We start from the raw sequence: 144,179 nt of genomic DNA, 5'->3' as shown, positions 1-144,179 counted from the left end.
AAGGGTTAGGGTGTTATTTTTATTTGGGGAGGGATTATAGTTCCTCACATAGCTCAAATGTAGCAACATCTCCTGTGATGAAATTTCTTGTTTTACACACAAGTGAAATGAGAGGCATAGAGTGAAATTAGATTATAAATATGACAGAAAAATTTAGATCTGTCAATCCACATGTGAATCTCAGAGCTTTCTGTTTTCAGGCAGTTACCTTCTTGTACTTCTTTTTTGTTTGTTTTTTAAAGACCTCTTTGGCCTGACCATTTGCTTTTACTGCTCAGCAGAGGCTGCCTGCAGCTCTCAGGCTGTTTTGACAGTAGAGATAATGATGCTGTCCAAATGCATAACAAAAAGAAAGAATTTTGAAGGTTTTCTATAAAGCAGCTCTTTCCTTCAATATTTTTCCTTTCCCCCTTGCTAAGTAAAGATACCTTGAGTCTGCACTCCATTGTGAAATTTACTGTATTCCAAACCTAGATCCATTGTATCTCCTTCCAAGCTGGGTTTTATTCTTTCCTACCAAAAGGATATCTGTGATTTGGCAGCGTGGCACACGTTATATTTAAAGAAAAAAAATCCAGTGGGTAAATTAGGGGTGACTTGATGTATTTTTAGCCTTGTCCCTGCCACAGCATGGCTGGAATTTGGTGATGTGGATGGGAAGCATGTGGGAACCCATGGGCACTCACATGTTGCACAGCGCGTGCACGAGCACGTGTGTATGCCCGACCCACCAACACAATACGTAAAAGTCACGTTTCAACTTTGTTAAAGCACTCATTTCCAAGGCACTGATGTCCAAAGTATTGGTAGGAGAGTGAAGATGAGAGGGGAAAAAAAATCTCTTTAAACAGCTTGTGAAATGTAATGTTTGAAATGGTTCTTTGAGAACGTGCAGATTATGGCTTGTGTAGTGACTCTTCCCAGCTCTCTGGGAAATGAGCTGTTGACATTCTTTTGGGTCATCATCCGAGATAGGAGGGCAACCACAAGGATTTAGCAGATAAATTCATCCAAAAAGACCTTTATCCATTTCATTGCAACTTGGAAACGTTCATGTCGCATAGCAGCATTAATGTAGCCCTTTTAGCCCTTCAAAGTGAGCCTTATGTTTAAAAAAAAATTTAAAAATGACCAGAGTAATAACTTCTATAGGTCTTCTAAGAGGTAATTCGTTATTTACATAATTCTGGAGCATAAACCCATCTTTCCTTCAAGAGGCTCTGAAATAGAATTGAGGCTGTTATACAGAGTCTCTTTTGAATTCTAATCAACTGGATCTGTCTCAAATTCATTTCTAGTTTATTGTAAACAGTGGAATATAAATTAATTTCTTCTTATCTTGTCTTTTGAAGAAAACTAGGAGCATGTTTAAAAGGTTTTTATTTTTGAATGCAGCTCAGACTTTATTTTATTTGGTAATTTTGGGGGCTTTGGGGGTTTTTTAACTTTATAAACCAGGTGTCGGGCAGGATGGGCTTTGACAGCCAGATGACAATTACGCATTAGCATAGGTGATTATGAAATAAATAGGAAAAAAAATTACTTTTTTTTTTTACTTGAACTCAAATGATACTATATAGGCTGAATGTGAGGCAAGGTTCCCACAATGCACTGTGAAAACCTAGGCTAACAACCACCCCGCTGCGTTGAAAACCCCAAAAAAAGACAAAAGCACAATGAAATAGAAAGCTTACCACCGGTAGCTTTCAAAACGACAAACTAGGCAAACTATACATCTCCACCACTCCAATTTTGTCAGAATGCTAATGAGCTTGCTCTGATCTTTACTCGGCTTCCCGTGTTTTCTACATCTTCAAGGACCACATGGCGCTAGCAAAATAAAGACAACTAAATGAGAATTTCGAATGCTTTTTGTGTTGGGACCTGGTGCCTTTCAGTTGACGCACTCGTTGAATATTCTCAACTTAAAAGCGTACAACAGGGGGCTGGGTATGAACTTTTTAGCAGGGGGAAATTTGTACAAAAGTAAATGAGTGTGATGAGGAAAATATGAGAAAAATTTCTGATTAATTTCCGCTCTATAATATCAATGACACCTTCAGCCCCTCTCATACTCCTCTAACAAGAGATGCTGATAAAAGATGAATGATTCTGTGTTGTTCACAGTGAATGTTTAGTGGTTTTTTAATAGCAGCATTCTACATAAAAGACACCAGGAAGTACTCCGCATTAGCAGTTGAGATCACTAGTTAATAGGATGATGTCTTTTAGCTTTTGTCACAAGATTATTAGAAAGGATGGGTTTCTGTTCTCATCCCGACATACTTTAGAGTGCTTGTTGAGCACAAGTGCTAAAATATAGGTTTCTTGGTATTGTTTCACATGCAAAGTAAAAGCCCATTAAATGCACCACCTTTTACTTTTTTTTTTTACCAGGTGATTTTTGTCATTGATCTCTTATTTGCCCCCTTTAGCTGTATTAATCACTTGGAGTGGTCTGCTTCTCAATGGGGGCTTGATGATGTATATGTGTATAGATTAACTATCAAAAAATAAATCCCTTATATGCTCTGCCCCTTCACAACCCTGATTATTGAGCTGTATTTACCAGCCTGTATTATTCCATCTTGAATGCTCCTTACTGGAGTCACCCAGTCTGCAAGAGAAATCCACGCTAGAGCTAGGAGGAGGCATCCTATTCCCTAAGCCAAATTTCATCTTTCAAAAACAATTGAATTCACAATTCTCTTTGGGATTCCCAAAAGCAGATGCAGATTTGTATTCACCAGTGTCAGGGCTTGGGGAGGAAAATGATGAATGTTCAGTTTTGCCTAAGAGATGAATTTAAAAATTGGTTTTGTTACCTCTTCAAGCTTGCAAGCAGACAGTATGAAAAATATCTGTGCATGTACATAAGGAGGAAAATTAAAAATCATGGTCTTTTAATATATTTCATATCTTGCCTAAATGAGGAAGAACAAATCAGTAACACCGTAAATTTTTTAGCAGTGTTTTGGCCTTGCTTTCCTGCACTACTGTTGTGCTTGGGTCAGCATGATTAATCTCAGGTGAGCCGAGAACTTGCCAAAACCAGAGACAGTAATGAGTTGACCAAATGTGTTGTGAAAGACAGAGGTACCCATCCCAAAGCAGAGCAAGGATAGTGTCACAACAGCCTTCCTGGCAAGATAGAAAATGTAAAAGTGTCACTGAAAGCAACATTTTTATTGCTTAACTTTTTGCATTTAGCATAAGAAGTGAGTGAAAGCATTTGAAGGAAATTCTAGGTACGTGAATGCTGCATATGTGATACTGGTCTGGGTCCCTGCTGGTGCTGGTTTGTGAACCTTCTCTACTGGAAGTACCTAACAACTAGGAGGCTGGAAGGATATTACTGATAGCAGTTTGTGTTGGGTGGAAGGAAACGTTTTTGACACAAGCAAAAGATTTTTACTCTAATGTGATAACAGTTCACAAAACTATGCCTTGGTAGTTACTGCTTGTTTTGAAAGCAAAGGGATATTCTAAAGCATTTGTTGCAATGTGTCTCTCTCCATTGTGTAGAAACGTGAACTTGCTGCCAGGGTTGTGGTAATGGGAGCTTTGACAGCTACCAAAACCCCGGGTGAAAGAAGTGCAATGACACCATGATCGAGGTCTTGTTCACAATATGGTAACTGTGCCTCTCTGTTGCATCCAAGTGTGACTTGGGTGACCTGGTGCCTGCAGAGCTCTGTGGAGATGCCTGCAAAGACACACAGTGCAAAGTCATTGATGAGAGTTTGTTAATGCAAATAAACTGGCACACCAGTGAGCTGATTTTCTCTCAGGATTCTTCAGGGCCCAGATCACAACACATACACAAATTTCTGCCCAAGTATGCCATTTATAGTAGCCAGAATTATGCATTTTATGAGTGATTGAGAACATCTTGAGGTTTATCAGCCTCTCTCCAGTTTCCCTTCTGTCATGTTGCTTCCACAATCTCTTATTGGCAAACTCATTCCAAAATCCATCGGTCTCTTTCCATTAACATTTCCTGCAAAACAGCCTTGCCTTTGGTAAAGGAAGACCGTCTGGCCATACTTTTCCAATCACCCACTGTTTCTACAGCTGAGAAGCTTCCACAAAACAAACCTCAGAGTTTATCTCTAATTTGCCCCATCTCTTCAGTCTTAGGTCTGTGCATTGGTAGGCAAAAGTTCACAGGAGGTGGCCTTTCCAAGACCAAACGTGGGCAGCGTGCGTGTTCAGCCTTCCCAGGCCAAATTCATCAAGTCCTTAGAGCGGCTCAGCAGCAGCAGTGACCATACTTTTTTTTTTCTCCAAATAACACAGAATCCCATTGGCTGGAGGGACTGAGTGATAAGTCAACCTCCTCTCCATGCACTTCCCTGGCTTTTGTAGCCTCATCATTGCCTTCAAAGAACCTGTCAACAGGTTGAAGCCAGCTTGAAGAAGAGAGTCCAAGTAGAGCACTGCCCGCATAGCAGGAGACTACTCTGGGAGAGCCCTAGGCACTATGAATAGGCTTGCAAGCCTTCCAAAAGTCTTACAAGACCCAGCAGACACTTGCTTCTTTTAACTGATTTCCATCTTTCTTTGTGGTGTTGCAGTATAAATGCTCTTTCATGTGGTAGGCATAGTGTTTGGCTTTGTGCCTGGAGTTAGCTTTCTCTACAATCAGTGTCTGCTGCAAAGCGAAGGCGAGGAGAAAGGCCCCTTGGTCACCCCGAGGCTCCTGCAGTGCCACTGCAGTCTGCAGAGACCAGTGTTGTTTTTTCTTGGGTTTCTCCCATTTACCACCAAAAACACCTTTTCTGTCAAAACTGGAAGCTGTGGGGCCTAGGGACACTTCAGCCTAGCTGAGCTCACCCAGTTAGCCCTGGGAAGGTTTGGATCCCAGAAGTACAAACCTGCCAACTCCCAGTAAGAGTACACATTTTCATTAACACAGATACAAGGTCACTTTGGTTGCCAACATCATCTTACTTCAGGCAGTTGCTTGGGTTAAATTGCACCCTGTCCATCCAAGTAACTTTATAATGTCCACTACCCTTTTCCAGCTCCAGGAGAATATGTTCTGAAGAAAGTAAGGCAACATTTAGTAAAAATGAAATAATATGCTACTTAGTAGACCACACTCCAATGACCTTAGGTAAATGGCCTTTCACTTCAGTATCTTACCCAGCTATCACTTGCCACATAAACAGGTAGTAAACTGTTCTAAGGAGTAGTTACGAGCTGTACAGAAGTTACTATCTCTCATGACAAAACCTCCAACTCTACTTGTAAATCTGCATGTGAAATTATTCACCTGCCATACCATCATCCCTCTCTTGCTGGATTTCCAAGCATAATCTACCTTTTTTATAAGTTTCAAAAGTTTGAATGTATCAGTTCATAGTGCATGTTTTCCTGTGCTGAAATTTCTTATGAAATTGTGCTTTGTGAGAAAATTTGGGTGCCTAGAGTACCAGAGGGTGATAAAGAACAACTGTTGGTTTTACTCAGTGCTAGGATTCCCTACAGGCACTTGTCCTTAAGGCAGCACTTTCTTACAGGAATCCAGGTGTTTCAGTGCAATCTCACCTCTTGTTGCCTGAATTTTGGGGTACAGAGTTTCTTGGTCTGGATAGATGGTCCCATACTGAAAATATATTCATAATCTTTATCCAGTCCAGGCTTTCTGTTCTGGTTGGTTTTCTGTATTTTCTACTGGCCTCTGTGTTGACTCGTCATGTAGAGAAAATCAGTGGTCTTGCAGGTTTTATCTTCCACAATTTGTCTTTTTGTGGAAGTTTCAGTCCTGTGGTAATTTTAGGCTGCTGATTGTAGGCCACAAATGTTTGTCTTCCTGTGAGTCAGTGCCACTGCAGGTAAATAAATCCCTGCACGTGCCGCGATGTGGTCAGAACCCCAACCTTCTGTTTACAGGGCTCTCAAAATTTTAAATAGCCTCTCTGATTTTTTTATGTTTCAGAAACCAAAGAAGTTATAAGTCTCCTGCTTGATATTGAACTAATTTGATGTGTGCTTGTGATAAAGGCATTTCCTTGGTGGCAGCTCCATTTCATTAGGGTTACAGTATTTTGGGGGCTGAAATAGTCAGACAATGCCCTGCAATGTTGCTCTGCCTGGCAGATTCTTGGCAGTTGATTCCTACCTTTATGAGACTCCATTGTGTGGACATCAATGTCTCCTTCTCAGCTGCTCTCAGACAGCAAGTTACTGGCCATGAATTTGCCTTTCTAATGTTCTTAGGCATTTTCCCATCCAGCTCAGACTCAAAAACTTGTGCTAGACTTTCATCTGCTAGCTACCACTTCTGAAGTGTCATCTAAACAGCAGTTCCACCTGCTTATCTGCTGCTGGCTCTTCTTGTTCATTTTCAGGGTTTTTTAATAGCTGAGGAGATTCTTCTGCTCTGAAAGGAGGAAATATTCTGGGAGATAGCCAGGCATGGTAATCTCAAATGGGAGGCCTAAAGCTCAAGGTGGAGCAGCCCATCCACTCATGCTGTGGGGTGTCTGTTGCAGGTTCTGTTTTTACACTTGGAAAAAATATTTTATCCAAAATTCTGTGGTTTTCCACCAAAGGTAGCCCTCTGAAAGCAAAGGAGGGTGATTTTTCAAAAAAATGTGTCTCTTTTGGGATGCAGAGTTTCACTCAGTGAAAAATTGTTGGCCACTCGTCATTTAAAAATTCTCACTGTAGCTTTCAGTTGTGTCAGAGGCATTTTGCAGTAGGTCTCATGTAACTCTCCTTTACAAAAAATATCTGTTGTAGGTATAGGCTTTTCTGCTTAAGTGTTTGTTGAATTCGGTAACTCACATTAAAAACAAGAGCTCATCTGTGCATAAGCTGTTCACAGTGAGCAAGATGAGAAGACTGTTAAAATCAGTGGGAAGTCTGCTGCTTGCTTGGAAGCGTTTGAGACCTTCCACCAGCCTTTGTTAGCAGTGTGAGGTTGGTGAGCAAAAACACCCGGCGCTGTTTCTCGTCCCTTCCTGTGTTCCCTTTCAGTAAAACTGTAATGGCCACAGCAGATCAGCCCCACAGTCTGGTCCAGAACACTCCACTCTAGAGGGACAGGTGTGGGTAGAACCTCAGGCAGGGGCAAGAATCTCTGCAGGGGCCTGTCAGAGGCTAACCTGGCCCCAGGGAACATTTAATTTAACCTCTAAAAATTAAAGGTTAGCATGTGTCCTAAAGCAGGAGGATCCAGTTCCTACCTCCCATGGTTTTTTGTTTGTTTATTTGAATATTTATTGCTACAGCTTTGCCTTTCCATATTCAACATCCAGCCTGGTTTTAATTCTTGCTGAGCTCTTAGTTTCAACATTGCCTCGTGGCGACGAGTTCTACCGGTAAATGATGAGGCTTTGAGGAAAGATCATTCTTTTTATCGGTTTTAAACACACCACCTTCAATTTCAGTGAATTTCCCCAGGTTCATATGAGACAAGATGAGACACATCCTAGAACTATTCTTTCTTTGCCATTCATGTTCTCCTTCAGGTAAACAAGCCAATCTGTCCACTTGCTCCTAATACAGAAACTTGTAAAAACTCGTCCCTATGATTGGGCAAATGTAACTTTTTTTTTTTTAAGCAGACAAATAAAGACAGTGGGGTATGTTTTCAAAAGACCTTCCTGTTAAATTTGTGGAATTCACTGGCATTTGAACAGCTCTCAGTAGTCACCAGGCTTCTGTCAACTACAAAATAGCCCAGAAAGAGGAGCAGAGCAAAGTCGGCCAGTTTTTGTTGTTATTTGCCCCGCTCCAGTTCCCATGCACTGGCATTCTCCTGCTGGCCTCTTCACCCAAGTGTGTTGAGTGAAGAAAGCTTCTTCTATTCTATTTTAAAACTGTGTGTAAACATCAGCAAATGGATGAAGAATGGACTCTGTCTTAAGTAGGTTGTTTTTCATGTAGTTCTGTTGAGGTAAATGGGGAGACATGGGAAGGGTTCTGTGTTTAACCATGACACCATGGCACACACACTACACACAGTGCAAATAAAATTTAAAAACAATTACTGCTTAAGACAGCATACAGAGTGATTTCTGTAAACCTGTTATTTCTTGCCAGACTGAATGGGCTGGTTTGGGATGCTGATGTAAACCCTTTATTATTTATCCTCTACAGGTTGTAATTCATTTTTGCACAACAGCTAAATACATTTACATTTAAGGATTTTTTAAAAAAATATTATTCTATTCTCTTACCTTGACAGATTTATGATGGTATAAAGTGTAGAGGAGTTACTGTATTCATACATTTATACTGTAAACTAATCTTGTCCCTGCATGTTGTTGCTTTTTCTTCCTTTTAAGTGGTATTCTCAGTGTTTTGTAGCACTTTCTTCTCTGTTTTCTTTGCAATATACAAGTTTACTATGTTAATCCATATTGGGTTTATCTAATGCCTAGCTGCCCTAATGGCTTAAAAATAATGGGTGTAATGGTACCTAGATACACTGGTAGCTGGCTGAGTTTGAAAGTACTTTCAGCAGGAAAAGAAAAAAGAATTGTTCTTTCAAATTGATTCAGAGAAGACATTTGTCAAGATGCTTCTTATTTAAATAATTTAAGATATCATTAGCTTACAGTGTAAACAAAAATCCATTTGTAAATCCAGAAGAATATGATGGAGGATGTGTTTGTAAAAGACTGCCAGGAAGCTGTACAACATTAAAATAAGCTAGTTGCTTATATTGTTCTCAGAAAATGGTAGTGTTTGTTACTGTGCTTCTTGAGTATTGTAGAAGAAAATTGACTCAAGTTTATTTCATATAACTATCAGAAATATGTGTGATGAGCCACAGGAGAAGGGAAAGGGATTTGGGGTTGCGGTTTGTTTAGATTTTTTTTTTCTTGGCTATCATTAAAATTCTCACCCTCAGTACTTTGGCTATCACTAAAATTTGTTCCAGTAAGGGACAAAATTACCAAACTTTATGCTGCAGCCTCTATTGAATCCTGAGCAGGAGCTATTACAGCTTGGAATCACAACTCAGAAGCCAGTAGGAGCTTCTCATATCAGAGGGCAGAATTTAATGTCTTGTGCTATTTGAGGCTTGGTGTTGGGCTCATTCCTAATCATTGAGGAGGGTTCTGGTAGATGTCAAGTGAAGAGAAGAGTAGAGCACGCATCCTTCACCACTCAAGCCAGACAATGAAATTAGAAAATGGCACTGGGAGTTGATGTGAGAGAATTCCCTTGGATTCCTAGAGGAAGAATAAAACAAGAATGAATTAATTAAAAAAAAAAAAAAGAAAGGAAAAAAAAGAAAAGTGGGGGGGGGGGGGGGGGGGGGTAGGAGGCAGAAAGGAAGAGGAGAAAAAGGAAATAAATGAGAGAAACCCTGCCAGAAGCCTCCTCAGGTTAAAGTCAGACATTAAAAACTGTATTGACTTTTCACATAAAGGCGTGTGTACTCACTGTTTCATCTGAGTTTCTGGTGCTGCATTTTTCAAATCTCTTACCGAGCAGTTTGCATGCATATGATGTTTGCAGCACTACCCGCTCTTATTTGAAGACTGTTTTCAGAAGTCATTATTGAACTATAGGATAAAAAGGTATAAGCATAATTACGTGTTAAAGAGAATAAATATGTTCTGCTAGATAGTTAACCAGATGAGGTTAAACAAGATAAGATGAATTCTGGTCTTTTTAGAAAACTGGCAGTCTTCATTTTAAGCTACAATGTAAAGTGCTTTATCCTGAGATTAGGTATTGTGGTAGAAGCTAAAACTGCCTTTTTCCCCTAACCGTGCCAGAATACAACCTCCTTTTCTTTCTGCGCTAACAAGACTGCTTTACCACCACAGCCCACTCTAAGTAATTAAATCAATCCTTTGTACTTACCGTATTCTCCTCTAGTGACGGTACTAGATCTGATTATATGCTTCATGCATATTCAAAGTACAGCACTGACAGCTCTTTAATGAGCTCTTACTTAATCAGTACGAACAATGTTCATCTTGTTCTTTTTTTCCTCATACATTAGAGCTAGGAACAGTTGGGGAAAAAATGAAACATCCAGCATTCATTTGAAAAATATATTGTACTTTGAAAAGTGTCTAAGCTGGAGAAGTTGCATTCTGCCCTTTAAAAGTCTGATGGACAAATTGGATTACTAGTATTGGATTAAATAACAAATGGTTAGAGGAGAAATGAGAAAAGCTCGCTGTGATCACAGGCTTTAATATTTTTTGTTACTTATAAAGCTGAAGGGGTCTTTAACCAGTTATTAAAGTCAGGATTAATTTGTAATGGTCCAACTTACTAGCTTTAAAAGGGTTTTGTTGTTGTTGTTTATAAAAAACAATAGTGTAATGCATGTATTATGGAAAAAATTTAAGTTTAAGATCTGTGGGCTATTTATAGATTTTCAGCATCTTGTACTGGCTTAGATAAGGGGTTTGCATGTGTGGGATCGATTTGTTCTCCAGCGTGGGTTTTTTTGCTTCATTTAAATAATCTGTACAGTTTGTTGGGGTTTTTTTCCCCACGAACAACACAGATACTTTTCCCAATTTAAATTTTCAAGCATTTGTAGCAAGTCAATTAAATGCTTGTTTTACACTTAGAAAGTGGAAACAACAACCACCCCAGCAGCAGCTTGAGTTTTACAGCGTGAAACCGTGTTGAAGAAAGGCTTTTTCTAAATTTTTTATTTAGAAATTGTAAATGTGAGTTTAGCTTGCAGTATTGCTGCAGTAGGAACACTCAGTTTTTCTTTGTTGAAAGTGTTTCATGTGCATCCTTTCACCAAGTAAAAAAAATGAAGTAATGCTCTAATGCTAGTGTATTTGCCGAAGTTATTTAAATTTCTTATATATGGGAGTTCATCTTTATTTTGCTTGCCTGGGAAGAATTTGTTTCAGCTCTGTGCACAAGAATTTAAAAGCCGACAGTCAACAAATAAAATATCAGCATCGACTACTATTAATATTGCACACATGTGTCATTTCACTGATCAAAAAGGCCTTCGCTGGGGTAAAATTGGCCTTTTTCCAAATTGCAAGCTTTTTCTCAGCTTTTTCTTTTTTGCTCTTTCTTCTTTTGTTGCTGCCCGGGGATTTGTGCCTATCGCAGCCGATATCACATGACCGGTGTCAGGGCATCACATGGGTCCAAAGCGAATACAAAAACAGATTTAAAATTCTGTAAAAACAATCAAGACTTTGTTAATTCACTTCTAAACCAGCCCATTCGATGGATATTGCATGTGCTTTGGTGTCAGCACAGATATATTAAAACAGGCACCTGTGCAGATATGGCACGACAGCTCCAAGCTTTACCCAGATCTTTTCTCATTATATGTTGCAACTAACGGTGTTTAGGAGGAATGCATTGATAGAAAGAAGATTATATCTGAAGTCTGTGTTCTTAACCTGAAAGTGCATGGTACGAAAGTCAACTAAGATCCACCATTGAGCCAAACACTTCGGAGACATTTGTCTCTCCCATTTCTTTTTCGAGCCTTGCAAAATTAAATACAGCTAGGGCTTGTATTTATTTCTAATCATTCAGCCAGACATCCCAGTCCACCCAAAAACTAACAAATTGATTGAAATGTTACTGTAGCCATGGATGTCTGGTTGTGAGAACTTTGCCACATGGCTAGTAAAAAAATCTCATGCGTTACAGAATAGACTGGTCATTTTGCAAGAGGAAAAAAAAAAGCTAAAAAATCCCCTTATTCTTGACCTCACCCCTGAATAAGTTTCAATTACTTGGTGCATTTCAACAAAAGACTGGTAATACTGATTATTGTCTACTTCCAAAAGCAGACCCTGTTAGATGGAGCAGTACAGCAGCAAGGCCTTTGATCTGTAACTTAGCAGCAAAGTGTGCTGAACTGCTGAATATTATTGTAAATGCCGTGGTGTGATATTTTATGCACAAAACCACCCGAAGTGGAGATATTGAGGGAGAGCGTTTCTACATGTCAGATTTCTTCTTTCATTCCTCCATTGCCCCAGGAGCTGGGCCCTGCTGCTTTTGCTTGGAAAAGCACTGTGTGTTCATCCATGCTTTGGGATGCTTCACCCTTCCTGTCTCACTGCTAGCAAATTGTGGCCCTAAATGCACCATTCCAGGAAATTTCATTGACCAGGCACTTCCCAGGAAGATAAGTGGATATGGTTGGATGTCTCCTATCGGAAAGCAGAGTATGCCAAGTGTAACCTTTTCTTACTGTGGGGGTTCCACCCCAAGCTGACCCACTTCCCTGTTCATCCTCTTTTCCTGCCCTTGTGTGGATGCCTCATGGCCATGGCAGAGGGAATCAAAGAGTTTGGAGAAGGCTGGAAAACTTCCCTTGCAGGCAGGAGGCTCACAGCCTGGTGAGGGTGAGATTCTCCATGTAGGTGTGGGCTTGCACACTGTTGTGGCATTGGGGTGTGAACATGCACGTGGCAAGCATCTGGAACACTCCCATCCAGAAACTGAATGCTTTGGTTTCGGGCAAACCAATGGTTTTCTGGTGTCTTTCCAGCTCCAGGTGCTAGAAAAGGCTTCTCTAGGGATTCTGAGGTTTAAGGCCATTAGGGATCCTATGGTATAAGTTAATAAGGTAGCATCCCCAAGTGTGCAGCACTTTGCATGAGAGATTTCAAACCCCTTTACAAACACCAAAGAATTAACTTGTAGCACCCTGACAGGATCTGTACAGGTGGTTATTCACATACTGTGCACGAGGTGCTTAAACTCAGACATCTACCCACACTCTCCCAATGAAGCACTATCAAAGCTGGGAAACAAACTCACATGACCAAGCTCATGCTCCTTTGTCTTTATTCAAAGTTTATTCCTAGATTCATTTTAGCCCTATGAAATGTGTAAGATTCATAATTCAATGAGGACGAAATAACCTTTGCTCTTCACCTCAGCATGAGGAATGAGAATGGCAGGTTTCCACTCAGAGGAAGCCTCCACAAAGGACTTCCTCTGAGTCCCTGAGCTCAGAGAAGGTGGAATTTGGCTGAGCAGCCCTGCTACATGGAAAGCACAGCCAGGAGCCTTCTGGACACTCATCTGCCTTTTGCTCATGGTGCAGGGGTGCTGACACAGTTTTAGAGAATCTGGTAGAGCTTAGCACTGCCTGCAGGTAGGCTATGAAGAGTCCTGATCCTGATCCTGATCCTGATCCTGATCCTGATCCTGCCTGAGATGGATGGGGGCTAGGGAAAGGCGTGCTAGTCCATGCTTACACAGGGGACCCTTGGGTGCCTGGATCCCAGGATGATATGTATTTGTGAAGATGCTCCCTTTGGTTGCAGGTTGAGGAGAGGAGCAGCTCTTTCCAGCTCATCTGGAAGAGTGGCCATGAGCACAGAAGCTGAGCAGGTGCCCACACCTTAGCCAAGAGTTCAGGATTAGCATCTCCTCTGCAGCTACTTTGATCCCTGCCACATCATCCTGGCTGTGCTGAGTTTGCATGGGTGGAGTGATCTTGCCTCCGAGGATTGTTTTTGTGTTTGGTGATGACCAGACATCTTTTAGCAGTAAGGGTTGTTCGCTGGAATCATTGCAATTGTATTGTTCATTTGGGAGAATTTTAAATACACAGTCCTTTTAAAAGGTATTTATTTAGGGTCAGCATGATAAAGAACACTACAATGTATCCTGGAGGATGGTTGCTTTCAAAGATTTATTTATAAACCAGGCAGGACTTAGCAGTCATATATTTTTGCCATTTGAGAATATGCATTGTCATGCTCAGTGATACTGGCAACTGATACTCCAAAACCTGAAGTGAAAATATGTACATCAATTTGTGAAATGCCACAGAAGTAATGAAGTTTTCTTGATTGCAGGAAGAAACACAGAAGAAGAAGAAGCTATGATGCAGGAGTGGTTCATGCTGGTTAATAAGAAGAATGCTTTAATAAGACGAATGAACCAGCTTTCTCTTCTGTAAGTACAGATGAACATATGTATTTACAAAAACATGATTTACTCTTCAGATAAAAGCAAAACTTTTTTTACTCTCTTCCCATTAGGCTTCAAAAAAAACCCCTCAAAAGTGAGTAGTGTGGATGTGTTACACATCAAGTAACTTGTTTTTCTCATATATCAGACCTGAAAATGAGAAGCACGCAGTGACACAAGATTAGCCAGAGCTGTGAAAAAAATATTAAAGAAATATTAAGCACTGTTACATTTTCAAAAGCCCAACAGTAGAATAAAACTGCATTTTAGAAATGCACAGATAGATTTGGATTGTGCCTCAGATGAGACAGGTGAAGTGTACAGAGAGAAGAGCCAAATTTGAGTCACTACCTGCTTTGTAGAAAGTCCTCAGTCCCATCTCTGCTGGAGGGGTGTCAGTAAATCAGTCACAGTGCAGTGATACCACTGACACTGCAAAGTAAGGACAAGTGAACCTTTTCTCACTGGCAGTGTTGAGGAAGGGAGAAGGTGCTGCTCGTTTGTAGAGACATTCTGCCCCGAGTGCTTCTCTTCCAGCTTCTTTCACTTTGATATGTCTTTCCGTAATGCCACCTAGTGTAGATGCCTGAATACTTCCCTGGGAAGAGCCTCTGCTCACCTATCTCCTGCTGGGTCTGAACTTGACAAAGGATTTTACCTGCAAAATACTAAGCTTTCTAATCCCTTGTCTAATTTTTATTGTTGATTAGGACAGAACGTATGCAGAGTAATACTTCCAGTGTCACATTATCTTGGTGAATAGGTTGATGCTGAAATTTGCTCATTAGATCTAGGGGAATATTTTATACTTTGGACATTCCATAACAGCTGTTCCAGAGATGAATATGAAATAATTGCATCCTGTAGCGCAGTGGAGTTAAACTGACAGAATTAAAGCCAACCTTACGTGAAATGAAAAGGCCCTGTTACTGAATAGGCCACCTGAACCAGATTTTAAGTTTGTGTATCATTTGTTTGGAGTAGCTTAAAGTTAAAGAGAAAAGTCAGTTGTGAGTCCTAAAATCAATGTAAGTTAAAGGTGCTTTTAAGTGTTTAATGATTTAGTAATTAACATATTGATGAACATTTGCAACTTGCCTAGGGAAAAAGAACATGACCTAGAAAGGCGCTACGAGCTGCTGAACCGGGAGCTAAGAGCAATGCTGGCTATTGAAGGTAAGAGCAGTGCTGGGGGCTGAGGGGGGAAAGCTCTCACTGCCACACAGGTTTGGCACCTGGGAGTGCCAAACGTGGAGGCTTCTCTGGAGCCCACTGGTAATGCTGAGATTTACATCACTTCACGTGATAGCACACGGCAAGTGTGCTGAGGCTGCAATCCCAGTATTAAATTCTCTTCAGAATTAAAAAAAAAAAAAATTAAAAAATAACCGAGATACGGACAAAGAAGTATGGTCTTGTTGCAATAAACTTTGAGAACAAAATGTCGAGGAGGTAGAGCATGTGTCTGGGGTTTACAGGTTTTTGTTCCAGTAGTGCTTTCTTGGTTTTCCTGTGGCATCGTGCTGCTTTTGGTGCCACAGAAGAAGGAAGGGGTGACCCACAGAAGAGGGCCTCTTCCTTTTAATGTTTCAGACCTGTTCTACAACAGTAACTCACTCAGGGGAAAAAAGTCTCGTTGGTTTTGGTGGTAAAACACTAAGTTTGTCAAGCAAATATTTCATCACGAGCACCAGCAGGATTAGTGCGATCCTTTGCGCAGAGTTTCTCCCTTCCCTGTGACTCTCCCCAGTTTAGTCACCTCACCTGAATGGAGGTAACACTCAGGGGAAGATTGACACGGGATAAATGAAACAATTGCACCCTTTCCATAGGGCTTTCCAGTGAATGGTACAATAATCCTTGGGATGATTCATAATAAAAAATAAATATCCAGATAGCTTAAACCATTGCTTGCATTATTTTCTTATTTAAATATCTTAAGTGTTTTCTAATGCTGCACCACTTATACCTCTCAGTCACAACTGCTGCCTTACAGTTCAAAGATGTTTGCTTTAAAGTTAATCCTTTGGGCTCTGTAAAATGGACCTTTTGTCTAATCAATGCAAATTGATTTTGCTATTCTGTATTGACCTCTCACCCCTTTGACTGTCCATGGTAATTTCTTTCTTCACCTGATAAGGTACCTGATCCATAATAAATCAATTCTAATTAGTTTGGAGACTTCACTGGGAGCATAAGTTTGTTGGAAAAAAGCAGCAGGTTTCAGGTAGCTTCTTCCTATCTCTCCATCTGTAGTTATATTTTTTGCATAAGACTGTCTTCACTATATTCTTGGATAATCCTGGGTCATAAATATATACATTGCTTTCTGCAGAGACAGGCCAGATTAATTTGGAATTGTACTGATGAGATATTTAAAAAGTAAAATAATCTAAAACTAGAGAGGAGCTAAGAGATCCTGGATTTAAACCTAAACTTTCAGTGTTTAATTGCCTCATATATGTATACTGCCTTTGAATGTCTAGCAGCTTCTGCCATTTACGCATTGTCTGGAACAAAAATAGTTTTATAGTTTCTTTTTGTAAATTCAGACAGGTATGCCCAAACTCCAGAAAATATCTTTTTTTCCTCTCTCTCTTGTGGGTTTTTTTTTTTTTGGTTTTTTTTGGAGGGTTTTTTTTGGTTTTTTGTTTGTTTGTTTTTTTGTTGTTGTTGTTGTTGTTTTAATTAATATGCTACTGATGACATGGCAAACGGAGGTTTAGGAAGCAGACTTAAGTGCTGGAGAATTTTGGTTATTTTGGGGATTTTTTATTTATGCAACGAAGTCCTCATTTAGCATTTTTAGCTCTCAATAAGATTATTGGTCTTCTAGAACTTTTAACAGTTACCTGCTTTTACCCAAAAACCATATTAAAGGAGAAACTCTTCCCGGAAAACACCTGTGAAAACTCAAAATACACATTCGTGACATCTCGCCTCTCAATGGGTGCATCGGTGTTTTCTGTATTCAGAAGATGCAAAGATGCAGATTTTGGGAAGCCCTGCTAAAACCTCACCATTTCCAGTGTGATTTCTCTGGAGAAGCCGGGGCTGCCCGGACAGCCCAGCACTGTCGGCTCCGAGGCCATTTAGCCGATTGCTAATGAGTGCGTGGGCTCCCTGAAAGAGTTGAAAAGACAGATCTCACTTCTACCGGCACCACTTCCAAAACCGAACTATATGGGCAGGAAAAAAAATACATATATGTATATACACACACATATGTATATGTAACAGGATGGGAGCGGTTTGTTTGTCCAAAAGAAAGACAGAACGCACCAACCCAAACTGGAACTTAAAAAAGAAAAAGTCTTTGAAAGGTGGTAATTACTGTTTTGGTAAATTGCTCTAACTCTTCCACGCGTGACTATGCTGTTTAAAAATCTGTCAACCAATTTACTTAGCCGGTTGATGACAGGGAAAAAAAGGAGAGACCGGGGCTTTTCGGAAGGTGGGAGCCTGCTGATGGCAGATAAAGGCGGTTCTGCCGTGCCGGCGGGGGCAGCGTGCGGGCAGCGCTGCGGCCGGGGGTGCTGCCCGTTAGCATGTTCAGTGATGTGGAGACAGCCGCTCCTTCCCGGCCGCTCGTCTGCAGCCACCGGGAGCTGAATGGCCTCTTGGAGGGTTTCGGCACTTCACGAGGAGCACATGAATGACCCAGGGTGGTAAAAAAAAAGGCATACTCCCCCCCTCCCCCACGGAGCCGTAGAGATAAGAAAGGGAGAGTTAAGGCGCTGCCTGCTTCCAGCTAGAAAGTGTTCCTCTTGGACTGTTCCGACCGAGAAAGGCCGGAAACCCCTCACTAAGAGGCCAAAGAAAGCGCAGGTAAACGGGGTCCGTTTTCACCTCTGCACCTCCCCGCGCGTCCTGCCGGCTCTTTGGAGCCAGCTGCTCCCGTGCCCGAGGTGCTGCGTTTCAGAGCCTGGTTTCGCTGCAGCTGCAGCCGAGTACCGGGATGCCTCACTTCCAGCTACCTTGCCTCTCACTCCTTTCTTTTATTTTTTTTTTCAGTCGAGTTTTAATGCCTCCTTAGAAAAGATAAGTTCATTTTTGCACACCTTGGGGTGGTGTGTTCATTTTCTGCCCAAGAAATGGATCTTCATTCGGATTTTGTACATCTTGATTTATTCTTGGCTTATAGTTTGAAGTGGGTGCTCTTCTAAAAGGATTTATGCATAGGTTCACTATTTTTGTAGTTATGGTTTATATGATAAGCTTTTTATATTTAAAATCAATATGTAATCCTGTGGAGGAGCTTATCCTCTAAAACCCCATTTGTAAATCTATTTTAGCTTTGTTACACCGCGCAGCCACAGTATTCCATAGATTGATTAGGTTCAGCAGCAGAATCCTATCAAATGGCCTGCTCTGATGATGATGCAAACTCTTTCAGGATTGCTAGTTGACTGGAACTAAAGATAAGACCTGACTGCAATCCCCCAATGTGCTCTTTACAAAACTAGTGTTAATTTTCATCAAAGTGCCAGGCTTATTTATAATAGTGGCAAGGTTGAAGGTTTTACTACAAGAACTTTCGACCATTTCTATTAAAGCATTTCTATGGGAACTGGACGTCTGTTTGCCCAAAGTAATTATCAGTTTAAGCAGTGGGGGGAAAAAAAAGACAATATGAAGTCAATGAAGATGAATAATTAAACATTTCTACTTCAATGTGAATTTAGCAAACTCTGTCATTTTAAACTGCCTGTCGCGAGTGGTGGCACGGGGGTTTTAGCTTTCAACACTTTTAGCTCATATACAGCCTCAGAGCTTAATCCTATTTTTGTCCAGACTGTAGCTTTTATAACAGTATTATTCTGAAATCTTCAAATTAATCACAGCCCATATTGTAGCTTCCCAGAGCTGCAGTCAGCCCGGGTAACTATATGTGACAGGTGTTATAGGTAATCCTGGCTTAAAAGGCACAACAGGTAGGAATCAAACTTGAACACAGTTGCTTTTTTAAACATAGGGATGCTTCCCAAAACTGCTGCCCAGCAGTATTTTGTTGGATAAAACAAAATTGCAAGGTAGTCACCTATAAAATGTTATTTAAATACTTAGAGTCAGTTACCCTTTTAACCAATTGCTGCTTGACTCTTTATTTATTTTGGAGGGAGGAAAGGCAGACTCCTTTCCTAGAAATGGAAGTAAAATTGCAAGGGAATAGCTCTGCCAGGAGTTTTTCCCAAGGCGTATTTCAAACATTTATAATAAGCAAATGCAGAAAAAAAAAATGAAAAAAAACCCAAACAAATACACAGTTCTGCTCCATAAAATCCTAATAGGACATTATTTACTTCACAGGGCTATAAGATGAAGCAACATAACCTGTAGCACTTAGGAAGGGACTTAACAGGGAAAAATAGTGAGGGACTGAGCAAAACATTTACTGAAATATTCTGCCTCGTTTGGTCTTTCAAAAGCTAAAGTTGCTGCTACAACTGGAGAACAAGGGATGAACAAACAAACAAACAAAAAGCTTTAAAAATAAGAAGTGAAAACCATCAAAATTGAAAAATAAAAATAAAGTCCAGGTAGAGACGATGGATTTCAAATCCCTTTTCATCCAGAGCTTCATGTGCCCAGATGTGCTGGGGGAGCCCGAGTCCCAGCACAATTCCCAGCTGAAGCCAGGGAAAAGTTAACCTGAAAGTTGGGAACCATGTCTGGGGAGAAGCAAGCACCCCTGAAACCCTCTGCCACGTCTCTTTCTTTCCTTTTCTGTCTGGCTTGCTGCCGCGGCCCTTTTCAGGGCCTTTTCAGTGTTGTCATGCTGAGATCTCATTGCGTGTGAGGGGCTTTATTTGTGGGGCAAACGCTGCGGTTTGGGGAAGTTCTGACTCGCAGAGTGGCAGAGCAGTGTTTTAAATGGGCTCGAGTGAAGGAGCTTTGCCCAAAAGGAGCAGAAGCAGCGGTGCAAATCTGAGGCTGCTCCAAGAAGTAGCACCTAAAAGGCTGCTACCCAAATTAAAGCAGCTTTGTGGCCGGAAAAAATGGCTTGGATTACCAGTAATTTTAGCTGCTAACTCCACTTCTAATCTGTGTACACCTGAAAAAATTATTCCCTTAGCAACGGTGGAGGGGAAAGGGCACATTAAAAAAAAAAAAAAAAGAAAAGAAAATGAGAAAGGAAGAGAACAAGAAAAAGGAGAAAAATGAGAAAAATGAAAACTCGCAGGAAGTTTGGGCAGTGCCCTGCCAGGCCGGTGCTGCGGGAAGGGCTCCGGTGCCACCGCGCCGGCCCCGCCGCTGCCTGCGGGACGCGGCCGTGGCGCTGGCTGCCGGCGGTGCCTGCCCACGCGTGTGCCGTGGGTTCCCCCGCGTGCTGCTTCTCCCGGGGCTCGCTCGTGGGCCCGTGTGCCCGGGCAGTCGGCGAGGAGGGCGCGATAAAAGCGGTTACACATTCCTGCCTTTCTGCCTCTCTTCCAACCTTCATTGCATGATGATGCATCTAATTTTTAATTTGTAAATACAAGGCTGAATTCCCTCTAGCACCACTTGCTTTCATAAAGCTTCTGAGCAGTTTGCTGTCTTGAATAAATTTGGCTTTGGAGGGGGGTCAGGGGGATTTGAACCACCGCATTCTTGCGGGGTTTGTGAAGATTCACATGGTAACCGGTGGGGAGCATTGTTCGGCTTATCTGAATAAGCACCAGCCATGTGAGTTTTAACATGATCGCCCAGGGCAATGGAGAGCACGGGTGGGTGGGGGAGAAAGCCAAAAGGACTGCACCCTCTCTCCCTTCGCCTTCGGGAAGCGCGGCCGGGGAGGAGGAGGACACCGCCGGGCCGGTGGCGATGGCTTCTCCCGGTGGTTGGGTTTTTTTTTTTTGGAGCTGGTGTCCTCTTTCCCTCCCGCTCCTCAATTGTCCTGCTATCTCCCTCATAATCTACTGCTCCTGCTTTTCATTGTTTACCTTCTTAATGAGGGAGGCGGGGAAGGCTGGGGCTTGACTGACAGCGACAAGCCCTCACGGTCTGGCTGGAGCGCCCGAGGCTGCGGGCGGCCCCGGGGGGCTGCGCCGGGCCGGGCCGGGCCGGGCCGCGGCCAGAGGAATCCCTTTGGGAATATCGCTGCTGCCCACCCGCCGCTGGCTGCAGCACCGCGGCTGGAGGGGCCCCGCCGTATTCTGTAGCAAGTGTATTTTTACTTCAAAGTGGGAAATGCTAATTAAGCGATACCTGCCTTTAAAGTTACTGAGGAGCATATGGTGCGCAGTGTGAGATTCCTCCAGTCGCTGAGAGCGGGCGAGGAGTGCGCAGAGAGGAGCGGGGCTGCGGGAAGCGGGCATTCCTCCGGGAGGCAAACCCGGCAGTGGCCATGCCCGCCGCGGACACAGGCGTGGGGAAAAACAAAACAAAACAAATTTGACACTAAAAATTAAAAAAGAAAATAAAAAAGGAAAGGAAAGGAAATAAACCCCCACCCAAACGACCCCAAAATCACTGCTCAGATCCCCCAAGCCAGGGAGGGCGAAACGCCGCCGGGCTGCGCTTGTCCCCGCGGTAGCCGCTGGGGAGAGAGGCCCGGGCCGGGCTGTGCCAGGCTGCGTTGGGCTCCACCGGGCTGGGGCAGGCTGCATTGAACTGTACTGAGCCGGGCCGGGCCGAGCTGTGCCAGGCTGCGTTGGGCTGTACTGAGCCGGGCCGGGCCGGGCCGAGCTGTGCCAGGCTGCGTTGGGCCGTACCGGGCCGCAGCGGGCGCGGGTTCCGGCCGGGTGCGCCGTGCCGGGCGCTGGCCGCCGCCGCTCTCACCGCTGCTCTTGTTGTGCTTCTCCCGCAGACTGGCAGAAGACCGAGGCGCAGAAGAGGCGAGAGCAGCTCTTGCTGGACGAACTCGTTATTCTCGTTAACAAACGGGACGCGCTGGTCAGGGACCTGGACGCCCAGGAGAAGCAGTGAGTCGGGCAGAGGGGAAGGGGGTCCCCGCCGAGCCGCCACGGTCCCCACGGAAAGTTTGGTCCAAGTCCGCGGGCGCCGTGGCCGTGGGGGAGCTCGGCGCGGCCGCGGAGGGGAGCGGGGCCGGCGCCCATCCCGCGCAGCCCCTCACCGCGCCTCCCGCCGTCTCTTTCCGCAGGGCCGAGGAAGAGGACGAGCATTTGGAGAGGACCCTCGAGCAAAACAAAGGCAAGATGGCCAAGAAGGAAGAGAAGTGCGTTCTCCAGTGAGCGGCCTTCCCGCGGTGGCAGCGCGGCTTTCTTAACGTTTCTTAACGTTCTTAAAATGCCGACATGAGACTGGGAAAAAAAAAAGAAAAAGATGTTTTGAAAAAAAATTAAACTTTTTTCCATTTTCTTAGGCCAGATCTAGGCTGCGCCGGGCCCCACTCCGTTGTTTTTTTGTTTTCCATTCAAGCGAACTCGCGTTGTCCCATGATTTCCTTGTGGTCTCAGCTCTCCTTCCGAAAGCGTTGGAAATGGAATCGCCGAGACCCCTGGCGTGCGGGCGATGCCGGAGATGGGCGGAAGGAGGAGAAGAAATAGTCTGGTTTCTGGAGCTGGAGGAGGGCTGAGTTTTGAAATAAAAATGTTTTTGTCGTAATAGGATTAGAGAGGGGGATATAGGAAAAAAAAATCATTGGGAATGGTTTCATCTAGTCCTGCCATATGTAATACTTAATAAGCTACCTACATTTTATAGTTAGGTCAGATCCACCCCAGTTATTATTAAAAATGTGCTGTATTTACCAGTGGTTTATTACATCAGTTTTACATTTCCCCGGGAGTAGAGCCGAGCTGCTCTGGCTTACTCGGGGGGCTTCTCCCCCAGAGCTGGCACAAAACCCTGGGAGCGGCTGCGGGCGGAGTGGGGCAGCCCGGGGCAGAGACCGGCCCGGCCCAGGACAGCGCGACACTTCCCACCCGCGTCCTCCCGCGGACCGGACCGGACCGGACCGTGCCGCCCGCTCCGCATTATTTATTGCGCCCGGCCGCGTTCCCCACCGCACCCCGCCCCGTCCGTGTGCCCCCAAGCGTGTCCCGCGCTCGCATCGTCCCTTCGTGGAGCTCGTCTCGTTTATTTATTACAACACCGAGTCATATATAAAATTTTCAATAAAACCCGAATCTTTCTTACCGTAACAGCCGCTTTCCTCTTTACCTGGGAAACTCCCTTCACCCCTCCCGCCTTCAGTCGGCCGGGGAGGGGGCTCGGGGGCGGGAAGGGACCGATCCCGGCGGGAGGGGCAGCGGGGCTCCGCGCCCCGGGACGCCCCGGCCGCCACCGCTTCGCCAACGCAACGAAACCCACCGGACGGAAAAGTTTTTCGTTTGATTTTAATAAAATGCAACTCGGGGAGGGGGAGATAAAACTTTTCCCCGCGGGGCCGATGCCGCCCGCCAGCGGCGTGGGGGATGCGCGGCCAAAGCCCGGCCGCGGGCGCGCAAGGAGCGCACCCGGGGGGAGCGGAGCGGGCGGAAGGAGCCCGAACCCTGCGGGGCCGCGGCCGCCGCTCCGCGAGGGACCGCAACAGCGCCGGCGGCTCCAGGTGCGACCGCGGCCCGCTCCGCGCCCTGCCTCCCTCGCCAAAAGGAGTCCCCCGTAGAGGAGGGAAGCGCCCGGTTTTGTGCGAGTGCGAGCGGCCGCCGGTGCCGCGGGATTTACCGGCCTGGGAAACTGGGGTCCGCCCCGGGGCCCGCAGGTGGATTTGGCCCCATGCGAAGTTTGGGAAGAAGCGCGGAACACCGCAGCGCCGGGGAGGCTGGGGCAGCGGGTTCCGCCGTGCTCTTCTGCTCTCCCGTAAAATTACAGGAGCGGGGGACGGCAGGAAACACACTCCGAGGGTTCCGCGGCTGCGGAGCGCGGCGGAGGGTCGGGAGGGGACAGGCGGCAAAGCCCGCGGCGCTGCCTGCCCGGCCGGGAGCTGCTGAGCCCCGAAGCGTGGGGCTGCCCCTGGGGCGAGGGGGGCCGCGGGCGGGCATCCTCTCCTCCTGGGGAGGCCGGTGTTTGCCTAGCTTTTAAAGAAAAAAAGTAACTCAGTCGCAAAATAAGTGTGTGTATCTCCCGTCTTTCGCCCCCAGCCCGGCAAACCGGCCGCAGGAAGCCCCCGCCCCGCAGCCGGACCGAACCCTTCGCCGGGGTCGCGCAGCCCGGCCCCCTGCCCACCCGCAGCTCCCACTCTGCCGCCGACCTTACCTGGGCGCAGCGGGGAGGGCGCCGGCTCCGTCCGGCGGAGGGGACGGGGGATCGGAGTCGCCGGGACCGTCACCTCGGGGGGGTGGCGAGCCCCGCGCCCGCCCTGCCCGCAGCCCCCGGCCGAGCCTGCGGGGAGGCGTCCGCAGTTGGGGATTGGGTAACCGCGGGAGCTGCGGGAGGCTTGGTGGGGCATGGATACCCCCTGGTGTGGGGGGGGAGGAAGGGAAGCCTCGGGGGGGGGGCTGCTGCCCGCCAGGACCGGGGCTGCCCCGGCGGGGAGAAGTGATGGGAAGGCGGCGGGGGCGGGGGGAGCGCAGCCCGAGCCAGGAACTGCCCCGTAGGACGGGGGCAAAACGGGGGAGAGGGGCTGGAAGGGGGGAGAACTGCCCCCGCAAACTCTTCCGCCTCCCTCCTCCTGCCTTGGCTTTTTTTGTGAATGGGCCGCGGCGCCTTTGTTACGGGGAAAAGTGCCCGTGTCGCTGACTTTTGCGGGAGAGCGGAGGAGCTTGCTAACCTCCTTCGCTCTACTCATCAGCTCCTTCCCGCCCGGCTTAGACGGTTCTCTCCTCGCACAGGAAAAATATTTGAAAAGAAGGGGAAAAAACTCCAACAACAACAAAATAAAATGGGGGGGGGAAAGTCTTCCCCCCAGGAGACCGCGCTCCGATCGGGGCCGGCGGGCAGCGCCTTTGAACATTAGCTCGCTTTCAGCTCCACTGCAATTAGAGGGAGTTGATTTGGGGAGACCAACAAAAGCCGCGCACCGGAGCCTCTTTAGAGGTCCGGGGCTGCTCCGCCGCCTGCGCGGCCGCCGCGCTCCGACCCCGCCGCCCTGAGCCAAGAGTGGGGCCCCGCGGATCGGCGCGGAGGGCCTGGTGTCACCTCGCCCCTGTCCTCGCCGCTCCAGGGCAGCCCCCTCCCGCTCCCCCCGCGGCGCGTAGCAGCCCCTAAATTCGGGACACGCGAGGAAAGGTGCGGTCGCTGTAGTTTTATTGCGATTTTAAAGCACAAAGTTTGCGAGAGCTTGCGGGCATCGGGATGGGGGAGCCGCGACACCGCCTCCCCTCCCCAGGAGCGCCCTCCGTGCCGGCGAAGGCGGCGGCCGAAACTTTTTCTGCGGTCTCCCCGGGCGGCAGGGACGCGGAGGCCGGCGCGGAGCGGCGTGGGGGGCATCCCGAGGGAGGGGGCAGAGCTGCGCGGGCGCGGAGCGGCCCTCCCTCTTCCGCACTTCTCCAACAATTCCCACCACCCGCCCTCTCTGCGGAGGTTGCGCGGGGCCCTGCGTGCCCGCCCCCTGCACCTCTCGCTCCGCCGGCCGGCTCTCCGCGGCGCCGGGGTCGGTGCGCGGGGGAGCGCGGAGCGGCGCGGGGCGGTGCGGAGGAGCCGTCGCCCCGCGCTGCCATTGCCCGGGCGGCTGTCAGTCAGGCGGGGAGCGGCCGGGGATTGGCGCCGGGCTGGTTACGCAGTTGCTTTGCGCGCACATACAAGGGTAGGGCCGGGGGTAGGTGATCAATCCTCATCAGGGCCGCGGCTCCATCGCCCCGACAGCGCGGGCCGCCGGCAAGGTAACGCGGGGTACCCCGACAAGCCGGGGGTGCGCGGCTCGGCTTCGGGCAGCGCCCCCCCGGCCCCCCTCCCCAGCCCGCCTCTCACCTGCCTGCCCCCCTCGCTCCCTCCCCCCGCCGCGCCCCCTCCGCGCCCCCCGCCCGCTCCGCCCCGCGCTGCCCCGCGCAGCCCCCGCCGCCGCCGTCGGGCGGGCGCTCAGTCCCTCCGCAGGTGGCCGCGCAGGTGAGGCGGGCGGGGGCGGGTGGGCACCGCGCTCACCGACGGGGCGGGCGGCGGCGGCGGCAGCGCCGGGACGGAGCGTAGCGGGCCCGCGGCGCCGTGGGCAGGGGTGGTGAGCACGGCCGGGCCGGGGCTGCCTCGGGATTTTTTTCTTCCCTCTCTTCTCTTTTTCACTTTTATTTCCCTCCTCTTCCCCGTTCTCTCCTCCCGGGACGGGCCGGCTCCGCCGCGTCCCCGACAAAGTTATGCAACGCCGGGTCCCGGCGCTGCCACCCGACCTGCGCCCGGCCCCGGCCTACGGGGGGCACCGCGAACCCCGCCCGGCACACACCGCCCCGCGGGCCCGGTGCCCCATTGCCCCGGCCGGGGGGAAGCTGTGTCAGAGAGCGGGGGCTGCCCCCGGGGCTCGACGGGGCCGCCCGGGGTCTCTCCGATCCTTCCTCCCCTCCGCGTTTGTCTGCAGCATTCTGCCCCCGAGTCCGGGCGCTGCCGGGTCTCTCGTGTCCTGTCCGCCCCGCCGGCCCTGCCGGAGCCCCCCCGGGCGGGCCCCGCCGCCGTCCCGTCCCGGCTGCCCGCGCTGCCGCCCGCTCGGCTGCCGGCGCGCTCTTTTTTTCCTTTTCCCCTTTTTAACTCTTATCCATTTCTAATTAAAACGTCCCCGTCTGCTCGCTTTTAAATTAATTATACTTCCCTCCTCTGATACCTCCTTTTGATTCCTAATCCAATTATCTTTTTAAATAATTGCTTTATCTCTCCCGATCGCCGGGCACTGTTGCCTCTCGGCACTTGCGCGCGACTCGCCTTCGTTTAAAATAAAATAATAATAAAATTAACAATCGGAAGCCGCCCGCGCGGAGCCCCCGCGCCGGGTGGGCGCAGCCCCGCAGGAGCCCCGGGCAGGACTCGGGCGGCCGAAGCCTCACCCGCTTCTCTCCGCTCTCTCCCCAGGCGCTCCGGCCTCGCCTCTGCGCGGGGAAGAAATCCTCCTGTTTCTCGATCCTCGTTGTTATTTTGATTTTTTTTTCCCTTCGTTTTTATTTTTCTCTCACTTCACCTGCTATCTCTCGAAGACCTCGTGGCGGTGACGGCAGGACTGAACGAAAAAAACTCCTTTCACGCCGACTTTGTGCTCCGTTTTTAAATTGTCGTTGGCTTTAATTTTTTTTTTTTTTTTTTTTTTTTGCCTCTTATTTGGGGATTTTTTGCGGGGGCTCTTTTTGTCAGTTTTTTTTCCTCTCATTTCCCCCTTCCCCACCCCATACATTCGATTTGATTTTGATTTTTTTTTTTTCCTGCCGGACTTTGGAGGAAAACTGCCCGGCTTCTAGCATGATGTCTTACCTCAAACAGCCCCCTTACGGCATGAATGGGCTGGGGCTGACGGGCCCCGCCATGGACCTGCTGCATCCCTCCGTGGGGTATCCGGGTGAGTGCCGCGCACCGCGGCCCCCCCAGTCCCCCCACCCTCCAGCCAGCGGAGGGGGAAAACTTCCATCCGTGCGGGTTTGGAGGAGCTGGTGGGGCCGTACGGCTTAGGGTGGGTGGTGGGCTGGTTGTTTGCCTGCACCCCTGCCTGGGGACGTTGGGGTCTAGCTGAATTTCCCCCCTGCTCCCGGGGTGTCTTCGTTTTCCCAGGGATTTTTAAGGATAAAGAAGTTTCAAATTGAACAACGACCAAAAAAAGTAATTAATTTCGACACAACGAAAACTCCCGTAGCTCCCGCTGGAGCCAGGCCTGACCCCTCCCCAGCCCTGTGCCCCTGGCCCTGCCCGCAGCGGGACGGGGTCCGGCAGCCGTGGGTGTGCGGGGACGCTGCCGCCCTTTGGGGCGCGCCTCAGGCCCCTGTCCCGGGGACACCCGGGCTCCCCCCGTGCCGGGGCGTGCGGGAGGTGCGTGGGGGCCCAGCGTGACCGGCGTGGTGGTGCTCATCCCACAGCCACCCCGCGGAAGCAGCGGCGGGAGCGCACCACCTTCACCCGCTCGCAGCTGGACGTGCTGGAGGCGCTCTTTGCCAAGACCCGCTACCCTGACATCTTCATGCGGGAGGAGGTCGCCCTGAAAATCAACCTGCCCGAATCCCGAGTCCAGGTACCGGATCTGCGTGGGGGAATCCTGCACCACTGTGGGATGGGGCATGCAGGAGCACCCCAGCTCAGCTGGCGCCGCTCAGACCGGCTGCTCCATCCACACTCATCCCTCTTTCCTTGGGACGGGGATGCGTGGGGGCTCCCAGCTGCTTGTCTGTCCCACTGTGGGGACATTCAACCAAAGAGGGAGCATTTGTCTTTATTTTTTATTCTCTTGTATTAATTTTATTTCTGTTAATGTTTTTCTGTCACCCTCCACCTGCTCCAGGATATAGCAGCCCCACCACCTGGGTGCTTCCCAGAGGTATTCCCTTTGGGCAGTGGTCAGTGGATACCCTGGAGGGTGGGATATGCAGGCAGCACCCAATACGGGATCTGTCCCCCAAATCCATATTTTGTCACCGTGCCAGGGATACGCAGGGGCTGGGACACCACAGCCTTTTACTCTGGCCATCCTTGTTTTTGGCAGGCCGTGGGGTGGCCGGTCTGCCGGGAAGGGATGGGATTATATCTGGGGGTGTGAGGGGTGCGCGGTGCTAGTGGGTACCGGGAGAACTGGGGCCAAGGCGAGGGTGGTTGGGTGCTCGCAGGCTGAAGAGCCCCTTCTGGGGCTGGCTGGGCCCCTGCGCAGCCCTCCACGCTCCTTGCTCCCCTGCACCCTTTTTGTCCCCGCAGGTCTGGTTCAAGAACCGCCGCGCCAAGTGCCGGCAGCAGCAGCAGAGCGGCGGCGGGGCCAAGAGCCGTCCGGCCAAGAAGAAATCGTCTCCCGCTCGGGAGAGCTCGGGTTCGGAGAGCAGCGGGCAGTTCACGCCGCCGGCAGCGGCCTCCAGCTCCGCCTCGTCCTCCTCCTCCAGCTCGGCCTCCTCAGCCCCGGTGGGCGCCCCGGCCTCCCTCAGCACCCCGGCGTCATCCATCTGGAGCCCGGCTTCCATCTCTCCCGGCGCGGCGCCCGCGGGGGTGACGGTGCCCGAGCCGCTGCCGCCGGCCGCCGCCTCCTGCATGCAGCGGGCCGGCCCCGCCGCCTCGGCCGCCTCCGCCTCCTACCCCGTGTCCTACAGCCAGGGCGGGGGGTACGGCCAGGGCTACCCCGCGCCGCCCTCCTCGTCCTACTTCGGGGGCGTGGATTGCAGCTCCTACCTGGCGCCCATGCACTCCCACCACCATCCCCACCAGCTCAGCCCCATGGGGCCCTCCTCGGTGCCGGGCCACCACCACCACCACCCGCTGAGCCAGAGCTCGGGCCACCACCACCATCACCACCACCACCACCACCACCAAGGTTACGGCGGCACAGGGCTGCCCTTCAACTCCTCCGACTGCCTGGACTACAAGGAGCCCGCCGCTGCCGCTGCCGCCTCCTGGAAGCTCAACTTCAACTCCCCCGACTGCCTTGACTACAAGGACCAGGCGTCCTGGCGCTTCCAGGTCTTGTGAGGGACCGGTCACCATCCCCCCAAGCTGCCACTGACCCTCACCCGGGGACTCCCCACCGCCTCCTGGGCAGGACTCTGGGCTCTTCCTCGTCCTCCTCCTCCTACTCCCTCTTCGTTAGCAGTGGCGATGTCCTGGGGAGGTCCTGCCGCCCCCATCTCTACTGACTGATATTTATTTGCTTCCTGCACCACTCCACCGGGTTTATTATAATTATTATTTTTTTAAACGCAACAGAAGAGGAGTTAAAAAAAAAAAAAAAGAAAATTAAAAAGCCGAGCGTGTCCCCTGCTGCCCCGGGCAGAGGTGCAGGCTGGCTCCTGCCCTGCCAGTGCCCCCCAGCTTTGTGCGGGGACCCTCAGCCCCTGCGGGTGTGGAAGCCCCGGCTGGCTCGCCAGTCCTGTACAGCCTCTTGCCGCGGGGAGCGGCGGGAATGATGTAAATACTCGGTCCGTTCCAGTGACCACGATTATTTTTAGTTGATGCTGTTGGGTTGGCGTTTATCTAGAGTCTAACATGGAACAGAAAGTAAAAAAAACCAAACCTTTTTTTAATTTCGGTTTTCTTCCCTGAAAAAACGAATCTTTCCCGGTCTCATGTCCTCCGTCCATCCTCGAGGGCTCCGCACAAGCTTGGCTGTGCCGTCCTGGGGCTGAGGGTGAGGGGGGCATGGAAGCAGCCATGGGAGGTGTCCAGAACGGAGGCAAAGGGGGAGGGAGGAAAGGCTGCCCAGCTGATCCGCAACCTGCAGACCAAAAAAATCCAAAACTTTTGGAAAAAAAAATAATTAAAGGAAACAAAAAAAAAGCTGCAAAGAAAAAGTTTTGGTTTATTTTTTGGGGGGAGAGTTGCAGGGATAAGCAGCTCTGGTTTTGGGCTGGGGCGGGGGGGCGCACGGCTTTTCGGAGTGTGTTTTTTGGTTTGGTTTTCGTTTTGGTTGTTTCGAGCCCCTTGTGTCGGTCGGTGCGTTGTGGCGGGTCGGGGCTGCAGCCCCGCGTTCCTGCTTCCCCCGCCTGGGCTGGCGCTTCCCGGCAGCTTTGTCCCGCAGCGGGGACAGGGACAGTGTACGTGTGACTTTTGATGCCGTAACCCCTTCAACTGTAAGGCAACCCCCCCTCCTTTCTTCCCGCCCACCCCAATAAAATCTAAACTAATAAATGTAGTGGTGTCGTGTCCTCCTTCCTCCCTCCTCCCTCCTCTTCCTCATAAAACTTCCCTGGGGGGAGTGAGGAGCAGGGAAATATTTCCTGGGGGGTCCCAGCAGGTGGGGATGTGTGTGATGAGTTTGCGAGCGCTCTGGAGGGGGGACCCACCGCCGCTTCTGCAGGTGCGGGCTGGGGACCCACTCCTACGTTAATTGAGGCTTAATTGGTTACGGATTTATTGATGCCCCGTGGTGCCGATGGGACGCGCGGGACGGGCGAGCGCTGCCCGAAACTGCGATTATTCCCCAGGGTCGGTGGCGCAGCCGCCAAACTCGGGACCCACGGGCGGGCCGGGGTGCCGGTGGCGGAGTGCGAGGGCCGCTCGGGCATCCAGCCGGACCTCTGTCCCTCTGTCCCTCTGTCCCTCAGCGCGGGTTCAGCACCTGCGCTTCCAGCCCCGACTCCCGGCCGTACCATCCTCAGCCGCTGCCGGCCGCGGTCCAGCCAAGGAAGACAGGGAGAAGAATTTTTTTCTCGTGACAATCTCCCCCTCTTTTTTCTCCCCCCAGACCTTCGCTTCAGTTGTTGGAAGCTGCCTGTTGTTGCTGGGACTGTTCCTGCTTGCACAGGACCGGGGATGCGTGGACCCGCGGGGCCACTGCGCTCCTGCCTGGGGCATTGATGCGCTGCTCATCAGCCCCAAATTCCCATCCTCCTCCCCGTGGTCCTGCAGTCGTGCTCTCTCCACCTGGAAGCTCCCGGGCTGTGCCGCGTGTCCCCACCCCTGGTGTACCCTGGCAGCCTCGGCTGAGAGGTGCCAATGCTCCCCGCGGCTGCTTTGGGGAGGGTTTCACATCCCCCCTCCCGCATCACCTGCCCCCGCCTTCCCGCTCCAGCATCCCGGTTGAGAGTGATCGGGGCTGGCACTGCGATGCTGCGGCGGGAAAACAGTGGGATCAGCCCCAGGAGCCACCCCCGCCAGCCCCGTGCAAACCTTCCAGGGTCCTGGCCGTGGCAGAACCCCGAGGCGGGGGTGGCCTCCCGCACCCATCGGTGCTACAGGGAGCTGTGGGAGGGGACGAGTGACTGAGTCAATGTCAGGGGTGTTTTCTTTAAAGTGCTTCTTTTCCTGGTTGTCTCCTTCTGTGCATGTATATGGATAAAAGATATGTAAGTATTTTTTAACAAGGTATCTATACTTCTACTATAAAATAATTGTTCCCTTCTGCAATCACCAAAGTGTGGCTGTACAGGCAGTTTGAGTGAGTGCCACGTGTGCTGGTGCATCAGTCCATGCATCCCCAAGACCTTTCTTTTAAAGGGGAAAAAGTTGTCACAGACCTCCTTTGGCTAGGGGGAAAAAAAAAATCTGTGCTGGGCACAAAATGAACCCGAGTTGCCCTCCCAGATTTAGTGAGCACTTGAGAGGTAAGATCCAGTAGGTGTACAACACACAATCCCCCAGACACACACCTTCTCTCCTCTTTAAACAAAAATGCTGCACACTTCATCATCCTTGTAAACTGTGTTCCACTATAACTCAGTAAGTGGTGCTGAGAGACACAGAGGGGAAGCCTGAATTTTGGTTTTGGTGACGTTGTCCTAAAGCTTTTCATCCAGTGCCCCAGAGTGGGGCTGGTCCAGGGCTCCACTCTGGGGGGTTGGACTCCAACGGATGCTTGTGTCCCCCCACTTTCCCCCGCTGATTTAGGCACCAGGAATACCAGGTGCCGCTGATCAGGGGTTTATCCAGCAACTTCCACACTGCAGTTCAGGCTTTTTCCTGTCCCACTCACACAGACCTGGAGCATGGTGCTGAAGCTGGCTGCTGAGCACAGGTGGTTTTGGAGCACAAGAGGAGACCTGTTCAGATCACACCAAAACATGGCTCTGCCCTCAGTGCTCAGCTCCATTTGTTTCAATTTTTTTTCCAGTCAGTGCCAGCAGGGTGGGCAAGACTTGACTTCCCAAGTGGGTGTTGGTGGGTGAGCCCGGCTGGGAAGGGTCATGCCTGGGTCTGGGGGGGTGGCCCAGCACCCTTCCTATTTTGCAAACTTCTCCCACTGTGGGCTACCTCAAGGCTGGCACAGGCACTGCCACCCCGAGCATGAGTCATGGCAGGTAAGGTGGCACGGCGCCTGGTGCCCGGCTCCAGGGGCAGGCACCAGCAAGATTGCCAAGCTTTTTAGGGCAACCCGGTTGTGAGAGAGCTGCCTACTTGGCTCGTGCCTCACCTCTCCAGCAAGAAGGCTGCTGGGTGCACGGCTACCATTATTATTTATTTTTTTAATTAAACTCGCACTTGCTGCTGGAGCACGGAGCTGCCGGGGCCGGGGGCTGCGGCCACAGTGCCAAGGGCTGGCTCAGCCCCACGCAGCTCCTGCCTCTGCGAGAGTGCCTGCTCCAAAGGCACCTGGGGCTTTCCTACCAGGAATTGAAGGGCCAGGATTTGGGGTGAGCAGGAGGAGGAACAGAGGGGAGAACATTTCACAGCTTGGGCTGCCCTTAGCTTTTACGCTGGTGCTTCACAGACCTGGAATAATCCATGACCTATTTGCTGGTAGCAGAGCATTTGCCCTGGGTTGTGTCCCTGCTTTGCTGTTGAGCCCCTGTGTGTGGCAGGGAGCTGGGACAAGTGGTGATGGGAACACCCTTTGTGGGCCATGCAGAGGTGGGCAGTGGCTGGACAGGGGCTGCTGCTGGCTGGGTGAGCAACTCCTCTTTTGGGTGCAGGACCTGCTTTGGGAACTCAAGCCATTGTGGCTGAGCTTGACTCAAACTATTAAAGAATTCTAACTAAAAAATCTGTAGTAAGTTTCAGAAGTTGTACCCACTAACATGACTTATTACAGTTATTTTGTAGGCAGCCTTCCTGGCAGGAGCAGAGAAAGCAGGTGATTATAGCTGAATAAGGAACCACTGGTTTGTGGTTTTCCCTGCGCTGACCTCTGTGTCAGCCAGTCGCTGCTAATTCTTACACTTTGAGCAGCAATTAATGCACATAAAATCCCATGTTGGTTCCAAACCTGTTTTGATTTTGTCAGTGAAAAGTCTGCAGGTGAACCTCCCAGCTGAGGAAGCTGCTGTACTGGAGAGCTCTTCTTTCATGTTACACTGCCAAGCACAAAATGCTGTGGGGAAGGAGAAGGGTGAAAATGGTCACAGGGCTGAAACCTAAAGGGAAACATCTGCCTATTTCCAGTTAAAGCCCTATTCAACACTTTTTTTTTTCCTGGACAGACAGGACTTTTCCAAGAAAACTATGTGAGGATATATTTTTAATGAAAAACTGCAATTTTAGGAAACAGCATGCTGGACCTTATGTACATTTCTAGTATCACTTCCTGTATATTTTTAAGCTGAAATCCTCTTAGCATGCAAAGTAAATAGATTATGATATACTGAAGGATTAAGAATCACTGTCTGGTGTCAGATTAATCCCTCATATAGACCATCACTTGTACTGACAGAAATATGGCTGCAATTCAGCAAAATAGCTGTATGGCAGGGCCATGCACTGCAGCCTCTTAGGTAGAACAAGCCCCGTCACCGCGGTCCAGCGCTGTCCCGTGTGTTTTCCAGATATTCCACTTCAATCCGTGGGACATTTAAGGCACGCTCCTCTACAAGCTCGGCCGTCACCACCTCGGCTCTGCGTGGGGAAGCGAGGCAGCAGCTGCTCTGTTTCAAAGCTCTCTTTATTTGTTTTCCCCTGTTGAGTGTACAAAACCCTGCGGGCTGCAAGCCCTTGGCTCCCTTCAAACCTCAAACCAAAGTGTCTCTTTCGAGTACACGCGTGCAAAGGTGTAGATTGGGATGAAGTGCCAGGAGGGTACAACCAGAATCACCCATCAGGGAGCAGAACTTTGACTCATAGGGGAAAATGCACTGTGAATATTTTATTTGGGTAAAAGCAGAATTTTTGTTCATGAAATACTTTTAATGGCTTGTGGGTTTTGGTTTTTTTTTTTCATTTTTTTACATTGTGCCTTCATTTTCAGTCCATAGTACGTATTTGTTCACCTCATAAAGCCAACTTCAAGAAGCTGGCTCAGTGCTCCCCAAAAAACTCAAGATTAACCCACACACGCGCCTATGACAGAGCACAAAACATCCATGTCCGTACACTCAGCACTCCATCAGGTGGTGGGAGGAAGGACCCACGATGATGCTCGCCCCTCTTCACTGCCAGAAAAAACCAGAGAGGGCTGGCACAGGTCCCCTTCTCAGTGCATTTTCTCTTTGTGGTTAGAGGAGGCAGATTAAAATCTGGACTGCAATGGAATGATGCTTAAGAGGCTCCGCATCTTTTTTTCAAGGCAAAATAATGGTTATTCAACTAAGATGATATATCTAGATATGAAAATTGAGAGCATTCTTTGAAAAATGCTGCTGACTGTGAAAGGCTGCTCTTTCACAGAGGTATCCTGAGTGAAGATCTTATCTGCTGGTATCTCAATAGGACGGTTTTCAGAGCCTTAAGTGGAAATTCAAATCTGCTTCCAAGTGAAGATTGTAAAAACATATAATGCATAGAGAATTACAGACTTTCTCTTGAAAACCTAATGGATTCATCCAAGAAACCCATCAAATTTTTCAGCACTGAGTTTTTCCAGTAAATGGGGATCAGCAATTACTCGCTTTTTTGACACCTTTGATGAAAATGTCACCAAGTTGCCCTCCACAAGCAAACACAGGGCACTTTGTGCATGGACATATCACTATGAACTCAGAAATAATTTGGAGGTCTCAGAACAGGATATTTTCCAAGCCTGGTGTTTTGTCATCTGCCAGTGGTCAGACCCAGGCCTGGCTGGAAGCTCGCCGAAGGACATCCTGTGAACTTCACCACCTTGGTGAGGTTTCCTCTTCTCTGCTTTGGCAGCTCAGTCACACCAGCCCTAAGTGCACAATTTGGAGAGAACCACTGTCTCCAGTCTCCTGTAGGGGAAAGACAGGCAGGATCAAGCAGGCTGCAGAGAGAGGCACTGGGGGATGGAAACACATGCATCAAAATACCAGCCCAACCCAGGGAGAAGAGACAATTGTAGACACTGTCCCACTTTGGCCTGGGAATGAAGGATATAGCCCCAAAATGGTAAAGACTGGTTTATCATTCAAGGTAAGGCATTTCTCATCTGTTTTTAAGTCCCTTCACACTCCCCTGCCCCTGCTGTTCCTGTGAAAACCAGGGGCTGCAGCTCCAGGGACCGTGCATGGTGTCCCCTGGGATGTGAGGGGCTGGCAGCTGAAGCTACACCTGCCTTTGAGAGCCCTCTCCTGGTGCTTGGAAACCTATTGGCAAAAGTGAAACTTTAGGGTTTTGTTACCTTTTAATTAAGCTGGATTAATTCCCATGTGTGGCCAGCCAGGTTTTAAAGTTGAGATGGCATTTGGCATTCCTCACATAAGGCAAATGAGTGATTTAAGCACAAATCCCCCTGCTGTACTCCGTGCACTCCCCATCCTCCACATCTTCCACCTGTGCAGGGTGGAAGCCTGAGCCCTCTGGGTTTTCAAAGGACATGGAGATGGGGAGAATGTGTGCCACCAGCAGAGGTTATTTCATAACCCGGGCTAGGGCCAGCGTGCCTGCGAAATGCATTAAATGCTTTGCCTTGGAAAGCGATGCAGTCTAGTGAGTCATTGCTTTCTTTTGAATTACAGATGAGTAGCCAGCCCTTCATGATGCAAAGAAAAAAACTAGGTGTGGAGCTGGAAACAAAGGGAAACGTGTGTTTGTCCTGTCTCAGAGGGCAAAACACATTGGCTGGCGTGGGAAGAGGGGGTGGGCTTGGCCCCAGAAGGTGGCTGTCAGGGCTGTGCCAGGCTGTGGGAGCACTGGTGAGGGTGCACAGGACTCATGTGAGCGACTCCCTGACTTCAAGGAAGATAAAAAAAAATCTCCTAACTCTTGAAACTTCACAAGGAACCTTTACCAGAGCAGCAGCTCCATCTCATGGCATGTGCACTTCACCACAGAGATAGAGATCTCCCTCCAAAACAGCATTCCCTCCATGACTTCCCTATCTCACTATGGAGGGAGCAGTAAAAGGGCAATGGCCCCAAACAAGCTCTGTATGGACACTGAGCCTCCAGCCCATGGCTTAGCTCTTCCCTTGCAGGGAGATGGTGAGAGGTGGCCCTGATGAAATACAACCCCTTGAAAACCCTCAGAGGTATTTTGAAGATGATTTGAAATTGTCCCTATGTCCCAGCTGAACCAGTGCTTGCATCCCAGACCCCATCAGGTTATTCCAGCGTGGAAGCAGCTTCACCACTGAGACTTCTGCTCAGTAAAGCACCTCTCACTTCAGGGAGGTTATGAGGTGCCTTCCTTGGTAGCAGCCCTCATGGTGGGGCTGTGTGTATGTGCCTTGGGTTTTGGGTGGCTTCAAGCTTTCTGTGGGCTCTCCTTGCTCTCTGAATGACACCTGCTGGAGGCTTCAAAAAACATGATTTTTTTTTTCAGTAAAGCCCTGAGGAGCATCAGTGGCTGAAGGTAAGGAAGGGGTGGCTCTTTTGTCCCCAGAGCTGTGTCAGGGCCTTATGCAGAGGGGTTTCTGCAGGTGATTGCTCTGGAGATGAAGAGAGTAGGTGGGCAGGTGAATGCAGGCTGGAAAAAGACCCCACACCATGTTTGACCCTGTAAGAGTTCAAGGCTGTTTGGGTAGGTCTCTGTTGCTCAAGGTGCAAGGTCCAGAGCGTATCAGGTGGGTATCTGACCTGGGTTTGTGATTTGTGCCTCCGTCTGAAGAGATGTGAACAAGAACCCAGCCCTGTAGACCTACCGAGTTAATTTTTAAAAAACCACTTTTTAAAAATCCTATGTGCAAACCTCTCTGGTCACACTAAAGCAGACCCGGCGGTGTCGCGTGGGAAGCCTGTGATGTGGCATGAAGTTTGCAGAGGTATTTAATGCTAATCAAAGGCTGAAGAGTGGTAATGACTGGAATCTTCCTCTGATATCTGCACCTTTTCTGCTGTAGCACCCCAGCAATAAAAGGTGCCGTAATAATTTGATGAGAGTTGATTTTCATTGTGCAGAAAGGCGGCTGTCCAGGAACAAGGGCAGCCAGCACTGCAGTGCTGCTCCCTATGGTAATGAGCTGCTGGTCCTCCAGAGAAGGAAAACATGAATATCCTGACAGGAGAGCATCTACTTGTGCCCTGGAGAGTTCAGATCGTGGGGCTTTTCATGGTAATGATGTGGTCCCGCTCCGGCAGGCGAAGGGAGGAGCGGTATGGGAAGGCACACCCTGTAATTGAAAAGCCACTAAGTCATCTCGGACCTGCAGGGATGGCAGGATGGAGGCAGTGGTTTGCTCTGTCTCCACAGGTCTGAGGCAGAACAGAGGATCCTTCTACACTCCTGGAGTGGGAAATACAGAGAAACCTCTTCCCCGTGCTGCTGTACTGCTCCCAGGAGGCTACGCTTTTTCTCCTGGGATTATTCTCAAGGGCATGATGAAGGTGGGAAAGGACAAGAGTGGGAGAGAGGAGAATTAATGAAGAAGCCCCAGGAAATTATTTTAAACACCTTTTTTATTCAGATGAAGACTGCCTGATACCAGGCTGCAGGAATGACTAGGTGGAAGAACATGCCTATTGCTAGGATCCATAGGTACCACTCCTTTCTACTGGGAATGCCTTGTTTTCCTTGAATAACACAATATAAAACCATTCTGGTTGATAGATAATCCACTGAATGAAAATGGATTAAAATTATCACCTGGTAGCCATAAGGAGCCATTGGCTTCAGCATCTTAAATTGCCTGGTAGAAGATCAGACTCTGGTCCAGGAGCAAGAGAGCAGGTGAGATTAACATTTTCCCAAGGGTCTTGTTTGTACCAAGGTAGGTCACCAAGGTGTTTGGAACCTTGGTTTCACTGATCCAACTCTGGGTGCTGCTACATGGAAACTCAGAACTAACCTACACAGTTGCTCAAGATTATCAAATCCCAGAATAACACAGAGCAGAGGGGACCTCTGGACCACCCTACCCAGAGCAGCAAGGCTGGGCTGGGTCTCAAGCAGCACAGTCCTCCAGGTCACCCTAATCTCACATCCAGGATGGAACATGAACACCAAATCCTGGCCACTCTAAATATTGAGGATGGGATGCTCACTTCTCATCTGCTTCAGCCCTGTTGCTTGAGGAGCCATACCCACACAAGCCATGCACAGAGGGCAAGGAAAGCTGCAGGTTATCCTCATTCCTCCACCATCTGTCTTCAACCCCACCTTTGTGATGAGTGGTGGGATCCTCTGGCCAGCCCAAAACCAGTCTAGCAAAGCCACTTAAGACTGCATTTGTCCTACTGCCAGCTGAGAAGACCTCAGCAGCCCTTGCCCACTATCACCCTCACACCACTGGGCTGCAGGCAGGACACAGGTGACCTTTGCTGGTGCTGGAGGGACACAGGTGATCCCCATGGTAGCCTCTGAGCCACTACTAACGCTCTCCTCCAGAAAACAAATCTTGTTCAACAGCTTGAGCACTGCTTGGCTGTGTGACAGCCAGCTGCTCTGGCAGGTCACTGGGAACAGTTTGTTGCACGATCTCCACAGTTTCAGGGAGGAGAAGCTTCCTCATAGCTGAGAGCAGCAGTGAGTGAGGAGTTCATGTGCTGTGATGCATCTACAGAAGACAGGCCCGTGTCAGGTCCATCCCTGCCGAGGCCTCAGTGGCCATTTGTGCCGGGAATAAGTCACCCCTGGCTCCAGCCTTTCCCATCAAACTGGCAAAGGAGGGCAAAGCAAATCCTCCAGCTCACAGCTGCAGGGATCTTCCTGCAGAATTGCCTGTGCAAGAAGGGCCGGGTTTTGGGTGTGCTCCCCTTGGGTGGCACCAAGCCCAGTATTGTGCGAGCTCCCGCTGAAGCAACATGCGGGAAGTGGTGTCAGGGGGACGCCGGCCCCAGGAGGCAGCGGGGTGAAAGGGGGACCTCAGGAACGGGTTGTCCATCATGCAGCAGGCTGCTGCTGGTGTCCAGGGGAAGAGCTGCTGATGGTGGGTTTGGGATGGACTTGGGATGTGTTGAACTAAAGCCACAGGTCGCTCCAGCTAGAAGAGTCTGGTCTGATTTGCTGGGAGATGGTTTCTGTGCTGGTACCCAGCTGCTGCAAGACTTCTGAATTTCCACATGCCATTAAAAGTCAGGACAAAATGTTGATGGAAATGTTTTCTCTATGGAAATGTAACTTTATGCAAGCATAAAGTTAGTGTTACATGGATGGTTGTTCTTCTCCAAAAACCTTGGTGCGCCCTAGAGGCTCCCCTTACCCTGCCATCCATCTTCCTCTGCAGCCCACAGCTGCTGCCTCCCTTCCCTGGGTCCAGAGCAGCTCAGACGGAAGTGCCCCCTTTCCTGTGCACAAGCAGCTCTGTGATGTGTGCTGAAATCAAAACACCTACTCCCAGGTCACAGAGGTCACACTTTGACCCACCAGCTTTTAGCAATAGTGACCACTCAGCTGCAGTGACTTTCTGGAGCCAAAGAAGGCTTTAACCGCTCCCTTGGGTAGGTCCCTAATGATGTGATGGCAAAGTTTTCTTCCGTGCATCATTCTCCTTATACAGCCTGAATGCTTGGGCTTGTGGATTTCACTGTTATAGTCCAGAGATTTCAAATGAACTTCTCAGTTTATTAATTCAACTGCTTATGTGAGGGCAAGGACATCTTCCACAGAGCTCAGGGAAGGAACAGTTAGCCAGGCTAGCCCAGCTGCAAAGCCAGGAATCCCCCCAATGTCTCCAGACCATCACTGCTGCTGTGCTTTACTTCACTCTGTGTCCTGAGGCCACCAAAATCATCCAAAGGCCAACGGAGAGGTCATGTGAGAACTCTGTGGTCCCTGTTGTGAACTCTGGCACCTGGTCCCCAGCCTGTGCCCATCCTCCACCCAGTGCAAATGCACAGGGGCCTGCAGGAAGCTGCAGAGGTGGGGCCGCTGTGTGTTCTTCCTCAGTGCTTCAGGACTGGTAGAACAGCTCTTAGAGCACAATTTTACTTGGCACAGGCTGGTTTTGTAATGAAAGAAGTCAGTGCCATCCTGCTCTGCTGGAAGGTTGAAGTGTTTCTTTAAATTTTTTTTTAATGATCTGTTTGCACTGAGGCCAAACACTGAATACTTTGGCCTCAAAAAATAAAAGTTTAAACAGGAATTGTAATTGGGAGAAGGCTAAAACGCAGGCACTCTTGTGCCTTCCTTGGTGCTGCCACCAGGCAGTTATTTTATAATTTGTTTTATTTTATTTTAGTTTTTCCTTTAGTGTATAACTGAGGAAGCATGTTTGTGCTGCGTGCTGCTGACTCACCAGTTCTGGAGAGAGGCTCGCCCTATATCAGCGCTCTCTGTGCACCCCCACTGACTCCCAGCCACCTGGGATCCCAAACCAGGCCAGGAGGGGATGTCCCTGTGACAGATGAAGGACATGGGGGGCAGGGCAGGTTTCCCTGCCCACATGGAAGTCTTCTCCTCCTCTGCCCCCGCAGTGAGTTTCCTGCAGGCTGGAAGCCTGCGAGCTGGTAGAGGGACAAGGCCTGGAGGCTGGCAGTCTGGGAAGGGATGGACCACCTTTACTGACAGCACCCCACAGTTAAATCAGCTCAGAGTTATAATGAAACCATAGGGAAGCATCTTACCCCTTTTCCCTGCAATCTTCCTCCTGGAAGTGCCAAGCCAAGCACTGGTTAGCTCGTGTAAGATAAACGTGGCTGGAGGATGAGGGCTTTGTGTGCTGTGCTCAACACAAAGCAGCAGGTGAAGCCCTACTCTAGCAGAACCGTACAGGAGCATTTCTACCAATTCCAGCAAGAGCCCTGCAGGCAGACAGCTTGCATGGACAGGCTTGGGGAGTTTCAGGAAGCTTCAAAATAGAGTAAATAATAATAAGCAGAAATAAAATAATAAATCAGAAATGCGTTACCTGCTCTGAAGGAACGGCTTTCATATTTCCTTCAACAAAAAAAAAAAAACAAACAAAAACACCCACCATGTTATTTACATTCCATTTAACTCACTGAAAAACCCAAACAAACAGAGGTATTACTTTCACTTTTTTGATAAAAAAGCTATTTTATACCATGTTATTCAATGGATGAATTAAAATACTTAATATAGTGCATATACAAGTCTATACACGTAGGATAGGGATATTCCCTCAAACACCTCAACAAGTTAAAGCAACCATGATTTTTGTGGATGAGGCAGTGTGGAGATGCAAGGCCAGCAGCAGATCAGGGATCCCAGGTAGTCCCGAGCAGGGGACTGGGATGGGCAGTCTGGGACAGTCGTGGCTGCAGCACACTGCTCTCCCTGCACTGGGGTAACCCTGGGGTGGTGGGGCTGCCTGCCTGAGTGCTTGCCTCCTGTCTTGGGAGGGCTGTGTGCTGCCAGGTTGCTGCAGGAGCTGCTTCAGGATGAGGCTTCATGTTACAGCTTGAGCCGAATTAACAGCTGCCAACATCAAAAAGAAGTCCTGCTGCAGGCAGTGTCCTTCTGCCCTTTGCTTGGTGCTGTCTGGGGTGTCTTCTAATCCCCACACAGGGCAGGTTGGTTCATGGGATGGACAAAAGCCCACGGGAAAGAAAACTAACAACTTTCTTGGGCTGGGTTAATGTGCTGTCAGCTCCCTGCATGGCCCTGAGAATGTGGGTGGAAGAAGGTGGTGAGGGGGCAGCAGGACTGACCTGTTGTGGCAGCGGCAAGTTCAGCCTCACTGCAAGCTGGAAGTGTATCCATAACTGGCTTGTTTGAAACAATCTCTTTCAGCTGCGGCCGTAGGAACCACCTGGCCTCCCCGTGCCTGGAGACTGGCTCTGTTCCTACCTACCTGCCTGTACAGCCACGGGACACCCGGACAGGGCAGGAGAGAAAAATCCTCGTCTCGCCCCTTGTGCAAACACTCTGACCTACCCCTGCCTGACTTCCTTCAAGGGACAGCTCTTTAACCATGACCTTCTCGTGCTGGCCTGCTCCTCTGCTGGACTGCTGCGCTCCCTGGGCTCTGCTGTGATGGGAATGCCAAGCACTGCTGAAGCAAGGCAGCCGCCCTCGCTTCCTCCAGAGCGCCGCAGGAACCGCGTGCGCTGCTGCCGCCCAAGCCATGGAAGCGGGGAGGCTCTGCTGCTGCTGGCTCCTGCACGGAGTAACAGAGCCACAACAGCTGGGACTAACAAAGCCTGCCTGTTTGTGTTAAATCAGGGATACTGCTGCAAGATAAGGAGATTCAGGTGATTGGCTGACTTATTCTACTTTCCATGAGCCAGTAGTTGAGTTCTCCCTGCTAGGAATGCACAAACTGAGCTGCAATGCTGCAATGCTGCAATGCTGCAATGCTGCAATGCCTTGTTTTTCCTCCTGGACCCAAATGAATGTTCACCAATATTTCTAGCTCCATCCCTCTGTGCATATTTGAAAAAAACTTGTTCACTTACCTTCCTGGCTGCTGGAAAAGGTTTTCTTGATCAGGGAAGTGGTGTGGCCATACGTTCCAGGCTCAGTGTCCCCTGCTTGTCTGCGGCTGGTGGGTCTTGGAAAACAAAACAGAAGTGATAGGAGGGGAGGGAGCAATGCCTGCAGAGTTGGGGAGACACTGCAGAGCAGAGTAAAGCTGTTCTGTTTGTTTTCTATCTTTTCAAGTATACAGCAGCCTGTGTAATTTCCTGGCTACAAACTGCAGCTCTTTTCCATCCGATGCCAGTAGGTTTGTTGACTGAGCGTCACTAGGATCACTCATTTGGCCGTGCAGTCACTCCAGCACTGTCCTGTCATTCAAAGATGAGGTATAAAGCTGGTGGTGTTTTGAGTAATTACAGTTTTGTTAAGCAGGACAGGCTGGGGACATGTAACACACATAGCAGGCACCAGGCACTGCTGGCAGCCCTGCACGGAGGAAGTTGGGCAGATGCCAGGAGAGGAGGATATCAGACTCAAAATACAGCACTGATTTTCTGAAAGTTTTGTCCCTACACCACTTTCATCACTGAAATCCAAGTTGAGAAGGAGGTGCAGGGAGGAAAGCATCAACTGTATGTTATGGAAAATGCAGATTAATTTGTCGTTGGGTTTTTTTTGGTTTTGTTTTGTTTTTTCAGGTTTTTTTTGGTTTTGCTAGTCTTGGTTTCTTCAGCCATCATTAATCTCTGCTTAGACAGCCATTTGGAAAGGCAATCCATTCCCAGTGCAGTGGAACTGGAAACCTGGAGGTCACATTGTGCCATCTTGGCTTGCTGACTGGCTGCTCACCCTGCCATCCACAACCTGCCAAGCACCCGGTGAAGTCCAAGGGAGCACTGCTTTCATGAAGAACGAGTCAAGTAGAGAAAATAAACTAAACTTCCAATGCCAGACCAACTGGGAACTCTTTTGGGAGATTCTCATCATCCGGGTAGTTTTTCCTCCACAGTGGATGTAATCATGTTTGACTCAAGTAGTGTTTTACTCAAGGGTGGCTTCCAGCTACGACAGCGGTGTAGCTACGAGAATAAAAATGTGAACGCTTTTGTGTAGCAACCAATTTCTTCACTGCCACAGTGCAAAATCTCATTTAGCTTTGATAATACAAATAATACATTCTAGGCATAAAAAGCCCTTTATTACTGATGAGAACATAAATAATTAAAGAAGAAGCTGAGATTTTCCCCATGATTTTGTCTTCCCACTACCAGCCAGAAGACAGCTATGCAAGCAGCTGAGCACATGTAAAGCAACTAAAAGCACCTCTCCTCATCAGCTTTCTCGAGACATTTTTAAGCTGCAGTAATGCAACTCTCCCATCACACTAAGCTTTATTGGTTCAGTATAAGAAACTAAGAAACTTCATTGGAGACCAGATTATGCCGGTTGCAAAAGCGGGGGGATTCTTCTGCTCTTCGACCCCATTATCTCCTCTGTAGTGTCTTGATCAGCTTTCTTTCACACAGCCTTGGATTCTGCCGAGACCCGCAAATTGCGTTTTTGGCTGCCAAATTGCCATAACCCTTCTATTTTTATATTTTAAAAGAGCTTAAAACCCTCCATCCTCTTTGGATGTGTCTTTAAAATTGACCAGTACTGGGAGGATTTCATGTATATCCAAAGGCTTAGAAGAAGATGTTACCTCTACTGAGCTTCTAGTTTTACAGTCAACAGACATGAAAAGCCCAGCGGGGATAAAAGGAACTTAACCAGTTCAGTCTAATGCATATAAATCTACCTAAGAGCTCAAGGCACTGGAAGTACTCAATGCACTACATTTATCTGAGTCTAAGATACAGAAATGGGTCTTCAGCCCACATGCCACATGTCCCATTTTGATGCCAAGTTAATATGAATTAAGAGACTGAGATGAATAAACAAGGTCAGTCTGGGCTGGGCCAAGTTGAATCAATGTAAAATAATTGTCAGTATTTTCTGTCAGCAGGGCTGGTTTATCTTGGCTCAGGATTCTCAGCGCTATAGATTATAAAATGTTTTCAGTGGAACAGTTGGCAGACATTTTATTGATTTTTCTTTGTTTTGTGAATGCTGGAAAAATTTCCATTAAGTATACATGCCATTCATGTGATGAAGCCAAATTGCTTTTTCAAACTTTTCTTTCTTCAAGTGTGCTAATGCGTTAATATATTAGCAATCTAATTTAATCAAGAGGACCTTTGTGTGGAATCAAGAGGCCATGGAGCACACCTTGATGCACTTATGGGCTAAGAAGAGTTAATTTTGTATTTTCGAGGTGCAGTGTGCACACTGACCGATTAATTTGCCCCTCTGAATTTGGTAATGTATTATCTCAGTTTAACAGATGTAGAAATTGAGAGTGCAATTTTGCACAAAGCCATCTATATCAGCCAGCTGTTGCATTCTTGAGGCACATGTAGCTCCTGGGCTGAGCAGTAGCAAAGAAAGAGAAGGAAGAGAAGAAAGAGAAGGAAAGAGAGGGAAGGCTGCAGCAGCCAGGCAGGAACAGTACTGGATCCAGCTGAGCTACTGGATCCTACTTCTGACATGAATTTCCTCCACCATATCACCCATCCCTGCATCACACCTATTAACAGAGTTAATTTGGAACTGAAAACTGCTTAGGCAAATAGAGCAGCTGGTAGGATTACACCTGAACCTGGCAGACGTTATCCCTCAGCCTATACTCCTGCTATTTTATGACTGGGTTTGCTTCCTGGTTAAAGAGGACTTTAGAAACAGGTAGAAGCCATAACAGCAATGAATGCTTACTTTATTTGCACAGAACAGTCAGGTAGGAGCAAGAAAGCCATTTAATGTTGTTTTTTATGTGACACACAAAAGGGGATGCTGTGGGATAACTCTAATTCCCTTCCTCTATGCTGATTTAATAACCAACATACAGAACTGAAAGATGCTGTTAGAACTTCCTAAGGTTTGGTCAGTGATGCTACAGATAAAAAATATATAGACATGCTCATAAGATTAAATAAAAACTTTGTAGAGAAGTAGGAATGTGTCTATTTTTAAGGACATAACAAGAAAGATTTATGGTAAAATCATGGTGATGATTGATAAACACTTTTTCCTTCTATCCTAATCGCTTGTATTAAAATAATAGATAGCCTAATTAAAATGGGAGTAGTTCTGGTTTGGAGGATGGGGACTAGGTAGATGGATAATGAGCTAAAAACCCCTCCAACCCAGCTTCACACACTGCCAACAAATGGAAGATACTTAAGCCCACAACACATTATGGCAAGGAAAGAGAATGACACACTGTTGGGGAGGAAACCCACACTGCAGCTACCAAGGCCAGTGGCAGAGGAGTGAGTGCAGTCCCAGCTCTGTGTGACTCTGGTGCCAGACTCTGACATGGTCCCAGACACTCTCTGGTTGACTCATCCAGAAGTGAGCTGTCTCACAGGCAGCTCCTTTGTGTGGCTGAGAGGATCAGCATGCTACCTCGGTCCTCTGAACAACAGCATCCAGAATATCCTCCTCAAGTGCAACCTTCTGCTGCAGGGTTATGCTGATTGAAATGTTTTCATAAACAGATAACAAAAGTAATGGGAGGACAGGAACTTCCAGACTAAAACATAGCTGACACTTGGAAGGAGAGAAGGCAATGGTCAATGCCAAGTGTAAGCCAGAGGAGAGATCTTTATCTTATAAAATTATTCACTGAACTGTGCATTGTTGGTGGTGTTTAACTGTCCTTTTTATGTTAGAGTGAAAGAAATCAGGCAGCAAATGAATCACTGCTTTCTGGAATGTTGTCCTGAAATCTTTACTGCCCATAACTTCTTCTGTGTGTGTATGGCTCAGAAAGCTGACTACAGCTCTCCACTAGCAGCAACACCCCTTTTGATTCCATAAAACATCATGGAGCTAAACCAAGAATAAGTTCTTAAAGAAATAAACCCTTGAGATTGTTTTATGAATGATTATTTTGTTTCCAGCCTCTTCTGTCCATTTTCTGTTCCTGTCTTCATCCCAGGTTATGGCTTTCCTGGTTAAGCAAAGGAGATGATGATGTGAAGAGTTAGTTGAAATGATTTTTTAATCACACAGCCTGAAAACTGGGCTCCAGTAACACATATGCAGATGTCAAACTCCCTGAAGGGCCTTAGAAACAAGGTTTATTAGGCAAGTGAAACATAAGTGTCTTCTGCTAGTCTTCACAGGGCCCTTGCTTGTGACTTCTGCCGAGATGTAACTCATGAGATATGCCTCAGCTGTCCCAAGAGCTGAAATACAAGGAAGAAAGGAATATGTGCTGGAGACGAGCTTCCAAAAATTGAGTGAAATGCAGATTTGGGACAGCATCTGGGACTGATAGGGTATTGTGTTAGAAACACAGTAATGTAGTAATTAGTGTGACTAGCTGGTACAAAGATGTAAAGCCAAGGCAGATAACAAGAGACTCTGAAAGAAGAAAGAACAGCCACTGGATACTCTTGCTGAACAGCTGCAAAGTCCTGGTGTAGACAGAAACTTAAAGAACCACTGCTACCCAGAAGAAGCCAATTACAAACCCAGAAGTCTCTGGTAATGCTGGAGTATCTGGGACAGAGAGATGAAACACTGCAATGACTGCAGAACAGAGAACAGCCCTATTTATGAAGGGTCCCAACACTAAAACTTCCTTTCTTTATAGAGATTTGTTCATATGAAGAAGACTGATGCAGACTTGGCAGCAGATGCATTGCAGAAGAGCAGCTCTGGGAAACTGGAGGCAAACCAAGCCACAGTTGGGTGCTAGTAAGCACCTGTGGCTTTCTTTAAGCACAGGGAAGAAGTGTTGGAGTCACCTGTGCCTCAGCAGGTGACCTTCCCACCTGGCTGGTGTTGTCACAGGGAGTGCCTTTGAAACCTAAATTCTTGTTGGCAGGCTTCAAGCAGCTGTGGCCAGCCGGGAGAGCCGTGAGAAGTTTTCTTCCATAGCATTGTAAGCGGCCACCAAAATCTCCGGCCTCTCCCGGCAGAGGTCAGCGGCATCTCCGGGTGTCCGCAGGTGGAGGAGCTGGTGCATGGGTGGGAGCTTGCTTTATGCTCTCCAACCAAAAGCCTTGGGAAATCCCAGCCGTTTATGCAGCTCTGGTGACTGCAAGGAGCCACTCCTGAGGCCCAGCAACTTACGGTGACCCACCTGGGTAGGTGCAGGCAAACGTGGTCAGGTGGGGAGCCCAGGAGTCGGGGCAAAGTTGAGCTCTCAGCCTCTCCCGAGATGCCTGATGAAGGCAGACGTGGGACTGCCAGAGCTGGGTGAGTCACAGCAACCTCCAAAAGGAAATGGGTGAGCGAAAGGGAGGGAGGACAGCGTGTTTATACCTCGGGATCAGAGGCGTGTTGGGAGTAGTCTTGGCTCTGGTGCGCTGCTAAAGGAGCTCCTTTTACTGGAGCACTTGGAGCCCTCTGGAGACAATGCAGCCTCCAGCATGGAGACTGTCTTTGTAATGTGGCCATATCAGTACAGTGGTATCTTCATCCCAAAAGTTAAGAAGGAATAACTGTGCAGTGTATTTTTAAAGTCAGGCCCACCTCCAAACCCATTAGATAGCTCTGAAAGCTTTAGAGCACTTCCATATCCTAAAAGTTGTAGTCAATGTGTAAAATAAATACTTCACTCGTGGTGTGCAGCTGGTAAAATGAACACAACACTGCATACTGAAAAAACTCAACACCCCCATGTGAGGGGAGACAGAAAACTAGTTAACATACAGATTTCCAGAAAGAGAAGGAAATAGAAAATGAAGAAAGAAGAAAATGAACCATGTGTTCAGCAAAGTTATATACGAATGGCTGGGATGAATGTAATGTGGAACTTCAATGTCGTACTCACATCAGATTTACTAAAAACATTCCTACTGACAGTAGGCACAGGAAGTAAAATAAATCTATATACTACACATTTATGTACTCACTGGGAACAAATAACTGTTTTTTTTTTCTTTTCTATGAAGAATGCATAAAGAAAAAGAACAGAAATAAATGCTTTTTGAATCTTTGCAGAAGAGCTGTTTCTTTTTAATTTCCTATCCCTTGCAAGGTGGTGTGCAGGTTCACTAGCAAAGGAAGTGCTGGAAAAAAATCCCAATTATCAGAACTGTTGTTTCTCTCATAGCTAAGTTCAAGGTTTTAATCAGCTTCAGAAGAAGGGCATTCTCAAAAGATCTTCCCAGGGATTTTGATTACAGGCTAGTGATTTGCTTACAGAAATCTGTAAAGATCACGTTAGGTTTTTTAAAGTTCTGTTCACCACCTGCAAATGTTAATTTGCTGTGTTTTCATTGCTGTATTTCTCTTTTCTCCACATTCAACAAGCAAGGCTGCTGATTTAATTTGAAAATGGTTGTGCTAGTGTGTGTTAAAAGCTTGCAAACTGTCTGTGTTTCTGGAGATTTCATTGTGTCTATGCTGTGTCCTCTGGGCTCCCAGGTTTTTCTTAGTTTTTAGTGTGTTAATGTTTTACTGTGTTTACAGTCATGATGCAGACAACAACTGCAGGGGTCAGGAAGGTTCAGAATATCAAACATACATTTTGAAACCATTCACAGCTCACCTGTGGGAACAGCTCTGCGTTGGTGGTCTGTCGGCAGGGCCGAGGGCAGGCGGGTTGTACCTTCCTCCCTGCTCTGGAGATTGGTCAGGAAAAGCTTCACAAGATGGATCTTCTTCATCTGACTGCCCCAGAAGTTCTGTTAAGATGGATCAAGATATGGTATCACACTTACTTCATCTGAAAGTACCAACCAAGCTGTCAGCTGTTTGTTTTGGATGCCCATAAGGACAAGGGTGTCCTCTCTTGCAGGGCATCAAACTGAGTGGAAACCCACATGCTTCCACAGCTTTCACCCTTGGCTTCTCCCTTGAAAAGGAGGCCAAGTAGCCAATGACCAGTACCAAGAAACAGGTCCAAGAGTTTTTGAAAGACACAGAGTGTGTACTGACTGTAGATAGCAAGGGAAAATGTATTCTCTAAATTGTCAACTACAGAAGGTCCAGTTGGCTGCCAAAGACTGCTGCATTAGCCATAGGGATCAAAGTCTTATCAATTGGACCAGTTCCCCAGAGGAGTATGTGTAACTCCTTCCTTTACAAATAAAGACTTCCCTTAGCTTTGTTTTAAAATATTTTGGTTCAGAATTAAGGCCTGAAGTCTTCTGAAGTAGGTGAAGCATAAGCATCCAATTCACAATTTCCAGTCATAGCCCTGTGGTAAAAAAAATTCTTTAAAAATATTGGAACCACTTAAAAATATAGAGGAGGAATTGCATATTCTAGGTGTGAGACATGAAATAAAAAAATAAAAAATTTAATCAAACCGCAGGCTAGCAGAGTTTGGATTAAGGAAAAAAATCCTGTTACAGATAAAGACTTTAAAAGATTTTTCTCAAAATCGTAAGACCCTTTTGCATTTTTTCCTCCTCTAATCCTGTTCTTCTCCCCTTGTTCTCTGCCTTCTTGGATCCTGTATAAGCTGATCTGCAGGATACCCGTGGTGGCACCATGGGCAGCGGGAGGATGTAAGAGCCTGGCAAGCGTTGCCACGCTGTTGGTTTACATTTTGTCTGGAGACCCAGAACGCTCGCTGGCTTAGGAGGGCAAATCTCCTCGTAAGCCTTTCTGAACCTCTGAGTCTTAAAAATCCAGTGCTGTGGGAGTGCTGTGGACTATTTCTGCTCTTCATGCCACCTAAATACTACTGGCATCTGTGGTGTGAGGGAGGGTTAATTGTAGCAAGGTTTGGCTTTCCCAGGCAGCCTGATGTTGTCTGTCTGTGCTGCTGGTTCCCACATTTTCAACCATTCCCTAATGTGGGGAATGGTAGAAAATGGCCAGCTTGGTTGAAGGCAGCACACCTCAAGCATGCACACCACACTGCAATAAATAAAGGTGCTAAACCAGCACTGGTGCAATTTCTCCTCCATCTTGAAAAAAAGAATCCAAAGAGAAATAAAAGTAGAGGAGAAAACCAGTGTACGGGCAATGCTTTAACCTCAAATCCAGGGCAATTAAGGGAGGTTTCTCTGGAGATGCTTTCTTGGAGCCTTGCAGAATGAGAAGCCAAAAGAATGAGAGGTACAGTATCAAGAACTTATAAATGTTTGTGAGAAGCTGCTTTTCATATACATGAAGAGCTCTGGGAAAGGGCTTAAACACAATTCCTGTTGATGGGGAAAAACAAAAGTTAGGCAAAATCCACTGCAGGTCTTGTGGCACAAACTTTGACAGCCTCTGCTTTGGAGCACAGCTCTCGCTGCTGCGCTCCCACCTGGAATGTGGTCCTGAAGAGCCTCCCTCTTCACTTGGCCAGAGCTCGTTAAGAAACAGAATTTAAACCTTTGAATTTGCAAAATGTGAAAGCTCAGATGTACAGTATGAGTCGAGCATCTGTAATTAATTTTTCTTTTGTCTTTTTTTCTTTTTCCACTTACTCAGTAACAACTAAGACCTACATAATTTACCCCCTTAAAGCTACAAACTTTCACCAATATATGATGCCCATGACTTCTCTTGAGCCACCACTCCTGGGGTGGGGACATTTCAGAACATAAAACCCTGAGAGATGCTGAAAGAGGAGTGTGTATTGAGAAAAGAAACATATCAGAATTGGGTCAACTTTATCTTGATCTCTTTCCATCACACTACTGATCTGTGTTTTCTTGTCTCTGCTGAGAACCAGTGCTGAGTAAATCCCAGTCCTCACACCAACCACTTCAGTGTAACTCATGCATGTGCTCCAGGTGGTATCAAGCAGCTTTTTAATGTGGAGTGGGCTACAATTTGGATGTATAGAGTCCTTGGGTGCCATATTTCTAATATATGAATGCTGTGAGCAATTAATTACAGCATGGCCAGTGACTGATATTTTGTGCTGTGGATGTAGCACACCTACACCTTGTTAAATAATGCTACTGGATCCATGGAAACCTCATGGACAACAGAGCAGTCTGTCATCTGCAAGCACAAAACCAGGGGAAGAGCAAGGTTCTTACCCACAGGAATCCAACTAGATTTCTCTGCACTTTCATATCTAAAATAAATATCTGATATGTTAAAACAGTTATGAGCATTGAACCTATTGTGGTCTGGGGATACAGCTGCAATATGGATTCCAGGAGTGGTTCAAAGCCACAAAACCATCAGATATGAGCTATAGAGTAAAGACATAAATATTTTTGTTGTGGGACACGGACTCTGCTCCCTGTGAGAAGTGCTAAAGCAGGAAAAACAAAGGCACAAGGAACCCTGTTTAAACAACACAGCCCTTCCCAAACTATAGAGGCACCATATCCCACTTTTAATTAGAAAGGGAAGGATTTCGGCAACAATGCCACAGAGCTGGGAGAGGGTGGTGGTCCTCACATCTAGATGAGGCTCTGGCTAGGATTTGGTGCTTGATGGAGACCTTTGTGCTAGCACTGGAGAGATCATAAGTTTCACCTAAGAGTTTGTTTTCAGGCAATCCGAGATATTCCTCTGCCTTCTTGCTGTTCAAATTCTAAACTATTATTTGCTTAACATGTTATAATCTGGGGATTTCAATTTGAATTTCAAAAATCTGAGAGTTGGTATTGTGCTAATGTAGTGGTTTCATCATTAAAATAATTTACCAGATGCAAGAATACAAATATTTTGTGCTAAAATCTTTAAAAAACTCCCATTTGTTGTGATCAATATTGGGATAGCATTGTGTACACCCAACCATACAATGACCCAATGCATATTATACATTTCCAAAATCAGGTGGCAATTGCTATTGCTACATCTCACACCTGCCTGAAAGGGCCAAGTATCTTTCTTTACAAGTCCACTGAAAGTTCTCCTATGCTTTAATGAGCAGGATGCTCTCTGGGTAATGCATGCAGGTGATGAGATATCACGCCTTGCCTGCCCACACATCTGTCATCATTTAAACATATCTATTCTCTTTTGAATCTGTGTCTGCAAATGGAAAGCTGTTTCCATTCTCCAGGATCCTGCACTGGACTTCCAGGGATAAAAATGCATTTCAAAATGTGCAAATCTGTGGTAAAAAGAGAATCTCCTTTTAATATTGTTTGCAAAATTGACAGCTCTACTTAACAGCAGCCATTAAATTATTTACAAAGTAGCAGCTGCTCTTGTAGCAGCCTTTTTTGGGCGTGAAAAATAAACTAGTTGATAAGTGAGAGATAAGCCATTTGACTTCCTCTTTGTGTGCCTGGCATGGTGTGCAGAGCCAATTCTGTACAATCTGATGTTTACAGAGCAATCCTCGTGTACGACCTCCTTAGGCAACAGGGACACAAGAAGCCTTTAAAACGCTGAAGCAAGCATTTAATCAGAACTCTTCATGCTGATCTCTGAAAAATTCAATAAGTTAAAAAAAAATGTAACTCTTTCTAAAGATAAAATATCGCTTTTTTGCTTCAGGAATTGCAAATATATCCCAATGAACTCCCAGTGAACCACACAGACTTCAGCCACATTGCTGTTTTACTAAAAAAAAATAAAAAATACGTAAACAGTGGTTTTCCGAGAGAAACTAACCAAGGGTCTGAAGAAATGCAAATAGTTAATTCAAGTGAGTGCAGTAAAACTGTAGACTTTACTAACAATCACACTTTCTTTCTCTTAGGCATTTAAACAAATTAATTTTTTTACTTGAATGGCTAATTTTATGCAAATAAATTCATATCTTCTCTTATTATGCAATAGCCTTTTTTAAAAATTAATTATTTTTTACCTATTGAAAGCAAGCTGTCATGATTTTATGATCTTTTGGGATTTTTTTAAAGGCAGATAACTGCTGCAGAAGGCATGAGATTGAGCATGATTTCACACATTATCAAGTTATGATAACTTAATTCTATCCCAGGTTTTCTCAAACTACATAAAGCTATTTCTAAAGCCACTGCATAAAATTCTTCTGGTATCAAAATCACTGGGAACTTCCATTGCTGATTTGAGTGTGGTCAGCTCTAGTTTCTGGCTACAATTGTTCTCCCGAAAAACGTCTTTCTAAATAAACATATTCTAATAAAATTGTTTTGTTTCAACAAATTCCTGCAGGGAAACCACAGAGCTTTGTTTGTGAGTGTGGAAAAATGTGACTCTAAACTTCTTTGCTTTTTCTGGGCTAGTTTTCCATGGATTTTTATTTTTAGATTATTTTTGTGTTGTTTTGTTAATTCCCAAAGCTGACATGTTTGCATTTGACAAATACAAATTGTCGAAATATTGGTGTTGTAGTACTTCTAAAACTCATTGAGAACAGCTGTTACTTTTTAGAGAGCTGGATAAGATTATTCCTGAAATTAAATCTGAGTATCTCCCAGTTTTGTTGTTTAACAATTTGATGCCTGAGAAGATAAGGCGCTTCAATCACTACTAGTAGAATCAATCCTTAATAGTAGCATAACATGTCATTATTTCACTAGTTGGGTAGTAGAGGTATTAGCAGCAGTAAAACTAGTGGGTGTGCCAGGAAATTTAAGAATTAATATAAAAGTTATGTGATAAAACTAAAGAAGAAGCTAACATTTATAAACAACTGCTTTGTTTTGTAGCCTTTTTGGTAGTGTAGACAGTTATACTTCACTTAGCAGTTTTCTGCAGCTTGCTGTGAAATCTGGCTTTAAAGCTTTCTGCAAATGGAAATGCTGAGTCTTTACTAGCATTGGTTGAGATTTCCATCTCCATTACTCGTTTGCTCTGCTAGAATCATACACAAAACTAAGCTAACCACTATACAGCCTGAATAGTTAATTTTATATCTCCCTGGAGCCTAAGTAATCAGGTTCATTAGGAACTACCCCAGCAGTGCCAATATTAATTAATTTGAAAAAAAAAAAAGGTGTGTCTTACAGTGTGATCCAGATGTGGTAGTACCAAGCTGTGGTGAGTCTCCAGCTGGAAGGGACTGAACAATCAAGGATTTGCTTCAATTCCAGCCCGTCGCACTTCAAAGGCTTGACTGGTGTCAGCAATAGAGATGCTGCACCTCTAGATGTTATCGGGTTTCCCAGCCTGTGGGAAGTTTGCTGGGCAATCCTGGCAGTGGGTGAGCAGCTCTCCCCTCCCTGTGGATGCCTGTGAATCAGCTGGAGTGCCAGGATGAGCAACCTACAGCTGCTACTGCTCAGCAATTACAGCAGGCACAGGAGGGAAGACAGTCCTGGAGACTAGGCAACGTCTTTGTTTGGTAAGTGATGCTTTAGACACGGTCTTTATTTCCCTTTTTTTTTTCCTTTTCCTTTTTTTTTTTTTTTTTTTTTTTTAATTTTAGGTGACTCTCTAGAAATAGCTGCTCTAAAACAAAGCTGTGGAAGAGCTGCTGGCGAGCAGAGACATTCCCATTGTTTGGGGTGAAGGCTGCAGCAGTGGAAATGTGGGCGCGTGCTCCCGAGCATCCCAGCGAAAGCACTCAGGGAAGATCTCATTATTCATAAGTGATGCTCCAGAGACTCCACATAGGCAAAAGCGCCTCTGGCATTGCAAGCCCCAACCCACAACGGGCAAAGCCGGCACTGCCGAACCTGCGTGTTCCTTCAGCTGCTCTCCGTGCCGCCCGTGCGTGGGGCACACCCTCTGCTTGGCACTTCCAGCTCAGGGACCCAGCTCCTCCACCCCTGGCTTCTGCCCTTCAGGCAGCCAGAGCAGGGAGAAGTGCCGGCCAGACCGGAGGCAGGTAGGCTCCGGGGAGAAGAAAACCATTTCAAGGGGTTAATTGAAAAAGACAAATCTGCAAACACGAGATGCAGAATGGGAGCCTGCAAATGAATGCTGCCAGCTGGAAGCTGGCCAAACTGATAAAGCAGAAAAGAAATTGAGGGTTAAATGTTTTGGATGCTGAAGGCTTGGAGTTCAAAGAGAAGCTCAAGGAAACTCCCAGCCACCAAGTCCATACAAAGAGGCTCTAGGCAAACACAAGCCTTCTGCTGGACGGCTTTATCCTAAACAGTTTCCAAAAGGCAGTGGTTCAAATGAATGGTTAAGGGATATCTTTCAGCATCTGGGAGCTCTTTTACAAGGAAAGATGATGCCCACAGGTGAGCTGTGGCTGAGGGGCAAAAGGAGTTGCTTTCCACAGGGAAGAGGATGAGAAGTGCATCTGCCCACGTTGGGTTGCAAGAACAATGTGTAGCTGTGGATCTATTTTCATTGCTTGGTAGAAAAGGCAGAAGGGAGCTCATCCTGAAGGCCAGGAGGTGACGGCAAGGCTGGAGGTCACTGCGTTCCCAGGAGCACCAGCTCCTGTCCACATCAGGAATGGAGTGCTGATGGCAACCTATATTCCACCAGTTATATCATGACTGAAGGATTGAAATAGAAATTTTTTCCCTAAATCACAGGAAGAAAACACCTTGGGTGTTTTGTTTTTTTTTTAAATCTGGTTTAGGTCTGAATGGGCTACTCTTTTCCATGTGGTGAATTGGGAGCAGGAAAGCCACCTTTTTCCACTCAGGATCAGGAAGCTGGACTCAAAACAGAGGATGGGACAACTGGTGATGTGTTTCTCTGATAGAACACTCTCTGTGCCAGCCCCTCCTTTTGTGGTTTGGTGACAAGGACCCTGCATTTCCCATATTGTCCCTCCCCTCTGCAACCAGCCACCTTGGCACCTCAGAAAGCCTTTTTTTTTAAAATCAGCTCCTAGTGCAAGAACTGTATTTATGGATGGCAAAGTAATATCCACACTTTTGGAGCAGGTGCATAGCTATGCCACAGCATTGGAGCAAGGCTAGAGTTCAAGAGTTAGGTAATTGTATCTCTCTCAAAAAGGAATTGCCTCAGACCAGTTAATTTGTCAAGATAACGAATTGCAGCAATTCTCCTCATTTGGAGCTGGGCCACTAACACTGATCTGAACTGTATTTAAACTCTTGATGACAGAGACTGAAAAAGATATTGCAATACTGGAGGTACAGGTTCCTAAAGCAAAACTGCATGTACAGCTAGAGCTGAGAGGCAGCAAGGGCATGCGAGTACACATCCTGCACATCCCTTAGAGATGAAGAAATTCCCTGGGGCACCGACTCTGGTGCCTGGGCAGGCAGAGTTCATCTTGAATCTTTGGGACTGATTGAGGTCCAAAAAGGATAATGCAGTACCCATCAAGTCTCAGTTTCTGCAATATGAGATAACACGAGGAGAATTTTTACCTCCCCCCTTCCAAATAAAGAAACATACCCCAAAAATACTCATTTGAAGTTATTGAAAACTTTCTGGTAGTAGCAATAAAAATTCCTCTGAGGGCCTGATGCTGGTATTCCCATGGCATTGTGTTCTGTCATGCATGTCAAGTATGGTTGCTGCCATACTTTTCTATGCCACAGCAGGCATGAACAAGTTTGGAGGAGTAAAAAAGCAGAAGAAAGCTTCAGTAAAAACACAGGCTTAGGCCAATGACTGTCCCATTTCTGATGAAAGTTAAGTAGACAGCACCAGGTAAAATGAAATTATGTATGTTCTTGTGCCAGACCTTCTCCTCTGGCTGCCAGGCATTCCTTCCTCCACAAGAGAGACATGGACCAGAATAAATCCTGTACATTGACTCAGGGAAAATGAAAGGAATCTCTGACTCCTGCCTTGCACTGGCACACCCTCTCCATGAAAACAATGGATTGAAAACAAAATTGGTTGTTAACTCTGTGACTTTGTCTGTGCCTTAAAAAGCATGAGCATGAGAAATTAGACAGATTATTTCAGAATATTTCTGCTCAATAGCCTACTTGGGAATGAAATTACTTTCTTTCTTATGTTATTCAGAATAATCATTCTCTACCTGTAAGTGCACTTAATTTAGAAAAGCAAAGTGGCTTTTATTTTGGAATAAGTACATCCACAGGCAGAGTTCTTTCCAAATAGCTAATCTGGTCATTGCCACATGTAAACAATTTATGTAAACATAAATTGATGAGGATGGTAAAGAACTCATGAAGGTATGGCCTGGGACTCCTTACTCAATTTGCAAGCACTTACTTAGACCTATCTTCCTCAGGGCTATTATGGTGATCAACCGACCTTACTGAGAGCTAGGTTCAATTTAAACAACATAGTCATATGTTTGAAAAAGAAATGAGCTTTTAAAACTGCTGTCCCCCAAGTTCCAAGTCTATTTTACTTTGGTTGATCCTCACTTTTAAATATCTGTCAAGTGGTAATCTAGGATTTAGTAGATCTCAGAACTGCTGATTGCCCATGGGGTTGGGTCTAAGGCTGGTAGGGGGTGGAGGTGAAGTGTGCGCAGCCTCTTCTAGAGCAGGTGAGTGGCTGCTGAAGGGTGACTCTACATTGCCTGCAGCTGCTTTCTTGGCTTTGGCTAAAGCAGACATGTCTTACTGTGTGCAGACTGCTAAGAGAGGCTTAAATGCTAAGGTAGAAAGTTGTGGAAAGAACAGATCTTTGCAAGGTGGGTTTTCATCTTGTGCATCCTGTTGTGTTCTTTCCTCTTTTTTTTCCCAAGACTTTGCTGCTGCCCAAGTGCTCCTGGGAAGGAAAGGGCCGCCTCAGACTGGAAATCATGTGCTTGCCATGGCTTAGTGCATGTGTTCACACAGTGTGGCAGCAGCAAGAGCCATGTGGGAGATGCAAAGTGACCTAGATCAGCATTCCTAATTCCTGCAGCCGTGCTACCTGTCCTGTACAAGTGATGTGAACCAAATACCAGTCACATTAGAGACTGACCTTGTTTTCTTGGAGAAACCTGTGTAAAAATGGATATAACAACACTCTTGACACTTACCTCACAGGATGTTGTGAAGCTTAATTAAATGTGTGCAAAAGCATTTTGAGATCCTTAGATGAAAGAAGTTTTTATAAATGCAAATTATAATAATTACGGCTAGTAACCACCATCAACTACTGAAACAATTAATTCAGGTTGCCACAGGCCATCACAACAACGTGTGCAAAGAGGAATCAGCCATTTCATGACATATATGTTGCGTGAGAACTCAAAGCCTTAAAAATACTGTAAACAAAGAGGAAAAAACTGGACACTCAGGGCCTGCCTCTGAGGGTGCCGTTGGTGGAAGTTTCCTCTATTGTTTCCATCACCTCTGTGTTTGCTTTGTGATTTGTCCCAGAAAGAGCCCACCTTAAAGATTGCATTGCTGGGATCATTTTATGTCCCTATGATTTTTAAATTTAATATGGCAAGAAAACTGAAAATGTCCGCAAACACCTCAGCCTACAAAAATTTGGAAATACCTGAATGTAACTTTGGTTTTGGTTAATTCTCCCTTCACCTGGACCCCCCTCCCCTCACCCCCAGCCCTGCCTAGCCCACTTACCAGCATTGCAGAGTAGGCTTTGGCTACAGGGCATTACCCAGCTGACTTTCCAAGGGTGAAAACAAAGGCCAAGCAATCAAGATGTGTCTGGCCAAATACTTAAAGGCCCAGTGCACACATTTAGTTGACAACTGACTGAAATCTGAACCATTTTGTTCGGCCTTTCTTGTCGCTTCAAAACTGATTTGGACTTAAATAGCTAAAACCTACAGGTGTTTAAATGCTCTCCCTTGTCAGCAGAGCAGCCTCATCAGATATGGTCTGAGGATGCAGTCAGACTGGAAGAGATATCCAAAGACCCCACAGGTGAATCCCAAAGAGCAGGCTAGCCCACCTGTGGCCCTCAGGCTTATTTTGCTTGCCTTTAAAGATGAAAATTCAGAGAAGTAGGAGTTACTAAGCACCCAACTTACCAAAGCAATTAGGCTAAATGCACTGCAGCTAGAAATTTAAGCAATGCTCTGAATTTAATTTGAGAATTCATGGATGTAAAATTGAAACCTTTAACAGCAGCAAATTAAATCAGCTTTCTGACCAAGTGAAAAATTCTATGCTATTGAAGTTTGAAAAGTGTGAAGCACACACCTATTAAAAGGAGGTTTTTTTTCTTTTAATGAAGAGGAACTTGGGACCAGTTAGTTGCCCAATCCAAATAATGAAAAAATGGGAATACTACCTGTAAATAAAACCCAAATTATAAAACAGCATTGCTTTCTAACCTCTGCAAACTAATGTATTTGTAGTCAGTGGGTTTCACAGAAAAAAAAAAAAAGTTACTCACGCTGGAAGGTTGTGTGGACTAAAGTTATTCTGACATCAGCAAGCTTAATGTGCACCAAAACTGAAAATTCTTACACGGTTTTTTTTTAGTTTCTTTAAAAGTACTGACTTTAGGATACTAAGTTGGTAATGTCTCGGGTAAGTTTTATAAAATGAGGGCCAAGTTTTTGTGGGGTCTGTGTGTGTCTCTGCATAGAAAATTAGCAACACTGAGGCAATGCATAGAAAACATGCTACACAGCTGGTACCAACATGATGTTTTAAACCTGCAAACCCTCAGACTTTATGGTAATGTGTATATATGCAAACTCTGGGCTTGCACACACATATACACACACACATATATAGATATACACACACAGAGGATATGCATAAGGTTTTCCTGGAATCTGGAATCACAGAATATCCTTTGCTAAGCTCTCTTAATGACACTTATACAGTGCTCTGCTCAATGTCTCTTGGCTAAATCCTACAACATAAGACAAACCTTGGATGCATTTTCTAAATGCACCTCAAGGCACCGGGACATAAAAGGAGTTGGGGTATGCACATGCCTTGTTTTACCCATCTCCAGCGCGCCCTGACCGACATTTTACAATTTCAGCCACACCAGAAAGGTGTGGCTGAAAAGGCAATGAAGCAGATACAGGGGCAGGTCCTCCCTGATATTTGCATCCTGTCACTCACCTGCTGCAGTGCTTTGCTGCACAGACTTGCTGATAACCACCAGCACATTCTGTGGTTTGGGTCCCCAAAGGCTTTAAGAAGCTGATGAGACCCTGTTGGCACTGAAAACCCTGACTGATGGGTTGATACTTTCCTTCCCACCCTTTCCCACTAGAAGAGACTGATTTAGAGGAAAACAGCTTTGGAAAAGGGACACACTACACTTCATGTGCCCCGTCCAAGGGGAAATGCAACATTGCAGGAACAGTGGGTTTTTCATTCCCAAGCTGTTCCTTCCACTCCCTGGGAAGATCTTCTCCTGACTGATATCCCTCAATTACAGAGTGGCAGGAATACCAGAGCGTTTTTTCTTTTTAAAACCTCACAGAGGTAGTTTACACTATACACTGCCTCCTGCAACCACCAATGCTTTCTTCCTGCCTATTTAAATAAACTGTGTCAGCAGGAGCAGCCACTGTGGACACCACTTGGGAAGCTCAGAGCCCTGGAGGGAGCTGTGGGCAGTTCCTGGCATTGCTTGTGCTTCTGAAGGTAACCAAAGAGGAAAGTCCATGGGAAGCAATGCAAAAAACTGCTGCCTCAATGCCAGGGAAGAAAAGTTACCATGGCTCCTGCTGGTGTCTCCTCACCACCCCATTGCATTCCCTTCCTCGCCCCTCTTTTCATTGAAGTAGACAACAGGAGTTTGGAGATTAGCTTCTGTCTCAAACAGAGGCTCACCTCTTCAAGAAAAAAGAATTAATTTTAAGGGAAGGTAATTAACCTACATCGCATTCTCTGATATCTGTTAAATACAGCATTGCTCGTCAGCCCCTCCTTTTATCACTTAAAGTGCATTTTGTATCCATGGAAAGCAATTAATGTTCAATGGGAAAAATTTGCCCTTCCAAAGGCATCTTTCCACTTTCCTGCATTGCAGCAGTGATCTTTTTCCTTTCTTATGTGGCACCACCAGTCCTTCTCACACAGATGTGCATCACCCAGAGATGTTTATCTCTACCTGGCTACTCCTGTGCCCTCACAGTCCTTCCTTACAGCCTTACTGCTCCCTCTGTGTTTTCTCTGCCTTCAGGTGGAAACCCTTCCTCATGTTTTCTGGCACATTTTTGGACTGGTTTAGGCAGCAGTTGGGAACTCAGCCCATTGCAGGGAGGATCCTGGCACCAGGATCCTTTCTGATCTGTAAAGAGTTGCTTGAAGCAACACTCTCTATAAGAACAGTGCTCAGGGTAAAGCGGGCTTACAGCTCTCTGCTGCTTTCAGGTCTATTTGACTGATGATTTTGCTTCAAAACCAGCAAAATTACCTTTGGGCTCACCTAAACCAGCTGAGGCAGAGTGCCATGTGAGCAGCTTGTGCCTGGCCCTTGAGGCTCTTCTTATGCCTCCCCTGGGAGCCCAATGGAGCAGGGGTACAAGCAGCCACAGTGGCCAGTGCTGGGGTTTTTGAAACTGCTTGCCTAGCTGGCTTTTCATCTGTTCCCTTTGTACCACAAACAAGAAGAAGAAGAACCTGATCTGGAACCACATGTGAAAATAAGGATCTCTTCAATTTATATTTCTGAAGTCAAAATAGATTCAAGCTTTCAACTTTCAAGCTCCCCCAACAGCACTGATATAAAGGTTTAATCATTGCTATTTAAAATAATAGAAAGCAAAAGTGCGTTAGGATGCCAGTAAGCCAGAGCAGAGGAGATAGCTTTCTAGGCAAGCTGAGTGGCATAAGCAGAGGGAGAACATCTTCGTGGCAGCTCTTAATATGAAAATGGTCAAGGATTACTTCACAGTCTTGCAATAGCAGATGGCTGGAGCCATTTAATCATGCATCTTTTCTATTCCTAAAGCCTATAATTATCTCTTATAAGGACAACATCAAATTGGCACATGGGTTTTTCTTTTTCCATCCCCAAATTGAAGGGGGGCATGGCTAACAAATTTTGGAAGGCTTTGCTCTCATGAAGAGACCTGCAACTGCCCAACCTGGAGATTTGTAGCAGAGATGGTACCTGAGTATTCTTGTCCTGGCTAGGATTACCCTGGGCTGTGCAGTGCATGCTCAAGAATAACCACTCCCGTGCCATGGAGTTACTAGAAATCTGGAAGGAGGTAAAAGAAAAGCCAGCTTACTCAGATGCTTATCATAGCAGCATGGTGCTCCTTGAGATTTAATCTATCAGTATAAAGAAAAACACCACCAAATTTAAGGCATGCTCAGAACCTGTTCCCTTTCAAAGCAGAAAAGGTGAAGGCAAAGCTGAATCCCAATGATCCTCTGGCACAACAGAGTCCCTGGTCCTGGTGAAGGCCAAGCTGGTTTAACCATTATGTTGAGCTGATCAAATCTGCTTAAAAGTGAAAACATTTGCAATTCCAAACATAAGGCAAAAAAAAGAGGTAATCCTACAAGTACTTAATGTATTCTGAATACTGCTACTGGAGAATATATTTTATAGATTACTTTTCTTCTAAAAATACTTCCCCCCCCAAAAAAAACCCCTGAGTTTTATTTTAAAACTTTTAAAACTCCCATACAACCCAAAACTGTTTGCTACATTTTGGGAAGGGCCTGAAGTTTTGTTTAAAACCAATTTCAACTTCTTAATACACATTGTGTATTCTACTATTTCTTTATCATACATACCACTGATACACCAAAAAAAAAAAAAAAAAAAAGGCACTACTTCTGAGAAAAAGTTCCTTTAAAACTAGTTTTTAAGTTTTTTATTCTTCTCTTTGAAATGAGTGGACTTCAAGTTGTAATTTCTAATACAGTACTTTAAACAACTTGTGAAGGACTCATCTATAAGCACCAATATTGTCAGGCTTCAACTCACGCAAGTAATTTAACATTTGCACCGGGTAAAGCAGTTTACCTCCTGCTGACTGCAAATTACTGATAATATTGACTGTTTCTTTTGCCCCAAAATAGGGTGAGATCAGTGTGTGCAGAAACTCTTCTCCTGGTTTTGTAAATATTACCCTTCTTTGACAACTGCAGCACCGGGAACCTGAGACACGCTGAATGAAATGCAAACAGACTTATCTGTTAGTAAATAATTTCAATTAGGTGATGGAAAAGCACCCGGAAATAAAACGTTTATTGCTTTCTTCGGCCTTTCCTTCCCCTCGGTTTTTTCCTCCCCCACTGGGTTTGTCCCGAGTGGACAATGAGAAGTTTAGGAGGGGGGTGGTATCCCTGCACACCCCTGCGCAGCCTTTGTGTACCATGGTTGTTGTCACACTGACACCTAATGGCAAACACGAACGAGAGGATTACAGCTGATTCCCCAGGGGTGTGCTTTCACCTTATGCGGCAAAAATTACAGAAAACAAGCGAGCTTAGGAAATGGGCTTCACCTGGCTGTTTGGTCAGCCAGAGGGAGGTGACAGCGAGGGGCCCTGGCATGGGATGGGGCTGAAAGGATGGGCAGCTGGCCACAGAGGGGTCACACAGTTCCCAAAGGAAAGCACAATCATCCAAGGCTAAAACAAGGAGGCCAGAGTAATCCAGAGGGTTTGTGATGGTTGTGAAGGTCTAATTACATCCAGTTCTTTACCTGATGTCTTGGTGCTATTCCAATGAGTGGACAGCAAAACTCCCAAATACACACAGGAATAGGTTGGGGCAGTACAGTTGACAATAATACACAAAAATAAGGCACTGACTAAAGCCTGCGCTTCCTTCATGACTGCTTGAGGAATGTTTCTGGAATGTTTTACTGTTAAAATTCTGTTTATTGCAGTGATCAGTGTGGCGCTAACTCTTCCCTTATATGTCTGAGGCAAAGGCAGCACAGTGAGCAGAGTGATCTGGGCTCACACTACAGAAGAAGGTGCCCACACAGGCTCCATATTTGCCTTCATGAACTAAATATTTTGCCCTTTGGTGGCTAAAAGCAAGGGCCTAAGTTAAGCACTTTGTAGCTCTTTGCTTTGGTTACAGTGCATCCTATGCAGTAAAATAAATAATTAATTGTAGCCATTATCTTGCATCTGTGTGATAAGAGTTTGTATTATTTAAGCAGAGGTGTGGTGAAATTTAGTAGAGAATTTCAAACAGGTTTAGGACTGGGTTCCAAATCCTTCAGTCAGAGGGTGAGCTCATGTAAGGCTCTTGATGGTTCACCAGCACCCACCAAATAATGTAAAAACACATCCTGGGAATGTTCAGCAAGGTGTCTGGGAAGGCCCCAGAATTTGCTCTTCATCTGGTGCACTTTAGATGTATTTGGAGGTCTCCAGGGGGGATTTTAAGAGCAGGAACATTATCAAGAGAAAGGACTAAATTCAGCAGATGTAAATGAGTAACCATAGCAAGATGTAGCAGAGGCTTCATTAAGCAAAAAATATGATCTAGTTGCTGTGAAACAATGTTAAATTTTTGAAAAAAAAAATAGAGAAGCCATGCTTAGGTTTTTAACACAAGACTACAGGAAAGAATATTGACTTCCATGTTCTTTTACAGGGAAAATGTTTAAACTATCAGTTAAGTGTTTAATCCATGGAATTTAATTTATGTGAGAAACCTACCCCAACTTTTTACTGATGTTGTGGTGTCCCTGAGCTGGGAGGGCAGGAGGCAGAAATCAAGTGGCTGTTGCAGCTTTGATTATCATAAAGATGATGGCAGTGTGACTGCAGTAAATGACTAATTAAAGCGAACACCATACATGCTTATAAGCAATCATTAATGATATCTTTCCATCATATTAAAATATTTTGCCATTTCATAATATCAACATTGCAGAGATAACCAATCTGTTTTTAAGACTGAATTTATAGTTTGAAATCTAGTATGATTCAGGACTTTTAGTGTCTTGAATGCTGTGAAAAATATTATTGAATGGCAGGTATTATCCATGCATGGGTTGGGGAGCTGCGGAAGTTTCATGGCACTGAGATTTAAAGTAAAAAGAAGTGTCAGGGAAGACTAGCTGACAGGAAGGATTTTTAGGGAAAAATACTTCAAATAGCTGAAATTAAATACAGAATGTATGTTTAGGAAAGAAAAAAGTCATTAATTCTGCATGTACTTACTGCCTTGTGCTAGGCACTGTAGATCACCTTTTCACCAATGGTTTTTCTTAAACAACTCTCTTAATTTCATCTTCTGGCCAAGTGGGACACTTCAGAAAGTGCAGTACTGAGAAGAGCAGTGGATGCAAAGCTCACCCTCGGGCTCTGCTGAACTCTTCCCTATGCCTCACACCAGAAGTGTCCTGATTAGACCGTCCCAGTCCTGCGATGGGATTTTAACAGGGAACTTGGTTTTGTTAGGCTGGAAGCACTCAACAAGAGCCACCATCAGGTTATCAAACACCCTAACACCTGTGGTGGGAATTTTTCAGGGGTGAACTGTCAAGCAGTCTCTTGTGTAGGAGTCTATGGAGGAAAACAGCCTCAACCTCCGTTTTTGCCGTCGGCAATTCCACAGTATTCCCACATAAGGACCTGTGGTGTGCCTGGGGAGTGCAATGAAAGAGGAGGAAATAAATAAATCGTCCTTCAATGTTCTTGTTTGTCTGTTTGATCTAACACCACATGTGCAAGGGTTCTCATATTTGCAAGAGTTGCTCCTTCTAAGCACAGGGAGCTCCAGCTTCCTCCTGATGCTGACTGTGCTCTGCCTGATCACTACTTCTAAAACTCACCTGCACAGGGAATACTCAGAGATAATCTTGGGTAGGTGATTCTAAAAAACCTTAACACAGAGAAACTACAACTTAACATTAAATTGCCACCTTGCATCAGCCCACCATCGCACCTCTTTTCCAATCCCTCTGCTGTCACGCAGCTGAAGAGATGAATTACAGCCTGTCACATCACGTTACATTACGCAGAGCAAACAGGACAAAACACATACCAACTGCCATGCAAATATGTGTTTGCCAACGCTTTTCAGTGTGCAGAAAGAAGCGCAACCAGCGAGTTCCCCGTCGGAAAGCGAGAGGCTGAGGGATGGCTCCAGGGTGTGTGAGACAAACATGCCCCTGACACACTGAGAGCACACAGATCTGCAGCTCCCAGCCAGCTGCAGCAGTTATGAAAGCACCTCCTGCTTGTGATTACTTTTTTGTTCTTTCAGGAAACAAAACAACACAAAATAAAACAAAAAAAAAAACCCCCAAAACAAACAAACAAACAAACAAAAACAAAAAAAGCAGCAGTGGCTTCTGTGATGTCATGGAGCAAAATACAAATACGTAATAATTCCTCTGGCTTGTGTTCAGATTCAGAGGTATTTTCATGACTGGCCAGATTTTGGCTGTGTATGTGTAAATATAACACCCACTTATGTACACACACACGTGCATACTATGAGATGTGTGAATATATATTACATATATATTATGTGGCTTTTAACTGCAGTCTTTCAGACCACATGTGGGCCTTTTGAAGCTAATGGGAGATTTACCAGGGGCTTTTTCACAGAGCTGTAGGCAAGAGTAGTATCCAGAACATATGAATATTATACTATAATGATATAGTGTAAATCATCTAGTTTGACCTACAGTGAATTAGAGGCTATTAAATTTCATCCAGCTATCCTACACCAAGCCAGAAAAACATGTGTTTGACTAAGCATAAATTGTATTTGGCTAAGACCTATTTCCCAGAAAGGTATTCATTCAGTCTTCATGCAAAGACACTTTCCATGCATCAATTTCTTTGATAGTTTGTTTCAACAGTTATTTTAACTATGTGTGCTTTCTATTTAAATTTACTACAGTCTATGGACTGAAGTCAGTGATGAGAAGCCAAATTCCTACTTAAATTCCTAGCTACAATGTCAACAGCTTGAGTACTGGCTTGCTTCTCTTCACTTCAATGCCATGCCATGGGCATCCCTCCGAGATCTTTTATGCTAAACTATTCTTTATCGTGTTACATCCTCCCCCAAGGTGTAGCTCTGTGAATTCCTTTCACTTTTGAAACTTTCTTCTTGATCTGTTGCCACTGAAAATATGTTGTTTACTTGGTAATTAGTGTCATCCATTCACTGTTGTCTGTGTGGCTGGGGGTTATAGGGATAAGATGGAATTATACTGAAGAGATCTGAGTTGAGTGACCTCACACGCCTTGCAATGTCCTACTTGTTAGTAAAATAAAATCACATCAGGTACAGACAACTCCTTTCAGTTTTCAGAATTTGGAAATACTGGATTTCTTTTTCTTTGTTTTTTTATAAAGCAGTCATAGTATGTGGCTTTTGGTACAAAAAGTTGACGTCCCTAAAACTGGCAAAAAATAGTTAATCTATGACTTCTGGTAAGATTTTTTTCATAATCAACAGGGCATAATTTACTGCTGGCAGACATTACAAAATATGAGGATCATTAAAATATGAAGGAGAAGGTGTCTTCATTTTGGGCATATAGTTGTGCTTTTTAAATCAGTTCTGTAGTGGAACAGAATATAAAGAAAGAGAAAAATGGAAGGCCATGATAATTCTAAAGCTTGACACAAAACTATGAATCTCTTTCAAGTGAATATACACAGATCTTTGTGGAGACCTCTGCAGCTAAGCAAACCAACTCGCCTTTGATGTACTCATAATTATTAGGGGCTGAGGATTATGTCTTTAGGCAAAGCTGTCTAGCAGTGGGAAGGTATAGATCAAAACTGACATCATGACACAAGAGGAGAGGTGAGATGAGGTGGAGCCAGAAATAGTTTGGCATTACTGTAGACTTCAAGTAAAACAATCTACTCCCCTTCTTGAAAAGAACACAAGGAGGGGAGCAGAAAGTGCCTGTAACCCTCAAGAGAGTAAAATCCTCAGTACCAGCTGGAAATTTAAAAATAGGATGCAATGCCATGAGCACTGGCTGCTGCTCCCTCCTCTTGAAGCCACTCTACACCTTGGTCCTTCCAAACCAGGTCTTTGCAGATGGCAGTGGTCCTGGTCATACCACACCCACCCATGAGATTGTTGCTTGCTAAAACCCCCTTCCAAAGCCCAATGAAGATGGCAGAAATCCTTTCACTGTGTTTAGTGGGCTCTGTGTCAAGTGCTGTGTGTGGCTTGAAATGTTCAAGACAGTGTATATATGAGCACAGTTAAATAATTTCAAATTACTACGGATCTTCAAAGACACTCATCTTGGGTGGCACAAAATTAAAAAGGTGCTTGTGGAAACTAATTTATTGCCATAGGTGAACTGCCAATCATACTTAGAAAGCATTTTTCATTAAAAATGTTTTTCTGGCTCTCTGGGGAAAAAGTTACATTATTAGAGAAATAAAAGCAAAGGGTTTGATTCCAGAGGTTTTGATTGACTTAAACTGAAAATAGAAATAAATAAATAGGAGATCTAACACTTACACTGAAGGGGGCAGGGTCCAAAAAATTGTACTATGAATAGGTGTCCCAGAGCCCTCCCAGATCACAGCTCACAAGTGTCTGGGACAATACCTTTGAAGCATGCCGTAAACATGTTATACAGTGAAATAAAAGTCATTAAATAAAGGCCAAGATTCTCAGTTAACTTGAAACTTGATAGATGACAAGAGAAAGCTGCACATGCCAAGGAAGAGCAGGAAATGAAGAAGGCTTTGCCATCAGTGTCAGAGAGGGTATGTGAGGGTGAGGAAGAATACTGCTTGAGAGATGAAAGGAATCATTATGGATCAGAGGAGAAGGAAATGTTACCAACTAGGCTAATGCAAGGCCAGAGAAGGTTACAAACACAGGGGGACAATTCTAAACGTGGTCTTGAAATGCAAGCAGGCTCCCCAGGATTGTCAGGAAGAGGGGAAGATCTGAGTAAATGATAAGTGATTTGGAGGTAGCAGACTGCAATGCAAGACCAGACTGGTACCTCAGACAAAACACTGTAGGATGTGTCATTATTAATTATCACAAAGAACATGTAAGCCATTCAATATAAAACACCACCACAGAACTAAGATAAAATTAATTAATTCTCCACTTAGGGTTCAAACTGGTGATGATCCTTGCCAGTAAGGTGAAACATTTAGGGTCCCTACATTTTAAATGTCATTTTACAAACACTGTGGGAAATTAGACTTCAGTCTCTGTGAGAACTGATAAGATTCCCTATCTCGCAAACAGTATGGAATACTTCCAGATTTATTTTAAAATTCTTTTTTAAATGGAAAAACCTCAAGTGCTTTCATGAGACATTAGTGAACCACCAAAATGTTAGTCAGTCCCATCTAGCATTCAGAACAATGCAATTATCTGAACATCAGTGTTTTTGTTAAGATACCTCTGTTAGAAATGTTGCCTAAACATTAGTTACTAATATTCTGAAATTCTAAGTAGAAATACAAGGTTTTCCAATTTGCCTTTTAACTATGCAGCAGTTATCTGTCTTGTCACAACATGAATCCCTTTTGGGTGAAAGCTGTTGATTTGAAGGTTAAAATCACCTTGCTAGGCCCTAATGTAATTTGTTGGAAGTTGGCCTTGGGAAACTTTCTGACACTGCCTACATATGCTCTTCGTTGGATATTCATTGAGCAATGATGTCTGAAGGGCTGAGCTCCTCACCTCCATGATCATTATTAGCTATGGCATTTCTTAACAGGCTCTGCCATGTCAGTTCTTTGCAACTCAGGTTTTACATTAGCAACCCACACTTTACAGCACCAAACAGACTCACTCTCCCACCACAGAAAATACTGTTCCAGGAGAGTACATGCCAGGTTACGCTCATAAACAGAATTTATTAGTAACCTACATATATGCCAATATTGAATAAATTATTTATTCTCTCTTTTAATCAAGTGAAATGAGGTGCACAGCATACATTTTAGGCAAGGCTAAATGAGAACTCCCTGACCTCATTAAGGAACTTGTGGATCTACTTCAGAAATAATTCAACAGAAAATCTTTAGAAGAAGAAACCACAGGATCCATGGCCAGTGGTCTGCTGATCAAATAAGGGTGGGGAAAAGAGAAGATAGCTAATGCCATTTCTGAGATGTACAGTACCATTACTTCAATATTCTCATCCCTCAAGATGCATTTTCACAGGCTGTCAAACATACAATCTTATGAGAATACTGATCCTCAGAAGATTTTAATCAGATGAACAAAACTATATGATTCTGCCAAAACCATCGTTCACCTAACACTTCGTTTTGCTCAGCAATATTCTCACAAAGCTACTGTGCTCTGCAGGTCTACAGATGTTTTTACCAGATGCCCACAGACCTCCTTAGCTCCTTAGCTTTGAAGGTGGCTTCTTCAAAAGAGTGTCCAGCAAACTGCAATCACATGATGATGAACTGAGAAGAGCCAAAATTCAGAAAACCTTAAAATAATCAGCCTATTTTTAGTTTTATCTCAACACAAATATTGGTATAACATATGTAAGGAATCTATCCATATAGAATTCTAGATGACATCTATAAATTTTAATTATATTGCCATACTGCATTATTTGTAAGAGCTTGAAACTTTTCCTGGAAGTCTGAGTTTGAAACACATTATGCTTGAAGTGAGCCCTGTACACAGAAATATCTTGACAAATTAAATATATCTGGGGCAAGATGGAGCACTCTCAAAGGCTTGGGAATCAGCCAGAAGCAATGACTCATCTTATTTTCAAGCAGTGCTGAGCTGAGGTTTGGGGATGGGCTAGCTCAGGAAATTTCATCAGATATTGACATATGTATGGCAATGGTTCACTTTATATATATATATATATATATATATATATATATATATACACACACATATTTTTAAGAAATAAGCTGTAGATGTGCCCAGTATGAGCTCAAGAGCACTGGTTGCACCTTGCTGCTTAGGTTACTGTCTCTTTGTAAAAGCCTGAAGTGGCTTCAAGAAGTTTGGAGAAGTGTGACCATTGGTGAACTGAGTTGCTGCCAGCTCCAGAGAGCAGGGACCAGCTGAAGAGGTCTGGGTTTGGGAAGAGGCCAAAGACACAGACTTGTTTGAAACTGCATTTTAAACTGGCATGTTTTTTTTCTCCCCCTCAAAGTATTAGAAAGATACAGCAATTTACATATAAAGCACTCATCATCTTTTGTTTTCATTGAGTCCACAAAGTTCATACCTCGTGTCAACTTTTTTGCCAACAACAGTTTATGAAATAAAAACATCATTAGAAGGGACATTGCAATAAAGTATAACAAAACAAAACCTGTGGCTGAGATTTCACATGTTTAAGGTGAGATTGAATCTGCAGAGAAACAAACTCATGGGAGATTCCTGTTTATTTTCATACAAAATGAATTGGATGCAAATTCATTACTGTTTAGAGAATGAATCTCAGTGACAGTTTGTCCCTGGGGGCATTGAAAAGTACTTTAAATCATCCTGATAGTTAATTATTCAGCAAAAGTCTTTATCATATAAAATGACTTTAATAATTTATGCTAATGGGGCATTGCAGACGTAACTGTAGGACTGGTCTGGAGGAGGGGAAGACTTTGTGCCTGCACATTTACTGCTGAATTGTAGTCACACTTGTATGGCATTTGATAGGCAAGGAAGGCACCTGTGATCACCTCTGTTCTTTTCCCTACCCCTCTCCCCGCATGTGCATCTGCAATGCTACAAAAGGCTCTCACTAAATTTATAAATACCCCAACTTCACAAATCTACTAATCATGGTAGTTTGCAAAGATACAGATTAGAGTTTAAACTTTCTGAATTAAGTGTCAAAGAATAGATAATGATCAGATGCAAGTCCTGGGTATCTCAGTTATATTTGGTGAAGCACATAAGAACCTAAGAAGGAAGAGAAGAGAAGAGAAGAGAAGAGAAGAGAAGAGAAGAGAAGAGAAGAGAAGAGAAGAGAAGAGAAGAGAAGAGAAGAGAAGAGAAGAGAAGAGAAGAGAAGAGAAGAGAAGAGAAGAGAAGAGAAGAGAAGAGAAGAGAGAAGAGAGAAAAGAGAAAGCAAGGGAGATGTAACTGTACACTTTAAAGCGTCTATTAAGGGATGACCTAAACAAGTCAGGTTTTTTCGAACTCTAGCTCAAACTCTAGTGGTGAAAGGGCTTGCCTAAAAGCCCAGGTATGGTGGAAAAATAGCTTTAAGTGACTTGAGCATGAAAATGAAAGACTCTGAAGAGTTCAGGAGAGGCACCGCTTGATTCCTACTCTGCTGGAGAGGGACGGAGGTGCAACTGTATTGCAACAGCCTTGAAAGTTATGGATTTAAACAATCTACAGAAACAGGCACATAAATGCATATATGATCTCTCTGCATTTCTAGGGACTGGAGTGGCATTGCCTTGTATGCTCTGAGTAAAAAGGAAGATGTATAGTTCTAAAAGAATCCCATGCTACCCAAGATCTTAAAGGTTTTGTGACTGACTCACAAAAAATTTTCTGAGCTGTAATCCTATTTTACTTTTTGGCATGGGATAGGGACAAAAGCTCAGTGCTTTCCTCTAATGATGCAGTAGAACAAGCAAAAACAGAACTGTGCAAATTTTATACAAACATTTTTAGGCTTTGTGGGTTTTCCTCCCTTTGTTTCCAGTGGAAGTCAACTCTCTAGACAGAGACACCTTCTTCTTGGTTCATACTATAAGGCATGAAATCAGAATGGTCTCATGTGCTTGCATACATTTCTTCATGTCAATTCAGAAGAAACACAAGGAGAAAGTGAATGAGTTGTGAGCTCACCTGCATGAAAAGTCATCTGTGTTTCAGCTGTTAATCTCACACTGCAACTTTAGCATTGCTATTTCTTATGGAATGGCAAGAATTCCACTGCATGCAGAGCTTCTGCTTCAAAGCCAGGATGTGAAGTTGTGCTCGCATCAGTAAATGTTCCATTCGAGTGCTGCCAAAGTATCAATGCTTTGGCTCCAGTGTGCACCAGCAAATATTTAGAGGTGAGTCAAATTGCCATACCTGGCCTTAAAAGTTGACATGAACAAATATTTTCAGTCCCTTTCCTCTTGCACTCAGTTCAGTTTGTATAACCTGAATTTTTCTATATAGCCGTAGTTTAAATCTTTTTACTTCATAGCTATCCTCACACGGGTACTGAAAGGCAAAGCTGTGTGATTTTTATCCTTCTTTAGTTAGGAATAAAAATACTTTTCTTTAGTCACAAATGAAAATCTGGTCTCACTTTCAAAGAAAACAATACAATCAAAACAATAACCCCTCTACAAATATAACAACATGTTCTACAGGACAAGTATTGATTAAAACAAAGGGCTTTTTAGACACCATTAATTCTTACCAATTCCAGTAGTTATTGATTCTGCATCAATGTCATTAGCCTTTCTCTTTGCCACTTCAGCTAGTGCCAATTCACCCTTATCTAGAGCAAGGTAATGGATGTCCTTTGGAAATAAAGAAGAAAAAAGATTAATCTAAAATGAATCTCAAAGGAGCAACAAAAGGGATTTTGAAAGAAAGAGGTTCTTTTATTATTTAGATGGCAAACACAGATGGAACTGATGAACCTACCATTACATTTTAATTCCCTCCAACGCAAATATATTTCCTTACTTGTGCTGTTGAATACAGCAATGAATAAAACACTGACCAATCAGGCACTGATAAAAGCAAAGCTATTGACTCAGTGTACGAAAGAAACCAATCTGTTGACTTTTAACATAACTTCTGTTGAATTAAAAGAATGTTGATAGGAGGTGGCTCTGTGTAAACCAGATCTGAAGTATTGGAACTCTCCTGGCTGACAGCCCTCTACTTGGAGCATGCTAAATGCAGATGTGGTGCTTAGAGACATGGGCTAGTGGTGGGTCGGTTAGTAATGGTTTAACAGCTGGACTCAATTACCCTTGAGGCCTTTTCCAACCTTAATAATTTTATGATTTGAAGGTTTCCATCTTTTAAGGACTAATTTTTCTTTGAATGTTGTCATACACTCACAGTTGAAGGTTCTTACCCTCACTGTTCAGTGGGTAAGAGGGTGATGGTCCTCCCTGTGCTGATATTGGAGGTAATAAGAGCAACAGTGGCTGCTCAGTGGTTTTAACATCCACAGGGTTGGCATGATTCCTGATTTACTCCTGAACAACAAGGGGCATTCCAAAAATGTTGTCTAGCATGAATAGTTGCTAATACTCTGGATCTACTCTTTTATCTAGAGTCAAAAACCAGAGGGCTGCAGCAGGGGTGTTATCATTATACAGAATTATAGAATGGCTTGGGTTGGAAGGCACCTTAGAGATCAACTTGTTCCAGCTCCCTGCCCTGGGCAGGGACAACCTGCCCTTCCACTAGGCCAGGTTGCTCCCAGTCTGATTCAACCTGGCCTTAAGCACTTCCAGGGATGGGGCAGCCACAGCTTCTTTGGGTGACTTCTGTTCCAGAGCCTCACCACCCTCACAGGAAAGAATTTCTTCCAAATGTCCAACCTAAACCTGCCCTCTGCCAGTTTAAAGCCATTACCCCTTGTCCCATCACTGCATGCCCCTATCAAAAGTCAAGGCTTTTTATTGCATATTAATATTTGAGGTGAAAACCACCTGTACTACATACAGAGAATATATTCCTGCAGAAAAACTACACTCTAACTGCCCTTGGTTTTGGTCCTCAAAAAGTAAAAGTTTATTCTTGACCATTAATCAAGAGACAATTAATCCTCTTCTCATCTGGCATCACAGACACATGCTGCTCTGTGCATGAACTGTGACACAGAAAGTGAGAAAAATCCAAGAATAGTTGGCAAAGTTTTTCCGCCACTACTTTGCTGAAGATGCCAGTTGACATCCAAAGATTTAAGTTATTCCTTTGTTCTGCAAGCCATCTGCTTGCAGGAATTAAAAGAGAAAAGGTGTGTTTGCTGGAAATATTGACCTCTGCATGCTATAAAAGCAACTATGTTCTCCCTAATGTGGAAGATCTCAGGTGAAACCATTCATCACGATGTGAGTTTACTGCCACATGCATCAATATGACAGAAACTCTTACAGGAAAAGTGACTTTACTCTTGAAAGACACGTTTAGATGAAAAAAGCGAGAGTCATAGTGTTAGGAGAAGGACATGCTGCTTTCAGTAACCCCTCATTTAACAACAAGAACAAGAACTTTAAAACAAAACTGAAAATCTTAGAGAAACTGAGATGATTATGCAGGAAAGCCTGGAACTGCAGGATCTGCAGAGTCTGTAGGAGACAGCAGTGTCTTCTCATCACAGACACAGGTGCGACTAAAAAAATGTGCAAATGTCTTGGAGCAGAGTAATGGGTTATGAACTTGTGGTGAACTCTGTATTTCCTCTCTTTGTAGGTCTAACTTGGTTGTCAGGAGAAAAAGGCCTGAGCAGCAAGATATGATTTCTATGAAGATTAAACAGCAGATACTGTCGCCTTATTTAGATAACAATAGAAGACCCAAGGGCACTTGGACAAGTCTGAACTTACAGAGGTTTGGATGTACAGGCAGACGTATTTAAAATACATTCTGACAATGTTTAAGGATTGTCTTTTTGTAGCTTAAACTATGAGAAGTATTGTATACCTCTGTGCAATTTCAAATAGTAAGCTTGAGGATGGAGTGGAAACAAATGCAGAAAACGATGAAGTTTTGTCAGTGAAGAGCTTTTGCACTCTGTGTATCAAAGCAGCTGTTATTTCAGGTCTTGGCTTTGCCCATTTTCTGGTTTGAGTAAAAAAATGTAAAGGTTTTACACATCCATCATTAACTAACAGGGGCCTTGTAAGAAATAAAGGTTTACAGCAGGTTGGTAAGTGGCTTGCTTTGTTGTTCCTCAAGTTGCTGGTCATAAAGAACAATAAAAAAGTAGCCTTTGCCTCATCTCTAAACCAGCTTTAGAAAGAAAAGATTACAGATATGAAATCTCCTAATTAGACCATTTCAGATCTAATTTAGGTGTTTCTCATTCAAATAAACCACCATAAGTAGATTTTTCTAAGAATTTATAACTCTCTGAGTAGATTAAACCAGAAAAATGAAAAACAACAAAAAAAGAAGCACCAGATTACAGGCTGCTTTAAAGAATGACAGGAGAAAAAGGAATTAAATTATCTGAATATTCATGAAGGATTTTTTTCACACAATTACCTAAAAATTTATAAGTCCAAAGATCACATCTCTCTCAAACACAATGGTGACAATAAAAACATATTTCAGCTGCTTATCAGGAGCTTGCTGAAAGGGCTCTATTTTAACACTTAACAGTTTCCTTACTTTTTGGACTACTTCCCTTTCCCCCTCACCTTTGTGACTCACAGAGCTGGCGATTGGTGAGCAGAAGTCATTTGAAACACGATGTGCATTTGTCTATAGGATATTTCTGGGCAACACTCCAACATTTCTTCGAAGCATGCACTTTCCTCATCAGTGTATCACCCAAGATCTGACAGTTTTATTAAAGTGTCTTTTCCTTGCATTTTTTGCTATCTTTGGTACATGGGATGGCCTTTTGAATTTTCAGCAGCTGAGAGCTGGACTGCACTACAAAAGCATTTCAAGCTAACAACCTTTCCACTGCTTGATCTTTTCTGTCACAGATTGGATCAGTCACTATCCAATACATGGAGCTGTTGTTCTTGATATTATGCCCTTTTCAGTTTTTTTTTTTTTAACTTTGTAGGAGATAATATTAATTGATGGACTTGGATGTGACACAAGGGTAAAGCTCAGGGAGAGACACAGCAGTGTATGTGTCTTGCTATGGCATCATCTAGTGACGCTACAGCTACAGTTGTAAGCCTTTTTTGTTTTTTCTTTTTCATTTCTTTGAAAGAAATTAGCCCTCAGATAGCATTCTCTCAAACTTCTTTGCAGTCTCAAAACAAATAATAGGAATGCTGTAGAGCCCTGTTTGGTGAAATTGATGCTCAGGGTAAATTCTCTAAGAGATAGGACATTTTCTTAGAAGTCTCAGGTGATGGGTACTCAACGTTTGCATCCTCCTCAACCTCTGTTGTATTTATAATTCTCTATCCTTTTTGTTCATTCTCCATTCCCCTTTAATAAAATGATCTTTCTCATTTTGCTTATGTCATCAGGTAACTTTATTTAGACTACTATTTCTTCTCGAAATTCCATTAAATTAATTAGGAATAAGGTGATGTGACTCCGAGAGCTATCTGAGGTTTTAAAAATGGATAAAACTGCTTTAAATATATGCAAAATCAAATTGTATACTAGTAATTGCATTTTGCCCTACATAAACAATATATAGGAATCATTCAGTATTAAGCAGAAGTGAGGGATACCTAACCCTTACTTAGCAGTAGCATTGTTATACTAATCCCTAGAAGGACTGTAAGGTTTCAGGGAACAGGTTATCTAATTTTCACATGGTATTAAGCACAATGAAGCCAAATTCCCTAAAAATTACCACGGCACAAATAAATACTCTTAATGACCTATGCATGTTTAAACTTCTTGAGTCCTGTACTTAGTGGGCTTGCAGCAGTACCACTGTTAGCTTATTGTAAAGTTTGTTCATTAGAGACTGACTTAGATGATGAATTAGCAGAAGGACATTTCCCCAGAGGAGGGAGGGATGTGTGCTGCTTGTAGCATAATTTAGGGGCAACTATGAAGAATTTCAAAGGTAATGCAAGCAGAACGAGGACATTAAAGAACTGGTTTTGATCTCACAATGACATAAGCCAGGAGGAACTTCTCAGAAATATACATTTATGTTTAAGGGCATTGGTAGGATGGGAAATGAAGAGTAGGTGTTGAGAGAGGAAAGGCAAAGAGTAGGAAAGGATGGAGTTAATTGCTTTGTGAACAGTGAAACTCCTCTTGAAGAAAGTTGGAGAGACTTTTTGGTGACAGTAGAACATGTTATCAATAACCTGTGGAGCCGGGTACTGACAGTCCCTCCCTCTTGCTAGCAGCTGTGCACCCATCTCAACACCCAACACTGGTGTTTCCCAGCCTGGCACAGAGGTGCTCCTTCAATCCTGCCACCAGCAGAGAGAAGGAAAGAGAAACAGATCACATAGAAAATGCTCTCAGTCATATGAGAGAGGGCCTTTGATGCAAATGCTGGGACATTTATTCTGTCAGAATGGCTAAAATTAGGGAGTATTTGTTATCTGTACACTGGGAGAGCCCTTGACAAAAAGCTTTAATCTGCTCCAGACATACTAAAGCCTGAATCTTATATGTGACTGTAGCAGTGCTTAGCATGATTAGGTATAAAATTTGTATTGAAGAGGTTACATTCAATAAAGGGAGAAAAGGAAAGAGATGATCTAAAAAGACAGAAAATCGAGAGGAGTAAACATAGAACAAGTAATGAATTTCCTAAAAGTCTGACATTTCCATCACATTCTTTTGATGCATACTTAGGAAAGTTTATCGCAGTATTCACATCTTTCTAATTAGATGGAACAAGCCAGATGATTAGAGCCGTGAAAAAAACATCAAAAGGTTCACACAACTTTTTATATAATTAGAAGGGAATTTTCATAACCCCTAAAAGCAGGATTTAATTGTGTAATTTAACATACAATTTAAATATCAAGATCAAACTAGCAGGGCAAGTGACTTAATGGGATAAATGATATTAACATCTAGTGTCAAAGCTTAATTTAAACAACAGAATGTCTTCATTACGCAAAAGAGTCAAGCAAACGAATCGTTCAAAGGGCCTTTTTTTCAACAAGCCCTTTCCTATTGTTTCTTTGAAAACAATGAAATCAGCTGTGGAGCAGCAACATGCTGAGAGACTAGGAGAGCACGACTGGCTTTGTCCATCTGACCTCACTGTGACATTGTGGTGCAAGATCTTATAAAACAAGAACCTCCTGCAGTGCTCACACAGAGGACCTTTTAAGAGCTGGTTAATTTTACTTTTGTAGCTAATTAAATGGGAGGAGGCAGAGTGTGCATGAAATGTTAAAACCTTTGTGTTGATGCTGCTGAGCTTTGTTGTTTTAAAAGTACCAGCAGAAGCGTTCATAATTTGTCACTTTTCACAAAACCCCAAGAGACAAACTAAGAGCATTCAGGATCCCCAGGACATGGACAGCTCTTGTGTCCTGGACTCAGCAGTTGGACTTAAAGGAACAAATTAGAAATGTATAAGCTTACTAGAGTGAAAGATGACATTCACCCACATCAGGTCAGATGAAGAAAGGGAAAGTTTAAAAACATGTACAATAATTCCTGGAAAATTTAGAATAGCCTGTAGGTCCCACTGGGGAAAATGTCAGTGACTCTGAAGATACTAAATTCCTACTGATGAGTTTCATGATGGCAAAGGTAGAACAGTTCTGTCTTCAGTATGTGTCCAAGGCTGCAAATGACCTGGAACTTTTTTATTGTGTGCAAAAGCTGACAAATAATATCTTCTAACAGCCTCTGTCTCCAGAAACAACTCACCATGAACAGGTCCCGAGCACCGATATCAACAGCAAGCAGAAATGCTTTTTCAAACCTCTGATACCTGAAAGAAAAAGGAAACACATTGCTTGCTGAGGTTAACTTAAGAGCTGCATCAAATTTTGCTCATTGACTAAGTCCTTCAATGCTCACCAAAAGTGATGCCAAAGCTTTATTGGGGAAACCTGATAGGCTCAAACTCAATTGCAGAACTGTGAGGTAGGACATTGACTACCCTTAACCTTCTTCATTGTTTAAAACCTTCACCAAGTGGTTCAGTGTTGAGCCCCATCATATCTGGTTGAATCTGAAGGGAGCTGAAGATCCTAACAATCCATCCTTTACAAAGACAGCAACCACAACATAGATAAACAGTATCCCCAGCAATGCTGGTAGGAACCTCAAAATCTTCTACAGAAAATACTAATCCCAAATTTCACATTACTTTCAAGGTTCCTGTAGATGTTTACACTGAGTTTTGTCCTTGCAGACCCCTTGATACGGCTCTCTGAAGATGTTAATCCAATTGAGTCAAGAATCCTCAGGGACTAAAAGAGGTAGAGGGTGATGCTGTTTTGCATCATAACTACCTTAGCCCAGCATTAGCACAGACTCCTGAGAGTTTTCTGAGATCCTACAGTGAAAAAGACTGCATCAATGAAGCAAAATAAGGGGCAAAGCAAAAATTACCTCTAGATATGCTCTAGAGGCACCACCTGAGCATCACCCAGAGATGCAGTAGAGCAGGAAGGGAGCAATGTGAATGTGGAACGTCATCTTTGAGGACCATTCCTTTGGTGGGTTGAGACCTTGCTGAACAACAGCTCCTTCCATTTGTGGTGACAGGCCAACCCCTTTGTCCTACCCAGACACCACACACCATCTCCTGGGAGTTACAGCAACTAAAAAATCCCATCCACAGGGATGGAGGGACTGGGCAAGGGTGTGTATATCCTCCTGTGTGCAATCCTCAGGAATTCCACAGAAGCAGGAGGACACAAGCCCTCCTTCAGAAGCTTTCTGAGGATGTTCTTGGGGAAATTTGATAGGCTCAAACTCAGATTGCAGAACTGTCAGGTAGGACAGTGACTACCCTTAACCTTCTTCATTGTTTAAAACCTTCACCAAGTGGTTCAGTGTTGAATCCCATCAGATCTGGTTAAATCAACATTGCACTGGCAAATGCTAATCCTTGAAAATTCTGCATTGGGCTAATGTCTCTCTTATACTAGGCATAGATAACCGTTATGTGACATTGTATTATGAGAAAGTGATTCTATCTGTACACATTTTCCTCTATAGCACATTTTTAACTGTTTAAAATTAGCTATGAAAATAGGTCTGGTGATTAGTTTTAGAAATGCAAATACCCCAATTTTATTTCAGCTGGGAGGTAGAAGATTGATTCCATATAGAACATTTTTGTATTTGTTCCATTACAAAGTGGTAAATTTCCCTTTCCACCTGTTAACAATTTCAACAATGGATCAGTTGTAGAACTTTAAGTTTGGAACGAGATGACTTCTTTGCCCCAGTGGGGAAAAAAACATTGTGATTTCTAAGGGTTAGAAAGCTGTAGGCTGTGCTTGTCAAATGAATATTGTCAGACAGCATCACATGGATGCCAGAATTTGTACAGCTCTGTACCTTGGTGGTGTCATAGGAAACAGTGGGCAGTGCTGCAGCTCCTCCTCAGGCTGGTGTGAACAAGAGGAAAGATGGGAATCCTCCTTCCCCTGGCTGGGTAAACTAATCCCTTATGATGCACCACACCAGGATTCCTGTTCCCGGCCACGGCCTCAGCGGTTTCCTGGCTCCCTCCTGTTAACAGCCTTATCGCTCTCCTCTCTTCTACCACACACTTGGAATGATTCATCAGATTGCAAGATAGAACCAGAGAGGACTTTTCCTCAAGGAATAACATTCGTGACAAGAAGGCATAATATGTTAGCTTAAGTAGAAAAGGAAATGCACTCTCCAGGTGAGGTTCCTAAGAGCTGGAGTGGGGAGCCCTTCCCTCCCTAAAGCTAATCTCCCTGCTGTGCCTTCCAAGTACTAATTTGCAGCCCTCCTCACAGAACCAGTTTAAGGGAGGGGAAGAGATAAATTAAAGTTAACCTCTTGATCACCAGGGAACAGGCAGTGCACCCCCACTTTCTTATGCCTGTCTGTGTATCTGAAGTTTTCAACATGATTCCTATGATAGATTTTTCATCAAAATACATGGTTTTGCAATGATGTTTTTGAAGCTATACTTTTAATTAAGAAAAATAGGTAAGTGTTAAAGTATGTGTATCTTGAACAGCTATCATGTTTATATTTTTTCCTGGCACATTTTTTTTCCCCATTATGGATTAAATACACATTCTTAGTACTTAGAGGGGAATTTGGAAACTGAACAGAAACCAGCAATGTGACTGGCTAAAAAGAATGCCTGTATCATTATTTTGTATTTCCAAAGTTATCACTACATAGACTACTTGAATGACATTTGCTGTAGCCAGGGAAAAAATGCCTGCAACCAAAAAATATAAAATAACTTTCTCATTTGATTAAGTCGCAGAACAGAATCATGGCCTTAAGCTGTCATTTCTTTGCAGTTTCACAAAAATTTCAATTATTTTTCCTTTAATCAACATACATACTTCAGTCTCATTATGGCCCCTATTCATAAAAGTGTGACATTAACTCATTATTTTCAGTTCTGTACTAAGGAAAAACAAAAAGGGGAAAAAAAGACTATCTAAGAAATGCTCTTCACAAACCAAGAGTGTTGCAAATAACAATCAAAGTTACTTCATAAATTATTATAAATTGAATTGCTTTAAAAGAAGGCAGATGTTACAAAGCAAAGTAGAGTGACAAGTTTTTTTTAACTTAGGCCAACAGTATTAAATCAGTCAGGAATATCCAGAATTTTTAACCTAACTTTACAAGAAGATAACTGTTGTTCTGAAACCCTTTGTTATGAAAGTTTTGTTGGTTTCAATGTACAGAAACCATTAGAGAGAGGTCTATATAGCATGAGACCAACCTCAGGCTAATAATGTCTGTTTTATACGCCTGCTTTATCCTAGCACACTCACTTAACAGTTTATCAGCTCCTCGAACAAACAAAATAACCCCCAAGTAAAACCTTCCCCCGTTTGTTCTTGGGCTACAGTCACGAGGTACAATATTTGCTCTCTAAAATGGAATCTCCAGGGCCCTGGTGTTGAACAGTGTCTTCCCACCCCCTCCTCCTCCTTGCCCGTTATTGCTTGGTTCACAATAACTCCAGCAATCAAGACTTATATGTCTCTTGAAAAAGAGAGATAAGGAAATCCACCTGCAAACCATGAAGTACAGCCACTTGTTTGGTCAAAATGACAGGCAACAGAAATATGACCTTCAAGATTAGAACTCTGAAACTGCAATTAACTATGTAGGACACATAGGAAAACATTTCTCTGAAAGCCATTTAGTAGATACAACATTAACTTCAAATTCTCACATAACTAAAGAATACTGTTATTATATGCATTTCTGTATGTACTCTAAAAAAGGATTAAAAATTTCAGTTAGTATGGACAAGGAAATCAAGGGGAAATGGGACTAATATAACAACAGACACGTAGGTCAAAAATGGTCAGTGCAGAGAGGAATCCAGACTTGCCTTCCATGGTGAAGTGACAAACCTGCTGTCTGCCTGTATTTTGGGTATATGACTTAACTGAAAAGATGCCAAGAAATAATTTTATTTTAAAATAAAATAAAATATATAAGTAATAAAAAAATATAATGTTATCTGTAACTTCAGAAATGCTATTCTCTTCACTGGCATAAATAATAAGAGAATCAAATGCCTGGGATTTCCTTCTGTTGGATGTTCAGAAATACAGTAATTTGAAATACTTTTGATCAAAAAAAATGTGTATGGATTTCAGCCTGCAGAGAAGGGACAAGAAGTCTCTTTGGCTTTTAGAAAATGTTCTACAAATATGTAAAAAGGCAAAATTTTTTAATCTGTATTCCACAACTCCTAAATTTGAATGTGGTCACTTAACAATAGAGATACATTTTTCAAACTGAAGATGGTCAACTTGAAAGCCCTTGTAATATTTAACTATAATATTCAAGTGTCTTGTAAGACCTCCAAGAACCAGGAAAATAAAATAAAAATCACATGGAGGGAGAAGGAAGGGAAGGGAGAGGGAGCTCATGCAGGCAAGCAATATAGTGCAGAAAAGATGGAAACATTTCTTTAGGGACTAGTTACAACCAACAAGCCTTCTTAGACATGCTCATCGACCATGTAAGCATATTCCTTGTGCTGGGCTGATAAAGGAGGGCTGCAGCAGCTTTTTCCTTGTCTTCAATAAGAGTACACAACATTTAGAAAATAATCTGCAGGGGAAGAGCTGTGGCACAAATAGTATTTATAAGGCAATCCTTTTTAATGGAAGAAATTTCAGAGTCCTCCTCATCTCACAGTCCAATCAAGAGTGATATGCATTCAAAAAGTGGATATTAAATATGCACTGAGCAAACAGAACAGGAAAAAATGAATATTGAAATAATTTACATGTAATCAAACTACACTGAAATTAAGTTTTAATTGTTCAGTATTCCATGATGCATATGCAGATTTTAAAGTATTCAGAATATCAATCAAGTGTTTACTTACATCAAGCAATTGTATTTAAGCATACAAAACAGATGATGAAAATATGTTCAATCAGCTACAGCTCCCAACATTTACTGCTGGGTTTACATGATCACTTTTAATTCAGTTATTTCATTTAATATTTCAATTTAATAGCTCATTCTTTCACTCAATTTCTAGGCATCTTGCCCATTTCTTAAACACAATAATAAAAATTATTCATAAAAGGAGCTGTTTCCTCATAAATTCTCATATCAGCAATTTTTGGAACAGAAATGGTTTTCATGCTTTTTTCCCCCCCTCAAAATATGTTGTTATTATCTGAAATATTTTCCTTTGAAATTAGACAATATTAAAAAAAAAAAAATCTGCAAAATGACTCTGAACCCCATTCTGTTGGAATTCCAAGCCAGAATAATTAGAGATTATCAGGTTAAAGAACCTAAAAACTGTGTGGCTGGGTTGCTAAGTGGTTGATTTAAATGGGGACAGATTAGTTTTTCACCAACTGTTGAACACAACACCACTGATTTAGGCATGTAGCCTATTTACAAAACAAGGGCTAAAACGACTTATATATTTCACAGGAAAAATTCTCATGTGTAATGGTCCCTAAAATGACAACCTTGAAATTCTATTGAGCTCCAATGAGATACTTTAATGTAAATTTTCAGTAAATTCTGAAGACTTAGACTGCTGGTTAATCCATTGTATATAAAGTATAGTATCAGTCAAAGATTTATATCCTGCATTTTATATTGAATGCTGAAAAAGTGGTACTTAAGAGTTCCTGGAGAGGAATAAATACATCAAGATATCACATTTCTTTAAAAAAACCCAGATTAACAGACAAAGAAACTCACTTTAAGCAAAAGTCAACCAAAACCCAAAATGATTTTACCCTAATGAGTTCAGGAGGATGCCCTGTTTTAAATAAGGTGGTTGTAGAAAATGGAACACAGCCTGACGACCAAGAACTCTCCAAAGAACCTATTTTATGCTTCCTCCAACTCAGGCTCAACACAGCAACTCTTCCTGGTCCCAAAAGTACCCTGCCAGAACATCCTCCAGACAACACTGTCCTTCTCCCAGCAGGGCATCCATGGCCCCCTCCCAGCCAAGGTTTGAACAAGAGGCCATGTGGACCATGCTTGGTGTTCCGCAGCACGTCTTGATTGGCAGAACTTCTATCTGCTGAACTTTCACTGTAGCTTTTTTTGGGACACAGATAACCTCCTGCATTCTATTTAACCCCAACTGGTTGCTGATTTTCACAAAACTTGCAGGCATTTGCTTATTTCTGAGACTTCTACCCTCTGTTAAATTGGCTGAGATTCCCCAATGATTCTGGAAGTTAGTAGGGAGGCGGCAGAAGGATCAATGGATGCATTGGAAAGCTCCACCCTCTGAGATGCTAGCAGTATTATTTTGCCAGCCCACTGCTATTATGCCACAATGCTTTTAGGTTATAAGCTCCTTTGAACAGGACACACAAACCTCTGAGGAGGGTTCACAGCCTCGTTACCTTCTAAGATACCGACGAAGAGAAAGTGCTGCAGAGCACACCAAAGGCTAATGGAGAAACAGCCACTGGGTCTATGTGTATGGAGTCAAGGGGATAATCTCCTAAATTGTATCCTAAATTGTATTTTAGATGTAGGAGCTCTAAAGGTTGTCCAGGCATAATCTATACATCCCTTCAGGCCCAGATTTAGCAAAGCATTAATGCATGTGTTTATGACCTATAATTTTCCATGGGCCCTAAATATGGGCATGTTAAGTGAAGTGCTGGATTTGTGGCCTGAGTGACTTGTTTAAAAAGAAATCCCTTATGGAACCTTTCAAAGGTCATACAGAAATAGGTCTCAGGTAAGTCAGTGAATAACCATGAGAAATACAATATACAAATACAAAAATACAAGTCTCTCAAGGTGCCCAAAATTTCAATCACTTGAAAGATACTGTCAAGTTAATATCTCTGACCTAAAGGAAGTCCACCCATAACTTTATAGACTGTAGGGCGTTGAACTGAATGCCCTTCACATCAAAGGGTACCCTCTGGTTTGAAGCAAGAAAGTAAACAAGCAAACCAAATTAAAAAAATAGGAAGAAAGAGAAAGCTAATAAGGGGAGCCAGACACAATGACTCTCTGGCCAGAGAAAGCCCTTGAGGGCTTAACTGGTTGTGAATCTTGAGGTTGTTCCCAAACCAACCATAAAAAAAGTTAATAATCTTTGTATGTGATTCCTATCTTCTAGGATGATATTCTGCTCTAGGAAACCAATATGTATTTTTGAGTGAAATAGTTCAGGTGATTCTACCTTACACACTTCTTCCCAGGACAGAATTTTGAGTCAGTTTTTCAAGTGAACCAAGTTAATTTTTGAATGAAGTAGTTTAATAATAAGGGATCATTTAAACCTTTAAAATACATACTTACTTAGAAATAGTTTAGATGTATATAATATTCTAGAAAAAGCAGTGGGTCTAGGTATAAAAAAAGATATGTCATTTATTTGTTGAACTTTGCTCAAATTAATTATAAACCAGAACTACTGTAACACTCAGGAACTGCCTCATACTTGCACTGAAGAAACATTTGTTTAAAGAAACTGGTTCTATGAACATTTACGCCACACACTTCCCATGTGATGCTGGTCATTCACGTTAACTTGGATTCTTGTAGGATGGGCCACTGAAAAGTATGACTGCATCCCCTTCCTGCTGTGAATGAGCACTCTTTCACATCTAACAAGTGCTCCAAAATTTCCCAGAGCAGGTGCTATAAAAGTCTGGATAACAGAAGTTGATTACAATCATAAAATATTATTACATAAATTGAAACGATTACAATTTGTATCTTTTAAAACTAGATCCTGTCTTTTATTTTAACCTGTACTTCCTTTCAATTTCCTACACTCCTTATTTCCTTTTTCATACTCATTTTCCTTCAAGAGAACATATATTTTGTTGCCATAGCAGTATTTCCCTACCTTGCAATTTTATCATCGTGGTTTCCTTCAGGTTTCTCTAAGCTGCAACCAACACCCACCCAGCAAACAGAGGCTTCCCCCACCCCCAAACCTCTTCATTCCTCCAACCTCTCACTATTTAGTAACTTCTCAACAGCGTATCTTTATCTTTAAATACAGACACACTCCAACATACTCTTCCAAAGTACTCTGGGCTAAAAACAGGTGTTAATTAAAAATGCTGATAAGAGTCAGTGACACCTGTTGTTTCACATTTATTTTACTCAACCCTGTCTGTTAAATCCTAGCCTTTATTGCATTAATTCGCTTCTGCTTTTCTTCTTTTCCAGCTTTATCCCTCTCACTCTAGTGATCATGTAAACTTAACAGTATGTCTTGAAAGCTGGATTTTATTGAGCAAACATATCAGCATGTCTACACACTAAAGACAGCTATATAACAGAGGCCCAGTATCATTGCTGTGGTTAAGGATGAGTTGCTGCCTTTATAATAAATCCCTATTGTGTACATGTGATATCTCTGCAATTTTGAGCTGCAGCAGATGGAAATTTGGTATTAAAGTTAAGATGAACAGGCCCTTTTCCTCCTTGGCTTTCTATGAGGTACAGGGCCAATTCTCCCTCATGCCTGACATTGGATAAGATGTGCTTTTTTAGTGCTAAGACTTCTCGGAGAAAACATATTAGCTCAATATTTTCTAAAGCTGGCTGCCTAAAGATAAATATCTACTTACAGAATCATGGTTCAGGGCGAAATTTTGAATCACTTGCTGAATTATGGGTCCATTAGAGTATATTTACCTTTTCCACCTATGTTTGTCAATAACCAAATTTTTTCTTTATAATAAAATAATGCAGTGGTAATGCGCATACAATTCCCACACATAACAGCTCCACTGCAGCAAATACAGCCACGGAAGAGACAGGTAAGATATTGTGTGGAACGTTGTATGAATTTTGGCACATTTTTGAGGGATCAAATGGAAAACTATTGAGTCTGATGTGCTTTTTTCTGCACAGCATCATGTCCAGAACATAAAACATAGAAACAGCCTTTTGCTGAGACTGAAGGCACTCCTGACCTAATCCCTTACCATTAGCTGGGAGAGAATATTAGAACAGGGTAAGCATATGGTGATACTTCCCTAAGTAGTCTCCCAGTCTCCAACAATTTGTGGTTCAGGGATTTGCTGAGCCAGAGGTGGTTTCCAGGCTGGTGTTCCTCAGTGAATTGCTCTTCTCTGAACCTTGCCTTTGAACTCACATACAATTTTAGCATCCACAACATCCTGTGGTAAGGAGGTTCATATTTTAATTACATGTTATGTGAAGAATCACTATATTTTGAAATGGCCACGTGTTAGCTTTGCTTGATGACCTCTATTTTTTGTATTAGAAGAAGTAGTGAGCAGTCATTTACTGTGCTCTTTCTCCCTAACATTCACAATTTAATAGATCTCTATCTCTGCTGCTTCTCTTTAGGTTGAGGAGTTCTAGTCTATTTAGCCACTCCTTTCACTAAAACTGTTTCATGCCTTTAATCATCCTGGCTGCCCTTCCTAAACCTTTTTGAGTTCTACTATATCATTTTACGGATTGTGGGACTCCAAAACTACACACAAAATTCAGGTGCACTGAAGTTCACTGTTTTCTTGTCTAGTTATTTTCTAAGAATTCCTAGTTTGCAATGTGCTTTTTGTACTTCAGCTGAGCACTGAACTATTTTATAGCTGTAGAGTTATAGGACCAAATTCTTCTTCTAGAATAATGTTGAGCTCAGATTGCATCAGGTTACACATGAAGTTTGGAGTCACACACCACTGTGTACAAAGCGCTTCACTTTGAATTTATTTACATTTAATTCTACCTTCAATTTTGACACTATGTCATTGCTGTGAAGCCCTTTTGCTGGTCTTCACAGCAGGTCCTATCTTTACTAGTGTTAATAATTTAGTGGCATTAGCAAATGCTGGCAGCTCACTGCTTCTTTGCCAGGTTACTTACCAGAACAGATCTGCTATACTTATAATTACCATTGGTGATCTCCATGACAACTGACCATTTACTCTTTCTCTCTTTCTTACCTTCTAATTAATTACTTGTCTATGAAAGGGAAGCTTTCCTCTAATCCTGAGGCAGCTTAGTTTCTTTAAGACATATTGGTGAGAGACCTTCCAAAAAGGTCTTCAATGGTCAAACTTTCATCAGTAGCAGATGGATAGCCATTACTCACATGACTGCTGACATCAAAGAATTTGAGTTTTGAGATGTGACTTGCCTTTACAGAAATCCTGCTGACTCTCCCCCAACATGTTATTTATCTGTATGTTCACACATTTTTAAAACATAGTTTCTACTAATTTCACTGGTACAGAGGCTGGATTTACAGGGCGTAGTTCTCAAAGGTTTCTCCAGATCATTTTCAAAACTAACTTAATATTTTCCCTGTTTTTGTCCTCAGGTGCTAAGGTCATTCTAAATGTGAGGTTACACACCACAGTATTTCAGCTGTTTTATCCTTTACTAGCTTTAGAAATTCTGGATGTTTTACCTAGTGCTGGTCATATATTACTATTTATCTATCTCTAGCTGATACTTCAACACTTACCAATGTAAACCAAGAAACATCCCCATTCTCTCCTATCTTGACCAACTGGTCAAAAGGAGATTTTTAAAGAGATCTACATGCCTGTCCGCTTTTTGTACCTTTTTGTAAAACTTTCTTGATATATATTCTTTTTTAGTCTATGTGCCTCTATCATTCTCTCACAGAAACTATCTGAGCATCTAAGATCTTTCTGTTAACTGGCCAGTAATAATGTGATACAGGAGCTAGACATTTACAGTGCAAATCATTCCATTTATCTTCAAACAGCTTACCTTTACATGGCTAATTTAAGCTAATTAGGTAGGCTCCTTTTGTAGTTAATTGATAGGGATAGGCACTGACATTTGACTCTTCACGCTTATCTGAGATATCTCCCTTCAATGGGATTACTCATCCTTTGGGTGCCCATGTCTTTATCCTAACTACAGAGGAAGCCCAGATGAGCATGTAGGACACATAAATTCTACATTATTAAGGCATGAGAGGTGCACCCCCAAGACACTACATCCATTTCTTGGACAAATGACTTTTGCCGACTTTTTTCTAAATTTTCCTTTTGGTGTTCTTTCCTTCACAGGCCCTTGGGTTCTGAAGAACCATAAAAGGCAGATCCGCATTTGAAGACAGAAAGCCTAGGGCTGCCTGACTATTCAGTTAGCTCTTCCTGCAGGGCACTGGATGGAAATGGGAGAAAAGTAAAAAAAAACTCTGAGGGAGTGAGAGAAGACTAGGATCTGATGAGCTGAGTTCACAACAGAATATTGCCAGATAGTCCACATACAGTAAAGGGAAGTGTAATGGTGGGGCTCAAGAAGACTTTGAAGATGAATGAAGAAAAAGTGTCTTGGTAGAGAGATGAGACATGAATTTATCTGGAAAAACTTCAAAGAAAAAAATAAATCTTAAATTCAGTTCTTGATCAGGACCTCAAATTAGAGATTTTTGAGTGTCACTCAAAAGAAGATGCTATTAGCGACTAGGTGGAGTTGATGGAGAGGGAGAAACTGATGACCCGGGAAGGTTTACAACAGCTGCTCAAGGATGGAGATATGTTGCTAAGAACTAATTTTTGAGAGGTTTGTCCAAGAATGTGATATATTTGCATTGTTTCTGCACTCAGTGTACGCCCAAAGCCCTCAAGATTTCAGGGAAATTGCACAGCTGGTATAGCAGGAAAAAACCACCTTACGAGGGCAGATTATCAGTTACACAATACAACGGTGGTCTCAATGTGAGCTCAGCTTCTGAAAGTAGCAATATCAAAGTCAGATTAACCAGCCTGTGGGAATAGATTTGGCACAAACAATATCAGTCCAGTGTAGCTATTTTATGTTCCTTTTTTCTAGTGCAGTCCCATGGGTGGGGACGTAGCAGAGATCTGGATGACTTCTGGCACTCTGGGCCATCAAACTGCATCTGCTGCTGGCTCTGCAAAGTGGCTCCAGCTTACAGCAGTTCTAGGACTGCTCTAAATGTGTCTAAGGGGCCATTCTTCCTATCCTCCAAGCAATGTCTCTCCCATTAGGTTGAGCAGCAAATCTTGCCCAAATCTCTGACAGCGATTTGTCATGGCTTATTTTCATGGCATTTTGTTCTCAAGCAATTATATCATGTAGTTCGTTGTCCCCCCACCCCAATATTTTGCTCATTATTTCTTACATTATAATCATTACCAGAGAATTAAATCCTACAGTCATTCCTGTAGCATCAAAGTATTTGACAGAAATTGAAAACTGTTGGAGCTGGTTTAAGAAAAAAATCATTAACAACATAGGACTGAAGCAAAGACAGTCTAAACTTTTTATGAGATCTTTAACCTCTTTAACTGCAAAAATAACGTAGTTCCGTTAAATAGGTGCCTTTATTTCTTGTTTCTAAAACAGGTCAAGAAGCATGACCAGGGGAATCTTTTCATGTGTAGTTCCATCACAGCAATATAAATTCTCATTTATCAGTGCTGTGGTAATATGAAAACCTTTGGTTTTGATCGTTTTTCAAAAGATGACAAAAAATGACTTTTCAAAGTCCTCTCCAGAAGGTGCTACTTTAGTGAAAATGTTACTACTGAACTTACTCCCATAGAGATGAATTCTGTTCATGTGGCCACCATAGAGAACCTGACTGCCATCAATGATCATTTTATCTGAAGGCATAATTTAATGCCTAATAGGTTACCTTATGAATATAAAAGACAGTCTTAGTCCTCAACCATGTCATCATTAATGTTTATACATATTTTGTGACACACTATGTACCAATATAATTATAATTCTACTTCTAGGGTACTCTTAAAAAGGCTCATAAAAGCTCTTTGCTCACTCTGTCTCTCAGTTCCATACAGTTGGCAGCAGATGGGATGGAGAACTATTCCTATGGAGCTGAGGCATTTTTTTCACCTTTGATTTAGGGTCCTATTTAGGATGGAAATACAGCGAATATCTACTTTGGAGATTGCAGTGTAGTGATACAGGAACCTGCTTACCAAGGGGTAGTTAGTACTGCATTAGTGATGTACCTGCAGGGCAAAAGAGCTTTATTTTAGCTTTTCAAAGGCTGTCTTGGACTTAAGTGATAACTGTCTGTGTCCAGGCATCATGTCTTGTAGTATAGAAGTGCACTTCAGAACTCTTGAATAGTGAAGTGATTCATAAAGATCCGTGGTGGCTGGAAGCAGGTCTCCCCTGATGCTAATGACCACTTACCTTCTCATCTTCTTTAAGAATGTTTATTTACAAAGGAGTCCTATCAAGTCCTCTGTGCAAAGTCATAGCACTTGATGAATGTTCTGTCCAATATGAAGGTAATTTTTTGCATTTACCCAGTAGCATCTTACATGGAACACTGCGAAGAGTAAAACTCTTCTGAGATTTGTGAAGAAGTGAAAACAGCAAAAGTAAAAAAACATGGTGGAGGTTCTCATTTTTGGATTCATAAAAAGGAGAATCTTTCATGAATTTATCCAAAATTCTACCAGAGAATGTGATCAGAGTTGCACTTTTCTCTTGAAAGATGAAAAAGCACTACGTTGTTATTTACAACAAAGCTTTGCTTTATAGTTAAACATATTTGTACTATGGGGGGGAAAAAAACCAAATTACATTCTCTTTATGAAATTATCAGATTGAAAGGTGCAAGTGGTTTTGAATCTTAGTATTTTTCCCTGTGGGGAAAAAAAAAAAACAAAAAACAATCCTTAAACCGGGTCTTCAAAAGCACAAAAACAAAATTACAAAGGAGGAAAGGACACAGGAGAACTGCAGAACTGTGGCTGCATCTTAATTCTGCAACTCCTGTGCTGCATTTCAGACTTTCTAGCCCTGCTTTCTCACTCAAAAAATGGAACACAACAGAGCAGGCGTGTGCTTGTGCCAGTGTGTCCGTGTCAAACAAACAAGATAATTTCATGCATTAGAAAATATGACAAGTACAATTTACAAATGCTTCATCAGAGTGAAGCTAAGCCATGAGTCAGCGATGCCGCAGTTAACGAGTGAAAAATGGTTCCATCCCATTCCATGTTCCCTACACGGCTGCACGAGGCACTGAGACAGAGGCAGGAGGTGCTGCAGCCACTCCCCCGGCACACAAATACACCTAGCAAAAGGGTGGGGGCAAAATGGGAGGTTACAGCTCCCCAAGGCTTCCCAATAAATCCACCTCTGCTCAACATTTTACATAATGATATAATGCATTACATTATTATTAGCAGTGACATCATAATGAAATACCAGAGTGCTACTGAAGTGGCAAGGAACACCTAAGATACATTTCTGTGCTTGTAATGCAGTTCCTGTATTTTTTAATTATAGATAAGGATTTAGAGGGAAAATAATTATTCATTCCATAAATACTGTTGTAATGGATCCCTGGCATATAATTAAGAGGCCTTTAATTTTAATTTTGTATACTGAATGCTTGTTTTTGGAGGTATTCCATATTTTACATTCAGGGCCTGCAGAGCTCTAAGCTTCTATTTTAGTGGAAGATGAAGATGATGTGTGGTTTGCAAATTTAAGAACTTAGCTTTTATAATAATGGATACAAATAACATGGCTGAATCCAATATATTGCAAAGAATTTTCCTTCCTTCTAATTGCAATCTGTTTCAATTGTGCTGTCAGTGTTCATTTGCCCATTTCAGCTTGGATGGAGCATCTTCTTTCTAAAGTGTCCTCATGCCTAAAAAGGGAATCTCCCATCACTGCATTCAGCATTTTCTAGAAACTGACCTCATTGATGGTAGAAAAATAGATAGACTATAATCTCCCTGAAAATGTGAAAGTGGATGTCCCCAGTTATTTTCAACTGAACATACAACCTTTTGGCATACAGTAAAGAGTAAAATCACTGGCACATGATTTTTACTAGGTGAGGATAGCCCTTCTGAAAAGGTAACTGTATTTCTCAATTCTAGTAAATACAGACACTCACATCTTTTAAAGTACAACAATAAATGGAACTTTTTTGGCAGACTCAGTAGGCAGGTCAAAGACTGTCTCAGCATGTAGAATGAATTAATATTTCTCTCCCGTGAGCTGGTCCTTCTAAAAAGGCTTAAGGCAGATTGGTGGGGTATTCAAAGGAAAGCTGGAGAGCGGGGTAAAACCTTTTGTTTATATGAACATTTTTCAGATTTAGATCTTGAAATATTTAAGCATTTTAATTTTTAATCTTGTATGAAAGACTCTGCCCTTCCCTGTCCATCCCTGATGTGTCAGGTCTCCTCCACAGCCCACCACACACATTCTAAGGTGTCTTCTCCTGTTTGGCTCTGTGCTGCCATTCTGCCCTTCTTGCAGGACACTGTACATTCCCACACATGCCTTCAGACCTTTGTCCCCAGCACCTTGTCTTTTACTCAAGCTCCTAAACCTACTCCTCTGACTCTTCCTATCAGACCTCTGAGCTCTTCTCCTTAGCTCCTTGTCTTCTAGGTTTAACTTCTGTGAATCTGCTGCTTGCTCTTTCTGAAGCCCAAATGAACTACAGGAAGCCTACTCCATGCCAATAAATACTTTTTGAATATCAGCCACATAATTTAGAAAGCACTATGCTTCCTCCATTTGGTGCACTAGGGTACAAAACAATCACTTTGCTTTAGTCTCCTCACACTCACAAGAGAGTAACAATTGTCCCCTCATGCTGCATCAAGTTTACAATCTCAGTTTACAGGGCTTCTGCATCCAAATCTTCTGGTTTGGTAATACAGACACATCTGTTGTGATAAAAAAATCACTCTGAAGAGATATAGTAGCTATTTGTAACTATACCCTGAAAGTATTCACTGCCAAATTAAAAAGGGTAAAAAAGTGAATAAATCAAATAATAGAATCATAGAAACATCTAATATCCTGACTTGGAAGGGACCCACAAGGATCATGGAAGTCCAGCTTCTGGCCCTGCACAGGTCAGCTCCAAGAATCACACCCTGTGCCTGCAAGCACTGTCCAAACACTCCTTGAGCTCTGTCAAGCTTGGTGCTGTGACCACTGCCTGGGGAGCCCTGTTCCAGTGTAAAAGTACCCTCTGGGTGAAAAACCTCTTCCTAATATTCAACCTAACCCTCTCCCAACACAGCTTCAGGCCATTCCCTCAGGTCCTATCACTGGTCATCAGAGTGAAGAGATCAGTGCCTATCTCTCCACTTCCCCTCATGAGAGTGCTGACCACAATGAGGTCTTCCCTTGGTTTCCTCTTCTTCAGACTGAATGAACCAAGTGACCTTCTGTCTGCCAAGGCACTGCTGTCCATCAAACAGGATGCCCAGGTCCCTTTCCATGGCACTGCTCTCCAGCCTCTCATTCCCCAGTCTGTACATCCAGGGCTGCACCATCCCAGGTGCTGAATCTGGCATTTCCCCTTGTTACACTTCACATGGCTGGTGATTGCCCAGTCCTCTCATTTGCTGAGGTCTCTCTGCAGCATCTTCCTGACTTGGAGGGAGCCAACAGCTCCTCCCCCTTGTGTATTGTCTGTGAACTGGCTCGGTGTCCCTCCCAGTCCTGTGCCCAGGTCATTTATGGAGATGTTGAAGAGCACAGGGCCAAGCATGGAGCCCTGCAGAACCCCAGTAGTGACAGGTCCCCAGTCTGTCACCCTGTCTGTCACCCTGTTCGCTGTAACCCTTTGTGCCCCAGCTGTGAGCTCACCCATCACAGGATGTGTTTATCCAGCTGGGGGATGAACATTTTGTCCAGAAGGATGCCATGAGAGTCTCAAAAGCTTTACTGAAAACCAAAAGCATAACAACAACTGCCTTCTCTTGATCAGCTGGGGGGGTTACCCTGCCATAAAAGGAAATCAGGTTTGATAAGCAGCACTTTCCTGTCATGAAGCTGTGCTGGCTGTGACCGAGGAGTGCTTTGTCCTTCAGGTGCTTTTCAATACCTCCCAGAATAATCCTCCCCACAATTCTACCGGTCACTGAAGTGAATGTGACAGGCCTGAAGTTTCTAGGGTCATCCTTCTTGCCCTTCTTGAAAACTGGGACAATGTTTGCCAGCTTCTGGGTAACTGTGGCCTCTCCAGATTCCCAAGCCAATTCAAAACTCATGGAGACAGGCCTCACAATGACATCAGCCAGCTCTGGGAGCGTTCTCAGATGAATCCCAGCAGGCCCCACAGAGGCATGGGGGTCCAGCTGGAGCACTGGAATGGTCCTCAGGGCTCAGTTCAGGGCACTGGGAGCCCCTTACCCCATCATTGGTGTTGAAGACAGAGACAAAGAAAGCATGAAACATCTTTGCTTTATGGCCCTGCTTGTGAGGTGACCATTCTCATCCTGTAACAGGCTGATGCTATCACTGCACTGACTTTTGCTATTAATGCATTTTTCAAAAAGCCCTGTTTTTATGGTCTCCCACAGCTCTGGGCAGCTTCAGCTCCAGCTGAGCTTTGGCCAAACAAATTTTCTCCCTGCAGTGGTGAACCACCTCTGTATTCCTTCCATGTCACCTGACCTTGCTTTCCCTGACAAACAGTAGTGGGAGGGACTCCCCATTTTCAGTGTCCTCATGGGCATAACATGGTGACCTGAGAAGGCATAATTCCCTTCTCACTTTTCTCCTTTTCTGAACCCACAGCTGTAAATCAGGCTGGCAGGAGTGCCTTGCCTTGCTAGTCTACCACAGACAGATGTAATAGCAGCAGCTGCAACTTTCATGCGTCTGAAATAGTGGGCACTGTGCCTCCCTATGATCCTCCTAGACATTGCATCATGCCTGGATGGCATTCACTTACCCAGAATCATGGTTTACCATTCCCCAACAAATCTGTAGTTCTCTCTGCTTAGCCTACATTTAAATCATTCTAGTCACTTAAGAAAACATCTAAAAGGAAATAAACACCAATTAAGGCACAGCCACTTTAATGCAATAATGATCAGCTCTGAACATCATTTCCTTGCTTTCTATCAGATAAATCTGCCATATTTGAACATTTAATTTTGTACTTAGATTATGTCTTCTGAGATAAGCTTTAAGCATTACCATCTGTTCTGCAGCAATCACATGATCCTATCACTTTGATTTGGTTGAATACAAATCCCTTTGAAAATAGGAAAACAGCAAAATGACACATTTGTTCCAAAAACTGCCACAGCTGTAGATTGTTCAAGGGCTGCTTTACAGTGCGAGGTAAAAGACATGAGGAGACTCTCGTGCACACCTCCTGCTGTGCCTCACACTGTCCAGGCAGCGTTCTGACACTAAGGTTCTTGTTTTAGGAGGACTGAGTCAGTGTTTCAGCTGCAGCCTCAAGGGCTGGCAGCTCAGCCAGGGCCCCATGCCTCTGCATGCCTGCTAGCACTTGGAAGCAAACCCTGAGTCAGAGGGAACACACCTTTCTCTTGCAGATGTAAGAGCACTAGAGTTACACCTCTCAGCAATCTCTGAGGCATTTTTCCTGCATCTGTCCTCTGCAGGCAACTGGCCCACAGCCACAACAAGTTGGCCACTGCCACAACAGCATCTTCCCTGCTGGTTTCTAGGAGAAAGGCAATAACAGAGTTTGTACCCACTGTTGTGGCCATGTGTGTTAAGAAAACTCCAGTGAAGGACTGGCACATATGCAAATATTGGATCACTTTTCTACAAGGAATAATTTCCCCACTGGAATGGACCTGTTCACCAGGAAGATGATCCTCTTCAGACTCAAAACATAGAAGACAATATAGAATACCTCTCTTCTAGATCTGAAAAAAAGCACATTCTATGCTATCAAAGTAACTTGCTTTGCCCAGGCAGACAATGTATATACAATCTGGATGAATCACTGCAAAAGGGTGCATTGACAGTCTTTGCACTATGTCCCTCTACACTCTTTCTCAACAAGATGTTACAAACATTGTATCATTCTGAAGGTAATTTCCCCTTATTTTATCCACTGGATAATTCCAAGAGGGAATATCACAGCTATATCTGTGAACAGGTTGAACTGCTGCATATCAATATTTATAATGGGTTGAAAAAAATACAACAATAAAGCAATGTACTATAAATTCTTGCTGAATTTGTTATTATTTCTCATTTAATATCAGAGCAGCTTCCCTGTGAAGACAAGGTGAGGAAGTTGGGGCTGCTCAGTCTGGAGAAGGGAAGGTTGTGTGAAGACTCCATAGCAACCTGCCAGTATCTGAAGGAGCCCCCATGGAAGCCAGAGAGGGACTCTGTCAGGAACTGCAGGGGTAAGACAAGGCGTAATGGCTACAAAGGGAAAGAGGAGAAATATAGGTTGGATATATGGAAGAAATTCTTTACTGTGAGGGTGGTGAGGCACTGGCACAGGTTGCCCAGAGAAGTTGCGAATGCCCTGTCTCTGAAAATGTTCAAAGCCAGGTTGGATGGGGCTGGGAACAACCTGGTCTAGTGAAAGGTGTCCGTGCCCATGGTGGCTGGGTTGTAACAAAATGATCTTTATGGTCCCTTCCAACCCAAACCATTCGATGATTCTACACAATTCACAGACAAATTCAACACTGCATTTTCTCCTCTTATTTTAATGGCTTTGAAAATTATTGGAACCTGAATTTACGCATGAGAATTTTAAACGTGAGACTAACAAAATGTTCATATTTCAGTGGTGCAAAGACAAAAATGTCCAGGACCATGCAGCATGCTTTTGTGTTCTAGCACCTTTCTAAACTCAGTGTTTTCTCCAAGTTTCTAACTTCTTTCTATGATTAATCAGCAAGCAGTTGGTGAATATTAATCTCTCAGAAGAATGGTATCTTTTTTTCTATGAAGCTAAATGAGAAAGGGTGATTCATTTAAAGTGTATTGATGACAGAAGCGCTCTGAATAGCACTTTATCTGCATTACTCTATTTGAAAGGAACAAAGTGCAAGTTAAACATACATTAACAACGAATGCATTTTTTTCAGGGGTGGTCCTCTTAGAAAATGTTAACCACATTAAAGTAGGTAGTTATTGAAATATGCAATTAATTTTAAGTTAATAAAAGCTGAAACTGTCACTCACCTGAGCAGGTGGTGGAAGAACCTTCTTGCATATCTGCTGATGGGGTCCCTGTACTCCAGCACAGTTCTATCCAAGAGAGGTCTTGTTGGAGCATAAAAGGTTCCAAGGCTTGCCTCAAGCTGTGCTGTGGAATTCAAAACAGCAGCAATGAAACAAGTGAATTAGTTTCAATTACAACAGGTTGCTCATGTTTGCAGTCAGTCAAATTCCTCAAACAGTGATGAAATGTGATGTTGTTGAAGGACAGGTGAAATTAAAATATGACAGATTGTCCAAACAGAAATGTGCATATAAACTTTGGCTTGGAGGCACAGCTGACAATGACTTTGAGCAACAAAAGCTATCAAAAGGATAAAGAAGTCTATAACACATCAAGTTCTCACCAGCAGCCTACAACTAAAAGTGACTCATGAGACTAATACAGTGTGAACAAGATTGTCCAGTAGAGATCAACTCTCAATTAGCTCAAATCATCTTTGTCCTCTTAGGCAAACAACAAGGGAGTTCAGTTTTTCAGGGATTATTGTGTTAGGTCAGCGGGTAACAGAACCCTCTTTGTGATGGCCTTGAGGTCTAAGGAACCTCCTTCAGCCCACAGTTCTTTAAAAATTTAAAATAAAAGGGTCTAGAAACCCTAAGGGTTTGACAGCATGTAGTGGTGAGAAACAGGATAACCTCCCTTGTAATCAATAAAATAAAGCCCTTTTGTTACACAAGTTCTCTCTTCTTTAAATACTTTCTGACTGCTGTACTCCACAGCTCAAGCTCTTAGGCATTTTTCTACACATTTTTAATACAAAATTATAAACAATAGAAGTAAACATTTAGTATACTTATGTGTTCCACATGCTTAGCTGAAAGGAAATTAAATGATCAATAATATTTATGCTCTTTGACTTTTGCTTCAGAGTCAACAATGTAGTACAAGGCCTTATAGGTAGGAAAAGGAGGATTTGCTATATAAGTATTTGCTGCATATTTATGTTGCTCTACAAGCAAAATATAACCTATTGTCTCATTAGGCAGACAGAAACTCATTGATTTGCCATTATTAATGTTTGTTTGAACTAGGCATTTCTGTACTTAGTGACAATTACTCTTTACTTCCAAGCATAATTACATTTGATTTTATTAGGCTTGATAGCACTAAATGTGCTAATAGTACTGTGTTAGTTACACAGGCAAACTGTTAGTAAATTAGTTTTGTGTTATCTCCAATCTAGATAGTAAGATAAGTTGAACTTTAAAGGTATTTTCTTTTAAAGCAGCAGTCAATTTAGATTAAAATAGAAAAACAAGATATACTCCCTCGCCATTGCTGTTTTCTTGACAGCATGTTTTGAACTTCTAAAATATTTCAACTGACATGGGATATGAGTGACTACTGGCACAGTTATACATTCATTAAATAGCCCAGCTTGATGTTGAAGGCAGGATAAAGATCTCAAAGATAACTGCCCCATCACTATAAATAAAAGGTCCCACTGGGTTTTGTTCATAAAAAAGAAAACAAATTACCATGCCAAATTTGTTAGATTTAGATAGAATAACTCCTGGATGGAATAATAAATTTCCTTCCTCTGTAAACAGTGTTAGGGAGCTGCATGGGGGAAACACACAGACATTGGTTTATAATGTATATATTTTTAGAAGAGTATCATAGCCAGCCCTTTTCACAGGTCCTTTTCAAAGCATGTTTTATTTAGAGTTTATATGTTGTGTTTGCAACACAGAGATTTTTTTAATCAGATCCCACAAAATGGGCTAGCTAATGGTTTGGCAGCAATGTAGGACACCTTGGAGTTTTTCTATCATCAAACACACCAGCATCCTGAGTATTCTCTCTTCCCACAAAAGATGCCTGGTCTCCAGCTGTCTGCCTGCTAGACTGGAGGACAACACCTACTATAAATTAAGGCACTTCAAATCTTGAAGTCTGTTGAGTTTCAAGATAGCAAATCAAGAGGAAGGCACCACACCAGGCTTTAGCAGAGACAGGGCTAAACTTGAAATTCATAATTTCTTCTGAGGGACCCTAGCTACTACTGCAGGGGGCTAGATTATGTGAGGACAAATGCTTTAATCCTAAAGGAGGCAGCAGAGGATAGTGTATTCAAGGCCTTTGCATCTTGTAATGAAAGAATGACCCTTTGAAAGCACCTTAAAAAACATACTAAAATCTCTCATCCCCATTTCAGGAAAACATCTCTCCTTAAGCTGGTGCTGTCTCAGCATGAATATAACACAAATTTTTCAATCCTGTATTGAATTACAAGATTGAATCCTGTAACATAAGCTAAATTTATAGAATGAAGTTACAGAATATAATGCTAATGCTATGTATATTAAGTAATGCCTATAGCATATATATATATATATATATAAAACAATGTGCATTATTTTAGTGTCACTATTGATACAAACTAAAATGTAGTCAATTCATTGGTCCAGATTTTATTGAAATTACTTGTCTACAATGACACATGATTATGAAGCGCCATAATCTGGCTGTCTGGAGTCTCACTGCTATCTTCTTTATACAGTCAATAAATACATAGTCATAATCCACACACGAATTACCAAGACACCCCAGAAATCCATTAGAAATATAAGCAGTCTCTTACCTTCTCTGGCTGGCGTAAGCTTTTGTTTAAGGAGGTGGTTGCAAATGGCACTCAGGCAGATAAAGCACCGCTGACCCATCGAGTTCCAGTTCATGGTGCTCAGGACATTAATTGCCTCCTGTATCTCATCATAACGAATGTACTGGTGGATGATTTCCTCAAGGCCCAGTTGTCCTCTTGTGAGCACACCTTTAACAAGAAATATTACAACCAGAGATAATGGGTTCGTACTTTAATACAGAGGATGTAAACCAGTAGCTGATTCCTTCTCAGCACAGTTAAAAATAATTGCCATAATTTAAAATTAAGTTGATGGGCTTCAGTATTAAATTTTTTATAAGAAATAGCACCTTACTATCTTGGTATACTTAGACTGAGGGTGCTGGACAGCAGAAAAAAATCATCAATGAACTACACACATGGATATTGAATGAATGTAGCCAAAAGTCACTGGTGACAACATTACGTAATGAAATTTGGCTTAGACAAAGTGGAATAACTTTATTTGGAGTTTATCACTCTTGCAAGGTAGGTCATAAATTAACTTTCACAGCATCTCCTTCCTGTAGGGAAATAGTGCTGGACAACACTAAACCCCAGCATTTGTCTCACACAGATGTATCTTTGCAGACAAGTGTAGAGAGCTCCAACCTCAAAGCAACTCTTACTCAATTACTCTCCATATTGCAACTGCTCTGGAATGTCCTTCTAGCTTGGCAATATTCTCTAAGTGGAGCATTTTTTCTGAGGGTATACCATGGAAGCTATCATCATCTTGATACTACAGACCTTTGAACTACAGTTGCACATGAAACCAAGAACAGGCTTGCCACACAGATGTTTCTTGACTTGTAGATCTCAGCTTCCAAAGAGAAAAGGGGACTAAAAAGCTGCAGGAAGATTTATTGTCTCTGACTGACCAAATGATCATGTGACATTGGCCACTCATAGCATTTTAGCAACTCCTGCTCACTTTGGATGGCTCTGATAGAGTACTCTTTATCAGTACTCCTCCAAATATTAGAAAGAGACCAGAATAAATTTACTGTTTCTCTATCATTAAATAAAACCATCATTTTTAGGTTGTTTTAAAAAAAAATCTAACATTTTCTCTATTTATATTCTGATGTTGTTTATTGAAACTAAATATATGGAAAAAGTTCTGATGAGAAAGGGAACAAGCTGAATTTCAGTACTGCTATTAAAACCATAGGACTGGCTGGGGTAAACAAGGCCTGGTAACAGAGAAGAGCAGACCTCACAAAACTTTTATAATTGTTGTGAATCCTGTTTGTGATGTGAAATAAGAAGTGAGGGAAAAAAAGGGGAGAAAAATATCTGAATTAAACTGCAGAGAACTTGCATATACAGAACTGATGTTTTTGGGGAAAAACCTTACATATTCACATTTAGTAACATTGAAGCACCTAATCTTTTTAGCATCATTAAAGAAAGGTTTTCTATTGTATTTCACCTTATATTTGCATATATTAAAGCCTATGGACATTATGCTGGGTAACAGCCATGTTTAACTTGGTAACATCTAATAGTTACAGCAGACTTTATTCTTCCTAAATGTTTAGTGTTTTTAAAGTATTACAGCAGCTGGGCAATCTCCACATTAACATCTCAGTGAAGATGAAAATACTTATTTTCATGTTAATTAAATACACTACTATATTTAAAATGCCTTTAGAGGCCAGCAAATCTGAACCACTGGCACCAGCACCACGTTTGGCATTATCCAAGATCTAGGTTGACATCAATGACAAGAAGCCGCTTTTGGAAATGAGTTTGGCATTAGACCTCAAAAATATTTGTCATTAGTGTTTGAGGGTATGTTTAATATGACTTTTTCATGAAACAAATCTGGATAGACAGCATAATGGAGATTCACAGAACTTGTCCAAAACCATAATATAGCTGGAAGTTAAAAACATATTTGCCTATTCTCACTGCCATAGTTTCTTAACAGACTTCTGTGGGAAACAATTCCAAGACATGCGTTACTCATGGATTTTATTTCAGTCCTGAATGCCTGTCTGGGTCTTGCTGTCATGATTCCCTAATTTTTTTGCTATAATAAATTATTACATTTAATTAATTTATTTATTTGGTCTGCATTATTTCCTTAATAGCAGAAACCTAAAAACTGCTGAGACTGTGAAGAGGGATTTATTAATCAACACAGAGTTCCCTTGGCAGTGTGGCAAACTGAGGAGATGTGGTGTAAAGCTGAACACCAGGACAAAATAGAGAGCAGCATATTTTTGCACAGTGGACTACAAAGAGGGAGAGAGGGAAGAAGGGAGACAGCTTTGCCTTCTTCCTAGAAGAGATTTTACAGTAATTATACAGAATGAATTTTAAAACGTGATAACTTTCAGCTGTAGAGGTCAACATCTTCCCATTTGGATGCTTGACTTCTCCTGGGTGGTGCGCTTCCAGGCAACCTGCTTGGGAAAAAGAGGTGACAGCCAACTCACTGCCTAATTGATTTAGGAACAGTGCCCAGGGAGACAGTCCAATTAAGTTTACAAGCTGGCAATTAGCAGGAAAGGCCTCTAAATCCCTGTACGGAGAGCCTGCTTGCCTTGGTAAAAACATAAATGTGCTAAAGATAGCAAGGGGAAAGCTGTGCATTCTGGAAAGCTGTTGTGAGAAAACCTCACCAGGGAGGACTGAAGAAAAGCAAGGTAGAGGTGGGTAGAGTGCCTCCTGCTCAATTCCATCCCACTAAATCAGGACAGATAATATAGAGGGTTTTTCTTTTAAATGGCCAACATGCATGAAATCATCAAATAGCTGTTATAATTAGTGTTCTGGGGTACACTGTAACTATTAAACCTGTCATTGAACTTAATGCAGCCAATTATCTCAAAATGAATGATAACCTGTAAACAGGTTTTTAAATAGTTTTTCTTAGATAACAGCAATAATCTGGATCAGCTCTTTTAAAACTACACAACTATAAGTCAATCCAACACCTTTTTGTTATTAACATCCTATTACATTAATTTAGCTTTTTGCAGTGGCACACTTGGTCAAAATTTTGTAACTCAGTCTGAAATTTTTAGGTCTCTGGAAATTTTAGACAGTTTTTTCCCCACAAAAGTACATGTGTGTCTCATTAAGTAAAGAAATTAAGTAGATTTTCAAATCTTACTATCATCTAGGTTGTTATTTTGAGCATTTTGGCAATTTGTTTGGTTTTGGTTTTTTTGTAAAAAAGGCTTCTTGCTAATCTCAATAGCTTTATACAGAAGAATCATTAAAAACTCTCATAAAGATCTACAGATGTAATCCTGTTTTCTTGGACAGACAATGAGCAAAATGCTGAAATTTTCCAGGATGGCTGTCTGCCCTGATGAAACACTGGCTTGGGAGTCAGAGGGTTTAAGCATGATTGTTTTTTTAGCCCTCACAATGGGCTTGCACCACTGTAACTTGCCTGACTTGAATGAAATGAATACAGTTCTCACTGATGAGCCACTGCAGGGGTTTTATTCTTTATTCAGCCACTGTGTAACTCTTGGAAAGCCCTTTAGCTTTCCTTTACTGCTTCTTGTTTTTCTGCTTGTAAAAGAAAGTTAGTTGTGGTTTTACTCTTTTAAAGTCTCTTCACACCTAAAAAGAGAAGTGCTATATAAATTCTAAAATTATTACTTCTTTTATTCACAACTCCTTGCAAATTAATTGAGAGACCAAACTTCTCTGATGGTTATGAAAATCATTTTTCTTCTGTGGAAAGTCTTCAAAGGAAAAAAAAATGTGCAACTTCATGTACCAGGAAGAACAGAATACTGGACAATATACATCACACATGCAAGAAAAAATTTGGTAAAGAAAATAGCATTACTGTTCTATTATTAAATATGCCTTATTTTAACTTGATTGGGTTATTACTACAGAATGAATACAATTCTTAAGATTATATACTACAGATTAAATGAATTTTCCAGAGGAAAAATTGTAATGCTTTATTAAAGTAGTAAGGAACATTATGGGATGCTGATCAGACAGCAGGTTGGGGTCCTATTCTATAAATAGGAAAAGGTATAAAGTTATTGTGAAACATAAAGAACTCCTTGGTATCTTCAACTATCTTTGGAGCAATTTGCTTTAAAGGCTATGGTCTCATACACCTAAAATTAGGGTGTTCCCAACCTTGTGGGATACAGATGTTTGTTTGACAGCTCAAGATTCAACAGATGTGTTTAGTAACTTACCAAGTTTAAAGTGAAGCACTCCCAAGGGTCCTTTATCAAATCTAACCAACAAAAGATCATGAATATCCATGCCGTCAGGACTGGGAAATGCACCTGGAGGAGCAGCCCACTGGATCTGGATGAGGCTGGTGGGCACGTCACAGTGTTTACCAAATTGCAGAGTTGCCTCAGGTGAATAGTCTTGTGCCAAGAGCTGAATTTTAATCGGGGACAGCGCCGTGTCAAACAGCTGCAGCTCCCCTTGAGAGCTGCCAACCACCAGCATGGCTCCGGAAGGGTGGTAGGTTATTACAGCGGGGAGCAGCTCTGCTTGGGCCAACAGAGTCACTTGGCTGTAGGCCTCGAACAGAACTACTGAGGAGTCTTCACAGCCCAGCACCAGTTTGTCTTCTGTGACATCCCTGCAGCAGCTGATGGCCCTGGCGCGCAGGGGGACCCTGGTGACGGCGGCGCACTGGATTCGGTTCCTGACGCACTTGTAGACGCAGCTGTCGGCCATGGGCTCCTTGGCTGCGGACAGCGAGTGCTCCACAGTCAGCACCTGCTGGGGCTGCACAGAGCTGAACCTGGCATCCAGGGGCTCCCACTCCGTGCGGACGTAACTCAGCACCTGGCAAAAATCCAAAGCCTTTTGGAACTCATTTGTGGCAATGTATTCTTAAAAATAGACTGCTGCGAATGAGCTTTCCTGTGTCTCAGTCATAAGTAAGCATTCTTGAAATGGAGCTCTGAAATCTACTCTTTTAACATTTAAAAGATTAATTCATTTGATTAAAAAAACTGCAATAGAGTTGGAGCCATATCTATTTGTTTGGACATATTAACAGGTTAGCAGAACTGAAGATAAAAGAGGGGATGGTCAGTGATGGTAAGAGGAGAAAGGACTGATGTAAAAGAATAATTATTCACAAATTACCTGGGGTAAAAATCCCAAAATTCTGGGGAAAATCTACAGTACGTTACTCTTAGCATCAAGTATAGAGGATTTTTGATCATTTGCTTTGGGCCATGATAACAGAAAATATAACCCTGAAGTGGTAGAAACAATGGCATGTTAAAACAGCACCTACTAGACATTGTCAAATGAGAAGGTGCTAGATGTTCTTGGGTGCCCTACAGTTTTAGATGCAGAAATAATGAATTTGTAGTAGCAGAAAAGCAGGGACCATTACAGGGTACTTGAAAGTTAAATGAATGGGAGGAAGAAGACAAAGGCAGAATGTGATGGAAAGCAGCCGGCAAAGAGCAAGAATCTGGAGTGTGGAAACATGGGAAGTACCCTCAAAAGGTGGAAGTAGCAGTGGAGACCAGTGAAGGTTCATGTGCTATGATAAATGGGTTTGAATAAGAGGTGTTGTACAGGATTTGAGCAGGGAAACTGTGAGAGAAACAAGAGCTGTAAATAAGTGACAGATGAGCTTATGAAAAGCTATTTCATAAAAAATTGAGAAAAAAACTGTGGCTCTAGAAGAATGAGAGTAGTGGAAGCCAGTCAGAAACTTGCTGGTGTTTGTTCATGCAGAAATAAAGAGTGAAAGGAAAATATGAACCTGAGCCGACCCCTGCTCTCATGTATACCCACAGCAATCTCCACATTGTAAATTAAAGCTGCTGACCTGCCACAACTTTTGGAAGGCCCTTGAGTCCACGTGATATGAAAGCACAGAAAGGAGTTAAAAATGTGATTAAAAGGTAGAGAGAGGATGAGGAAGGAAATCTAGACATTTCAGGGTGAAAACAGAAAGGCACACATAATGTTAGAGCAAATCAAATTTGATTGCCACAGATCACAAGACCAACTGAATATGCAATTTAGCCTTTCATCCTGTAAAGGAGAATAAGAAATTCAGATATTTTTTTTGCATACTACCCATTACTTATTAAGTAACTGGTAAATTTAAAAACAAGCTTTTTGGGACGTTGATCAGACTGATTAGGATCTTTTGTTCTGACAGTTTACTTATTTGTCTGCAAAAGGGTTTCTCATTCAAAACAAAGAAAAAAAGGATTAGTGCAATGCTCTGGCTGGAAACCAGATGACAGTTAATACAAAAATCTTTGCTACTTTTAGATGAGTAGCTAGGGACGTGCAAAGAACCACTTAATGCAAAAGCACCCGATGCAGAAGCCAATGCATTTAACCTGTGAAAACCACATCAACCAATCTCAACAGACATCCATAAAAATATGTGTCAAAGAGGAAATAAAAGATTACATTACTTTTCTAGTCTGAAAATACTTTCTCACCTCAACCATTCCCTCACCAATGGCTTAGCCTCTGCAACAAGTCATTTTATGCCCACAAAACCTTGCAGCGGCGACTGTGCAGATGTTAGAACTGCTGAATTGTGTTTATTAGGGTGTTAAATTGCATGACAAGGAAACTCCTAAAAGAGGTTATTATGGACAAAGGATTACTGTGACCACAGAGTTCTCTAACCCCAAATAAAGACAAAGTGAAGTGTGACTGTTTGCTCTGCAGTCTTCCCTAGGAGTATGTACAGAGACTCAGGTAACTCCTTTCAAATGTACGAAACAGAAATCTTGCCCAAGCAAGTCTTCAAAGCTTCCATAACTTCAGTGAAATGAGCTTTGAGGCTTTCTTGGACTCACTTTTGTGTCTTCCTGTGGATAGTTTCAATGTACTGCATTATTCTGCTACGTATTTTGACCCCAAACCAGTATTTTTCTCTGGACAACTCTTCAAAACCTCCAAGAAAGTCATGAAGATCCACAAAATAATCAGGCTGATGAGAGCCTGAAATCTGTCATCAAATTAAATTAAATTCAGAAGAGAGACTGGCCTTGAAGGTTAAGGCAATAGAGAAGAAAATATGTGAAACATGGATTTTACAACTCCATAGGGGTGACTGGAGAAAACCAGCAAGGGAAACAGTCACAGAAAAGTAAATGTTGCCATATGATTGTTTGAGAGTCAGCAAGTAAACAGCAACCAATTCATCATTTTGTCCTGCCTTCTTAGAGCAAAAGTAGGACAAAATGATGATCATTACCTAGAATTTCAAAGGTAGTAAAAATCTTCCATTTTGGAAGATTAATCTAATGAGTCTTGAGATGAGAAGCTTCCTAGCTTCACATAGTTTTGAGAGCATATCCTGGAAATGAAGTCTAGGGTAGGTCTGGTTGCTGTATATAATACAATCCTAACTAGGAAAAAGTTCCTGCAAGGAGAGAAACTCTCTGTTGCCTTTCAAAACATAAGGTTTGGCATAATGTTTAAACACATAAGGCTTAAAGGAAACCTTTCTAGACACTGTTGTTCAAATTCTGGCGGAAAACAAGAGAAACATTTCTCCCCAAATTGGAACAGATAAGCTGCTTCTCACGCATCAGTGGCCTCATGTGCCTCTTGCAGCAAGAGAACCAAGCCGAGAGACCTCTTTGTTCTGCCTCCCAGTTCTGGTGAATGTATCTGGTATTCAGCATCCTGAAGGGGAAAAATGAATATTCTCTTCCATCTGAGAGGTAACATTCGGGTTTCTCTGTCAGAAATTAATTTTATTATTCATTCTTCATGACACTAACTGGAAAACTAAAGCCAAGAGACAAACAACTACAGAAATGTTAATAATGCTTTTGAAAGGGAAGTCTAATAATCAAAACTTTCTTTTTTCTTTTCCCCAAGAAGATAGTATTCTGTCAATTGTTCTCCTATCTGGTAAGTAGACACATGGTAGCAAATGTAGTGCATACAGTGCTTTAGCTTTCATTTAAAGGAATCCACTGAGATTCCTTCCTGGTGAGAAGCAGTTCTCTGAAACCCTAAAAGGTGACATTAAATCATTTAACAAAAAACATTTGTTTATGAAATGGGAAAGCAAAAACTGGACGAGTTTCCTCAAAAATGGGTAGAACAAGCGTCAGATTTGTGGAGGAAGGGACAGGGCAGTGGGTCTGAAAAGACAGAGCTGTAATATCACAAGGCAGGGTGTATAGCCCATTCAATGTTCAACACTTCCCATAAATTTTGGACTAAGCACTTACCCTTGGGTTTCAAGAAAAGGTTTCTGGAAGTATTTTGCATGAAGTAAAACCAATTACTTTCTTTAAAATAAATACATTAATTAAAAAATTTAAAAGTTTTATGACACCAATGCTAAAAAAATACAGTACATGCATTTAAATACTGTCCATGTAATTTATACATATTTCCTTTATTAATGTAGCAGTCACGCACCACTGCACATTTATATTGTTTTCCCCTTGAAGCATTGCCCTGGACTCTGCTTCAGTTCATCAGCAGGATGAGGGATGCTGTACATGCCAGGTTCCCAAATCCTAGAGCCAAGAATCATAACAATCCAAGTAGAGGAATCTGTTAGTCTTTGTAAATAAGAGCCCTGCTATGCTATTTAAAACACTCTCTTTCATTTTATGTTTGAGAGAAATAATAGTGCTAGCTTGTGCAGGCAGAATCACTCTTCTCAGTGAAATTTTTTGAACACTTAAAATTGAAGTATTTTGCATAGAGTGCTGGGAAAGGATAAAGTCCACATAGCAAAACAAGTAAGAGTTTTAAGCAGTAGTTCTTAAGCAGAAAATTGGCTTACCAGGCAGATGAAAAAAAGAAAACAAAAGAAACAGAGAAATAAGCTTGCTGTGACTGAACTGTGTGTCATTCAGATGAGAAAAGAATGTTTGATTTATTTTATGGATGTTAAAAAAGTGCTTATTTAATTTCACACAGAGAGTTTCCAAATAGCAACAAATATTTTAATTAGAAATGTAAAGTGGGAAGTGTGGTGCACATCAGAGTAAAATAGTTTTAAATATGGCCTAGTGAAGTTGAAAGGGAAAAAACCACCCTATTTTAAAACATTTCTAAATAAAAATGAAAAGCTCCTATTCTAGGTTACTTATTTGGCTTCATTGTATCTACAGACCTACATGCAATATTATTATTTAGAACTCCAGTCAACACTTATTCTTATTTTCTTTCAAAATTTATCATCATCATCATCTTTATCCTGTATTATTCATGGAACTTCTAACCCAACGTGACACTGAGGATTTCACATCCTTTGCTGTATGTGTGTGAGAGGTATTTCAGCCATTCAGACACACAGGGTAGATGTTTTTCTGAGCACTCCAGTAACTGTAGGACAGCTCACACAGAAAAGATCTGCTGTGCTTATTTTTTTTTTTTTCAGAGATCCGAGGCACAATATGAGAGCAATAACTATTAAATATTATCTCTTGGGAGAAAGAAAAATAATATTCTCTCTCAGGGAAATTATTTTTTCCACAAGATTGAAGTATAATTTAAGTCATTCCCACTAGCACTAAATGGAGTGAAAATAAGAATGGTGAAGACAAATGCAAAGTGCTACAGTAACTGTGCCCTGGCATCAGCACCTCCTGTTAATTTATGTTTGCAAAATAAAGTTCATGTTTATTTTAACACGACTTTCTCCCAAAGCATTTAATCCAAAGATGATTTCACATCAGATCCTATTCACTCATAGCAAATTGTCTGAAATAATTTCTGGAAGATTCCTCTTCTGGTTTTGAAATCAAAATGCCATCATTATCTCCACAGGGATACAATTTAAATAACATTCTTTGATTGTTGGTACTTTAAGGTTAAAAAAAACCAACAAACCCCAAACAAAATAAACCAAACAAACCTCCAATAATTAAATAGATATATTAGAGAATGTGAGTTTACTGGAGGAAACCCATGCACACAGGAAAGCAGACAAAGGTCCAACAGACAAACCCTCCTGCAGCAATATGCACTGCACACCAAGGCAAGGTCACATGCTACAGAGAAAAGCACCTTTATTTCTTCAAGGGACAATTCTTCACCAAATCTTACAGCATTCAACACTGTAAACACTGATCTCAGAAAAAAAAAATCAGTAAAATAAGTCAAGATTTGTGAGGAAAAAGTTACTTCTGTTTGTAGAGGACTAGTGGCTACCTGTAGCCTTAATAGAAGTAAATGCTAAAAATAAAAAGCCACGTGGCTTTTTATCAAATTTCTAGAGTGCTTAAAAAGTAAAATGTATTTCCTTTCCTGAACTGAGAAGTTGCTGAAGTATGCAATGCCCCAAACACTCCTTGTGCAATGTGAATCATCCCAACATAGAACGTGTAGTTACAGGTGATGTACATGATGAAGGCTTGAGCTGTCTCATCCCAGAGCTATTCCTGTCCTCATCCTAATAAGCACGCTTCTGCTAGGCAGCCAGGATCACTCAGAAAATTCTTCCAGGCAGGAAGCAGCACCATGTAAGTGCCCATTTGCCTTTGCTCTACCCCAGCAGCAGGAGTGGCAGCAGCTGGCAGGTTGTTTTGTGGTTTCTATAAGTCAGCACTGAGGTGATGGCTGTGGTGAGCATCCATTCATTTCCTTGGGCTTGGTTTCATAAACCCAACATGCCAAACAGCTCTTTATGGTCTTGTTGTTCAGCAATTTCTGTTTTTCTCCTAATTCTAGATAATAATGCTATTTTATCCAGCTGATGCTACTATTTTCAAGTAAAATGTTGGTGGCATTACTTTACTACATTTTGATAAATGCTCTAAACGGAGTAAGTTCACACTCCTAAATCTTGTATTGATGGTAATCTTTCACTGGGAGTAAATTTAAATTACTGGTCAAATATGATAAATATGAATTTACTTTCATTAACAACAATGGCACGTCCAGATTTATTTCAAATCTATACCTGAGGAATACTACAAATGGCAAGGGATTAGAGGCAAAGAGAGGCAAATAAACAAGATTACAGAACCACTGTCTTTTTGTAATATCTGACCTAGAGAGTAACTGTTTACAAGCTGTCGAGAAATTGCAATTACGCTTTTTTTTCACATATAAGCTATCAAATGTCCTTCAGAAATTAAAGGTGTTAAGTTAAAGTTTCCCTTCAAGACTGTAGGGGAAAAATACACCTCAGTTAAATGTAGACTGGAGGTTGATGCTAATTCTAGAACTTCTGGGTTATGATATTCTCCCATCCATGCACAGGAATTTAATCCCTGCTCATAAGGAACTCTATGGAAATCAAACAAAAGACATCCAGCAAACAGCACCATGGGTGACTCATCATGGACATATAGGCTAAGTGTAAAGGCAGAGTGACCTGAGCCTTCCTGAGCATCCAAGAGCAGAATACATGGAACAATTTAACTGACAAACAGGAAGACAGTTTGTTACTTATATATGACTTAGCTTCTTATTGCCCTAGCATAGGGCTTGGTATTTTATTGATAAATACAGGGAAATAAATTTAATTTGAAGATCTAAGAATTAAAACAGAAAAGTACAAGCAAAGAATCAGAAATGGGAAAGCAACTGAATAGTCAAATTCGGCAGTGCTGCTTTTAAAAAGGAGTTTCTTATATTTCTGTTACAATATGGGCCAAATTAAAATTACTATGACTTTAAGCCTAAAGCCTCAGAGAATGTTTATTATCACTATTGTGTAAAGCACCAGTGATGTGCTTGAGACTATACCAGAGTTTAAGCCAGAAATGATAAAACAAGGTGTATTGAAAGATGCAGGGGAATGCTGCAATCTAGAAATCTCCCTAAAACTTATTAAATGAAACACAGAGAGCTTTAAACTGATAAGGTGGTTTCTATTAATTTCTTAAAAGAAAAGAGTCTCTAAAAACCATCTCAGGAAACAGATACTGCAAGCTACTGTGGTGGCAATAGGGAGATTTCTGGAAGACATGGGAAGGAATAAAATAGGCATGGGAATGTTGCTCTCTGGACCTGGACATACAGAAGTCATGGTAAAAAAAAAGGTCTGAAATGTCAGTAGGATGAAGTTTCATAATAAGTGGCACGGGGCTGGAAAAGCTTACAAAGAACAGCCTCACATTTTAGCTCCCAGAGTAATTTTTTCTATGTGATTTGGCATAGCTGCAGGGGGAATGGAGAACTGCAGGTGTAGATCAGGCAGAGGAGAGAGAGATGAGTCAAAGATGACCGCAAGTGGAGAGAGGTCAATTGAAAAAAAGTAAAGAAGGCAGAGCTGGAGGTAATTTAAACTTCAATTCTACAGTGACTAATGACAGAAATAAGAAAAGAAAAGCTGTCTCAGCCACCTTTTCTCTTCACTTTCAATAGGTAGAAAATCCCAAGGGAAAAGAATCTCACATAAATTAATATTAGTTATCAAAGTAATAGTTTCAAGACATTAAAACATTTACATCTTCTCTAATTAAAGAGAGGAGGATGCTGTTTGTGAAAGTAGCTTATTCTTAAGTGTTACTTAGGGGTTTTCCCTACAGGGAAATAGCCTGCAATAGCTAATCCAGAACAACTATTCCACAGCTGGTCCTTGAGTTTGTGCTCTTCTCTCACACTCAGTCCTTTTTTAGTCCATATTAGAAGTGGGTAAAGAAAAACTGAAAATAAAATTCCAAATACTGAAGAATCGATACAAGATGTTTGATCAGAAAAGCTTTTATATTTTAAATTCAGGCTCAGGATCTTTCAGAGTATGCTCAGATAGCTTCATTTTAATATTTCTACCTAACAAAATAAACTGGATTCAAATGTTCTAAAACAGATGAAACTAAAATTAAATAATTGAAACAAAAACATCTGCCTGTAAATGTAAGCTAAGCAGGTGTCAGGAGGAGGTCAACTTGTAGCTTTGTCCTAACTCATAGTTTACATTCCCACCTGTAGATAGTGGGTTTTAACTTTTCCTTTGAGAAAAATATCAGACCCTGATTTGACCAATACTCATAACAAAAATTTAACCACCATATGGGCATAGTTAATATTTTATGAAAAACATTTGAAAGAGATGCAAATTGTCTATCAGTTAACATTGCAGACAATGTAAAATAATTGCAACAGACATACATGCAACAGTTACAATTGCTAATTCATATTAGAGTTTTCTAGTGGAACTCTGACACATCTATTTTCAGCAGCACCAAAGCTATTTCATGACAAAGACCTAATTTCCTGGCTACATTTCTCAGGTTGACAGTTTTGATGTGAAAATAGTAAACAAAGTAAATAAGGTGCTTTTCTGTTAAGTAACAAACCTTTGTTTTGTTTTTGCTATTAGAATGGCTGATCTTCCTGTATTATGTCTGAATCATATCTGTTCTTTATATCTACTTGAATATGCACTTTATAGCTACTCAAATATTTAGGTTGAATAACTCTTTCTTTAGCAAATTCAAAAAAATCATGTAACAAGACAGTTCATCACTTTACCTCCAATTTGCCATGTGCACAGCCTAATAGCAATAGGTTGGCTCTGTCCCTCTGACAGGAAATAGGAGACCAAGGCCATGCTCCATCACTGGTTGCTGACCACCAGCAAATGACCAGATCTTGCATACAGTTTATTGCCAGGTGACGTTTCATCCTTCTACCTTCTGGTCCAAGTATATCAACATAAGAAATCTGAGGAAAGAAAAAAATGCAGGAAATATTGGAGGTGATAAAATAGCGTGGTAGGAGAAAATGGGAACATTTACTTTGGATGTTTGAGAAAGAATGTATATATACACAGAGCTGTGCGTACATATATCTTCATAGAGGCTGTCTGTAAACGTGAAAAATATCTCCTCAGACAGAAAGACATGCTCACTCTTTTATCTGTGGGGAGGGGATTGGGATGGAAAGGAATATGAGTTAAGAAGGAATTTACTGCAATGACTCCAATCAATACCAAAATGTACAGTCATGGTTGCTTGACAGCATCGACCTCCACACAGGATTTAAGCTTAGCCATATTAAATGACAAGTTCTGCAAAGCTGACCACAGAGCTAAGGCTAGTGTTTAAGACATAATCAAATATTAAATATATTCTACAGTATTTGAGCAAACATATATCTTTCTTCTTCCTGCCCAAATTAAGGAATGGAAACACAAACATCCGCTTTGCAAAAGAACATATACTTTTCTGCATAATGTGGATGAGCTACAGCATCATGCGTAAAGTTTATGCAGCTCTTGAGAATTGTGCCTCTTTCTCAGGAAGGATTTGTGGAATTTATTATTCAAACTCTGTTATTTGGAGCATGGTTATTTGAAAACATGAGCAGTGCACCATCTGGGTGACACATGCCAAGGAAATATAGATTGCACCGCATTTCTGCTTAAGGAATTAATGGAAGGTTGATAGCTAGGGGAAAAAAAAACTATCTTGCCATTGCTGGTCAGCAATAATCGAACCACTTTCTGGGGATTAAGCGCATGGCTAAGCCTACTGGACCAGACACTAGCAAAGGGCAGGGGGTCTTCTTATCAGAGAAATGCTTCTGGAGCCAGTCTCACTACATGACAGATTGCTTTCATATTCCTGTCTGCAAGGCAACAAAGGCTGGCAGTAATGCGATAATGCCAGAGTGCAATGGGTGTTAAGAACCCGTTGCATTTATGTATTGTATTTAGTAAATAATCAGGCTCATCCAAATTGTGATCTCAGCTCTCAACCAAGGCCATTAAAATCAAGGTTAATGCTTTAATAATCCTCTGCTGTTTTTTATATGGTCAAAAAGAACCCTTTTCTATTTGCATGGTCATAATATTATTGACCTCTTCATCCCATGAATACACATAAAAAGGAACTGAAATCAAAGTAATTACCAATGTTGTTCTCTCATGGTAAACATTTAACTCCTTGTTCTGTCTCCTTCAGTAAATTGAAATGGATTTAAAAAAGCAGACAGGAAAAACTTGAAAAAGGTCAATATTTTTAGAATATCCTGTGTTTTACTGGTCAAAATATTTTCACGGGTAAAGATAAAATATACACAATAGTTAGGAGGTAGCTGCTACTCGAACTAGAATAGCTAATTTTGTGACAAAACAATTAGGCTGGAAAAGCACAAATACTTCCACAAGTATTGATTAGTCCTGTGTTGTTGTGTTAACTGTTCATAACAATCAGACATGTCATAACAGCCACAAATCTTTATTGACCTTTATGTCTTGCATTAGACATGTCACTCTCCAACAAGAACTCATGTCACCGAGAAAACGTAAATAATAATAGTTGGTTTTCTATTTTGCTGGTCTTCAAGACTGTAGAGATTCATATAGTAAGTCTTCCTTTATTGGTTCAAAGTGCAAATAAAATTCAAGGTGGTATCAATTAGAAAGGAAGAGCATAGGGAGATTCATTCATTCATTTAGGTATGCATTGCATAAAAAACTCGACTTTTGGATAAACATCAAGCTTTGAGGAGGAAAGCATGGTTGACTTGTTCTTATTGTTCACAGAACTCTGGCAGTCCAGCACTGCTGCCAATTTTGCCCACCATGAGCCTGGACACTGAACAATGTGAGATTACTTATCATTACAATGATAGTATGACAGAAATTTAATTATATCATTACAAACACTTTCCCCATGGTAGAAATGGGACTGTAAACCCAAATACTACATTTCTCAAGACCATGCCAAAAGTCAGAGGCAGAAATGAAGGTTACAATCAAATTTCCTGAATCTTGGCTCCAGATTTTAATCCTGTGTTAGTTCTATAACAGTGCACGCTACCATTTTCATTCAATTTCTCTCGAACAAAACCCCAACTCTAAAGAACCTTTTTTTCCTCTAAACCCACAACATTTGTAATTGTTACATATTGTTATGTACAATTACAAGTTTGCACATTTGAAATTGACGGCTGTCTTATTTTTCTACTGCGAGTGACACTACTGCTATGTCTGTGATCTTCCAGCTTTTGAAGTTTGACTAAAATCAGCCATGAAGAACAGTAAATCAATGCAGAGAGCTGACACAATATTATTGCAGAAGTGAATAATATTTTCTGCAGTCTCACACTGGTGCAATTCTGAAGATAATAAAAATTATATTTAGCTGCCTAACTAGCAAGCCTCACACAAAAGAACATTCAATTAAAAAATGCAAATGCCTTTTTTTTGGCTGGTGGAGAAATGTTCCATAGTGATTCCCACTGATTTCAAGAGAAAGCAAAGTTAATGTTGAGCATGGAGGTGTTTTGAGAAGCTCAGCTGTGTCAGCAAAGAACTGAACTTAACAACCCTATTAAGGAGCGCAGCAGATACTTCTGGTTTTTCTAAACATTAAATCAGGAGCTGTGGCCCTCACACTTCAATGACAAAGGCAGTTCACCACAGCTTCTTCGTTAAACTTTAGTGCTATTAAGAAAAAAGCCCCACCACAAACCAAACTCACTCCCAAAGCACAGCCTCGATGAACACCACAGGCCAGGCACAAGGCACAGCATTTTAAAGTAAAGTATGTATCAGCTCAGTTCCCAGTGAACAGTGAACTGTCTCAAATCCACGTTATAGAGGTTGGATCAATCTTGCAAACACAAGCCATTGCTGAAAAGAGGCCCTGAACTGAAACAGCCTGGAAAATGTATTAGATATTAATCCTAGCAGAAAGTATTTCTACCAAGCAAGTTAAAACACATTATGGCAAAACTTAAATTAAACATAACCTTAAAGAGCTTGCCTTGCAGATGCAAGCTCCCTTTTGTGAGGAAGTAAATTACTGAGGGGTTGTCAAGGGGAAAATATTTGCTAGCACAAGATTGTTTTCTTTAATGTTTATCCAGTCTGAAATAAATACAAACTCTCTCTTTTGCTCACAACATCTTTCTGCATTTCTTGGGAAAAGGCTTGACCCTTCTTCATTCTTGCAATGAATTTGAGGGAGCCCCTTCCCTACTTTAACTGTTCAAAGTTAATTGCCTTGGCTGATTATTTTTTCATATTGCTGTAGCACCAAGCACTTCCACCTAAGGAAGTAGTGCCCTGATGCCAAAGTACTTATGGTTGAAATAAGTTATGTCTACCCAGCCCAATCCACCCACAACATAGTGTAATTCATCTTGAGATGAGCTGGTTTCCAATGACCTCTGGACTGGGTAGTTTAAAGCTCAGCTCAGCTCTCTCTAGGCTACCTTTGCACTGCTGCTGTCACTGTAGTGAAGACACACCCCCACAAAAAGGGCTGCAAAAAAGGAGTATTTCAATCCTCACTGTGTAACTAGTAAATCGAGACACTGGGCATCAAGTCACTTGTGTAAGGTCACACACATAGTTGGCCACTGATGAGAAACTCAGCTTCTATGTCTTGATTCCTTACTCAGTGGCTTAATTCTAAAATTCTTGTTCTCTCCCAACAACACCATTATTGTAACTAGTGGTGAAATAAGGATTTCTGAAAAGAATTACAAAAGTCTTGGACCTCAGACAGATGACTGAATAATCAGAGCTTCATGTGTTTGTGTCTATCAGCTGAGACACAGTAAGTGACCATGTGTGCTGTCAGCCCACAACACACAAGAGGTAAAACACATTAACTTAAATCTTTTACACTGAGGTTTACCATTACAGACTTTGCTTCATGCTTGTTAGATGCCAAGAATGTGCCAAGGGTCACTTACTGCTGCTCAAGGGACACAAGGTAATCTGTCAAGCAGGGGTAACTCAAATGTGTGTCTGAGCCTGAAAATAAACTCAGTAGAAATCTGGATCCCTTGGCACAGTATTTTAACACTTTAACTCAGAATGCCATTCTACTTTTTTTTGACTTTTCAGTAACCACCATTTTTAGAGTTTGAGCTGCTCCGGTCAATTATATTAAGGTTTGCAATTTATGTGGCTATACAATATCAGTGAATACCAGTGATACATGATGTATAGTTCCTGCAATATTTGCAGTCACCATTGGTAGCTATACCTTAGAGTCCAAACAAGAGAGTTTTTCCAGTCTTTTGTTTACAACGGGAGAATCCATCGTCTTTGTAAACTGAATAAAGCAGAGTTGGTTATGGTCCTCAAATGACAAGATGATGAAGTTGTCTGTAAGAACAGCTGAAAAAAAGGCAAATAAAAATTGTCAGCACTGTAATACCTGACTCTAGGAATAAAACAAAGTAGTGAACACTCCACTGAGTGTTCACACCACTGAGTGCCTTAAATATTATACTGAAAGCCCTGCAATGTCCTAAAACATATCAGTGTGTCATCCTGTCAAGACCTTCTTGGAAATGAGAAATAAAGCCTAAGGAATACTCTGATTACATACACCTGAATAAATTATCTCACACCAAAATGCCACTACATTCAAATATACATTTTATGGCTTTCCACATTAATTTTCATCTTAGTATTCAGCCTTCTGTAATTTTTTTCTTATGGTTGCATCCACCGGTATTTTGCAAATGGACCTCATATCGCTTAGCTTGTGCTAAGGGTGATAAATGCAAAGGAGTACTTGGGGGTGTATGTGGTATTTTGACATTGCAAGGTTCCTGGTGCTTCTGCAGACACCAAGGAGGCTGTTACATGCAGGACAAGGCTTTAGAGGGGTCATGAATTCACTGAAAGCTTCACATGGGGATACCAAACAATACAAGTAATCAAGATGGAAGAGACTCCCTTGGAGTCTGGAAAAGCTCAGTGGAATCCCCACTGTTACCATAAGAGGGTGCTAGACCAAATTAGTTCAATATAAAAGTGATTAACTAATCTGTCTATGAAATTTATTTAGAAAATTGTATTGAGAATTTTTCCCAAGAGTTACCCAGTTATTCAAGCAGCACCCACAGTTGAAAAGATGTCTGAGTGTGAAATGAGTCATTGGGGTAAGTAGTACCAGATCACTCATGGTTTAAAATGAAGCTGTGCTCAGACTGTAAACTCAGAAACCTCTGCTAAAAGGAAAATGCCAATTAAAGTGGAACCAGATTTAGAAAAAAAAACACTCTGTGGAACAACCTCTGAAAAAGAAACTAAAAAAAAAAAAAAAAAAAATTATTACTTATATCCCAGATTCTTAAATCTAAATTGAACATATCCTTTAGTAGATTGACAGTTTAGTCTTGTATCTAGGCATGGAAAACTAGCTACTCAGCTTTGCTTTTCTTTAGTCTGATTTATAAGCACTTGCATTTTCCAACAGTCATGTCCTGGCACAACTCTGAAGTATCTGGTATGCAAATACTAAAGGGTAGAGTTTAGAGCCAAATAATTGCCTTTGAAATGTAACATTAACACTAGCTTTTTGGGAAAAAAAAAAAAAGGTGATAAAGCATTTGATAAGGTGATTCAGAAGCTATTACTGAGATCCTGCAAACACATGAAAACTGAAAACCACTGAATATGGTATCCTCAATATGCATGCACAAAGTTAAAATATTTTGATGTCCTCACAGACACACCTTGCATTAAAGATGAGCTGCAGCACACCACAGATGCTGATGAAATTTTGCCTATTAATAATAAGAATCAGGAGCACTTTCTTAGATGCAGGAGGATTATAAAAACTAGTAATTCTGTATTTTGTGCACACAATCTGACCTTTATTCCAAATGTTAAGATGACATGCCACTCCAAACGAGAATGACAAAATTTCATAAGTAATTCTGGCAGATTGTAACCCTTATCCATTTCTACATATACAGAATTACTGAAGTAAGAACTATTATTTTTGTACAGGCTTCTTGTGCTAAATGTAGAATTTCTCTTGGTCAGCTTTATAGTCACAACTATAATTTGAAGTCAGATTTGGAAAGATGTGCTGTTTCCTTGAATTAAAATTAATTTCCTCTCGGACAACATTATCTCACGTTTCTCACGCAAGGATAATTCAGTATAAAAATTTGTATTTTGAGCACTATTTGTGTGGGTAACAAAAGCATCTTCTTTTCTCATTAATGAAAATAAAAACTGTATTGCAATGAAAGTTATTGAGTGGTTTGCTTTTACTGAACAGAGGCAGACTGGTGTGTTAGCAAACATGGAGGTTTAAGAAAATCCGGAATATGTGAAAACAAGAACAAAACATTATGTAATGTTATTTATAGAATAAATACAGTTGTCCAAATGTAGTAAAACATATTTCTTGTTTTATTGTTGTTTTAGTTGTAAGCTCATTTAGTTAGCAGTATTTTCTGAACAAATATTTCTATGACATATTAAGCCAAAGTAAGGCATGACCAACACACTTTATTTTTTATTGTTGTTTTAAAGACAAAGTATTCCAAATAATTTCCACAAACTAGTTCAATTTAGGAATAACCTTAGATTCTATGCTTTCCTACTTTTTGTCACCTGAAAGTCGGAAATCCTCCCCTCAGAAGCAGAGTGCAAAAAATCACAGATGGAATTAGCAGTCCAGTAATTAAGGTGGAGAGTGAAAAAAAGAAGACAAGATAGTAAATGTGTTCTATTCTCTCTGTGTAATTAGTTCAAAAAAATGAGGTGCGGGCTAAATTTTTTTAATAAATAAAGATTCTACAAACATATTAATATAAGTTTTCAAGACTAAAATACCATATATTGGCAGGAAAAGATCAGTGAGACACAGTATTGGAGTTTCTTAAAACCTAGGCCAATATTCAACAGATGTCTGGGTAGAAAGAAAACTTAATCATTAAAGGTCAAACCTGAACTAAATGCATATTCTTACTAGAAGGAGTAATGTGGGCTTACTCTTAAAAATTTGGAAGGTAGTGCACATGTAATATGGCTCACACCAAAATTTAATACTCCTGCTTCTGCAGAAGCCAAGATACCAGTTGATTTCTCAATGCTATGAGTCATATCACAAAGCTGTGGAAAACAGAGACATTTTTGTAAGTTTTCTTCTGCATTAAATGAAAACTTAATTTTTAGCAGTCACTAGTTAATAACAATAGGGAGATTCTGGGTATCAAGAAACTAAATCACAACACCTCCACATAACTAATGTTATCCAGCCTTTTTTAATAACAACTTTAATAATAACTATCCCATGCAATTATTCAATTGACTAATGTTTGGTTCTGTCCCATTTTCCCACTTACGAAATAAACATGACAAGTTCAAATGGCATGCTCACAGTGATTACAGTGTGTAAGAAACGGGATTTTAGAAACCCATGCAGCATTTGACAAGCCTGAAAACTTTGATGTTAAATATTGTTCTTAAAGTGCTCTTAGTCCTGAGGGTTGTAACTATAGCATTACATGCAATTACTTGTTGTGTTTGCAAGTCCCCAGTGGCAATAATTAGTCTACCTGTTGACATACTGTTTCTCTACTCTATTGTTAATGCAGGCAATTGATTTGCACATGGGTGTAATTACCATCACTGATGGTGTCGGAGATGAGCTTCCCCACCAGGGTCCTGTCAATCACCACCTTCTCCAGCTGTGGCCCAGAAAGGCTTAGGGACACCAAAATACCTGAGTGAAAGAGGAGCTGAATCCGAAGAGTGAGAAAACAAGACATCAAAAATCATGAATAAAGTGAAACGTTCCAAGGTACATATTAGCAGCCGTCCATTATGTAGTAATCTAATTTTCAAAATTACAAAAATGAATTATCATTGATGTGAAGATGTCTTATAATGGCTTTGAAAGCTTTTTCAATGAAAGAGAGAGATGTAACACAATGCTGAATTATAAGGGTATAAGAACTACAGTTGCTGAACACTTGAAGAAGTAGCTAAGTCCCCGAATGTTACATAAGATATACTGAATTTTTCAGTTAAAAACAGATGAAAAATCTGTTTTGAAAGAGGGAAGGAATTACACTGATCACTCTATCATCCATTGACCTGATATTTTCAGTATAAAGTAAATGCATAGCCTGCATGTAAAAAATATAAAGTAGAGTTTAATATCATTCTATGTTATTATCACAAATTAAAATCAGCACCTTTTTGCAGTTCTTGTTATTTCTGATCATTCATATATTGTTTAAATAAATAATTGCACCCTACCACAGAGAGAGCTGTGAGCTCCCAATAAATCTATTCACTCAGTGACATAATGTTTTAGATGTCTCTCTTAGAAGAAAAGAATTTAAGCTATTGGACAGGGTTATTTCAGAGTTAATTGAATATTCATGCCTAATTAATTTAAATTAAATGATACATATAATCTCGAAGACTAAGTCACAGTATTTATCAGCTCCTCCTTATGCAATATCTTCTATGAGAGAGAATGCTCAGTGGGAGGAGTTATGAAAAACATTTATTTTTGCATAATTAAACCATTAGTCATTCTGAATAGAGCTACTACAGCACAGGAATTCAGAAAATAGAGCCCATAAAAGGAGTTCTCTGTGGAAAGATCTCTGCAGACAAGTCTAGAGGGCCCACCAAAGGCCAGGAACCTGCGACTCCAGATCTTACTTCTACCTAACAGTAGCTTTTTAAAGAAATCCCTGTGCTTTTAGAAAACTTAACTACTAAAGAAACACTTGTTCTTGTAGGAGAATTTGGCAGAAAGGAAACCCCTGTTGGTTCTGTGCTGAAGCTGTGAGACAAACATGATATAATCTTTAGAATTTTCTTGCAGTGAAATCCACTGGATAAATAAAAATTATGGGGGACAGCAATTGGGCATGTCCCTTATGCAATGCTCTGCTCCCAATAATTTGGTTATGAAAACTCTCATTTATACATATATGGCTATATTACTATACCTCTGTGCTCTCCAAAGAACAGAACAAGTGTATTTAAACAAATTATTTTCCTGCCCTAGCATTTTAACCAACATGTTTAAAAAATAAATTCTAGTGTGAAGTAGAAACAAATAAAACCCTGTGAAGTGAAATTAATTTCTAAGAACAAATTATCAATTCCCATCCTGCCAAAGTCTAATCATACATCCATTTGATAGATATATATATAGTCAATGTTTCAATTTTCCTTGTCATGACAGATGTTTTTTAAGGTTTTGTCCTAGTAAAAATGTTAGACACGCTTACACTCATGCAGCTTTTATTACAATCTTTCAAAACTTCAATTTGTCCTTATGTTGAAGTTAGATTAGATAAAATCACAATTTATTTCCAACTTGGTAACACGAAGTCCAGCAAGGTTTGACTACAGTTGGCTATAACTGTCCAAAAAACCTGCTGGCAAAAGTGAAGGTTGAAACCCAGGAGCTACCAAACTGTGATGTAAGCAACAACGAAGCAAAATTACATAAATGCTCTAAAAAGCTCAGTTCTAAATAACTGAATGGATATCAACTCATGGAGAAGAGTAAAACACCCCCAGTCTTTCAGTGTTATGTGCTACAAGAGGGATGGTGCAGTCAGGGCGCAAATCCACTTTATGCCTATGTATTAATTTTCTGGTAATGGCATAAATCACACCAGTTACAGAGCTAGAATAGAAATCAATGAAAACCTCTCCAGTGCTTCATGACAAGACATTTATATATATGAAATGTTCTGCTAATGGGTATGCTTTGCTTTACATCTATGAAACTAGTTAAAAACCAATGTTAAACCAATGTTATGGATTTTCAGTACTGAAAATCAGATCTCTTTGCTATCACTAGGGCATGACAGAATCACAGATAGTAGGTAAATGTAGTATCATTTCCATTACTTCTATTGTTTCTTCCATTGTGCTTCCTCCTTCTTTCATTTTACAGCAAAACATTCTTTCTCATTACTCTCCTCAGAACCCTGAGATTGGGGAAATCTTAAAGTGTATTTTAACAAATTTTTGTTACAATAACTTAATGCGGTTGGTCCATAGGTTAAAGTTCATTCTCGAGGAACTTTTAGAGTCTAAACTGAAAAGTTTAATCAGAGAATTTACACACTATTATTGCCATGCAAGGTTAGTATTTCATCCATCTCCCTTTAAAAATGCTTTGGATTAGAACTGAGGTTTTTTAAAAATTAGTTCTTAGAGTTTGCCAGGAAGTACAAGCAGGCACTTAAAGAAAACAGGGCAGTGGTGGAGTCACCACCCCTAGAGGTATTAAAGATGTGTAGATTTAGGACTCAAGGGCAAATTTTAGTGATCAACTTTGGAGCATTAGGTTAACAGCTGGACTCACTCTTAAGCATCTTCTCAGCCCTAAATGATTCTATGATTCTGTGCTATCTTTCATCAAAAATATTCCATAAAAGAGAAAATATTTATGTGCTCAAATTGAAACCACTATTGCAATTTGCTACATTCTGTATAGTCTGTGCAAAGACTGTTCCATGATAATAAGATTTAGGGCCTGTTACACCTAAGCTTGCCTAGTTTAGCTCATATTTTGGTGGATGGGAGCAGTCCAGTCAGAAGCACGAATGAATATAAAGCAAATAGGGAAGATTGCAAACTTGGCTTCAACAGGGATACACAGTGATCCAACTCCAACAGGAACAGCCCATAAATGCTAAGGAATAAAAGCCAATGTAAGAGGCATAATTTACACAAGGCACTACATCATTCCATCAAACAGATATTAAGTTAGGGAAAGAAATTCACAATGATGAAACACATCGTAAATTTTTCAGATTGAAGTACTGTGATGGGAAAAATAAAATGAGAAGAGCTAGCTCCAGAGCCTAAACAGTCACAAGGTGTTCCTAAATAAAATATGAAAACATGACTTCATACCTATTGGAAGAATAAGGCAGAAACATTGTAGTTGAATGTAGTCTGAGTAAAATGTTTGGGTACCTGCTTATTCTCCATACTGGGAAGGAGGGGCCACTTAATTTCTCTGTTATGGAGAAATTCACTGTGAGGATTTTGATAGGAAGGATTATGTATTTTATATGCCAAAAATTGCTCTCCACTGAGCAAGAAAGGCATAAGCAGCAGAGGATACTCAAGGGAAGACTTAGCCCTTCCCTTCTCCAATAGCAACGTGCTCTAATATGTATTTGAGATAGTTTTTATTAAGCAAAGACTTAAGTACAGGTTCATGACTTACAGACTTTAGTACAACTTAAGCATCTACTTAAGTAGATCCCTTTATCCTCAGAAGCCTGAGCTCTTGACTCCTCATTCATGCAGCTCAGCTGCTTATCAGCTCTTCTACCTAAAAAGATACCTGTGGAGCAAAGCCAGGATTTGCTCTATCTGATTAAAATTGGAAGAGAAGGAAAATATGCCTGTAAAAAATATTGCTGCAAACTGTTTTCCCTTAGAGAGCCTAACTGACAAAGGAATATGCAAAAGGAGAAGAGAATTGCAAAGCACTTCTTGTTCAAGCAGGTTCCCAGGGTTTTTCCCCACCTCTTCATTCCAGATTGCTTTCTTAGCCACCCCACCATAATTACTGTGTTGCATGCCTTATTACAGATGAAGTTATTGTTGTTACACGTTACTGTTTCACAATAATCAATGCATTTGTACTTCTAGCTCCAAATATCTAAAACCACACAACACATTAATGGTTGTGATCAAAAGCAACCAAAAGAATTTAATATGAGGGCAGCGCTCCTCTTAGTAACTGGGGATGGGTGCTGGCTTCTCATGTATTCTAGACAGAATGTCTTGGTTTTGATATCAAATGTGCTACGTCACCATGTGCCTTGCTAAATCAGTTTGCTCATGGGCATTGTAGCTGACAGAACAAGCAAGAAAATATTGCTGTGGAGCTCAATTCAGAATCCAGTTCTAAGTATGTCGACGATGGCAAGAGAAAAACTCTTTATACACATATGTAAATTGCAACACAAATACAACTAAATGAAATCAAAACAATTTAGCAAAGTATACATAAATCTTTTTCATTAGCAGGTAACAGATATGATTCATAGCTAGTGCTTGGCTTTTATACAATAAACTGTATAACAATGTTGGCATGTGCTTAATTCAACATCATAATGCAAATGTAAAACTAAAAAAAATTTGGAAATCAAATGTTTCAACTAGATCTCATTTATTTTTATTGCTTTATATTGTAAACCAAACCTTAAGCAATGGCATCGTTTCATAGGAAGATTTCATGATTTTGTGGCAAAACTTAAAAGCATCCAAAGAATTAGAGAAGAAGACAAAGACAAGAAGCAGCCAGATCTGAGCTGAGTAAACTCCACAATACCGATAAAATTAATTCCTTAGGTTATTACTCCTTGGCAGGGAAAGCTGAGGAGCACAGTGGCATCTTATTGTAAAGACTTCTTGTCTTCTTCCTGTCATCCTTCTTTTATGGTCTATTTATTTTCCTTTGACATCAGCTAACTGAAGATTACAGGATTATTTCAGCAACTCAACACAGGTCATCACAGTTGGGGATCAGAAGTACCATACAGAAATGGTGTGGGTTCAGACCCTATTGGAACAGAGCTAAAGAGAAGACCTCAGTCCTTTAGGACTCAACTAAGCTCTTTTAAATATGAGAGCAAGTTCCTTGTCAAAAATCCCTGTATTGTCTAGGTTATGTTTACATGAACTGGCACATCATCTATTACAGAAGCTATAAGAAGTGGTGGAATGTATACTTAGGACTGCAAAAATAAAGGTCATTGGCGTTTTTTTGGCAATGGAGAAGGAAGTAAATACAAAACTTCTATCGCACACACACACACAAAAAAAAAAGTAATAGGATAAATTTTGATGCATAAAATTAAATATTAACAGAAGTAGAAAACCAGACCAGCACTATGCTCATTCTTGGCAAACTCATACAGAAAAGCCAACTTTGAGAAACACACTCATGCAATGGAGAAGATAATCTGCAGGCAAAACAACTGGATTTCTCATTGGGGCATATGCATGAAGTCTAATTGGCTATTTGCACATGAACAGTTAACATGACTGCACACTTATTTTTAGCAGATACATGTTTAAAATTACAGCCCCCAATTTTTGCCTGTGGGCCACTTCTAAGATGGAAGTGCTGGAGGAAGAGTGAGGGATTAGGAATAGTGGTATATTGTATATTTAAGCTACAGAAGGCACACTGGCAGCAGCCCTATGCTTGTTTTGCATGAAATCTGAGAGAAATCACACTACTCTTTAAAGCATAGTCTTGTTTTCATTACATCCCCTTTCAGTTTTCATTCCATTTGTCTTGCTCAAGGTACAGCAGCCACTGAGTTTCTGGATGGCACATTGTTATTACGATACAAAGTGAACTGCCTCTGGTTCAGCTACAGGTATGGCTGATTCAAATATAAATAACATTTAATCAAAAATGGGAAAATGTGGCTGTTGAATTAAATATTTTAATTTCTATAAAGTTTATTTGACCATGTATTGCTACTAAAAACAAAGGAAAAACAGATACTATAATTAAAACCATATGCTCAAATTTAGTCCCAAACATTGAAATTATGAAAATCAGGGTAATTTCCTAAATGTTCTTCATACTGTTTGTCTGACACATTGCTTTAATTCTCCAAAGTTAATGCAAATATGGACTCTTCCCACTAGCTCTGGTATTCATCCAAAAAAGGCTGTGAATACAGCAGTGTTATGCCACAGATGACACCATTGCATGGTAAGTGCTCTCTGCTGAAACAGTTAATTAGTATTCTACTTAGAATTAAAAAATAAATATACAACATCTTCTCCAGAAGCTTCAGAACATTTGCATCAAAGAGGGACAGTTCAATTATTGCTGCCAAATGCTCAGAGACAGATGAGCAGCAGAAAAACAAACCATCTGACATCAAAATTGATAGAAGACAGCTTTTCTGTTCTAGACTCTTCCAAATGATTAATTTTTCTCTATTTTATTTTCATTTGTTGGAGGTCTTTTATTTTCAGGAAGACAGAAAGTGGAATAACACAATTGTTTTGGCAAAGCACTCTAACCCTTGTTGGAGATTTCAATAATCAGTCACTATTAAGCAAAAACATTTTGTTTTGTGATTGAGAAACCAAAAGCAGAATTTAAGGACAGAGACATTACTATTATTTTTATCTATAACTTTCACTCTGTTTATGTTATAACCTGCACCTCACTTACACTCTGGCCTTAGAAGCCATCTGAAAAACACCCCAATTCCTCAATTTATTAAACTACACCTTTACATGGTTCAATACCTAATACACTAAGATGAAAACACCCATCTCTTTTATTTCCCAGCTTGTAAAAGAAGTAAGTTACATTGTATTTGTCTCATTCACTTTGATGTAAGCCTGAAATAACTTAGATGATGTGAAGTCAAAAAATAAAGAAGAGTTTTATACAGAACTGATAGTCAGCCAAAGGTGTTATATTGTGCAGGCAGGACAACACACCCTGGCAAGAAGTTTACTTTTCCAAAATATGTACTGCACACACTGCAGGTGGATGCTGATGAATGGGAGGGGAAGGAAAATGGTAAAGGGAGAATGGACAAGGAAAGCAAATGAAGAGACAGCAAACTGGGATGCAAATGAATACACTCACAGCTAATTGACTTGGTGTTTCTTAACCAAATTCCTTTCCTAATCAGAACAATAATAACAGGAAAAAATGATTCCCCCAAATTAGCAATTAATATTCAAATCAGCTCTAGAAGATTAACATTCACAGAAGTATACTATGTAATTTGTATGTGAATGATATACATTTACTAGCAGTAAGATCTGATAGGCAAATGGAGCTTAGACAATCATATTTTTATTATTGATACGAAAAGACTACATACCATTTGGCATGTCAAACATTTAAAAATTTTGCTATTCTTAAAGGCATTTCTGGAATTTTAGCCGTACAGTGTTTGGATATTTAACAACCATTCTGCTGACACAGATTTGGAACTACTTGAATAAGAAGAAAAAATTATGAGTCTGAAAAAGCAGAAAAGTTAGAAGACAAAGTTCCTTTTTTGAAACAGTAATATTGACAAGTATTCCCCACGCCAAAGCAGTTTCAAATATGATCCATTTCCTCATGAAGGTTGTATAAACATACAAAATTCACTAAATATGTTTTTCAGAAGAAGCACATGATTATGAAGCACTTCATGTTCAGCTCTCCTCCCTGCCCTGCTGTTCTTAGTGAGAGTGCGAAAATGGGTTTCTTGTACACAAAATGTGAAACCCATATAGCCAGAGATAAAACTATATGTGTGCCACATGTCACAATCTCTTTTATTCCATAACTTGATTAATGATCTTGTTGGTTTAGAGTTATAACTTCCCTTCCGTATTACACAAGCATAAAGTAAAAAGATTTTATTCCATAACTTGATTAATGATCTTGTTGGTTTAGCATTATAACTTCCCTTCCATATTACACAAGAATAAAGTAAAAAGATTTGTGACAGGTAAATAGATAATTAAGACATAAAAATAATGTAACACAGATTCCAGACCTCTCTGGAATATATTTTAATACATAACTGCTCCCTCAGCCTGCTATTTTGAGGTACAGGATGCTTTCAGTTTCCCCAAACAATAATAGTAATAGTAACAATAACAATAATTAACAATAATAATAGTAATCATCACCATCATCATCTCACAGAATCAGGGTCTTTTAATGTAATTTCTTTGTGTTGATAAACCCCAGGCTTTTTATTTGAAGGATGTTTTTCAGGGTAGAAATTTAAATAAGCTAAATTTACTCAACAAGGACCCACATATTAAAAAAACTCCAGTTATTTTCTGTGTCAACATTTTAACACTACTGCTCCCATCACTGAATGGCTGTTCAGCACCACCAGCTGAACACTGCAAGATATTTTGATGACACTGTACCTGACAGGTATGTTTGTTCTTCCACTTGCTCAGCACACATGGACTGTTCTGCATTAAGTCCTAAAGGACAACAGAAAACAGAGAATGGAGTTGGCAGCACACATTGTCACTATCAGTTAACAGACTTCTGATTTTCCAGTTAACAGATGAAAAATGCCACACAAAGATGCAGCTGTTTTAGAAGAGCCCATCAGACAAAAGCACATTTATCATCACTGGGAGAGTTGAATCTTTCTGAAAATTAAAGCTGCTGAAAGAGGTTTGAAGACCAGATGAGATGTTGCTGTGCTTGAACCTTTCTGAACCATACCTCCACCTCCTTGAGTGCATCTCGCAGTCTGTCCGCTCGCCTGGTTTTCAGGATCCAAGGATAATCTCGAGCTGCCAAATAAAAGTGAGGGACAAAAATAAAGATGGTAGAGAAATGTGTATATGTAAGTGACTGTATACATATAAAATGTGTGCATGCAAACACACATTCATATGTGTCATTTTAAAAAGTTCTATGAGTTGAACTTCCTTTTTTGTTTAAACATAAATCCAAGATTTCTAGGAGTAGCCTTACATGTAAAACTTACCTACAGCTGGACGGAAATGGCCATGGTTTCTACTGTCAAAGGATCTGTTTATGGAAGGCTCAATCACAGGAACAATTGGCATGCTCTATCCACAATGAGCATGGTTTCCCCATGGCAATTGTGTGCAAAGCTTGCCCAGTGCTAGGTACTTGCAGTGAAAAAGTATCTGCTGTTCAGTATATTAACTCAATTTCAAGTTTCAAGCATCCTAAATAGATTCTATTCTTCTGAACTAACATTTCATTGCCTAATTTCAAAAAGCAGGCACTAACATGTCTGCAAAATATATACGTATGAATATATGCATATATAGAAATATTAAGAATAGGCAAATGTGAATGCCATAACTTATGGAGTCTAGTTATTTATAGGATTTTCTTGCAAATTTGGTCTGAAGAATCTGCCAAGTCAAGCAAAGAAAAAGCTGCATGACTGCTGAAGTCCTTTAACAAATTTATTAGTGTTCAGCACATCATTGTGAAAATCCTGGCCTGATACATTAATTCAAGCAACCAGGAGGCAAAGCTTCCCCTGGAGTTGCCAATAACTGGCTTGTTTCATGGTTGAGAATCAGGCTCTAATAACTTGTGAAATTTCTTCATTTAAAAGTGAGCAGTTTTCTGCTCATAAGTGTACAATAAAACCATGAGAAACTAGAACACATTGTTTATAATCTATTCCTATTTAAAGGAAACCTGATGAAAAGTTTTGAGCTCCAAGCTGTCAGTTTGTATGCCAACTTCCAAACTGAATGACTTAGCAGTTGTGCTTAAACCTCCCTGCAAAAAGCAGCTTACAATAGAAGTGCTATACAGTGAAAAAATGAAGGATTTCATACACCAACAAAAGAGGACACCAGCATACAACTTCTCTTTGTGTTTCATTGGACTGAAGCCAGCATTGGTGGAACTGTTATGATAATATTAATTAGCCATGTAAGATCGCATTTTCAATGGGTGCTTTCATAAATACTGGAATATTCATCCACATATGCAAAACAGGAAATTGCCCGTACAGATACCAAACTATCTGTACAAATCAACAGCTGTGAATAAAGTTTCCCAGTGATCCTCTTTGCAAAATGTGCTGTGCAGGCTCTGTGCCAGGGGTACCCCTGCATTCCCAGGGAAAAGGTGCAGCAGTTTGAGTTCCTATTGCCCATCACACGTGTAAAAGGCACCACTGGGGCTGCTGGTGACAAGGGTTATCTGGGCCTGCTCCTCCTTTCACACATGCAGCCCTGTGGGACACCATTAAACTGAGCACATGTGATGCAAACCTGTGAGGCTCCTCCCTGCCTAGAGCTCTCCCTCACCTCCCCACCTTCCCAGACTGGCACTGACCCGGCCTGACACAGCATCCTCTGCAGCAGGTGTGGATTTGCCACATGGCTGCACCTTCACAGCCATCCCCAGCGGGGCTTCAGCCTGCTCCAAACACACCTTGCAGTGATGGGAAGAACTAATCATTCCAGAACACATTTTGCCTTCATATGCATGCACAATTCCATGGGAATTTTCATTTGGATAAGCTAACAGCATAGACATGTCTTTGTGAAGTTGTCTAAAAAATCAATTAGATTTTTCAGAGTTGTCATATAATAATGTTTGAACATTAATGAATGCTCTGAGCAATGCAGGAGTTGTAAAACTTGAGCTAAAGGAAAGTTGTACTAACATAAACATCATCAACTGTCACAGTACTGCTGTGCGATAGCATGAACTGAAATTGCTTTTAACCAGATAATGCAGTTACAGTGTAAGTGTTTCAAAGCTAAAACCATTCCATAAAGGCAGCTGTTTATTAGTCTGGAATTATTATTAGTTATCATTATTAGTCTATTTGGCTGGAAGTATTTTAGTTACAATTTCCAGTTTTAAGCCAGTTGGCGTTGCAAGGCCAGAGATGATTGGGAAAATGCTTAATGCTCATCTGCTAAGTAAATTTCATAAGGAAAAATATGGATTATTTTTGTGATTCCTTTTGACAATGGACTGGAAAAGCAATGCACGCTGCCATGCTTAATGACAGGAAAAAAAAAACAGACTGCAAATATACCAGGAAGGAAAATTACAAATTTTCAATTGTTTTGTGCTGTGTAGTTCTGTGACCATCAGTCTTAGATGACATGTGCAGAAAGTTACATTGGAAGCATTCTGAGGTTATTTTAATGCTCTTCCAGGGGCATAACCAATCCAAATTTGCCATTTGATCTTACAGTAAGAAGAAACTCAGAAAATATCCTCACATTCTGCTAGCTTTTGCATCTCTTCTAAGTAACTGTACTTCATCTGTGATGCTGAAGGAAAGAGGATGAAAAGATGAATTAATCCTTACAACTGCTGTCAGCAAATGTTAATATTAGCGAGAAGAGCAGCACAGTTGGATAAAACACAGAAATTTCCAAACCAATCAAGGCAGCCCCGGTGCTTTCAGCCTGTAAGGCAGATAGCTTGAACTGGCAGTGAAAGGAAAGCCGACACGGCCGCACCGGTGGGCTGGCACTGCCCAGCCCCAGCCCCGCCAGGCAGGAGCGTCCGTCGGTCCGTCAGCCCCAGTGAGACAGCGCTAGGACGGGCCGAAAGGGGGGAACTCCAGCCCCACAGCCCCTTCGGCCCGTGGGGAAACTTGTAGGATCAGTAGGATTAATGAGATCAAGGCAATGGATTGCACGCCCTGGAATGGCCACTCCAGAGGGCAGGCAGAGATGCCCTCTGCGGGGATCCCAGCGATCACCTGGCCGTGCCCTGCGCTCCACACAGCACAAAATATCTTAAACCCCGTAAGAATTCAGAGTGTGAAATCTCACAGAGGTCTTTTAGTTGCATAACGGTTGGTTTTATGTAAATTTTTTTTCCTTTTTTTTTCCCTTCTGTGGTTTAAAAAGTTTTTTTATATTCCTACATAAGTTTGGAGAGAGAAACTCTTTCTGTGTTTCCTTACTCCATAGAAATACAGAGGTATATGCTTACAAGAAATTTGAAGCTGCATTTTTAAGAGCAAGCAGTTGGTGTCAAATACCAAACATGCTGAAGTTTTGTTCAGTTTCAGTTATAGCTGTTTATATTTTACCTGACTGTTTCTTGTCACAGTACTGGTGGATCCCAATGTCTTCATCTGTACAATTAAATGTAAATACATTAAATTATTACTAGAAACAGAACACAACTTAGAAAGCAAGGTCAGCACCTCAATTTTTGCCTGCTAAAGCAGTGTTTGGTGTTAAAATACAAGTACAGTATATAGCCTGAATACCATTGGGAATTTCAAGAACCAGCAGAGAAGGCATGAAGAAGGATGTGACAAGCCCTTCCATTTATTTGGAGCTGTCATTTCCCTTACATACACTTTGATTCCCTTCTAGCTGCACACATGCAAAAGTACTTTACCACCTTCTTAATCAGCATATTTTTTGTTCTTTCCCAAGGAAAAGTAAGGATCATGGTAAGAAATGTATTTTGGAAAAACTTAAAAATGTTTTCTGATGACTGACACAGCTGAGCTAAAGACAACGGGTTGAAATTTTTTTCTAAGATTCGTGAACTTATAAAGCTGCTCTTTCAAAGGATCCAATATTTTTAATCTACAGGTATTATCATCTAGCTGCTTCTTGTGGCACAGAAATCTGGATATTTCAGCTGCATAGGGACTGCAACCCCACCAGTCAGTTCCTGATGTGGCTGACAGGTGAACACTTAGGGGTGCCATGGCAAGCTCCATTGGGCATGTCTAAGTACACCATTATGTTGTATTGTTTTAAAATAATTAATTTTTCACTGCATCTGTGTCCTCCTAAAGTCAGAGAGGCATATTCCATGGGGAGAAATTCCTTACATGGAAAAAAATGTAGGAAGGAACTGAAAAAGGAGGCAGGTTTTAAACCAAGATATCATCCTCCCTTTTGCCTCAGAATTTTTGAATGAGGTACCTAGGCAATGAATAAATGGAAGCAAGAAGGTCAAAAGTGTAAAATAGGCATGGTACTCCACAGCAGAGCTTTAATTACAATAAATCACAACTCTGCTTTCACTTAAACCATGAGATTTTTCTTTGAAATACAGCTTTTGAGTTTTAGATGTTATTGTTGTCATAGAACAGTTCTCACACAAAGATGGGATGTTGAGGCACACTGAGTCAATATTGGAGTAATAACATTCAGCTGAATATCAATTGATTATTCAAAATAATATTTCAATAAAATTATTGTATGGTACAATTGACAGGATGTGTCATAAATAATCTTTTGATATTGTCCCCTTTTAAACCAGTGAGTTTTTTTAGAATTATATTTTAGGAATAGCAAGGCAAGACAAATGAAGGTAATGATTTAGTCATATGTCTTTTGGAACAATCAATTAATAAGACAAATGTATCCTTGCAAGTATGAAATTTCAAGGAATCATGCAAAATACCCAGAACATCCAGTAATCTTTTTTTTTCACATTGAGTAAAAATCACAATGCCTCTGCAGTGCATTTGACTGTGGATCATTCACCCAAACTAGCCATTAAATGAAGCTCACAGTTGAGTAGGCCACAGCTTCCTGAGAAGGGAAATACATCCAATCAAATATAATCTTAATATTTTTTACTTGAAAGGATGTTCCAGTTCCATGACAAGAAAAGCAAAGAAGTTGACCAAATTCAAACTCTGTATTGCTAATTTTCTTTCTCCTAAGTATTAAAAAAACCCTCATTTAAGTATTCAGAATTTTACATTAGTTTAATATCCATCAACAAGCTTTGATGATTTGTTTTAGTAAGAGATAACAGCTTACCTCTAATATGTAAGTTGGTCTTCAAAGACCACAGAAACATCTCAGTCAGGCAGAAGGACATCTGGTGATATATGGAGCCTTAGCACTAGCAAAAGAAGGAAAGGAACTGCATGAGACAATATTTTACCCTTCATCAACACTGAAATGAAAATTATTTTGGAACCTAAGTGCTGGAAGAAGCTAGCACTCATGATATTTTGTTACATATAAGCTATAGTTTTAAATTGCAATTAAAATAAATAATGATTGGGAAAGAATAGGATAAGTAACATAATATATACATACACATCAAACACAATTCTTTAAATGTACAACTGCTCTCACTAAAGCAAATAACTTTGTGCTTGATGTTTCTAATATACACATTGTCACCTACTCTTACTGTATGGTTATTACCTTGACATATGCAAAACTGAATCCACTACTTAAATATGTGGTTTAGATATGAGAATTTGACCTTCAGGCCAAATTTTTAAAATTCTGTACATTGGGAAGAGTCAGTATATTAAAGAAACCGTTTTGAACACAGTATTTGCAGGCATTAGTTATAGTGTCAAAACAAATGATGTCTTTCTAAATGAAGACACCCCAAATCACTTAAAATATAGCAATTAGAACTGACAAAACAACAGATGTGAAGCATATAGAATATATGTTGAGGTATTATGTTGTAATTAAATGCTTGCAACGTTTTTTTTGAACAATCCCTCTGAATGCTCCCAGTGGAGGACATGCTGTGTTCCAAAGGAGCATTGGGAATTTTCCTAGACACAGTAACCAGCAGACTGCCCTGAATGATTTCTTGCAGTGCTGTAGTCATAAATGGGCCAATTACTTTCACTTCTGCTAAACCTGGGCACCCACTGAAAACTGGACTGAGAAGAAGTGTTCACACAATGCAGTAACCTTTAGAACCACTGCTAGTTTGGTATATACTAGCAATATACAATAGTATATTTTACCATTTATTTTTTTAGGTAGTATCTTTATTTGGTTCCCATGAGTGCCTTTTAGATAATGAATCAATTTAGATCATAATTGCTGAATTTTTATCACATAGAGTATCAGACCTTTATGTCAAGAGTGCTATGATAAAAAATATGTGCAAGGATCTTAGGTAGCACCAAGGAAGCTGGGAGACTTTGAGGTATTATCATTCAAGCTAATATTTATGTTTGAAGAACTGCCTAATCCACTGAAATAGCACCAAGTGGAAATAGCATTTTCTTTCCACTGATCCCCAAATGTACAAAAAGTCTTGCTGACTTAGTAAATCCCATAGCTCTGTCAAAAAACCCAGCAAAAACAAACAAAAAAAGCTCACAACACATACCACACACTAGTAAAAGAATATACCTTCATCTTAGGTGAGAATGAGGTTTGGAACAAAATAGAGGATTAGGAGCATGGTAGTCTGTTGAGCATGAGAACCATTTTTGGTATAAATATAGATGAGGATAGCCCCTCCTTTACCATGTGCACTAAAGTAAAAGGGGATTGTACAATATAATTTTATCTGTTTTCTCGTTTTTTACTTAATTACATTAGCAAGTGAAACAAAACTTGCATTCCACAGGGCCCATAGATCCTAGATTAGAATCTCTCACTAATAGGAAGTCATCATTTTGAGTGAGCTTCTCAAAATCCTGTCATGGCCTGACTAAAGCAAAACACACACCTTCAAGTGGTAGATGATCTGTTCAGCAGGAGAGAAGGTACATCTGCCCCAAAGCAAGGTGTGCTGGCTGGAGTGACCCTGGCTGGACACCAGGTGCCCACCAAAGCTGCTCTATCTGCTCTGCTCAGCAGGACAGGAGAGAGAAAACAGAATTAAAGGTAGGTGAGATAAGGACAGGGACAGATCCCCGACTGTCTGCCATCATGGGCAAAACAGACTTGATGCAGGGAAATCAATTTAATTTAATTGATTTTAATTTAACAAACAAGACAATGAGAAATAAAATAAAATCTTCCCCCTACTACCAAAATCTTGTTGCACAAACCCAAAATAACAAGGTAAGACTAGAAGATCTGGGCATGACAATTTAACATAAACAGCCCCAGTGATTCCAAAGCTCTTTTATGTAGGCTCCATAGACACTTCAAGTTGTGTCCTCCTATTGAGTATAAAGCCATCCCATAATGCTTTAATGCTGCCGAGTGCCTTCGCACCTGACAGGTCAGAAAAGGATTTCAAGTCCTTTTTTTTTTTTTTGTTGTCAGACACACAAGAGGGAACTTGCCAAAAAAGCAGAAGCAAGTTTTCAAATGGGCCCTAAATAGTCACTGTCCAAGATGCATATTTTTAGGAAATTTGTCCTCAAAAATGTGAAAAAAAAGAAATTTTGTAAGAAAATGTTAAAAACCCAGACTTCTAAAGAACACACTTTCACACTGAATAATGAAGAGGATGCAAAATTCTCCTTGTACCTAAAAAGGGAGAAGAGATTTGTCAATTACCAGATTTTTGACAGTTTAGATTTTTTTCTTCTCCCTTTCCTTGGACTCTGAACACTCACTAACCAGCTAATTATTAGAATGCTTGTTACTGTTGGGCCAGTGAAAATGGTCAACTGCCCAAAAATACTGTTCCAATGTAACAAACTCTAATCTGAAATACCTTCTAATTAGTTACATTCTACAGTAAAAATAAAAAAAAGATAGAAAATTTGTTTCTGTAACAAAATATGGCATTTTCAAGTTTGAGTACTTTTTTCAGAGGAATTATTCTTTCTTGTTCCCTTTGAAGGAATACATGCCAGCTTTCAGAGTTATGCAACTATATCTCACCATTTCCCACATCATTATACCCCAGCACAATGGGGATGAGGATGATGACGACAAAGTAATCTTTTTGTATTTAAAAATGCCCCTCAGAATGTACAATATTCCTTTTATTCCATGACCTGGGCCCTGCTATTGCAAAGAAAGTAAGTGTGAAAACAGAAAAATTCCTCCAATTGAGCTTTAAGCACTCTATCCCTCCCCCTTTAAAATTGGTTAGAATTAGAAAAAAATGGGTTGAAATAACTCTCCTGTTAAGGTAAAACTGGAATTCAGCTTAACAGTTGGTTCTTTTTCTGGCTCACACAACATTTACTGTCTGCTTTCACAATGCCACCACAAACAAGAGGGATATTTTAGTGGTTGCAAAAGCTTACTGACAAATGGAGATGTTTTGCAATGGTCAGCCTGTGCCAGTATCTGCATGAGGATTATTTTCTTTAAAAAAAATCTTCAGTTTGGTAACTATTCATACAGAAAATAATTGCCCTGCCACTTTATAACATCGACAAATGCTGAAATTGATATCAAGAGTCCTCTCTGACACCTCCAATTAGGTTCTGTCATGACAAATAACTAGAAACTATGCACTGCATGAGTGATCCGGGGCACTGGTGCTACATTTCCTCTTTCCATAGTCACCTGGGAGAGTGGGATACTTGTGAAAGGCAGTGCTCAGCTCCCAAGGAGAGTGCATTCAAAAAACACCTCTGAAAACACACTAGGAGCTGCCTAGTGATGCCTCAGGTTTTAGCTTTTGTTTTTCAGATTCTGTGCTGCTTTAGTGTGTGAGTCTGGGCTGCATATTCGGGGATGGTAAGCTCTCTTCACAGAGCAGGGAGACAAAACAATTCCTTCTCTTGCTGGGGACCAAGGACAACAGATCCAGATCTCAGGCCCAAGAGCATAAACAATGGTGGAATGAAGAGAGAAAACAAGAAGGATGGGACTTCATGGGCTAAAGCTGTGATTGGACAATCAGCTCCAATGGGCTAATGAACCAAAACTTATAAAAGTGTGAGACCCCGTGACCGGTCGGGTGTTTTGTGACCTTTTTGGGTTCGTCTGGGGTGCAGCCCTGGCTGGGCTCTTGTGCTGCCCAAAGTGTATCCATTGAGGCCTTGTAATAAATACCTACTTCATTCTTTAGCTCCATCTAGTCTCTGTTCTAGGTCAGCCTTCCCAAGGCAGCACTAGAGAACAGGAAATGCTGCCTACAACAGACCATCTGAACTTGGCAGTTCATGTGCCAGAAGCATGGCTCAGCATGACAACACTATCCAAAGTGTCCCTAGAAGAGTAAAACCCTGTAGCTGCCAGAATACAGGCAGCCTGTGAAGCCTGTGATGACCATCTGCCTATTCCATTGAAGGTGGGCCCAGGAATGTGCTCCCAGAAAGTCAGCATTCCTAGTGACAGAGAAGTAAACAAGGGGAATGCCCCCCAAAATAGTGACGTTGTTTGGGGCACACTCCTAGAAGTGGAAGCAAGGTAAAATTCAAAGTCAGTCAAGAGCAGGTCCCTCTATGCCATGGCAAAGCCACAAAACTGCTGCAATGGCATCCATACATGTACTAGATGAGGTGCTTTGGATATGGGGTTAGGCAGAGGTTATAGGACAAAATGCCCAAATAAAACAAAACACTGCAGAATCCATTTTCATTACTTACATGTAATCAGATTTTCTTTGGCAAATAACACAATACCAGGAATTATTTTATAAAAATTGTCACAGGCTACTCTTTTGTGTTCTCTTACTCCATGGAAATACACAATCATAGAATATCCTGAGTTGGGAGGGACCCACAAGGATCACTGAAACCCAACTCCTGGCCCGGCATGATTCTTGAACTCTGGCTGGCTGGTGAGCTTGTTCCAGTGACCAATCACCCTCTGGGTGAAAAATCTTGTCCTGATATCTAACCTAAACTTCCCCTGACACAGCTTCAGGCCATTCCCTCAGGTCCTGTCACCACAGAGAAGAGATCAGTGCCTGCCCTTCTTCTTCCCCTCATGAGGATGTTGAAGACCCACTGAGGTTTCCCTGAGGTCTCCTCCAGGCTGGACAGACCAAGTGATCTCAGCCACTCCTCACAGCTTCCCCTCCACACCCTTCACCACCCTTGTGGCCTCCTTTGGACACTCTCTAACACCTTCATGTCTTTTTTATATCATGGCACCCAGAGCTGCCCCAGCCCTCGAGGTGAGGCTGCCCCAGAGCAGAGCAGAGCAGGACAATCCCCTCCCTTGCCCGGCTGGGGATGCTGTCCCTGATGCCCCCCGGGACACGGGTGACCCTCCTGGCTGCCAGGGCTCTGCTGGCTCATGCTCAACTTGCCATGGACTAGGATCCCCAGATCCCTTTCCATGGCACTGCTCTCCAGCCTCTCATTCTCCAGTCTGCACATCCAGGGCTGCACCATCCCAGGTGCAGAATCCAGATTACTTTCATCTTCCACGGGTCTAATTTTTTTCAGAGAAATGGAAAATGTAATAGCTGCAATGAACTCTAATTCACAAAAATACACATTTTTTCATTTGATTTTGGATTGATTACACAATAGCTCTACTAGCTATAGATACCAGAGCAGATTACCCTCAATGTTACTTCTGTCTCCCTTCCTCCACCTTGCAAAGGTTAACATCCAATCTCTGGCACTGCTACAGCTCACTCACAATGGCTAATTTTTAACTTGGACACCTAATGTTCAACAAACAAGGTAAGTCATCAAGTCATCCTACAAAATTCTATTTCTGTGAAATAATATTTGGAGTAGAAATCACTGCCAGTTTTTTCTTCCTCTTCGTGACCAATTTGTCCTTCACCAAGGAGAGAAACTCCCTGCAGCACAAATATGATTCAAAAATCTACTATTTGACTCTGGAAGTTAAAGATCAGACTGAACTACCTGCATTAGATCAGTAGCTACTTGACATATGCTTTATGTTGATAGAACAATTTATTTGTGTAAAACACATAAAATAAAATTTTAGATATACTATCTTTTACATTTTTAGCTACATCAAGTTAAAATTTAGTGTCATTATTCACTTAAAAATAGACCAGTTAAATTTTTCTCTATCATGTTCTCACAGATAAAAAATGCAAAATATTCTCCCAGTCTTACAAGAGAGGCTTCATCCTTTTATAGCTGTATGAAGCCACAGCCTGTTTGATATATAATAAAACACATACTGAAATGAAGTTAGTAAAATCATGAGAATTTGTAAAACTTCATTTTGTAGTCTGGCATTAAATAGAAACAAGCCAGATTCTTCCTTCACAGCTACAAGCTTTTACTTTACTTTACTCAGCAGCACGGCAATTACAAGAAAATGCTTAATTTATACACATATATTGATAGTTTTAATTTGGTTTCTTAAGAAAGATGATTAGGAAGGGTGCTTATGCCCGTGTGTCTGTCTAACCTTTTCAAGTTTTTAATCCATTGATCTGAATTAGCTAGAAGTAATCTGATTTGTTTTCTCACAAAAAAATTGTCAAAAATATGTAATTCCTGAAACTGCTGAACAATCTGCATGTGGGCACAAGGAAAGACTGTGCTCCAGAACTGAGGAACACACAGGGACAGCTCAGGCTGCGATTGCTTTTCCGTAGATGTATCCCAGCTGGGGAATGGTGCTGTGTGCCCAGCTGGATGACCTAGCAAAGCTCTCATCTCTGACACTCACCCAGAGCATGAGATGGGCACATGTGAACAGTCCCTTGCCCCTGTTTGGAAATTTACTAACTACAGGAATCCAATCAGGTTGTAAGGCCTTGGCTCAACGGGGCCATTGGTAAGATCATATTGAAATTTTTAGTCACCCCACTTTTAAATTTCACAAATGTTTGGATGTAAGGCACTGTGGAAACAGCACAGAGTGCCATAATTTTAGGTTAGAAGTTAAACTTGTGCAAAGATGGCATTCTGATCTACCCTCCCTTCTTTGGATTTCAGGGACAGTAATTCTGCCACCCATGCAGGAAATAAGCTATTGAGACTGCATTCTTAAATGTTTCATTCACTCAGTTGCAGAAGCTTGGGTTTATTTTCTGGTAAGAAGAGGTTCCAGTCTCCATCTTTC

The 144,179-nt window shown here is 42.1% G+C and overlaps 3 protein-coding genes across 9 annotated transcripts in view; 2 read left to right on the top strand and 1 right to left on the bottom strand.

Moving 5' to 3' along the window:
• Positions 1-22,967, top strand: part of EHBP1 (EH domain binding protein 1) — a 206,213-nt gene extending 183,246 nt beyond the window's left edge. For all 7 annotated transcript variants that reach the window (XM_084202227.1, XM_084202226.1, XM_084202225.1 and 4 more), the window contains 4 exons: positions 13,794-13,893; positions 15,011-15,084; positions 21,698-21,812; positions 21,992-22,967. In XM_084202227.1, coding sequence (XP_084058353.1) covers positions 13,794-13,893; positions 15,011-15,084; positions 21,698-21,812; positions 21,992-22,082 — 380 coding nt within the window. In that variant the 3' untranslated portion in view covers positions 22,083-22,967. The remainder of the gene's footprint in view (positions 1-13,793; positions 13,894-15,010; positions 15,085-21,697; positions 21,813-21,991) is intronic.
• Positions 22,968-26,588: 3,621 nt separating this feature from the next.
• OTX1 (orthodenticle homeobox 1) lies at positions 26,589-29,355 on the top strand (the record flags this gene model as incomplete). The annotated part of the gene is made up of 3 exons (XM_084203294.1): positions 26,589-27,259; positions 27,771-27,922; positions 28,597-29,355. The coding sequence occupies exons 1-3, from the start codon at positions 27,163-27,165 to the stop codon at positions 29,353-29,355; spliced, it is 1,008 nt and encodes a 335-aa protein (XP_084059420.1). The 5' UTR covers positions 26,589-27,162.
• Positions 29,356-35,387: 6,032 nt separating this feature from the next.
• WDPCP (WD repeat containing planar cell polarity effector) lies at positions 35,388-137,367 on the bottom strand (the record flags this gene model as incomplete). The annotated part of the gene is made up of 17 exons (XM_084201938.1): positions 35,388-35,438; positions 41,432-41,460; positions 42,942-43,036; positions 49,508-49,643; positions 73,891-73,993; positions 79,992-80,055; positions 99,714-99,837; positions 102,338-102,526; positions 106,567-107,176; positions 115,784-115,975; positions 120,259-120,392; positions 123,649-123,763; positions 131,952-132,011; positions 132,262-132,332; positions 134,778-134,828; positions 135,602-135,646; positions 137,307-137,367. 17 exons carry the CDS (start codon positions 137,365-137,367, stop codon positions 35,388-35,390), a joined length of 2,130 nt encoding a protein of 709 aa, XP_084058064.1.
• Between the last annotated feature and the right edge of the window lie 6,812 nt (positions 137,368-144,179).

This window comes from Fringilla coelebs (assembly GCF_963513975.1).
Source record: "Fringilla coelebs genome assembly, chromosome: 3".
NCBI lineage: Eukaryota > Metazoa > Chordata > Aves > Passeriformes > Fringillidae > Fringilla > Fringilla coelebs.
Note: the sequence above shows the minus strand (reverse complement) of the source record. Positions and strands in the feature narration are given on the sequence as shown.